At 43.7% G+C, this 128,251-nt stretch overlaps 3 protein-coding genes and 1 long non-coding RNA gene across 13 annotated transcripts in view; 2 read left to right on the plus strand and 2 right to left on the minus strand.

The window, feature by feature from the left end:
* Nucleotides 1–7,258, plus strand: part of cd34 (CD34 molecule) — a 15,920-nt gene extending 8,662 nt beyond the window's left edge. Inside the window, exons 2-8 of the mRNA XM_084014697.1 lie at nt 995–1,060; nt 1,218–1,474; nt 1,562–1,639; nt 3,738–3,849; nt 4,010–4,062; nt 4,416–4,559; nt 5,591–7,258. Coding sequence (XP_083870823.1) covers nt 995–1,060; nt 1,218–1,474; nt 1,562–1,639; nt 3,738–3,849; nt 4,010–4,062; nt 4,416–4,559; nt 5,591–5,782 — 902 coding nt within the window. The 3' untranslated portion in view covers nt 5,783–7,258. The remainder of the gene's footprint in view (nt 1–994; nt 1,061–1,217; nt 1,475–1,561; nt 1,640–3,737; nt 3,850–4,009; nt 4,063–4,415; nt 4,560–5,590) is intronic.
* A 17,996-nt stretch (nt 7,259–25,254) lies between these two features.
* LOC311016888 lies at nt 25,255–26,522 on the minus strand. The gene is made up of 2 exons (XR_014597545.1): nt 26,253–26,522; nt 25,255–25,535 (listed from the first exon to the last, which is right to left on the minus strand). It is a non-coding gene; the product is annotated as an uncharacterized lncRNA (long non-coding RNA).
* Nucleotides 26,523–29,332: 2,810 nt separating this feature from the next.
* LOC311017676 (rhodopsin) lies at nt 29,333–30,835 on the plus strand. Its single transcript, XM_084016174.1, has one exon. The coding sequence runs from the start codon at nt 29,423–29,425 to the stop codon at nt 30,479–30,481; it is 1,059 nt and encodes a 352-aa protein (XP_083872300.1). The 5' UTR covers nt 29,333–29,422; the 3' UTR covers nt 30,482–30,835.
* Nucleotides 30,836–32,823: 1,988 nt separating this feature from the next.
* Nucleotides 32,824–115,675, minus strand: LOC311017000 (membrane-associated guanylate kinase, WW and PDZ domain-containing protein 1-like). 10 transcript variants are annotated; one of them, XM_084015090.1, is made up of 25 exons: nt 115,016–115,670; nt 89,617–89,733; nt 66,686–66,805; nt 64,827–65,015; nt 63,762–64,029; nt 63,396–63,443; nt 63,022–63,104; nt 62,567–62,605; nt 61,431–61,488; nt 61,213–61,322; nt 59,376–59,507; nt 59,068–59,253; nt 58,111–58,722; nt 51,134–51,168; nt 48,789–49,044; nt 45,282–45,373; nt 43,503–43,698; nt 43,029–43,331; nt 40,014–40,217; nt 38,946–39,033; nt 38,782–38,842; nt 37,792–37,935; nt 37,560–37,698; nt 36,921–37,012; nt 35,920–36,161 (listed from the first exon to the last, which is right to left on the minus strand). In XM_084015090.1, the coding sequence occupies exons 1-25, from the start codon at nt 115,296–115,298 to the stop codon at nt 36,105–36,107; spliced, it is 3,912 nt and encodes a 1,303-aa protein (XP_083871216.1). In that variant the 5' UTR covers nt 115,299–115,670; the 3' UTR covers nt 35,920–36,104. The 10 variants fall into 10 exon arrangements, with proteins under 10 accessions (XP_083871209.1, XP_083871210.1, XP_083871207.1 ...); XM_084015083.1 differs by lacking the exon at nt 36,921–37,012 and having other exon boundaries at nt 32,824–36,161; nt 62,567–62,602; nt 115,016–115,675; XM_084015084.1 differs by lacking the exon at nt 36,921–37,012 and having other exon boundaries at nt 32,824–36,161; nt 61,231–61,322; nt 115,016–115,675.
* Between the last annotated feature and the right edge of the window lie 12,576 nt (nt 115,676–128,251).

Genomic DNA, 128,251 nt, shown 5'->3' on the forward strand with positions numbered 1-128,251 from the left:
TAGTTATGGTTTGATGTTTAACTGTTTACACATTACATTGGTTTCCTGTTTAGCAACGCTGGTTGGGGATGAATTGGATAACAGTTCTGTAGTTTGCCTCTAATTTGTACCAGAAAGTAGTTCTCCTTATTTAATTGGTGGTGTGATCCCTGATTGGCCCTAAATGATGCATGTTTGTACATTACATCAATGTATTTACCCCATAATATTCATCTGAAACTGGACTCTAGGTAGTTCAGCCGAGGGAAACCACTCATTAATTACCCAGAAAAACTTCACATGACCTTGGAAAAAATGCTTTCCTTCCTATGTCAGAAAGGTTTTAGCACCACCACCCAAACCCCAGATTATTGCGGAAACAGGATCTCTCCCAGAGGATGAACGCATAGTCGGGTGGTCTTGACCTTCTGACTGAGATGTTTATTTACATAGGCTGCAGACATTGAACATTGGTCGACCCTAAGTAGCTTAGAGAACCCTTGGAAACGCACGCCAAATTGGTCCGGCATCTTTGGGTCAGGCATGAGATTTTGGTTCACCGAGCCAAGCTGTTCAAACCAACCCTCTGTCCTGAACTCATTGACACAAACGAATAGCTTTTCAAGATACCATGCATCTTTATAGTTGAACAGTTGATGCAGAGAACCCGGAGTTACATGTTCAACCTCTAGTACAAGGGTATTCACACTTTGGGGGGCGGGGTGTGAAGACATGATGCAAAGACACTGCATGAAGTACAATCTATAGCTAATCATCATACTAATGGTACCACTCTGCCAAAATGTAAATCATTTTAGGCTAAAAAGAATAGAGAAGAATTTAAAGAAAGCAGGGCTCAATATTTCCAAAGCAACAGTCGTCTCAGGTTTGTCTTATCGGGCACCCAAAGTGTCATCCGTGTGCTACAAGATTTAATATATGTCGCAAAAGCATCACATCCTCCTGAGATGGAAGTGTTTAAGTTGCTGTTTCTCTTGCTCTCCCTTCCTTGCAGATGAGGTGACGTGTCAGGATGATGCGGTGACGGATGCCCCGACTGCAGCACCAGACGGCACTGCCGGTAGGAGCCATGATAAACCTGCAGTTACCCGAGTTATTCCAGGGTTCAGCTTTTCTTGAATTATGTCCATTTCTAAGAGCATGTTTCCATAGTGATATGACAAACCTTGACTCCGTATGATCCACTGTGTGTAAAGCATCGTCCTTGTGTCCTTTAGTGACGGATGCTGCGGCCTCCACTGCTGCTCCAGGTGCCACCGTTGCCCCAGATGCAGTTGCTTCTCCCACCCCCAGTGCGGGTGGAGAATCTGCTGCTACTGCTGCTGCTGGAGATTTTGTATTAGCAATTACCACCTTAAACATTGCTCTTGGTGACAGCGAGGACAGAGACACCTCAGGCACCACAGCTGCTGCTGCCAACGTTATCGTCGAAGACGCGACCCCCGATGTCCCCCACATCGTTAAAACAGTGGTGGTGAGTACCGGCTTGTGCCGTGTTCACAAGTGTGTCGTCGTCTCCTCGCCTCATGTGTCTCTCTGACCCGGCTCACTGTCTCCACAGCCTGAAGTGATGTGTGTTGGAAAGGAGGACATTCAAGAAAGCAATGCTGTCAGGGCCGAACTGCGGACAGATAATTGTGTGAGTATACAGTACGTTTATCTCGTATCTCTCACAATGTGTAAAAAGATATCAATCCACCCCACCGCCGCCTTGATGTCGTCCAGCTTGTAACAGCAGACCTCCTCTTCTCCGCCAACGACAGACCGAATCCACCACTGAGATTTTGGCGTGCGACATTTAGGGCCACGGTGAAACGAGAGCAGAAAGCTGAGCCCGTTTACCTTCTCGTGACACGTCCCCTTTTACCAAAAGCCCCCCCTTTTACAATAGGTCCAGAGGAAGTGGTTCACTCCACATTGAGGAAGAAGATTAATGGGTTTTAAAGAGTTACAGTTGGAAATATGGCACTGATAAAGCCAGATCTTTCATAGACATTCCTCAGGCATTGTAAATCTTGAGACTGTGTTTCTGGCAGGAGACGAATTCAGAGAGGCTAACGTTTCCTCTCTGGCGCTTACGAAAAAAGAGGAATGGCAAGGGTGTGGCTTCATTTTCTGGGTTTGTTTCTATAACAGAAAGCCTACACATAGAGGTGCTTTTAGGGTTTTTTACATGTTGTTGTCTCACACTTCCAAAATTTGCCTTACTATGCTAGTGTAGCCAAGGCTATACCAGATCCACCCCTTCCTTTCACAATAAAAGCCCTATATATACAATGCAGAACTGTTTACCAGAGACTCAAATTCGAGAGCAATTTACCAAAAGAAAGCACAATAAAATGAAGAATGTTGGAAATTTGTAAGGCAATATTAATGTTTCGGATGCGAAACATTGGCAGGCCAGAATTTAGCATTTTAATTTGTTGGTAACATTAATTGTGTGCACAGTTGTTAGATAATGCCTCAAAGCACATTGAACACATGATGTCCATATCGTTGTACAGTATGCCAGTCCAGGTGCACAGAGCCGAGGCAGCAGGTCAGATCCCAGTCCGCATACTTGAATCAGTGTCTATATGCTTCGTTGCTGTATCATCCACAGAGCGCCATCTGCAGAAGTCATCTGTCCCACTCAACCTGAAACGAAACATGGACTACTGTGCCAGAAGCCTTAGCCAGCTGATGATTAGTTCAAAATGTGCGTAGGGGAAAAAAGAAAAACAAGGCAACTCTCATCAGACGGGAGTGAGTGTATGTCATGATAAAAGAACAGCCTGTATCAATGGAACAAAGTGAATAAATCAGTAATGCTTTGACGTAGTGGAAAATAAGAAAGCTCTTCTTCAAACTTCGGTAAATCCCCATGCCGTCAATTGCTATAGAGGCGGTGTTATGGCAAAAATAAAAACCATACGTTGTTCTCCTTCGAAGCAACATTTTCTTTTTTTCAGATTCAAATGAAATCTTTGTTTCTATTCATGAACTGGCGGAGGCCTAGTAAGGTCAAGCGAAGCAGGGTCTGAGGTCATGTAGGACTCCTGAGAGCAACATGTGATGGTCACAAGTGACCCCGGCAGATGGAGGAGAGAGTAGGTTCTGTTCTATGATTTTTGCCGTTCAGCCCTCCAGAGTTTCTTCCTCCTCCCTGCCTCAAAGATCTGGGTGTTACACGTCCAGCTGCGGACCCACTCCCCTCTAACTGAGGATTCAGGGTTTGCTCACCGTGGTCTCCTGGGAGCACTGAGAGCTGTCTGGATCACATTTTAGAAAAACCAGGAGTGTTCCCAAGTCGTTGAGCCCGGAGTTGTGCAACGAGGTGATATCATAGTTCAGGGTGATGGTGGGAAAAAGAAGGTGTGGTCGGCAAGTTTTCCATCCAACTGCGTTTCGTCTCCATTACTCACACAACGGCCGATGTGCGCTGACGGTCCGCGGGGAGAATTCAGGAACACACATCCCATTGTTGGCCCCGGTGATCACCCATATCTAAACTGTCACAAAGTGAAAGCTGTTCAGACTTTTGCTCAGAGTTCAGCTCATGCCAGTCAGGGAACTCATGTTTTCCAAAATATGCATGGAGGCAAGTTAACTATTTAATCGTGCACTTTCATGGAATACGCTGCACAAAATAAGTTACGGCCGAGTTTAGAGTCTGCACTGATCCGTAGTTGTTGTTTTTTTTTCATACAGCTATTCTGAATTAGCATTTCCTTGACATGGAAATCCTTTTCTTACAGGAAACAACTAAAGCTATTATTCAGGCCAACCCTGCAAGCTGGTGCCACAAGGAGAACTGTAATCTGAAAATCTCCCAAGTTGGTAACACGGTGCTGGTGACCAGTGAGGATGGTGGGTATCGACGGCATCCATCAATATAACTTGTACATGCACAGTTTGATTCATTCATGACACTTATGGTTATCGTTCATTCTCGTGCTGTCGTGTTGCAGAAAATACTACATAGACCTGATTAGAGCTGATGTATTTCTTCTATCCATTGCTCCTGCAGCTAACTTGGCTACTTTGGATGACGCACTCAAGAGTAAACACTTGCAAGAAAAGGTAAGCCATGCTACCAGCATGTGTGTATATGATGGTGTGGAGGTGTAACTGTACTCTTATCCCATGTCGCAAATCCATTCTAGAGTACATACTTACACTTTAAACAGTACCTACTAAATGCTATTTATCATGGTATACTTTTTAGCAATTCGTATACAAAACAATGAAAATGATAAATTACACCACTGGAAAAAAGTGAAATGTCTTTCCTGTGATTTCATACTTTTTGTTTTTTAAGATCTTTTCTAGAGCTACGATTCATTGCTAATCCACAATGTATGTGTTTTTTTGTTGCCGTGAGAAGCTCCAATCCCGTTTCCATCAACTGTCCAATGATTTTGTCTGGTTTGCAGCTGGGCGTGACAAAGACTGAGACCCCGTCTTCAGGATCCTCTGTGTTTGTGGGAATCCTGCTCACCGGTCTGCTTGCCGCCCTGGCGATCACTGTGGGTTACCTCAAATGCCCACGCCGATCTGACACCAAGGGAGTGAGGCTGGTAAGCACATTTTCTGTTGAGAATGCATCTACAAGATCCTGTATTGTACTTCATGTTGTTTTGGTATTTTCTGGTTTACATGGCTCTACAGGAGAGTTTGCCTTTCTACTGAAAACCCTGCATAATGATTGTTAAATCATGTTTGCAATTAATCAAATATGTCCATCTGAACCTGATCACTGATCTGAGTGAACCCGTATGTATGTTTTATCATACATGTCATTTTCACCATGTGTTTTGCAGCTTTCTTCAATCACACTCTTCATTACAGATTCAGTAACACTATGCTCATATTCTCTTCGGCAAAGTTCGGTTTTTACTACATCTGAAATCAAAACAGCACCGTTTCCTTCCTTCGGATCATCAATTGCTGCCAATGTTTTAATTAGGGAATGTTGCTGGCCGGTGATCACAGAGCATGCAGAGAGCGAGAGTGCGTTTGTGTAATGCGGAGACCCACGCCCTGCTCTCTGCTGGCCTCGTTCATCTGCAGAGCCCCTCGTTTCATCTAGTGGCCAGACAGCTGTTTCTCTGTAGCGCTCGCAGCGTCACATGATGGAGGCCACGTTGGAGGACGTGTTTGTGTCTGTTTACAAGTAATGGTGTGTGTGTGTGTGTGTGTGTGTGTGTGTGTGTGTGTGTGTGTGTGTGTGTGTGTGTGTGTGTGTGTGTGTGTGTGTGTGTGTGTGTGTGTGTGTGTGTGTGTGTGTGTGTGTGTGTGTGTGTGTGTGTGTGTATATAACAGAACTGTGTCTGATCATGAAATTAAATGCTTTATTTTGAACGCCCTCAGAATATTTGATCCGAGGGTCATATAACACATCAGCACAGGAAAGCTGTTCTTTTCCTTTTAATATACTCTATACAATGCATGGGGGGGGGGATTCCATCATGGCTGCTGTTAGTGACTTTAATGCACATGTCAAATTTATTTACTACTACTTCACAGATCACAATCAATACGTATCGTCACACCCAAGGCATTTTCTATCCTTTCAACGATGAAATGTTAATTTGTGCCGTATCTGCAGGCAGAGGAGGCCTACCCAGCGGATCAGGAGAACCAGGGGAACACTCTTGTGTCCGTGGCCCCCCTCAACCCCCCTCCGGAAACCCCGGAGAAACCCAGTGAAAATGGAGAGTCCCCGGAGGCAGACAAGACCCAGCCTCCCCCGCCCACCAACGGCCACTCCACCACCAAGACAGCAGACACCGAACTGTGAAATGGTCTACAAATAACTGCCTCCCAGGAACTGCCCACACACACACACACACACACACACACCCATCCACACGTACACAAACACACACAAACACACACGCCTGTGCAAACTCGCCCCCCTTCCTGAATCCACTCCTGCCCAACCACAGAGAGTCCTCTGCAAAGTGGACATCAGGGACTAGAACAATTTCCTCCATCAACGCTCCTCTGGTCATGGTCCCTTCTCCTCCCTCTCTTTGGCTTCGTGCCTCAATAAACCTCCGGAAAGCTAGTCTGATGACGATGATAGCGGCGATGAATGGCGATGACGAAGGCTCGGCCCCTGGGTTTTTGATGGCGCTCGGGCTGAAGACACGAGACGGGAGATGGGCAGTTCTGGATGGGAAGAGGGTGTATTTTAGCATCAGTCGGCACTGGTTCCCATGACGCCTGCAGCCTCTGGACTCGCAGCTACGTGCTGCTCCCAGCGTGCTCGCTGATGTCATCAGGCTTAAAGCTCCAACACACCCTTGTTCCTTAGTTCATTGATAGGAAAATAAATCACACTGCCTTGAAATCTGTTTACAAAGTCGCAGAGAAAACCTTTGTCTGATTGAGTCGTTGATGGTGTGCGAACGCCGGTGCTGCTTTCAAATCGCGTGTATACTTGCACCTGTACGTTGCATGGACTGTATGTTTATCCAGACGTGCGTCCAAGCTTCCCCTGCTTCCTGGACCAGGTTTCCCCAGTTGACTTATTTGTCCAGTGATTGGAAGTGAGCGATGAGTCTGACTGTTGCCTGTGTGACATTAGCCATGAAAAGTGTTTTGTGGAATGAGATTCCCGCGGCGAGGAGGAAGTAATGGAGTTTCAATCACACCGGGTAGCCGCCAGGAGGGATCCACTCCCTCACTGTGGTGAAATCATTCATAAAACCAACAGGTCTCTTTACATTCTGACACTTAACTGTCTGACCAGAAGACTCCTAAAAGCCTCGGACGCAGAGCCTCTTACTGTCGACTCATCCATTTGTCAGTGTTATTCTCTTTCCAATATACGGCTTATGCTCTTCTTACTATCAGTATTAGATAGCAGCATTGAGCAGCGTGTATAGTATGACTCTTTTTTTTGTCTTGTTTTGATTATTTTGTGTACCAATGCTTGTTCTGTGCCAAAGAATTTCTTTTCATATCTTATGTTATGCTAAAATCTGTTCTTCTGTGGCACCTTTTATAACACCAGATTCAGGTCGTATAACGCAAAGTAATATGTTCAAGTGCCGTTTGAAAGAAGTGGCCCCATTCTGTTTGTTTTGTTTTGTAAATGCAGTTTTTACTCACATGCCTGAGATCAAATCCTGAACCAGGACAAAGGAAGGTCTTGATTTGTCCTTTTAATCCATTTTGTATCTTTTCATTGCTAACATTGCGATGTGACCGTCTCATTTTTACTAGCACCCTGTAGTTTTAATTGGATTAAACATGAAAATAATTGTAAGGTTTGTCGAGTTTTCAGCCTCATTTATAAAAAGTGAGAAGAGAGTGTTTTTTTTTTTTTCAAACCACAGAAACATGTGCACATATACTGACACACACATGCACCCACACACATGCACCTGTGCTCTAACTCAGTGTTTCTCTTTTTTTCTGGGGACCCACTTTTTTAAAAATGACAAAACATCAAGGCCTGTTTCACAACAGAACTTTTCTATAAATTGTACATTGTAAATGTGTGTTCTGACCATTTCTACTACGATCTTGGTATCATCTTAAAGAGGTAAAACAGTCATTTCAAAGAGATACAACATTAATAAATGCATTTAGGTGAAGTGAACATGCTTTTACTCTCATTAAAATGAGCATTAAGTATGCAAGCCGTTCATATTAGATTCAATATGAGTAATAATTATCAGTAATTATCAGAACACTCCCTCTAGTGGCTCAAATGTGTACTGCAGATATAAACGTCAAATCAAAGGCTGGAAGAACTTCTGCATACATTTTGAGACCCTTATAAAACCCTCCTGCGGGTCCCGGGCCCAGTTTTGGGGGAAAGACGGCTCTAGCACACGCTGAATTCAAGTCTTGTACAACCCATAAGGTCACACAGCTGGTTTGCATAAGCAGTAGTAATGACATCACTTCACACTGTTTTGTCTTTCACAGCCTGGGTGGGGCAGCGAAGACATCCACCAGCTGTCTTTCTAAGCCGCACAGGACGTTGTTCATGAGCGCCGTGTCGTTCCAGAGTCTACACGCCATCCATCATCGTCCTCTTCTACGGATTTTGAGTTTCTTTTCTGTCACTATCCACTTGTATGTGACAGTGTGACTTGTTTATTTCCCCATCTGCTCACGCCCTTCTCTCATCACAAGACCAAGCCCCATGTGAGTTCCTACCCTGTCCTGTAAGGAACATATTTCCTCAAGGCCACTGGGCAGGGCAAAAACCATAACAAAAACAACAAATACATTGGGTTAAATGGGTTCATCTACAGTCCGAAACTGCTGCACGGTGCAAATTGAAGAGGTGAGAACGTGAACACTGCTGTGTGTATAAAACACTCAGACATCTGTGTTATTTGTTATTTATTTGATCTTGATCTCTGTGAGGAGCGAGCCAAGATCATCAGTGTTTAAGTCAGAGAGAACAGACTCCACCCATGTGAGAATATGAGTTCACTCCTCTGTTGTCTCCTCCACATTCCCTTGTTTCTCATACTCTCCCGTCTGTCAAACTGAAAGCATTGGTTCACTCAAATTACACACACACAAAAACTCACTTCCCCCAACATACATACATCTTTTATTTTCACAACAAGGCCCTTGGATTATGGAGAGAACATTTTACTTCTTTCTATAATAACTCCATTTAATTCCATTGGATTGGGTTTTGTGGCAGAACCTGGATAAATAAAACCAATGTACCAGAAGTAAACAGATGAAAAATGTTGTGCATGTATTTGGGAGAAATTACCCTTCATATTTTCCACCCATCGGCCCCTGTACCCCCACAGTATATCACTCAAATCATCTCCTCCTTAGCTTTTCGTCAATGTCCCACAAGTCCCCCGGCTCCAGCCTGCTCCCCTCCCATCCTCTATCCCATCCAGCTCTCAGTGCCTCCACCCCTCTATTCCTCCATCCAGCCAAGAGTAGTGTATGTGCAGAGGAATCTGGGATTACGCGCAAAACTCAGCTGGTTGTGTTTATTGTGGCGTGGCTCCCCCCTCGGCGTATTTACGGCTGCCAAATACGTCATGTTTTCGTCCTCCGTGCCAAAGCACGCCCCTCCTCAAACTCATCGACGATAAGATAATATTGGGTGGAATGGAAGGGTGGGAGGTGAGAGACGGAGCTCTGGGACCCGGGGGTCAGGGGGGCGTGGTCTGCAGGGTCAGCCTGTGATGAAAATGAAAAGCTGTTTAACTTTCAGGTTCATGAAGAGGTTAAAAGAAATGGCAGTATGTTAGCAAAAGAGAACACCAGGTCTCGGCCGCTGCATGAGAAAGGATTTGATTTTAAAACGCCTCCTAGATGTCTGTTGGACCATGTTGACCTGGGGCGATATATACCAACTTCCTTCCTCTCTGGAACATTCACGTGTGGTGCTGATACTGACTGGAAAACTGTGAATAAGACAACATGACCTCTCTTGGGCTTAGCAGGCAATAACAAGATCATCTCTGATAACATGCTAACCAGAATTACATTATATTCAGTGACTACTGTGGGGAGATTGTAGTTATTCCCAGAGCCATTAAGCACAAGATAGATCCAGTAAATATCAATCCACATGCTGGAAAGCCTGGAATATTTCTCTTTTGTTTTTCATCATAACCTGGAAAAAAAGAAAGTAAGGTTTAGCAGTAGATAATTTAAATCAGTCAAGCAGGAACTCAATTTTTTTAAGCATCGAAAAAATAAATAAGTTTATATGTGCAATGGCTCATTTTTTCCACTTGGGGGCAGCAGAAACCCTATTTAATGCTGCATTACTGCTGCCTTCACAAACATTAAAATATGGACAACAAACATTCTAACCTCTTTGTAATTCTTTTTGTAATGTTTGTCAATGCAGCAGCTGATGGGGACAACCAAACACACACACACACACACACACACACACACACGCACACACACACACACACACACACACACACACACACACACACACACACACACACACACACACTACAACAGGAAATAAACCACTATGCATTCATTAACTGTGAACTGGTCTGTTCCTCGGGAAAATCCCCAAATCCTTGGGATGAAAAAAAAAAAAAAAAAATCTGTCCAACTTGGCCTGACAAAATGCGTTTTTAGCCGATTTGCATCTGTGTTTGCCAATCCAAGATGGCAGCTGGTCGGTTACCTGGACAGGTCGGCTAACCGAATGTGTCGTGACGTGGACGGGATGTGTGTTCACCAGGTGGCTATAACACCGGTAAGTGCTTCCAAACATTGCTGGGTAATTAGCGATGGTTTGTGCTAAAAACAGCTGCAGCTAAAAAACCAACTGAGGAGAAGAGTGAGAGACTAGTGCAGCAGAACAGTTGGAACCAAAACAGTGAGCTGAAAGACACCTTAAAACCCCATGTAGAGCCGAGGGGAGAGCACAGGTTGGTGAAAACGCTTCACTAGTGTGACACAGGTAACATTACAGATCACACAGGTAATAAGCAGCAGGGTAATGAGGCCGCATGAGTGCTCATTACCAGCCTGATATGGGCCCCAAGATGACTCTACTCAGAGCAAATGAGATGAGCGCTTGTATAATAATTCAGAATCAGAATCAGCTTTATTGCCAAGTAGGTGTGACACATACAAGGAATTTGACTTTATGTTGCTCTCAATGTAAATACACAGAAACAGGCAAAGGATAACAAACTGAATAAAAGGTAAACATAACATTACTGTATAGATATAAGTATATGTACAGCGAAAGTGCAGGAATAAATATGAAATATATCATTGAACAGGGTCTCCAGATAGCGAGAACTAGCTGCATGCTTAGATCTGGACCAGGAAAAGATGTTCCTCCTCAAATTAGATAACATGCTGTTCCTGTGGAGGAGAGTAAACAAAGCTGATGTCGGAAATAATTGCAATGGACAATTTAATCTCATTCAGTGTTATTTGAGTCAGTAAATAAATACACTCTGCCTGATTTCACGTGCTGTATCAAATGAGTGACTAAATCAACCCACCAGTGGAAGAGATCGTTTTCAGACATGCACTCTACTCGACCTTGATGAAATGATCTATGTTGATGTCACCTTGGCAACGGCGAAGGGTTTTCCCCCCTCATCTAACACTCTCGCAGGAACACAACACCCACACCCAGAGTGCATGACAAGAGAAACATATACTTTAACATACTTTTTTTTCTCCTTTCAAGCATGCATCATGGGAAATGTACTATGCCGTTTCAAAGCTGGGATCCACATTAAGGGAGGAGCCCTCTGTTAGACAAATACGGGGCCCCGCTGACGAATGTGCGCACATGAGGGATTGACCGGGCTTGCCTCCTTGTAACTGCTCCATCAGGCAGCCGTGTCAGAGCTCTGTGAGCTTTTAATTGATGCTTTCACCCCTGATTTAACAAATAAGTCACTACAAAATGCATTTATTGTTAACAAACTGCAGGTTCCCGCCATGAACACATGGTATGACGCTATACGTTTTAAAGGAGATGCATAAGCTAACGAATGAGTGAAATTTAAAAAAGCTCAAAGTTAATATTGTGTTTCCATAGACACCTAAATGGCAAACAACAATGGAAACTTAAATTGATATCCCGTCTGTTTCCTGCACGTTGCTCTGTGCCGTCGTTGTCTAATGGCAACATCTGCTGAGGGAAACAATCTGGAAGTCATTGTCTCTTTCTTTTCTCTTTTTTCCAATGATGCATCTGTCCACAGACGGCACATCACACCCTGTAGTGAACTGTACACCACACCTCTGATGGTGAACTAATGATAAGTTACTAAAGTTGTCTTAAATAGTGCAGACAGATTGAGCAATAACAAACTATGAACCAAATGTATCTGATAAAAAGGTATGACGCAAGGCTCTAGATACTTAAATTATTTAAATGTTCTTTGAAACGTGCGCATACACAACATTTTGCAAGACATTTCCGTCCGCCCACCATGAAATAATCCAGACTTTAGAGCAGAGTGACGCATTCGGATGAAAGTGATGTGAGAGTGGGATTGTTGGGTTAGGATGCCCCCTGCTGTGGCCTTACGGGCAAAAACAGTCGAGTCAAAGTGAAATGAAACCACTGAAAACAAACCTTTTCTATATTTTACAACTGAGATTTATATGAATTTATATGACCCTGCAAAAGTTTTAACCCAACAAATCTGAACACTATTAGAATCTGTTATAATCTGTTATATATTTGCAGCTCATCAGTAATCTTTACAAACTTTACACTTCTGCAGGCAGAGGACACCAGGATCCAAACGGGGCCGTGGGAAAGGAGCTGAGTGGTCCATCCTCCATGTGCAATTGAGAATGGCAAGTCATCAAATTGAAGGTAAGATGAGATCATACAACAATAAGATAAAGTAAACTTCATTGATCTGCGGAAAACAGAATTGTCACATCAACAAAAGGAAGTTCAAGAACAGATTCCAAAGTAGCTTTAAACATCCAGAATAGAATCCTCATTACGAGCATCTACTGTGTTCAACGACTCATAGACCATACCTTAATTATAACTGCAAAGTGTATCAAAACAAATAATCATTGTTAAATCACAGGTCTCCAGCTACCTGTATCATCAGCCTGTCTCTCCTGAGTTGGCCACGCCCCCAAGACTATATAGGTCAGGCCTGTAACCTCCCTAATGTTTTTACCTTGGCACGTTTTGCCTGAAAGAATCGTTTTGTTTTTCATACTAGATTCCTGAGTTTATTCCTATGTTGCCTGAATTATGGTAACCCATGATTATGGATGCATTAATGAAGTTAGTTAAAAGAGTAACCTATGTTATAAGTATTTTCCTTATTATCGTTTGTTTGATATTATTCAAATCAGTAAAAATATTTTATTTTTGTATATATTTGCATAGAAAAAAAAATCATCCATCGATTATCATCCAACAGTTGGACATTTAAACTGCGGCATTCTGGATCCTGGGTTTAAATGTGCAACACATCAGATGTTCTATGAGCCAACGGCATCACAAACAGTGGAGTCTATTCAGTCATAATTCAGTTATGAAAACCCGATTAATAATGAAATACATTTGAATCAAAATTGCAGTGCGGTAATGAAATCGGGTGGTGAGTAAATAAAAGTATAAAAGACTCTCTAACATACTTCCAGTTACTTAATCAAGGTATACTTCCCCAAAGCTAAATATAGGGTGCATTATAGCTCGAGAGGACACGCTTCCATTGACAGATGTTCTTACACATGAGATTGTTTGTTGGTAGTCCTGTAGGTGGGGTTTACTGCTGTTAGCTGCTGGGGTACAAACACAGATCAAGTAGGATTCTTTCAAAGGCTTCAATGAGCTTCTCAATGGGGTCCTTCCACAGGATGTTCTGCTTCTTTGGCTATTTGATTGAGATTTCTGTAGGCTATTTCTGTTCTTGTCTTTGCTTTTATTACTGCTGAGCAGGCAAGTTTCAGCTGGAAAAAGTGATGTCACCCGCGAACAAATTTGGTCAAACTTCACTCCTGATGAAACAGATTAGCTAAGATTTTGAGTGTAAAAATATATATTTTTCCCCCCTAAATGTTATCTTCGATTATTGCTTATTTAATAATAGATTTAAAATGTTAAAGAGACATACTTTGAAGAGTATGATGTCTAAAGCATGTCTTGCTATATTCAGAAATAGTACAGCTTATGATCAGGAAATGGTTAAAAAAAATAAATAAAAAAAACTTCAGTCTCAAGATGTTAATTATTTACTACTGTATTTATATGAGATTGTTTTTTACGTTAAGTCCCATTGAGTTAAAAAAAAACACAACACATTAAAATACAACATAGTATACAGAATGATACATAACATCAGCAGAGAAACAGCTGTTAAGCACAGTGGCATCTCAAGAAAAACAACCGCATGCCTCCATCGCCACATTCTTTATGATGCCCATAAATACATGGGGAGGATGAGAACCCTTTAGGCCCAAAACAGTCAATGTTGGTCTTCCCGTCGACTGAAAGGTGAAAACAACCGAGCAGGATAGCGAGCTTATTGTAGGCAAGAACGACCGTGTGCTGACCTGCCGCTGTGTCTCATACGATCCACATTCAGTCATGTAAACGCTTGTAAAGGCTGGAAATAAAGAACATGAATTGAAGCCTAAAGCGGAAGTACCGAGAGGTGTATCCTCTTGTTGCGCCTGTACTCTCTGGCTGAAAGAGAACGCACCGTTCTCTCTCTCTCCTTCTCCTCGCGTCCGTTTGTAAACCTGCGTCAAAAGCATGTGATCTCGTTGACGCCTTTCGCGGCTGCGTCCAATCAGGAAACGGGGGTGTGTGGGAGTGGGCGTGGCCTGTTTGTGTTGCTGTGAAAATGTCGATGGACGGGGTTTTTCATTAATGCAACGGACCGCTCTGGCGTTTGATTACAACCGGGAGGTCGGCGGCGGGCAACGGCAGCGATGACGGAGCGGTAAAGGCACCGCAGGTGTCGCGAAGACGGCGCCGTCGGTAAGTCGTCTCCCGAGAGAGACTGTTTATTCCATCCAGGTACGTGCTCCGGTGAATACCAGCGTTTATACGGGATGACGTTAAGGTGCATGCTGGGCGGTAGGCTGGGTTAATTGCGTGTTTGATTATAATGTGTTTTAAAACTGTTGAAATGTTGTTTCTATTTAATTTTAAAACAATAACACGAAAAGGACAGTGGTGATTTTTTTGCACCACCACGTTTTGATTATTGCGATGTAGGCCAGTGCGCAGTTTCCAGCGTTGTTTCCAACGTTACCCGGAAATAAGCGAGGTATTTGCTCTCAGCTGTTTCCTTATAAAACACGTCGCGGTTGGATTTCCACCAAGGGGGAGCAGGGTGGGATGGAGAGGTGGGCTGGATGCTTGCTGCATGAGGATGTTGCGCACTTCTATTTACCTCAGGAGTGAGTGCTCTTTGCATCCATGCGGTACTGCGTAGTGATTCAAGAGTCCATGTCTGTCTATTATTTTAATCATTATAATTAGTATTATGCTAGATTCGACGTCAGGACAATTGATTAAACCTGTCAAAGTAAAAGAAGTAGAATATGAAGTTTTGATTAAAGTAACAAAATAGGGGATATTACTTTAAACTAGTATTCCATTTTTTTGGAAGGAGAAAATAATTTTGCATAAGTAAAACTATTGTTGCCACTTTTTTCAGGAAACAAATATAGTCTGACTTGTGACGCTGTTGCACCTGTCAATGGTGTGTCATGTTGTGTGTATTTAGTAGCATTTATGTACTTCATTCAACAGCGTTTTGTTTCATATAGACCTAAAGCTGAACTGATCTGATTGTTTTCCCCACTTTTCAGCAGCAGATATAGATTTCCTTCTGTGAGTTAAATAAAAAAAAAACATGTCATTGCTTCTTTCTGCAGATTTGTTGTGTCTGTAAAGCTAAAGTGCGTGCGCCTGCTGTACCAGTACCTTGACTCAGCTCCATCCATCCAGAGGTTTCTATGTCATACGCACTTTTTATTCCTGGTGTAAACAAACCCTCCAAAAGCAATCCTCTGACTTAACACAGGGGGGCGTATTTGTGCAGCCTTAGATCTTTTACAGGGGCATGAAGTTATCAGAAATCCTGTTATTGATAGGAGTCATTGTAAAATCTCATGCAAATCTACAGTGTGAGGCTGAAACAACAGTTTGCACACTTACATGAGAGCAAGTGAATGTATGTGTTTATTCATTAACAGGAGGACTAGCACATCTATCCGTTGTGCTTTGGGGAAGAAAAAAATGGCCTTGCTTCTCCTGACGTCAAAACCCCAGAACGACTGCAGTCGACTGACAGATTGATTGCTGCTGACTGCTTCGGAGGCACAGTAAGAGAACATTTTCTATTTCTAACAGAATAAATATATCGAAGAATAGAACAAAACAGCCACGCTAAGCTTAGAAATTAGATTTGTACTTCTTCCTTCCCAGAGAGAAAGTAGGTATTACTTTCAATTTACTGTGAAATGTAAGAGCCGGCACACCTCGCAGTAAACGCAGCCGGCCACATCAGAGACGGATGGAACGGCAGTGAACAGTTTGTATCGTGGTTGTTAAAAAGTCATGGCTGAATAACAGTTGACCAGTTATGTATTTGCGGTAATTAAGTGCAAAGTGGGCCGAGTGGTCACGCTATACCTGTACAAAGGTCACTTCTCTCTGACTTTGTGATGCTGAAACTGCTGAGCTCAGGGGAAACATATCTGAATGTGTAGCATGTTTGACATGTCGAGAAATAACGCCTGGGATTTCCCCAGGACTGGCTTTTTTCTCATCTTACAGCGCACGATGCTGCAACCTGCAGACATCCCCCCCCCAGAGAGCCTGTTTTCATTCCTCTGACTGGTAATAGCAGGTAATAACAGAAAAAGACTACACTGGTTACTTTTAATAAAACCCTGTAGGATAAGTACATTTGCCTAAATGTATGTGAGGGAGCGTTTGGAGCCATGTCCATTGTTCCCAATGCAGCTAAAAGCCATATCAATGGAGCTGAGTCGGCTTCTTTCCAAGGCAGAGATTAAGGTTTAGGAAGTGGAACAGGCATGGCTGATAGATGACATGGCTAAAATTAACACATAACCCACTGGATGAGGAGCATAAATAGCAGACAGGAAGGAGCGACACTCCAACGTAGCTTTTAAAGCTGTAGCGTGTCTCTGTCAGCATAAACGCAGAGTAAAAACCTCCTGTTCTCATCCGAGGCAAAGCAATAACACCCAAGTTATCAACAATACTTGGATATCTGTAATGCATGTTTGATATTGTAGAGCTGCTGCAGGCATACACATTCAATATGAGGCACAGTAAACGTGTCAAATATGTGATAAAGCCATGCAAAGTAATGCATTACAAAATGTAAGTCTTTTATCAATCAATCATACTTTATTTGTGCGGCACCTTTCATGCAGCTTAGTGCTGTTCAGAGTCCGTCACGGGCGACTGGCAAGCCGACAACAAGACAGAACAAGTGTCCAAACAGAAAAACAATTCTGCAATTTGAGACCAATGCAGGCAAGATAATGAATTAGTTTAAAAAACACACAAACACAATAGAAGCTATAACAAAAAAAAGTCATAAAACAATGTGAAATAAATAAATCAAATAACAATACAGTGAAAACCCTCCTTTAACCATTGTAAGGCCTGACTGAATACTGTCGTTCGCCTCTCAAAGCTTGTCCAATCTTCTTAGCACCAAATGGAGCATCAAACCAAGCGCTCCGCTCCCATTCATATTCCTTAATCTTATTGTAGCAATGGATGCACATGCAGACATCTTCATCCTCGGAGAGAAGATGGACCTCAATCCTCGGATCAATACCTTCAGCATCTACTAGTCTCCTCGGAGCAAACATGCCTTGATCCCTCAGATCTCTTACATTTCCCTTCTAGCTCCGGGGGTGAAAGCCGATTCTTAAGCCGATGCTCTCCTTTCTCCGTCCTGTAAGGTGAAGCCGTGGGCTCCATATCCTCTGACTCCAGTGGGGAATTAGAAAAAAATTACGAGCTAACACGCGCGTTGAAGAATGTTTACAAACTTGTGAAAAGCCAGATGAAAATCTAGACCTGTAAGTGGAGGATAATGGAAAAGACAAGGCATTAAAACAGAGGGATGGTTTGTTTAGGTGGTGCGTGAGTTCGCAATGTAGCATAGCCAAGCCAATAGTTAGAATACTAGCACATCGTCTCCAGTGGAGGTATTGCTCCAAGTTTATAAAAAGAAAACATTTATGAGCATACGAGGTGACAAAAACTCACCTTTACCTTTTCTTAACTGAGAGAAATCCATTATTTCACCTTTAAAGGGGACTTTATGCTTCAGAACTGTGGAAAGACCAAATAGGCCGCCTTTGTTGAGAACAGACAAGCTCATAAAAGAGACGGAACCAAACTTTTTCTTATTTTGCAGTACTGTAGTGGTACTCACAAAAATAGGCCAACTTGCAAATTTAGCGAACATGTCTTCATTTGAACGTACGTAGTAGAATCCTAATATAATAACGTCCCGTTGTCTTTATTTTTTGTTTTCCCGCTCTAAAAACACAAATCTGTTCCTTTTATCTTCCCCACAGTTCCATCGGCCTTCCATTACATTTGAAGAATCATCTGATCAAGGTATGTGAACAATCAGATAAAACTGCTCAAGTTCTTAAAATAAACCCTGCTAATGTTTGACTGAACCAAAACAGACTATTTATAAGACGGGGAGACGGCCCTTTTAAAGGAACAGCTACATCCCTGGTTTGCTCTCAATTCAATAGACTTGCATAATATTATCCAAGTTTACAGAAGTGTCTCATGATTGATTCATGAATCGTGATGAAAGATTCATGATGGGGTTGAACCGGATAGCTGTATTATTTTGAATAGGAAGGATGAAGCCGGTCTCCTTCCGGGGCCGAAGGAAGCCACGAGCACCGAAACAGGAAGTCCTTGTTTGGTGGTCCTTTTCAGGGTCAAGTGTGAGCGTGTGGTCGTGGCAGTCAATCCCCTCGCGCTGCACGCTCGCTTTAAAAAGCTCCTCTCTGGAGGTGAAAAAAGCAGCGCGTGTTCGACGTCAGAAATCGCTATAGCAACCGGCATCATGGTATTACAAAAGCATGGCGTTGCAACATAAACGGGCCACCCTGTAAATATTCCCTTTGGGTGCGTATTCAGAGATTAGTGGTGTCTCTCATTATTTGGAATAAAGACGAGGCCAAAAGACACATCTGAGGGCTTATGCAACTGCTCCACCGGCTTGGTGATGTGCCTTTAAAACCAGTGGGTTGTCAGGTGATCGAGGAGGCTCAGTCAGCTCAGCCTCACAGGCAGAGGAGCCAGTGCGTCTCTCGCCGAGAGCAGAGAGGAGGAGGAGGGGGAGGGCGGCGGAGAGTGAGAGAGACCCAATTATAAGGGGACATGGGGGGAAATGGGAACACGGCCACGTCACAGAATGGGGGACAGGGAGCGACGGTGGTAGGGTCCCTTTCACTGCAGTCTGCTCATGCTCACTAGCCTTGTGTGGCAGCTGGCTAGTGTGTGTGTGTGTGTGTGTGTCTGGGTGTGTGTGTGTGCCTCAGCTTGATCACGAAGTTGCATTGTGTAGTCACAACAGTGGCATTAAAAAGCACGGAGAATTAAGTGCTGCGTCACTCCCGGGGAAGAGGAGCAGCGTGATCATGCGCGCGCGAGCACGGCACCGCGCGATGCATGCGCACGTACGCATGCATCGGTGTGGGTTCTGCCTCTGTGTTATGTGTTAGCCTTCGAAGTAGCAGTCTGAGGGCAGTTGTGCTGTTGCAACAAGATGAAAATAAAAGAGTGCGTGTGTTTGAGAGGCAGTCGACGAGGGAGGGAGGGAGGGAGAGATACAGGGAGGGAGGGAGGGAGAGATACAGGGAGGGAGGGAGAGAGAGCAAGTCAGAGAGCGAGAGAGAGAGAGAGAGATTTTGGATTAGTTGCTACGTCACTTTTTCATGTCAAGAGAAACAGAAGCCGAGATAACAGAAGCCCAGAGTCATCGAGTTTTTTTCACCTGAAGTCGTCACAATGGTTTCGGACAACCTCGGCTTTCTCCTCCTCTTCCTCTTCCTCCTTGGTAGTTTTTGATCTGCTCTGCCTGTCTGTGTGCGTGTGTGTGTGTGTGTGTGTGTGTGCGTGTGCGTGTGCGTGTGCGTGCGTGCTGTGAGCTGGTGTCGGGAGTTTCAACATGGATGCTGAAGATGTGACAGTTCCTCTAGGTCTTGTTGTGATAGCATGGTAAGGTGTGTGTGTGTGTGTGGTTTTGGGTCGGCGACAGAGGGGTTAACAAAAGAATATTCTGGAAGGCTCTTAATATCAAAGCGAAGCTCGGTCAGGAATGTTTTTGCCCAGAATCATGGAGGTAACACTGCTTCGTTTTCGTGTCACCTTAAGGCGTGCGGGTGATAACACTGATGGAAATAGGTGAATACGATCCTGCATGCTTCCGTCTGACCTATTATGAACTAGTATTATTTAATACCCCGTTATATGGGAGTGTGCGCAGAGGCAGCCAGGTGGACGTACAGCAGCCGGGACAGGATAAGTTAATTGTTGAAGTCAGTCACGTATGTTGCTACGTGTGTGTTCGTGTGTGTGTGTTCAACTGTTGACTGCTGGCCTACTTGTTGTGGTTAACTCTTGATGGAGTTGGAGGAAAGAGTGAGCGTGGAGAGGCCGGCATGTAAGGCAGAGCCTGGTTGGGATCCAGCTGTACCCTGCTATCAGACAACAATCAGCTTCGGCGTCTGTGGCTGGCGGCTCTCGTGTCATGTGATTTGTTTTCACCCTCCAGGGCCACTGGGATTTGGCGAGAACCCTCTCCCAAGACACATTTTGTTTCTGCGTAGTTAGGAGAGACAGAGATGGTGACGCAGTCGGTTTTGGGCTGGACCTCTGTTCAATCAGTACACAGACTGTATCTATGCCTCGGTCGGGGAGAGAGGGAGCGACAGAAGGGCCTAAATGTCATGGCTCGGGATCAGAGAGAGAGAGAGAGAGAGAACGAGAGGAAAGGAGGAGAGAGAAGCTGAGATTGAGAAAGAGAGAGAACTTGTTTACCTTGCTCTCTTGGTGGCTCTGCTTTGGCTCCTCTCCAGTCCACATACACTGGACTTCCTAAAGCTGCTGCATCACAGGCCGTCGTGCCAAAGCTTTATTCTTATTGGGCGGGGAGGAGTTCCACGAGCGGCACAGCAGCACTCTATTGGCTCGTTGCGAGCTGTTCAACATCTGATTGGCTCAAAAGAGCACTATTCTCTCAGGCTTTGCAGTTGCAGAACCACTTTGACATGTTATTCCAAGTATATTAGCAGTAAAACAAAAGTTAACCAGGGTTTTTATGTAACAATTGTAACGTTTGTTTCCTGCGTGGGTTTAGAAAGCTGCTAAGTGATGAATCACATCGCTGCCTGTGTTTGAAGCTTCGTCTGAGGGGAGACAGTCTGAAGCCCACAGTCTAGCTGATGCCGACATTTCTATACATACTTTCTATCCATACCGGAATTTCATAATAATTCCCAATCTTTTTTTTTCTTCCGAGAATTGAAATGTTGTCTTATGTTTGGAAAGAAATTTAATTTCCTTGAAAGAACTCCTTAATGACCAGAGAGATCCATCTAAACCAGAGTCAATGTGTTACTTTGATGACAGAATTTCATTCCCCATATTCTTGCCTGTAGACCTATTTCATATGTTTCTATGTAACCTGCTGTGCACTGACCGTCCAGGCTGTACCAGCAGTTAATCAGAATGAATTAATTGGACGCATTCCAATAGACACTGTCTCAATTCATACCAAATCCCACCATCCCCGTCTTACACATTTATATCTGCTCCTTTCTAAATGATGGGAAACTATTGGGCTCATAAAACACAGTGTTTCCCAGGGCTTCCTCTCCACTCCGAACCGTCTGTGAAAGAGGAGCTGGTCAACATCTCCTGCATGCCCGACAATCTCTGATCCCTGTGACGAGGAAGCATTTACACGCCGAGAGGTCTTCTCGTTTTCCTGGCTTGAAAGTCCATCACCCAAAACATTCCACGTTTCCAAGATGATGCAAGAGCGTGTGGCTGCCTGTGGTCTGCATTGCAGCTCCAGCCCCTACAGTCAGCGTCTTTCTCTCTCTTTCTCCCCGCTTCCCTCCCTCCCTCTCTCTCTCCTAAATGTGCTGATGGCATAACATACTGTATACTATCACTGCCTATTTATTTCACTGATTCCTTCCTTATGAATGAGTTAACAGTGCAGATAGTCTACAGTCTACTACACATCAACACACGGTCTGAAGTACACTATTCCGGCTTCTTTGAAATATGCATCTTTTTGTTTCAACCTGGTAGTATTTTGTAGATGTCTTTAAAAGCTCAACTGTAGCCTAACGAAATTACACATGGTGCGTGTTTCACTGCGGTTTACTCACTCGGTGATTTACTGCCGGCATTATGTTCCTCGTTCTCTGTAAATGAGGAGATATTCACCCCATATGGGCTTACCCAGGATGCCTCACAGTTCCACTGCCGATGCTCTCGCCGGGCTGCTCTCTGAAGGCCTCCTGTCCCTTTAAATCTTTTATAAGCATTACACAACAGGTCCAGTGGCACACAAGCAACAAACAACCCCGAAAAAGAAAACTGACAGGGTTGGGTTGAGCCAGCCGGGCGAAGGAACCAGACACCTACAGCCAGAGCCGTCGCTGTGGCTACAGTGCAAACACACACACACACACACACGTGTGTGTAGCCATACACACCCTGACAAAAAATGACTTGGCCTGGTCCATCTGAAGACTGATAAGGACTTGTTCGGGCCGTGGGGGGTTTTGTCCTTCCTCTTATTGTGAAAATCAAAGCAGTGTGTTTTGAGGCTGGGGCTCGGCTCCTCCTGATTATTGCTTTGGTCGTTTTGGAGACGAGTGGTATTTGTGGGAGTTGTCATTGTAAACATGAAGAAGTGAAGACAGACTGTGTGTGTGTGTGTGTTCTGGTGGGGCGTTTGAAGCCAGACAATGAACTGTGAGTGGTCCTTTCACCTGCATGCAAAGAGTAAAAACAGCAGGAGAGGCAAAAGCAACCAAAAAAAGGGATGTTAGAAACGCTTGGGTAGTTCTGTACTTTGTTGAAACACTTGGCAACAAGTCGGTGAACTGGCCACTACCTGTCGCTGCCCCACCCCTCTGCGTTTTGTGGCTGTGTGTGTCTGCGTCATGGCTCTCACTGCCAGCGATTGACTGCCACTTCCTTGCTCCTTTTTTCCCTGGTAGTGGCCGGAGAACAACGCACCGTCACGCTCATTATTCGAAACCGAGCCGAAGGGAGAAGAGGACCCGTCCATATCTGCATGCGTAGAGCTGCAGGTGAGAGACATGCAGTGGGAGTGTTGTGTGTGTCTGTTCTTGTTTGGCCCTTCACACATCTGCAAAGTTTGGATCAAGTATCAGATCAGTCGTGTGGCTGTTCCAGACGAATAGATTGAGAGGGAGGGAGGGTGTTCTCTTGCTTTCTCAGTGGTTTTCCATTTCATCTCTCTCTCTCTCTTCATCTGCTTCCCTCCTCTCTGCTTTCTGTCCCGAACCAGGGCGGTGAAACCAAACTTCTTTCTTGGCATGAGCATGTACCTAATCCATCCCAGAATGCATTTCATTTGAGGTCTCTGACAGTCTCCCCCGGAACCTCGTCTTGGTCCAAAAACAAGGTAGACGGACAAGATTCGAAGCTTACTATGCCGATTACTTATTCATCATATAATAACGGAGACCAATGAGGTATCGTAAAAAAACTTGCAAATAGTAAGGCCTCCACATGAACCGACATCGAACAGCTGTTATCTCTTCAGTGTCCTCTCACATTTTATTTTGAAGGGATGGTTTGGGTGTTCAGTCAGTGTAAACTCACCTATCACGGCGATAGGGCAGCAATGTTCTACAAGATAAAAAACAACACATCCACTCCCCATTATGACGGAGAATGACGTGTTTCTTGTGTCAAACTACCATCTAATTGTTTTATTATTGTTATTTTCTGCCATTTTCCATTACATGCTAGACTCTCGGGTGTTTTTAACGCCACAGAAGGATGTGTTTTTTGTCAGAGGTGCCCCCCTTGGAAGCTGGTTTCAGATGGTGGCTTAGAGTATTGTCATCTATCTAGCACCATTTGAAATCAGTGTTCTTGGGGTGGGAAGTGAAATTCACGGGCCAGCAAGGTAGCGCTTCCAGAAGCACTGCTCAGTGTTTACGAACCACCAGTCTGCAAGGGTATTCTCCCAGTTCATGCTCTTTGTCCTTTCTCCAAGGTTGACCGATTACTTTTGGTGTTCAGAGTCTGCTTCTGTTTCTAGCACCATTTGAAATCGGTTACAGTGAAGGACAGATCTCATCTCACAAACTCAAGATGAGATGTTTGACGCCACAGAAGGATGTGTTTTTTTGTCAGAGGTGCCCCCCTTGGAAGCTGGTTTCAGATGGTGGCTTAGAGTATTGTCATCTATCTAGCACCATTTGAAATCAGTGTTCTTGGGGTGGGAAGTGAAATTCACCGAGCAGCAACAAGAGAAGTGTCCGGAGATAAAGGTAACACTTCCTGCAGGACTACAAACCACCAGTCTACAGGACTCCAGCTCTTCTGCTAAGTTTGACCGATCTCTTGTGGTGTGCAGAGTCTGCTTTTCTTTCGAGCACCATTTGAAATCTGTTACAGCGAAAGACAGATCTCATCTCACCCTGTGGAGTTGTGTTTTTTTAATTGCAAATTAAACAAATGCACTCTCGATCTTTCATTTATATCTAGAACTGTAAAAATACTCTTTACGTTGGGAGTAAAAGTCCTGCACTTTACTGAAGTAAACGTACATGCGTAGTCTCAGGTGAAGGTGTTGTTTAGTATGTAAAACGTATGCAAAGTAATGAAATGGACATGGAAATGTAGTCATGTTAGAAAGTACAATTTCCACTGAAAGTTAGTGATGAAAGTAAAAGTGAGCATGACATGAGAATAGGTGAGTTCAAGTACTTTACTGTAAATGTGACATTCTACCACTGGATGTTAGTATGCAGACTTGAACAAGGAATCATTTCTAGTTAAATCCACAAGGTGGCACTGTTGTATAGAAGATTAGAAGAATTATTTTGGGATTATTCTGTACCCATAGTTAGTATTTAAATCATGTCTGAAATTGACTTTTTATGGCATGCTATTCTATGACTATTTTCAAAATACTATGATCTTTTTTACGTACTATACTGACTTTATTTATACACAGATATATACTTTTCTATTACTTTTTTCCACATGCTATACTATGATTTTTTACATATAACTATACTGACTTTTCTTTTTATATACAGATATATAGCCTTTTCAATGACTTTTTTCCACATGCTATACTATGATTTTTGTGACTTGTCGACAAGCTATACAATGCGATATGTAAATAAAGTTAATTTTGTGTATTGCAGGAAATAACCAAGACATCTTTCTGCGTCTTATTGATGCTAAATGTTGCACTTGAAGCAGCATACTTGCTGAAGGTGATGGCTTAAACGCACTTATTTGAAGAAAAGCTAGCTAACTAGCTAATGTGTTGCTACTACTTTTCTTCTAAAATCCTCAAAACTGTAAGAAGACACTCTCGAAAGTAAGGTTCATTTATAATGTGTGAGAACTGTGAAGTCCTCCAAGTGATGAATTTGTCTGGATAATTATGTCAGAGAATTACATATTTGAATAGCACTTCAAGATATTGTTTATTTCTACCAATAAAACATTTTCACAAACTATAAGACAATCAATTGTTTTTTATATTTATTAAATCAACATTGAATCACAACAGGAGGGTTAGAGCATGAATTGAGAAAAACAATTGAGGCATTTGTACATTGAAAAGTTAAATAAATAAATAAATGTCTGAACTACAATTCCCAAAGAACAAGAATCACTGTATCCAGCAAATAGTAGAAGGGGAATGCAACATCATAGTGTGACTTCATAGTAGAAGACATTTGACAACATGGCAGAAGGGAAGAAACTTGGGAGATTTGGAGTCACAAACCTGCATTAGCTGGGGAGAATTGAAGAGAAGGGTTACATACGAATCTGCATCACATTTTACTACAAGGGTTCTAGACATTATTATGTCACAATATACTTTAGTAAAGCATATCAGAAAAAAAGTGATTCAAAAGTCATAGGATATTGAAATAAATCATGTCATAGTAGCATGTTAAAAAAATGTATTAAAAAGTAAAAACAGCATGTCGAAAAGAGTAATAGTATAGCACGTTTGAAATAAATCACTATGTCATAGTAGCATGTCAAAAAAAGTAATTAAAAAGCCATAGTATAGGATGTTGGGGGAAAAAGTTATAGTATAATTTGTTGACACAAGTCATAATAAGTCATAAAATCATAGCAGTTTGTTGAAAAAATAATGAAAAGTCTAGCATGTCGGAAAATACTACTAAACCAGTCTCGCGGTACTCTGGCCACCCATCCAACCTGGATACACTACAAATACTCTGTCGCTCTTTAAACTACTGCTATTGTTACCGTGATCTTCCTACACATCCATGATTACTACTACTACTACTACTACTACTACTACTACTACTACTACTACTAAATTAAATAGCAGATTAACTGCCGTGTGATAATTCTCACTGAGGTGCAAATACACTTACCGCAAATTTAAAAAAAACACCGATATGTCTTAATCGACATCAAACTATTCTACTTTTTTTTTTTCTTAAAAAAACCTAGCGGCGGTAAAGAAACGTACTTGTTGTAACGTTAGCTTTCCGACGAGGTTTCCGGTATGACGCCATTCCTTTCAGGACCTTGTAATCCTGTATGGAACAACAGCGTCTTTTATAAAAACCTATATGTTTTCCGGGGTTAGTTTTCTATTGATCCGCGCAGAAAGGAGTATTTGGCGTTGTTGTCGTTAGCCGTTAGCTAGAGCCTGCTGAGAGCGTATGTATCCCGTGATGCATTGGGTTGTATGTGTCACGTGTGCTGCCGACGGGAGCATGCGTGCCTGATCTCAGAGGCCACGACCAGCGGATTGACGCGACATTCAGCCATCCAGTGTCACGTAGATGTGTCCTGTTTGGGCAGCAACCGTAAAAAGCTTAATTTTTTATTGTTCATTTATTTTACCCATTTTTTTTTGCCGTTAAAAGCCTCCCAGCTGTAGTTGTAAAATGCATCATTTTAAATTTTCACATTAATATTGTTTAGACGTTTATGTCATATTTTAGGGCACAATTAGTACATTGGAAGTTAATCCACACAAAAGATACAAAACTGCTTGAGATCATATGCTATTCTGTGCTCACATGCTTAGTTTTCTCCAGCAGAGGGCACTGTTTACTCAGAAAACAACACGTCCAGCCCTGCAGTCCTGAGCAGGATAATCAAACTGGATGGGTCAAAGCATTTAATCCTGAAAAGCAGCTGAGTTTGGGCCTGAGTGTGTGCACTCAAGTGGGAAGAGCAAGTTCACAGCAGGCTTTGTATCAGTGGCCTTTGGACTATTGGCTGGAAAAAAGAAAAAGGCTAATGGAAGATGTCTTTGGGCTGAAGGACAATACGATTTGCCTTTTAAATGATTTCCTTCTGTTTTCTACGCTAAAACTCAAGTAAATTGTAAAAATGAAATGCCTATAATATATATGAGTTTAACAGACTTATTTCACACACAAAATTGCAGAATATTATTCACATGTATCGTATTATATATAAAATAATATTAATATTTCACACTGCTGTAACACTCTGCCAGATCTCTGTTGTGCTATTTTGTTTAACTAGTGTCCAGTGTGCAGATTAGTAGCTGCACTCTTAAAACATGTTTTAGAGCTGAAACAGCAACACCTGTATAAAAATCTGTATTTCATGCATTGAAAATGGCTCAAAACGCCATCTACTGTTTTAAATCAGAACAACATAGAGTCTAATCTATGTATCTATGTCATGAAATGGATCTAAAAATAGATTGTTAACGCCCACTGAGCAACTCCTCCTCACACACTCATCACTCAACCTCCTCAATCCCTTGCCTACGTTTTTTTTTTTTTAGCATTTTTTTCTTTTTTTTTTAGCATTTTTCAAAGTGATGCGGTAGTTGGAGTTACGCTCAGACCTGGGGGTGAAGTTGTGCTTTCACGCTGTGAATAAATAAAGCTAATCCACGAAGCTTTAAAGCACATTTTCTAATTGACAATGACTGATGTCAATATTAATAGAAATCACTGACACCATAACCGGCTCTTGAAGAAGCCCAGTTGCTTACGCATAAATACCGTAACTAATTCTGTTCGTAAACAACATTTTGATTAAAAAACAAACGAGAGAAAGAAATATGGTATCACATCTGAAGACAGCAACATCCTCTGAGCGAGAATGACCCTCCGCGACATTAAATCCATTACAGGCCTGTGAGAGTAACATAAGCCCCAAATCTCTTTAATACAACACCCATTAGGAAAGTGCTGAGCTCTATACCAGCAGCTAAGACTGTGCAGCACACAGTAACACCAGGGCCTCTGCTCTACATCCACAAAACTGACCCGTCACCACACATTATTACAAGGTCTGCTACGCTAGACATTTTTAATATCTGTAAAGTATACACAATAAATGGTTTACAGGATAAAGGCTACAAGGCCTGTATTGCAGGACTGGTTCATTTATATTAATTTAGGTTTATTCTGTCTTCGGCCTACAGTGCAAAAAGGAAAAAAAATCGATTCATTGTTTTCATCACCTTTTCAAGCAAAAATGCCCAAACATTTGATGGCGGTTCGAAGATATGCTGCTTTTCTTTTTAATTTACGACAGTAAATTGAATATATTTAGGTTCATATTTACTTCGCTCATGTTTTATGACTGTTGTTCGGACAAAAGAGGCAAATTGAAGACATCACTGTGTGTTTGGATAAATAATATATTACAATAAATAGCTTTTTTGACATGAATTTTCAATGTTGGGACACATTTTTTGTTATTGGAACAGAAATGACACCTGAAGTTATAGATATGATTTACTGTTATACGGAACATTCAGTGCTAGATGATGTATTTGGAGTTACAAGTTGTGATAAATTTCTCCCGGCAGAAGGAGCGACACCTCAGTGGTTCATCAGTCCATTGCACAGCTAAAACAGATCAAATCCTTAACAACCCTTCTAAATAACGTTCCCATACAGTTAAACTGAACTCTCAGTTACATTTCCAGGGAAACGGACCGAATGGTCGCAGGTTGAAGCACATGGTTAAAGTACAAAACAAAAAAAACAAATTAAAAAAAAAAAAAACTACTTAGGATTAGTAAAAAAAAAACAAAAACATGATTTTACTCAAATCAAAATATGAACACAACAAATTAGTTGGTTATGTTTAGGCAAAAAAAAGTAGTTCACACATGACATGACACTCTGGCTCCTGCTTTTTGACCCGTCTGCCACCAGGAAACCTCCTCCAGACCTTCACAGACTCATTTGAAACGAATTTGTGAAACGTCACAAGCAAACACATTTTTAGTAGACCATCTCCATCTATATATGAGCAAACCAGCGTTGAGTTTGGAGCACCAAAGACCTGTCACCATCACTCGTATCTATAGTTCACAGGAAAAAGATGGATTATTTACATGAGGCGCAAGCTTTAAAATAATCAGTTATTGGTTATAGGTCCATGACAGACGTGAGCAGGTGTAACCTTAATATCTTGATGAGTGTTCAGTTATGTTTGCAGTGGTGGCTGGATTAGATATTAACTGTGGCCTAAATCACTTTGTGCTGACGGATTTGGAAAGTGATAATCCAAGGTGTGCCTTTAAAAGCTGGACCGTGGCCACCTGGGTCCATTTGTAGCAGGGTCCCTCGTCATCCTCAAAAGCCAGAAGAAACGCAACTGAAGGGCTGATCGCAACCGCAAGCTGCAACCATGAACGGCACGGAGGGACCCTATTTCTATGTCCCTATGGTAAACACCACCGGCATTGTCCGGAGTCCTTATGATTACCCTCAGTACTACCTTGTCAACCCGGCGGCTTACGCTGCCCTGGGCGCCTACATGTTCCTGCTCATCCTCCTCGGCTTCCCCGTCAACTTCCTCACTCTGTACGTCACCCTCGAACACAAGAAGCTGCGAACCCCTCTAAACTACATCCTGCTGAACCTCGCCGTGGCCAACCTCTTCATGGTGTTCGGAGGATTCACCACAACGATGTACACCTCAATGCACGGCTACTTCGTCCTCGGACGCCTCGGCTGCAACCTGGAAGGTTTCTTCGCCACCCTCGGCGGTGAGATAGCGCTCTGGTCTCTGGTCGTCCTGGCTGTGGAAAGATGGGTGGTTGTCTGCAAGCCAATCAGCAACTTCCGCTTCGGGGAGGATCACGCCATCATGGGTTTGGGCATGACGTGGACCATGGCCCTGGCTTGTTCCGTCCCCCCCCTGGTTGGCTGGTCCCGTTACATCCCCGAGGGCATGCAGTGCTCATGCGGAGTCGACTACTACACTCGTGCAGAGGGTTTCAACAACGAGTCCTTCGTGATCTACATGTTCACCTGCCACTTCATGACCCCACTGACTATCATCTTCTTCTGCTACGGCCGTCTGCTGTGCGCCGTCAAGGAGGCTGCTGCCGCCCAGCAGGAGTCTGAGACCACCCAGAGGGCCGAGAGGGAAGTCAGCCGCATGGTCGTGATCATGGTCATCGCCTTCCTGATATGTTGGGTGCCCTACGCTAGCGTGGCTTGGTATATCTTCATAAATCAGGGATCTGAGTTCGGACCGGTCTTCATGACCATCCCGGCCTTCTTTGCCAAGAGCTCCGCCGTCTACAACCCCATGATCTACATCTGCATGAACAAGCAGTTCCGTACCTGCATGCTCACCACCATGTGCTGCGGGAAGAACCCCTTCGAGGAGGAGGAGGGAGCATCCTCCACCAAGACCGAGGCCTCCTCCGTCTCCACCAGCTCTGTGTCTCCTGCATAAAAGGGCCGTCAACACAGGCTCCACGATCCACTATCCAAGAAGAAGACTTCGGCTCCCCCTGGGAAACTACTGAAGGCTGATGTCTGCAGAGATAACTTCCTTTTTTTTTGTATTTTTACAAATGTGTTGATTCAACCTAAAGACAGTTGCAGGAAATGTCAGCCTATTCCAGAGTTGTTCCTGTATGTACAGAATATCCAACTTCAAAATCTATGAGATTTTTTTTTTTTTCTGAGAAGAAAGGGAAAAGAAAAGTTCATCCTTTACAGTTGGATCCTATATGATACTGGCTTATTTTTGAATGTAGAGGCATGTAATCAAGGCAACGTAAAATAAAACGCACTTTGCAAATGACTCAACCTGTTTTAAGTTTTACTTCCAATTTGGGTTCATATGACTATAGTATATTTAATCAAACGAATAAATGTGAATGATCTATTCATTATGCATTTATGTCTCGAGTGAATCTCTACTTATTATGGCAGTGGCTGCAGAAGTTGAAGGTACAGACACTTAGAACGAGACATAAAACGGGATAGAATGTGGTTAGATGCATTGTTAGATGCATTGCTAAGATAATCTCATTTCAATGACAGGTCACCTTGGACTTATAACTTGTCCTACCTGAGGGATTATGACATTAATAAGTAGGGATGAATGACACAACACCAACTTTATCTGATGACGAATATTAATCATATTAACTAAAGGTTAACACAGACAAAGACTTACCGGATAACATTTTGGTCAACACCTTGATGCAAAAGGTTATGGAATGGAAAACAATTACTATTTGTGTAACTTACATCCATCATATCACACACTAAGCATATAAACAAATATAATAAATAAAGCCATAGTCAAAGGGATAATCAGTTACACTTCAGTTAAAGGAATATGCTGCATTGAATGAATGGTTTATAACACACTGTAATGTAGCTGTAAGTAGATAAGTAAGTGTTCCTCCTGTGGACACCCATAAGTGAAGTATAGTAAAACACAGTAATATAATACTTTACATAAATTATCACGTTTTAACACGTATTACATGTGTGTACATGCTTATAAATGCAGAGGGGCTTAAAGTAAAGCGTGACCAGTAACGATTGCTGGATAACATACATCGCAGCTGTGTATAAATGATTAATGTTCTTATGCAGATAATGAAGAGGAGTGTTGCCGAAGGACAAGTTCTGGAGGAATTCATTGGTACAGCTGTATAGAAAATAAGATTAGGGCTGGTTTTCTGTTATAATATATAATAATATATTCAGTAATATTCAAGTGCTGCAGTTCAAACAGAGGGTGGATGTTCTATCAATGAGCAGAGAGTCACTTGAAATCTGCAAACTTCATCGTTTTACCAGAATATATTCAACTTTCTTTTTTTTTTTTACCGTTTTGCAAGACGTCACGATGCGTCGCACAAGTTTGATGAAGGGCAGAAACTCGGTCGTGTCCTCAGCTCACGGTGTTGCTGTGGAGAAGCAAACAACCCAAGACCTCTCCCATAATGACCTTCATGCGTAGCTATAGCAACCGTCGTACCAGTGGATGTTCCATGGAATACAAATACACGCACTGAGCAATCTCAAGTAAAGCTTAAGGGGGGGGGGGATCAATCGCTCGCTGCTTTAACTCAGCACTTAAAAAGAAAAACTCTCAATATTTTAATGAAGGTATTTGAAGAATATTGGATGGATGGCAGCCTTTTGATTTAGTTCACAGAGATAAAATAACATAGTCTCAAATACCCATTTTCAGATATTTCACTAAAGGTTCTCAGAATTAGACCAAAAGCAGATGATGTTTGGATGAAGTTGCTAGAATAAAGATGACGTCCGACGTTATAGTTATTACTTAATGCTACATGTTATAGAACGCACATTCAGTGTCAGGTGAAGGTTTTGGACTTACTAGTCACAATACCAACTTATTGCAATTTTAAACATTTTGCGATATATTGGGATTTTAATACTTATTATTATAGTTTATATAATAAAATCTAAACTTGGCATCCATGTACAAAAACATGTGACAGAACGCTGTTCAGTCCTATTTATTGCAGTACCGGCCGTAACTTTCCGACAATTAAAGACAACATGCTTTCCTTAGAGTGTATGGAGCGAATCAGCATTGTTTGTATTGTGTCTCTTCATTCTGTTTACTGCAATATTATATATAGTAAGTAGATGAGGAAACGCTGACAGACAATATTCTTACACTACTCTGTTTCCATCGTACCGCAGGGATTTGATCCAAAAAGTTCAGGCTCAAAAAGCCTCTCCAGAGAAATTACCAGGCGAAAAAACAGCTGTGCAGAAATATGAAATCCTTTTTTTTTGAATTTGTATGGAAAACTTTATTTGATAATAAAAATAGCATTCACAGACTTCTTTTGATAGCTACATATACATTGTAATCCATCTCAAGGAAAGAAGCTGGATAAGTCCACATCTACTTGTACTTAGACTAATGTTATGTATAGCTTCATGGGTCAAATAAAGCTATGAACAATGTAGTATTTATATATGCATAGTTTTATAAAAAAGATTGGCCCATATACATGTACTGCTTTTATCAACACAGAGACAGCATTATGTCCGGAGCACATTGCAAGAAATAATGCTTGAAGAACACAGACTGCATACAAGTGCTTTATAATACAAAGGCAGGCTAACCATCGAGAGAGATTCAAACCATCAAACAGTTTCTGATTGACCAAATACAGTCTTTCATTTTAAAATGTCTTTACATACCTGATCCAGAGTAAATCAACATATTTCCCAGAAATCATCAGGTCCATTTCAGAGATATAAACACAATATCACATTCCTCACTGCTGAGGTTTTTCATAAATTTCTCTTTTGTACAAGAAAAAAGGCAACATTTTATTCCTTGACAGGTTCCTAATAGTTACATTGGAGGGAAAAAAAAAATCTTTACAGGTGGTGGCCAACAGGTTAACTTCTTAAATGTGTTTCTTATTTTTTTTTTTCCTTTTTTGTTTTGTTAATACAGTACCATGGCGACAACAGTGATCAAACAATGCATTTGTTGTGGTTCATCCAATATATTTTAGTTCTTTTAATGAAACATAAAAACAGAGAATACACACTAAACACATTATAAAGCAGCAGTCAGACTCCAGTGGCGTGACAGCATGGCTCAGCATGGCAGATTGGTCATCTCCTGTACCAGGACTCTCCATATATATATATATATATATATATATATATATATATATATATATATATATATTACCAACACAAGAAACCACATCAGCTCTTTGTGTCGGGACCCAGGAGGTGGTCGGTGCGCAAAATGTACTTCTCATCGACATGAGGACGGGGCTAACAACCGCTGTGGGATTACAGTGCATGTTCCTTATATCCATTATTCTCACTCAGACCTATCAGATAAAGTGGTTAAACTACACTTAGATTTACACATGCATCTTGCACAGGGATAATTTACACATTTGTTTTATTATATTTATTAATTTTTCTTTTCTATTTGAAAAAAAAATCATATTTATGGCAGCTTCAAGCTGGTATTGTGGCATAATGCAGATTTTTTTTTTTTTCCAGGAACAAATCTAGATAACTTTCGTTCCTCTGCAGAGAATCTTCCAGAGCATTTTTTTTTTTTGCCCTGTGGTGAAGTGAGTCAGGTTCCTTCCCTGCTACTTCAGTACGCACTGAGGAACAAAGTTATTTTTTTATAATCCTGTTCCAAAGGAGAAACTAATAACACCGTTGCCAGTTTTCTCATCGCTCCTCTGATCTGGTTTCTTAATTTAGGCGGTGTGCGAGTGTGTTTTGGCAAAGGAAGGGCGAGCTGCCACACGGTTCAAGGATGCATCACAAGGGCACAGCATGCTTTTCCCAGATACAGTGTGCACTTTTTCCTCAGTCTTCAACAAAATGAAGACTTGCTCGAGATATGTGCCAAATTAAAAAAATAAATAGTGAGCAAATGCAACAAATAGTCATATATTATTTATATAATTGTCACTCTACTTTTCCCCCCATCGGATCTTAAATTTAGATTTCTCTTTTTTTTTGTTTTGCCTGAAGCCTAACGAGACTTTCACGGCTCGTGTGAGCCGTCAGTGTCTTTGTGCTATAGTTTGTTCAGTAAAAGCAATTCGGAATTGGAACGGACGTCGAAAAAAAACAACAACAAAAAAAAACGAAAAACAAGCTCAGTAGTCAGAAGATACCACAACCGGAAGCATGTTTCATACCTCTGAGGAAACAAATATTTAGATTCAGCAATGCCTACAGAAAAAGCAATACCACTGATTTCATATGCAGGCACATACAATACCTTTACTATAGTACAACAACCGCTGTTATGTTCAAAGTAACTATAACAATGACAAAAAACAACCAGTATGAACTGATAGAAGGATTGTACTCCTGCTGTTTTATGAATCTCTGGATGGGATCACAAGAAGTTAAGTCAATCAAAAATCAATCAATAAACCGGTTGACCAAATAAAGCACAAGTTAGTGTCCTCAGAAGTCCAATTCCAGTGTATGGTACATAGTTTAGCGCAGATAGAGGAGAGAGCGGCGAGGGGGGTCTCTGCTCTAGATGCTGAGGTCTTTGGGGCTTTCTTTGTACAGCCGTCTCTTGGGCTCAGGGAGCTGGTTCGGGCTACGGCCGGCTGCGTTATTGTTGTGGCCTGCATTGTTGTGCGCGGCGTTGTTCTTCATCATGCCGTAGTAATCCTTCAGCCTGGGCGCCGCTGCATAGTTCAGCTCCTCCCGGCTGTAGTTGCTGTCGGGGGAGGAGTCCCGCTCCGCTCGGTATCGTCGCTCCGGCGTCCCATTGGTTGGGTATCTCTCCGAGGAAGAGTCTCTCAGGAGGTTGCCGTTCTTCGTGGCTCTGTCGTACGCGCGGCCCCTGGAAAGAGACAGGGAATCCCCGTTGTTGTTGTTGGTGGTGGTGGTGCGCTCGGGGGTCGTGACCTCCCCGACTCGCCCGGCCGCGTGCGAGTCCTTGAGGAGCCTCCGCTCGTAGAACTTGCGCTCAGGCGTGATGGCGAGGAACCCGCCGTCATCGTGCTCCCTCTCGGGCGTGCGGTCCCGGGGCGCCCGCTCTGCCCTGCGGTCCATCGACTTGGCCCGCCGGCGGTCAGGGGACGGGGCGCGCTTCCGAGTTGGCGAGCGGTCGAGCGAGCCGCGGCGCTGCGGACGAAACCTCCCGTCCAAAGTGGAACTGCTGCTCGAGAGCTCCCGGCCCCGGAGTTTCTCGGCAGCTGCAGCCTTCTTCCCCGAGCTGTCTTTCCTCAGAGTCTTCAGGAGTTTAGAGATGCCGCTCTCCGACTCAGACTTCTTGACTTTGCGGCCTCGGCCCTTCTTGTTGCCACTGCTACTGCTGTTACCGTTGTCAGGAGACTGCTGTCTGAGGGTACTTTGACTGTGATTGTTATTCCAGGTGTGATGATGGTGGGGGTTAAATTGCCGGCCTTGGTAGTCCGTCTGATCTGACCCGGCCCTGTCCCTGTCTCGGCCACGCGCAGCAGCCTCCTCCTGGCGTGATGGTTTGTGAAGGTCTGGTGGATAACTGGACTCCAATGAGGTGTGATATCGGCTGTTAGGTGGCAGCGTTCTCACTTCCGGAGTGTTTTGTGCCCCGGGTGTGGAAGGGTGCCCGTCACTGCTGCCGTCTGCAGGGGAGGAGAAAGGAAGAGAAGCCTGCTGACTGGGAATATGAGAGCCAGGAGGCCGAGGAATACTTGCACATCAATAACGTGTGACATTTATTGTGTTCAACAGGCATGTCTTTCCTTGTCGGTTCGTGTGAGCTCTTGCATCGACATGACAGAAAGTCAATGCAGACATTTATAGAAATCATGCATACATGTGCTCTTTCATATACTGCCTATATAAATAAATATATATATATATATATATATATATATATATATATCTTAGTTGATCTAAAAACATCAAATGCATTGAAGCGATAATTCGCTTCAACGTGGGACTGCGGGTTGAGACACAAGGTGATGTCAGCAACAACAGCAGGTGCAACACATCGGCAAGTGAAGGGCGGGGAATATCAAAGGCACAGCAGGCACCGAGGAATTCATTCAGGACAAAACGGTGAACGAGTGTGCATCATTGGGGAAGAGCGCACTCAAAGCAAAGTGTTGGGCTGCAGGTCTGCCAAATTAGAGACAGGTTGCTATGGTAGCAGCATGTGAGGCGGCATTAAATTAGTCCCAGTTAAAAAAAAAAAAAAAAAAAAATCGAATAAATCTGCTGTGAAGTTAAATTAAGTTTAATTCAGGCATGACATGACAAGAAAGCATGCACACGACGCGCGCACAAACACACAGATTTAGGATTCGGGTAGGGATGAGCCGAAAAGGGTAGAAGATGATAGGGGGGAGTGGAATCGGGACAGACTTTTGGCTACAAACCGTGGTCTGATTTTGGCCCATTAGGTAGAAACAGGGCTCTCCCATCTTGTCATTCCTCATTGTACCAACAGCGAGATGAGGAGTCATCATCGCTGGAGAGAGGAGGAAGAGCCCGGCGACAAGAGACAATCAGAGAGAGAAAGAAGGAGGAACAGAGGGGAGAAAACAAATAAAACAGACAAGAGGCTGTTTTACAGTGCATCGTAATAGAGAGACGAAGGGCTTTTTTGTTGTGAGAGACAAGAAAATATTACAACTTCATACAGTATCGCAAAATCCATCGGAGAGGGGAACAAGCGCCAGGAAATTAAACCGCAGAAGAATAACGCTGAGGAATACAACAGTAGGACTCAAACTGTGAGAGGAATGATCCGTCAGCCGAGCGTACAGCTATTTCTACATACGGATCCTATAGAGGACAAAATCCCTGAACAAGGGTTTGTGGCTTTATTGATCAGTAATAGTTGACAGCTCAATGTGATGCTGAAAATCTATTTTTAAAAGGAGAATATATGCCCCCCTCCTCCCGCGGTGCACTAAGCAGATAAGAGGATTTATTCTCATCTACACCTGGAACAATAATAAGGTATCACCGCTAGCATGAGCCTCGTGTTATTTACAGGAGCAGGGTTTACCTACCATATTCAGGTACGGATCCGTCCCCCCGCTTGAGGACGAGCCGCGCCCTCCGACCACCGTTCTTGATCAGTTCAATGGCACGTGAATGCTTCATGTTCTTTGTGCTCTCACCGTTAATCTCCAGGATCTCGTCTCCCACCTGGAAGAGAGAAGTCGCTCGGTCAACACAACGTCTCACGGAAGAGCAACATCGTTCCGTCGCGAAAAATTCAGCCTCTCCTGGGTTTCGTACCCTCATCTTGCCGTTTCTGACGGCAGATCCTTCCTCGGCTAGTCTCAACACATACAGGTCCATGCTGTACTCCCGTCCGCCTCTCAGACTGAAGCCGAAACCTTTACTGTCCCGCTCGAGGTCCACGGAGTAGAACTCGGCGTCCTGTGAGACACGAAAGGACGGGCAAAGAGAAAGTCACAAGGAGGCCGCAGAGGAGTTTGTAATCCGCGGTGCACAAGGGAGTCCAAAGGTGAGTCCAAACTTCAGGACTAATCAAGACGTGACCCACAAAAAAACTCACAAAATGTCAATGGCAGTAAAATACCCTGGAATGCATGAATAATTAATGCCACATGAGCCTGTGAGAGGAGTACAGATCACTAAGCAAGGGCATCCCAAGGGCTCGACAAAAAACACACAGTCATCAGAAGTTCCCTCAAACAGAAGTATCGTCTCCTCCAAAATCTGATTTCTCTAAATCTCCTCCAGGAGAATCAGTGAGTGAGTGAGTGTGCACCTCTGAGTCTGTCCCCAGCTACTCTCGTATTCTGCTGCAATAATATTTTGTGTGGCCACTTCTGAAGTGAAGCCAATGCTGAAGTGAAGAAAATGCTGAAGTGAAGCCAATGCTGAAGTGAAGAAAATGCTGAAGTGAAGCCAACGCTGAAGTGCCTTAAAATGGCATTATCTCGTCTGGCCATCAGGGGGCGACTCCTCTGATTGCAAAAAAGTCTGATTGCTTGGAAGTCTATGAGAAAATGTTCCTATTCTCACATTAGTTATTTCATAAACATTGTAAACATGAGTTTATGACCTTAACCTCTAGTTTTGAGTCTTCTTCAATACAACATGATGTTCATTTAGTAAATGATGGTCCATTTAGAGTCAAATAGACCATAAAGGAAGGTATGCTACTCCTCCGCCGAGTCCTTTTTTCTGGCGGAAACTGCAATTGATGTAAAAATCACAGATGGTCATTAAGCGCAGACTGGAAACCTCCATCCTTACCTGCGTTGTCTGAGAGTGTATGGGTGGAGGAGGAGGAGCTCCTTTCGACTTTGAGTTATTCCTTTAAAGAAAGAGAAACTCACATGAATACGTGCTGTTGTCATTTTAAATAATATGTTCCTTTAAAGACATTGGCATTTTAAAAGAACGTATACATCACTCACCGGGACTCTGTGGTCTGTTGAGGTGTGTGTGTGGTGGTGATGGTAGCTATCTTCTCAGCATTAGTCAGCAGAGAAGCATTGGAAGATTCTGCAAACAAACAGACAAATAAGAATTCAAATGAAGCTCAAATGAAGTGACTCCTTTTTGTTAAATGTATTTGCCCACAGCTGTGTTTTCAAAAGACACTGGAGAACAAAATGTTACTGTCCAGAAGAGTCCACTGAACCGCCCACGGACTCCTCTATCAGACCTGATGCTAACTGCCTGTGATGTTGTCATTTGCCATTTGCTCATGGACAAACACTGGCCCTGACTGAATGGAAGGAAAAAAAAATAGGCCATGACTCGCATCATTTGGTTTCAGCTTTCTTTTCCAGGAGGGAAAAAAACAAGGACTGTTCCTGCTTTTCTCCGACTCCGTCTTCTCGCCAGCAAAGAAAACTGCAGCAGACATTAGTCTCCACCGACGCTGGCGGGTGTGGCGCTCCGTCCGTGTTTAGCAAGAACACCACTCATTCGTCTACGGCTCCTTATCATGCACTCCTCATTGCTCCGAGAGATGCGACTTTGCTGCAGCCACGCGCGTCTTTTCCTGATATCCAAGAAGGGAATAAGATGGACTTACAGGGCCGCGTTGAGGGGAATGTGTTCCCACTGCTCACTCTTAACTGAGCTTTCTGTCTTTATCACATTACAACAATAAAAGTCTTCAAATGTTAAATGACTGCGAAGGGATTTTATGTTTATGATTATTATGGGGAGAATAACATTAGCAATTATTACTTTGGCGGGGATAATCGCCAAATTTTCATATCGTCTCCATGCCTTTTCAGTCGTTCAGCCTGTAATAATTCCTTTCCTCAACTAAGCCGAAGCACTTGTTTAAAATGTGAGCAGCAATGAAAGTCGACCAAAAGCAGAAAGAGAGGGACTTGTAGAAGTTCACCTTCCTCCTACCCGGTGACTCACTTCCTGCAACACCAGGGTTCACGCCCTCTGATCAAAAAGTGCTCTCGCCTGTTTCAGAGCAGCACCATGCAGCGTTGAGGAGGCGTGAGGAGCCTTACCATCACCTGGGATGATCCTGAGCGAGACCGTGTTCCCGGCTTCCTTGATCAGGTTGACGATGTCCGAGTGGGACTTGTTGGTGATGGAGCAGCAGTTCACCGCCAATATCCGGTCCCCGACTTTCAGCTTCCCGCAGCGGTCCGCCGGGCTGCCCTCGATGATGCGTCCTATTTTGTGGGGCATGGCCACACATGCATTTCCAGCTTTTTGTGTTAACATATATATTTGTTTGCATGTGTATCGTGTGGGTCAGAAAGAGAATGTGTGGTAATGATTTAATTGATTGAGTTGATTGGGTGATATTGATTTGTATTTTTGTAAAAAAAAAAAAAAAAAGACAGAAAGAAAACAGGGGGAAAGAGATGAAAAGAAAGGTTAATTATCCAAATCACTGTTCCGATTCAACCTCAGAAAACACACATGCAGAATAGAGAGGCTAAGTCCCGCCCCCTTCTGGTTTCCACATAGCTAAGGACCCTCACACCCCCTTCACTGCACCTTTCAGCTCCTCCCTAATACAGCTTTGCACACCTGCTCTTATTTATGGAATTTAGTGTGTTTGAAATTTAAATCTTAATAAAAAACACAAAGACACATTTTTTTTAATCCGGTTTGTAGCATGATGACCGTACATACATTTCTGTACTTAGCTCCCATGGTGGACTAAGCCTCTCTATACAAGATGCCTCAGAAAAGGGAGGAGGGGGAGGTCAAAAGGTCAAACTGTCTAACGTCACTTCATGGGCTTAGTGGGAAAATGCAAGAATCTGTCATCCCCCCACGTCTGTCGTATAAATCAATACGCTGTGAATCATATGCCACTGGTCAGCGTCCACGGTGACTAACGCTTGACAGCCCATCAATACAGCGTCATGGCTACACCGCCCTGCCAGGCATCGATGAGCACACAATCGCTGTTAAAGACGTCCATGTAATCGTTGGTAGCTGATCTGGAGCGGCTCAGAAAGCGATAAGGATCCCCAACGAGGAGGTGAGGTGTGCAGCCTGCAGCTCATACGTGGTCCCGGACCACGTGGCCGACGCAAGGAATCAAAAAAAAAATCTCCATCTGAGTGACGGCGCTCGATACCACACATCTTGTTTACACAGAGGCTTTGAACGCACCCTGGGGGATCTCCAGTTCTCCTCGCCCTCCCTCCATCTTGCTCCCCTTTATCTCTGCTCCTCCCTGTGCTCCCCCGCGTCCCTCCGCTGGCAACATCCATATTTATCACATCACCTCACTTCACGGCTACCTTTCCCCCGTCTTGATTGAAATGTGCTTGTTTCCTGTCACTCTATCTAGATAATGAGATGCGGGACAGTGGGGAGGGGGGGGAGGGGCAAGTAGCCAGGATTTAATGCTCAATCTGATGAGCACAACCTCATCGCGGTCGTAGTGGGAGGGGATGGGAGAGGGGGGGATGGGCCCTGCTGGACGGGAGAAACTGGAGGATTTAATATGCGTTGTTCTTCTCGGCCTGACAAACATCCAGCAAGAATCCTCAGAGCCATGTTTTTGTGTTTTTTTTTTGTAATACACGATCCTCAGATTTCAACTCGTGTCCCACAGGGTTGGAATCCATTAGGATCCCAGATCAGCACATGAAAGCATTGAGTGCGTTCATCTCATAGCAGCAGAGCAACCAAGCAACAAACCCTCCGAAGGACCAGAAGACGTTTTTGTCAAGGTTGTTGCCTATAAATAAACACATTAATTCTTGGATTTTTGCAGAGTAACACCATTAGCCCGCGGGATCAATTCAGTGTGGCTAACGTCTCATTCATTCTCGTGTTTTCGCCCGCGACGCGCCGCCGTGCATCATCATAAACCACACGAGGGGGACCTTGCCGTGACATTGGCGTCGGGTATTCATCACTCGTAGGTTAACGCCAAATTTGTTTGGGAGGGGGGGGGACGTCTACAATTCCTCATCAACGCCTGAGCAACTTTAATACATGCAATTCGGCTGTTTTTGCCGTGATACGTAAGCGGTATGGACAGCTATGGAGTGTGTTGAGTAGACTTCAATTACATGCTGAGTGAATTGGTGAGGGCAGCTGCGAGCCATGAATCTGTGATGATGGCGTTTGCGATAAAGCTGCAGCCGGAGCGATTCCTGAGGGAGCGCGTTCCGGCTTGTGTGGAGACTTCTTCATCCCTAAGCTCATCATCGGAGGTTTGCGACCTCCTTCTGTGGCATTAAGCTGTCAAACGACGCTCGCCCGCCATTCATAAAAGGGGAGGAAACTCAATGGGTTTTTATATAAAAAAAAGTGTATTGTAATTCTGCCAGGAGATGTCATCAGTCATTTTACTAAGTGGTTCATTTACAGACTTGATGGACATCGTTGCTGGAGGTTTGAATAAGAGATTTCATGCTCCAACTCTCAGGGTTTACATATTTACTCTTCCTCCTATAATTAATGGTATGAATTATATTTTGCATCTGACTGTAGCCTGAACACGTTAACACTTTACTTAAACTATAACTACTGCCAGCGTCAGCAGTTTTGGGAAGCTTAATGTTCCCGTAATAAGATGTCTGGATTTTAGAAAAAGATGAAACAAAGTCATCATTTCCAATCGGTTTTCTGGTTCTACTGGTTCAGGTCATGTTCATTTAATTCACTATACAATTAGGGAAGTTTTGATCCAACGCTTAATCTTTCCATGCCATGTCATCCTACGACTGCAAAATAAAGTATAAAGTTGCATTCTGTGTGGTGTTAAAGTCTCTGATCTAACTTGGTGAATCCTCCATTAAAACCGTGGTATAGTTTAAAATGCTTTCCCCAAAGTATTATGGCCAGTAGTTTGTCGTAAACATTGGATGAATATTGCTTTGAGACCAAAATATTGCTCTGGTTTAAAAGGTTTCTGTCAAATTAATCACAGAGAAAAATAATGATTTTCAAAAAAAAGAAAACTCTTTTCACCAAACATGCACCAATTTAGATCACAAATGCCCAAATGATCCAAGTCTAAATGGCCCCCATCAGTCTCAGCTTACCGAAGGTGGTGCCGGCGTCAGGCCTGGACACGGACGACACGATGACGAAACCGAAGCCCTCGTTCTCTCCGCGCATGATCTCCACGTCGTACGGCTGCAGGGAGGCCGGCACCACCGCGCTCCCGCTGCCACCTCCGCCGCCGCTGCCTATGCCGCTGGTTGACCCGCTGCCGGAGCTGACGGTGTTGAGAGAGTTCTGGCTGCCCTGTGGGGTCCGCTTGCCCTCCGTCAGGCTGGGGGCCTGGGTGCTGCTGTGGTGGGAGGAGGCCGGCGACGGGGGGACGTCGCCTTCCCCTTTTGACACTGGGAGCGAGAGAACGGATAATTAGACAAACCATAAGCTTCCTGACATGAGTTTTAAGTTAATAAGGTTAAACAAAGTCTACACGGAGGAGGAACCATTATGTTTCCATGCATATATCCACATGTATGAATATACACGTGCACCACCAGTGTGTGGAAAGCTCCCTTCACCTCCGTATCCGGGGGACTTGCGTCGGACGGTGAGGTTGACGTGGCCCTGTTTGGCGGCCTGCTGCATCAGCTGCACGACCAGCTGGTGAGACTTGCCCACCACCGCCGTGCCGTCCACGCAGATGAGCTCATCTCCGGATCGCAGGCGTCCATCCTCGTCTGCTGCCCCGTACTTCACTATGTGCCCTATGTAGATCTGGAAGAGAAAACACACACACACACACACACACACACACACACACACACACACACACACACACACACACACACACACACACACACACACACACACACACAAACAGCACAATGTAAAGGGTTATTGACGCCTCAGGCAAAAACTTTTTTTTTCATCCACGGATCAATTTTGAGCTATTTTACTTCCATCACACGTCTTCTCTCAGAATATTGGAAAGAAAACATCCAAAATAAGCGTTCAAGTGTTTATTTTACTACTTTTTCTATTTGCGTCTATTGATTCATCCCAAATTTACCTAAATGTTATTATTAGATAATGCCTCATTTGCATGTTAGAACATAACATTTTAGAAAACTTGAGATACAAATTGTCTCAATGTAAGTAATAAACTGGTTTCAAGTTTCATGGTGATATCTATTTGTTTTTCCCTATTTACCTCTAATGTCTTTCAAATGTATAGAATTGTACAATCCATATCTTTAAAAGCCAATTTTCTCAAAATTCTGAGCCAGTAGCACTTACATACATATAAGTTCATACATCATTCATAGCCTGATTTATTCAACATTTGATCTGTAAAAACATGTTGAAAACTGACATTAAAATGACAGTATTTATTATTTATGCAGTGTTAAAAAGAGATGTCATAAGATTTAAAAACAAAACAAAAAGAACACCGTTGACTCTAATATGTCAACAAAATGAAACAGGAATTTTGAACCAGGCTTAATCCAGAGTTCTGGAAATGTATGCAAAATAAGTCATATTTAATAAGACGATGCCTCATCTGTATATTTAAACTAAACATTCCAGAAAACTAATTTGCCCGTATGTAAGTAATCAGCTGGGGATCTGTGAGTTACATTCATTCATTGTATCAGTGAATACAGCAGCTTTTATGATTTTGATAAAAGCAGCTAATTACGAGCCATTAAACAGCAGTAAATTAAACCATCAGCCAAGAATGACTCATTGTTATCTCCTTGTCATTTGAAATTTGAAACTCAGACTCTACTCTCACATTACTTGAAGGTATTCGAGGCTAACGTTCGGGACTTGGAGGCCGACTCGGAGGCCGACGCGGCCTGCCGGGGCCACGGAGAAGCTTGTGTAGCTCGAGGCATCGCGTGGGCGTCGACACGCAGCTCCGACAGGAGCGAGCGCTCAGCCGCCGCGCAACACCTTTTGGCAGAAACAACAAGTGCTGACTCCTGAGGGGTAAACCTGAAGCCTGCTGCCATTTTATTTCCCTCTTTTATCTCCCTCCCTCCTTTCAAAGGCAAATATATGGCGCACAACCAGAGGGATTGTGGGTAAGGCCTTTGCTTCTCTTAACAAGCTGTCTATGTGATCCTCCAGAGAGCATCAGCTCCAGTTAGACAGCTACTCGGTTTAAAGGCAGACTAAACACACAGAGACAGAGAAAACCTCTTATAGAATATGAAGAAAAAGAGATGTATTAATTAATGATCAGCCGTAAAATCAATGGGCTGTATGAGTGTGTACGTAACCCTTTAATCCTGTAAAATATCAGCTGTCGTGATAAACTATTGATGGGAAGGTGGAGGCGGAGGGATACTTACAGGTTCCCCAGGCTCATTCCCTCCCAGTATACGAAAACCGAAGCCTGTATCCTTCCGCCAGAGGAAAATGTCCTGCTCCTGGCAATCTGGCACTGAAACACACAAGAGAGGACGATTACCAAACCTGACAAAGACCTGCAGGCTCTGAATCAACAAGTTCCGTCGCAGCTTTTTGTCTCATTAGCCGCTGATCAATAAGGTGTTTGTTTGTTTGACCTCGTCAAACTCGGAGAACTTGGAAATCGAACCGCGTTCTCACACACGTTGAGTTGTAGATTCTCATTTGCATCTCGCCATGGCCAGAGCGGACTGTGGAGGAGGACACGGGCGATTTGGTGTCAGTCTGTTCAACCCACAGGGCCAGTCGGCACAGAAGGCACGGCCGGTTCTTCCGCCGGCTGTCTCCACGGCTGCCACGCAAGGCCAGTAGTGAACATATCAGCTCCAGTGTTGATATGACCGGTGATCACAGAGCCGCAGAATTCCCAAAAGCTCACCTTTCAGTCAGTTTTTTTCTTTTGTGCTCAATAGACGCATAAACTCACCTACTCACACGTTCACGAGGATGAAAACACAGACAGAGGGCGTTTCTCAAAGTCAAGGAAGGATCCCTCAACGGCTGAATTTCAAAAGGACGCTACGTCCTCCAAACACGTTGAAGGAATGTTCCCATGTCGATGATTCTATGAATTACACTGCAGCTACCATTGAAAAGTTAACAGTTCTCATATCTTATATCGCCCTCGGTGGAAACATTGCATGAGGTCAAGGAAACTTTTAGCCCTCACCAACTACGTACTGTTGCTGGGACACACTCTACGCTCTACTCATCTACATTGTACTTTGACCTTTGCAGAGGATTGTGGGTCAGAAAAGACTGGATGCAGTGCGCTCTGCTATTTTTGGTGCGCTGCTTTTGGCGTACTACGTATTGGCATCTTTTTCTGGCATACTAAATAGATAGTAGAGTAGTATGAGCCTTCAGTCGAAAAGTCCCTGAGCTCGATGGAGAACATCATGAGGGCGTGTGAGGGAGAGATACCTCAGCTCTGCTCTCACACTAATCAACTCATGTACCAAAACTCATGTGCAATATCAATTTAACTCTTCAAAATCAATATTTTCTGTCTGTCTGCTAATTTTATTTAGTTGTTAGCTGTTAGCTGCTATAAAGCTGCACATTTCCCCTCCCATGGGACTAATAAAGGATCTTCTCTTCTTCCTTACCAATGAATGGTTGGGATTGAAATGATAAAAAGGAATACAGGCTAACGGTCACAGAAGTGCATTTGATAAATATTGTGTTGATTGTTTGAGTTATGGAGAAGGGGTCGGACCACATAAGTGTACACTTCTTCCGACTCCCTTTTCTGCAAATGTAAGTTGAATATTTATGTTTTTTATGAGAGTTTGTTTTAGCCTTCAGGGCTTTCTGCAAGATAGGTTTTATTTTAACCCACGCCATGACCTTTTCCTAAACCTCGCCAAGTAGACCTAACCTCAGGAGATTTCTAGCACTGAAGGCAAACTTTAAAAAATATGCTAACAATATGCTAACAAACCTCAGGAGTCGGCTAAAATCTGTTTCTGATCAAATTGAGGCAAGGAATTGCCAATCCAGTTGTTTAATCTTCACTCATATAAAGATCTGGACAGTCTAATTTAAGAGAGAGAGAGAGAGAGAGAGAGAGAGTATGTTCACCTCTAACTAAGTGAATTAAGGCTTTATTCCCACCAAACCGGAGTTAGTGTTTGCAGGAAGTGGAACGGCTAACCCAGATGGTTGATTCCTTTCATTTTGTCTCTTGAATGAAGTGTGATTGACAAACTGCAACGTAAAATTACTATATTTTTTCCAAAGGAATCTGGAGGCCTCGAGGAGAACATACCTGGTTGTTTTATACGTTTATAATTATAATCATTCTTAATCGGCCTACAGACATTCTATGTATATTGTTTTGAGGAATGCATATAATGTACTGGAAGCAGGAAGCATCCTTGACTTTGACAAACACCTAGAGAATCAGAGCCTCTTTGTCTCTCTTCCATTCATCCATTGCGTCCCCCCCCCCCCTCCTCCTCCCTTGCCAACTCAAAAAAGGGGCTGCACATCCTTCAGGGGTTATCAAACAGATATAGCAATCAGCCGCAGCTTAAAGCAGCCCTCTCCGGGCCCAGTTAATATTTAATCAGCAGCAGTCCTAGATTCTACAGGCCGCCATGATTGTTAACCAACACTGCAATACGCGGGAAGCCCCACCAAACGCTCACAGAAGAGCGACAAGCTAACAGACCTGCCGTACACGACGCTCTGCAATCACAAAGCCATGTTTTTCCCCTTTACATCGAGGAACTGTATTTCACAGAACATACCTTCTAAGCATCACCACCGGTACGAGCAGAGGAGGTCTGATTCTAGAACAGTCGAGTGAAGCCCTTTTTTTTTTGGATGATCCTTCCCCCTTTTTTCCCACAGACTCTTCTATCAGACACAGAAAATACGTGGCTTGACACCCTTACAGTGTTTCCATATGAATAAAGCATGAACAGGCCACGACTGCAAATGATACAGAGAGGCTGCTGACTTTGCGGCGTTCCAGTTTTGGGATTCTGAATGCGTAAAAGGTGCTGAGAGGTTTAAAAGGTGAAACCTTCCTCGTCCCTTCCCCCGGCTGATTATTGGGGTTTTATTGTAGTTCTTGTCAGTTGAGAGGAAGGCGGGAATGTAGTGCACAAACACACACACACACACACAAACACACACACACACACACTCAACTCATCAGCAACCACTTGCGTGTTTTCAAGGACGCTTTCCTCTCGGAGGCACCTTTTGTCACAGGATCGGTTGTGACTCACTGAGCCCACGATTGTTTAGCAAACACACAAAAAGGCCTTTAACAGACACAAACGCACAAAGACAGAGCGTTGCCCTGCGGTGGCTGAAACTCTACACGCAGCTGTGATCCTTTCACTCGTCGTTCAACGTCTCCACAATTGAAGAAATTGCTAAACGCACTCAGAGCAAATACAAATAGAGATTTCATCAAACGGGTCTTAACTATTCAACCAGTGGCAATTATAGTTCTAAAAATCCACCCAGCTGTTGAATCCTAGCTCCATGTCAAGCAGAAGAAATAACACAATAAGACAGAATAGAAATGTAAAAGTAAATATGGGAAAAATATTTAAAGCAATACATCAACAAGTTGGTGTATTTGCCCTTTAGAGGTGCTGATTGGTGGATATTGTTACTTGTTACTAAGCTAGCAGTTTCCCTCTGTTTTCAGTCTTTATGCTAAGCTAAGCTAACCGGCTTCTGAGAGTGGTGTCCGAGCAAGTCATTCCACATCCTTAAATCTAAGCTATCAAACGTCTCCTGCCACATGACCTCAGACCAGAGTCACACACCGACATAAATATGCGTTCCACGTTTAAACAACGACGTCAGCAAATCCAGCAAATCCTAAAAAAAAAAAAAATAAGTTAGACGTGGATTCTACTCACATCGGCTCTCGTACATGCTCCTGGACTGCGCCCAAATCTTGAAGGGGTCTGGCTTCTTCTGCAGGGTGAGGGTGCCATCAGCAGGGTCCTGAGGGGGCAGGCCTGGCAGAGGCTGGGTGGGGGCCGCAGGAGTGGGAGCCACAGCCTCACTGGGCATGGCAGAGGGTGGGTGGCTGGGAGAATCGGTGTGGGTGCTGCGATGGCTGCACACACTGTGCTGGGAGCTGCTCTGGCTGTCCTTCCGCTCTAACTGGTGCTGGATGGACGGAAAAACAGAGTGAGAGATGTGTGTGTGTGTGTGTGTGTGTGTGTGTGAGGGACGGGGGTGGAAGCAGGAGATGGAGGTAGAGGGCAGAGAGAGGAGAAAAGAAAAAGTGAGTGATATGTGAGTCAGTGATAAGGGCGAGATATTCGGGGGGCGAGATGAGTGAGAAAAGTGTTGATGGAGGACAAAGGGAGAGAAAACGCGTCCAAGGTCGTCGTTTTTAGACTTTGTCAGTAGAATATTTCTCGCTAGAAAACTGCCGCCGGAGTGAGGAGAGCTGACTTGGTTTCCATGGTTGCAAGACAAAGACGGATTGATATGTGAGGGAATTTCAATGACCAAAGATATTGGTTTTTATGAATACCTTGATTCTTTGGATATTGCAGAAGTTCCTGAGCATGAGAGCCTGCGCACTGAATCGAGGTTTGCCTCAATTCTAACAGGAATGTGTAAAATCTGGCTTGAAAGCAAAACATCAAATCTCAAACAGCAGGGAAGAATCCTGATGGGTAGCAGATAAGTACTGCAAGTTTTTTCTGTTTTTTTGCTACACAGTTGAAATGGCTTTGAATTCATCGGCTTGTTTTAACAGCGAGATAAAGGACGCTTCCAAAATCAAATGGTGTTTATTTTAAGCCATAAGAAAAAGGAGCATCAGTCTGGCTCCAGCAGAGTTGTAAAATCCTGTACTGCAAACCGTTTCCAGGATTTCTAAAACTGGACTTCCTGATTTGTTTTTCACGGTGTCACAAAGGCTCCACTAAAACATTGCTTTCCTACTTAATACATAGATATAAATGTCCTGAACTGTCATTTATTAACACCATGAGGCAGCATCTCCGATGTTCTGTAATCTTTTGTGTTCTCATCCTGCCACCATGCATGATATTATTTGCAGATGCACAACACAAGATGAGCCTCGTGGAGAAAATGCTCCACATCTGATCCCTGGAGACTCCTGAGACGGCACGATCCCTGTTTGCTATGAGTGTTCGTTTGGACTCTGAACCGGAGGCAAAAGCGGTTGTTCCGGGGCTGACGGGAAGTCGCCTGCAGCGTGACATTTCCACCGACACGACACAGAAAGAGGGAAAGTGGCTTTATCCTCGCCGGAGAGCTAATCCGAAGTGACAGTCTATTGCCCCCCGCCCCCCCCTTACAGCACCCACCCATCCTCCGTGACATGTGACCTGAATAGGTAGCAGCCACAGCCCCCGACTGATAGCGTTTAAATCCTCACGCTAACATCCAGCCAGCTGAGGGGCTTTTCATGCCGATGCAGAGACACAGGACGAGGTTTTTGAACCTGACGCTGACCTTGGATGAGCCCGTCCAGAGGAAACGTCCGGCTCTCCAGGGGTGGATTAGGGTGACGGTAATTTAAAAAAGCTGCGCTGGCGTCTCTTCTGAGTGTGTATTGAATTTTTCTTTTTTTCCTAAATCGGGTTGAGATGAGTTGTAAAAAACGAGGAGGCGTTTGCTCTTTAAACTCCTGTGTTACCCCCTAAGGGAGCTGCATGCAGAATTGAGAACTTTCTACGAGTCACATTGCAATCTGTTGCAATCGCTCTCCTCCAGCCTCCCCGATCTCCATCTGCTTTGCTTCCAGCTCACTCCGTCGTCACTGCCCCCTTTCTCCTCCTGTATCCGTAGGCTATTGTAGTGATTCAGTGTTGTGGGACAAACCATCTCCCCTCTGGTCGTCCCCCTCCCTCATCCACATCCCTGTTTTTCCTCCCCCTGTATCTTTGCTTCATGCATCTCTCTCCCATCATCCCTCAGCTGTGTTTTTTTTTTTTTGCCCTCCCTAACAGCTGGTCAGTGTTACACCGTTCTGCCAAGGCTATGCTTAATCAGTCACCGGATGTCAGGGTGGTGGGGTGGGGAGGGGGGATATGTAGATGTAGAGAGAAAGAGAAAAACGATAACACAAAGGCGAGAGGACGAAAACAATTTGAGAAAGGAGCCAAAGTGACAGACGGAGAAAGAAGGAAAGAGGGATGACGGCATCTCTTGGATGTCAAATCTCGGAGCCGTTTAGTTCTTTAAATAGACATGCAAACACAGAAGAAGTACTCACCACCAGTTTTGGACTCCTCTTGGCTGGCACCACTCCTGCAAAACATCGGCAAAGAGACAGAGAGAGCATTAATGACCTGCGGTGCTCTTCCCTCAACCCCCCTCCCCCCCCCGCCAAGATCAACCTCCCCCCAGGAACAAACGGTTGGACCCTTGTTCCTGCTGCAGAGGAGAGCGCAACTGGTCCGGCTTGCTCTCCTCCTCCTCCTCCTCCTCCTCCTCCTCCTCTTCGGCGTCCTCCTCTCTGTTGCGTTCCCACACGGAGCAACACACTGCGCTGGTCTAAGTGATCTCCCCCCCCACCCCGCGCTGTACGCCGCTCCACTCTGCGCTCTCACCCGTGCTATTAGGAGAGGAGCAACTGATCCATCTGCATTAGACAGGCTGACTTATGCTGCAGCATCCCCTGGACTGATGGTCAAACTGATCCCCCCCCCCCCCCCCCCCCCCCCCCCTCAGCCCTTCCCCCTCCAGTCTACTCCCCAGCTGTCTCCACAAGCTCTCCGGCAGAATCTCAACTATAACCCAGCGAGAAGGAGCTCAGCAGCTTGAGCGTCATATCAAAGGAAAGCTTGAGCTTCTGCCTTACTATGCACATCTTCTGAGTAACTACAGAGCTGCTTCCTCTCCTCTGCTCTCCTCTGCTCTGCTCCAGGCTTACATTGAGGAGCCGATCTTCTCTCTCTCTGCCTCCCTCCCTCCTCCTCCTCCTTTCCGTGCACCATGACTTCCCTCTCTTTCTATCCGTCTCCATCTCTCTCTCCCTCGCCCGCTTTCATACCAGTTAACATACTGTAGAGAGTCACCCAGAAGATCAATCTCATTTGTGCTAATGAAATATTAATGCTTGGAGCCGCTTGTCAGTTGGAGAGGATCCACAGCGGAGGGAACCACCCACATTTCCCCCTTTGACTGCTTTATTTTCACCAGGCCAACAGTTGAGTCAACATGTGGGTTCCCCCACCTGAAGCTGGCCTCTTCAGACTCCACCTGATCGTTCACACCCATAAACACACACACACGGAGAGCATGCGACCGCTTTCCAAGAAAACTCCTTTCCCTCCCCGACGCTCCTTTTTTCCCCCTGCCACTTACTACAGCAAAGTATGTAGAGACAAAAATAGACAAGTGTAATGCATGTAAGACGCTCGGCACAAAGAGTTGCTGTTGCCAAGGCGATCAACCGGTTCTGCATGCAGTGGCGGCGGTCTACTTTGTTGAAGATGAGGTGTGAGCGACGGCACAGTGCATCTACATGAACGCCGGACCTTTGATCCATTCCCACCAATGAGAACACGCTCGCTCCTGCAGGGAACGCGCTCAGAGGGGGAAAAAAACCCAGCTGGAGGTATTGACGGCATTAACACACACGACAACATGCAAGCATCCATCTTGGGCTCTTTCTGCTGCATTGGCAAAAAAATCATTAAATGTTAAAACTCTCTGTTGCTGCAAAGCCCCTTTCTCTACACGATCCATAATTCATCCTTTTTTCCCTCTCTCTCCCCCTCAGATCATGGGGATGCCAGTTACTGGTGGAAGTGGATCATCCCAGCTGCTGACGCGCTGATGTTTGTGTGTGTTTGACCCAGGGAGGGCACACATCAAGTAATACGTTAATAAGTGTTTCCCATGACGACGGCAGCTCATGTATGAAATACACAGCCAGCAGGTCAATAAAACCTTTCACTTTGAAAACAATCTTCAAACCGGCATCCAGGTCAACACCATTAGCACCGCGCTCAAAGAAATTGAGCATTATTACGGCCATATGGTTAACAAACGTGGCGATGGAGCTGAAGGAGGATAAAGAGTCGAGGACCTGACGCAGCTCGACTGATCCGGCGTGGCTGTGTCAGCTGGAACAGCCGATTTACATGAACGCATCTTCATGCATGATGCATGTTCTTTCTTTTTCATTAATCTGCTTAACTTTCTCGGGTCATTGTGATACTCGATGCATACGTGTAACTCGGCCTTTTGATCGAATGTGGCTGGATGTAACATTTATGAGCAGCTGAAGAAATATGGGAGTTGCGTGTTCCAGCGTAGAAAGCATCCATAAATGCATGCGTGCTGCACATGTGTATAATGGGCGCGGGGAGGTGTGGAAGCAGCTGAGCATTTATTTATGTGCAGAGCGCAAAGCGGTGTGAAGGCACGCACGCAGCATTTACATCCTGCAACCCTGATATTCTTTCACTCTGCCGAACGACAGCAAAGCTCTGCTCAATACCCCACAACAGACCGCTGATGAGGAAAACCTGCTGCTAGACTAAGACCGAGTCCATTATCATTCAAATGAGAGGGGAAGTAAACAAACCGGTGACCTAAGCCGCCTCTCGGCATCAGCGTGGAGGAGGCTGCCGGCGTCTCCTCTTTTACAGTAGACGGTGAAGTTCGGCTGTAGGAACCAGCAGAGTAACAAAGAAATATGCAAATGAGGGTATTATTGAACTGCACTGGAAGGCGGGCGGCGCCGATATAGAGAGAGGTTCATATTATCAATCGGAGATATGAGCACCCGCCCGAGTGAGCTCTCGTCTCTTGATGAGCCTTTAAGTAACGCCCTCGCCGTTGGCCCCATCAAAACTGCCTGTGGAGCTTGAAACCGAGGTTCATTTAATGTCATTGTACAACGTAAAGCGGTTTGTGATAAGTCTAAGTGGAGGAGGAGTTTAGGAGTCTCACAGTCTGACGACAGGAGCTCCTCTGAAGTCTTCTGATACTTGTGTATCTCTTACCAGAAGGCAGCCTGTTTTTTTGTTGTCTTTTAATATAATTTGGGCTCTTTGCAGGCACCTCCTGTCACCAATATCATTGCTGCTCAGTAGATGCGGTTTTTAATCACCCGCTGTAGAGCCCTTCCTGTCCTTGCTTGTGCACAGCCCATACAAGTTTGAAGGATTTCCATTCAGGATGCTTTCTATTATCTAAGCACAGATTTTTTTTTTCTAAGTTTTCTTAATAAATACAGCCTTTTTTTGTTCTTCCACCAGGACAGAGATGTGAAAAAAGGTGATGCAAACGGCAGTAACGACAAGAGCGCATGTTCAGTTAAACGCAGAAAAAAATATTGGTCATTCTTTCATCCTGGAGCACTGAAAGAAAAAAAAAAAAAAAAAGAAAAAAGCTGGAGCTTTTCAAACTGAATCTGCAGCACAGTTGAACGGCCCTGTGTTTCAATATGACGCTGAATCGGTAGCCTTGGTGCAGAGCCCACACAGAACCGGTGAATGCTCCTTCCTCCTGGTTTTCTATATACATTGTCAGTGTACAATGTGAGTAACGTTGGCTTTTGTCGAGCAGAACCTGTAAACGTTTGTCGGCGCTCCGATTATCCGGTCGTCCCCTCCCGCCGCTCTAAATGACACCGTCTCCCTCGTCCTCCGTCATTATCATATTTTCATTCCTCTACATTTCATATCGCCTCGCTCTGCCTTTTCATTCTCTCTCTCTCTCTCTCCTTTCTCTCGGGGGACAGGAGCGATGTGCACGATTGTCATGGCAACAACGGTGGGAGGACAAGATGGAGGAGCAATAGCTGGCCTGGCCTCCTTTACGGGAGGAGATCCTGTGTGTGAAAACACCAGATGTTATCTTTATAATTTCATCTGGAAATACGAATACTAGAGAAGCTGAAGGTAAACAGATACTTCCCAATCTTAGATCTTGGAGAATGTGTGCAGTGTTATTAAATATAGATATTTAAGTATAGATTATATCCAAGTGTATTAAAGTCCTTCTTTTTTAATAACCATCACCACACACTCCTTTCACAGCTACTTTACCACAACAAGCCTGTTCTACCTCTTGTGTTTTTCCACTTCACAACTGATTCCAGCGTTCTCCCCTCCTCCAGGTGTTTAAATTTAAATTTAAACCGCTTGTTGGGCAATCCAAACACCAACATTCTGCCATCGAGGTAATGGCAAAAACACCACAACAAGCCTTCTGCAAATTCTCTGTGACAAAACACGTTTGAATTACTTCTGAAGTCTGAGATTAGCCGTAACGTAGTTCGTTTCAGAGCAGCTCTGCCTCCTGGGATGAACTCGCTCGCTCTCTTTTGCATGACATAATTACACAAATGAGATCAAACTCGATCAACTGCAAATTGATCATACACAACGTTGCATCGCCGATTCCTGTCGGAAACCAAAAAACGTCACCCTGAGATGGTTATGTCGGTTTGACCTTGTGCTTCGTGCCCTCCCTTTAAAACCTCTCCGCTGACTCTGAGTCAGACAGTGGAGATTGATGAGTCACAGATGAAGAGATTAAGGCTTCGTCTCCTCCAGCTGAAGTCCACCTCGTTCCTCCGCCTCATACATTCTCTGAACCAATCCTCCGACGGGCGCTCCCCTCGCTGAACTTACAGTGCTGCTCAGCAAATCTCACACTCTCGCCGCTAATCCTCCTCCTCCACTTTCTCAAAACATGATCCCTGGCCCTCCTATTTCTCATCCCCTACTCTCCTCTTATCTGCCTCACCCCACTCCTCCTCTCGGCTCCCGTAATTGTTGTTTGTGAATGATTATGTGCTAGCTGCCAGCGATCACTTGAAAGGTTACCGCATTATTCTCAGACAGAAATCACGGAGTACAGCTGCGATCAGGGTGGGAATTTCACAGCGGCCCCCACACTTCGGCCTTGATGCCCCGCGGAAAAACAAAAAAGTAATTTGTGGCCCTCGCCCTGCCCAAGTTCCATGTAAATAGCGCCAGGGCAGTGTAGTGGGCTGGTCTGGAATTACAGCCGCCCGAGCAGCGAAAGCACACAGCGGCATTGTTATTCTAAAAGGACCGGCTCTAGTATGGTTCACACCACGAGTCTGAGGCCCAAGCCTGACCCAGAATCCATCTGTGTCATTCATGTTTCATTATGAATTAGGATGTTATGGTATCAGCCTGAAAGGTAAAGCTGATCTCATTTTACTCAATGGTCTTTGGGCCCTCTCATGTGGCCTTGGTGCCCCTAAAAAAATTAAAGTGAAGGCTAAATGGCCTTGACCCTAAAATGACAAAATTCCAACCCCGGCTGCGACTTATGATCATTTCTATTGCTGATTAATCTGATTAATCTGATTAATCCAACGAAGTACGTTTCAGATTCATCACGGAGGCTGTTTGGTCAAGAAGATGCAGATCACAGTTTCCATAACCTGAGATCTTCAAATTGCTTGTTTGATGCAAACGACCGAGAGATATTCAATGATTTTATATATAAAAAAAAAAAAAAAGATTTGATTGCGTGTCACAATGTGCGAAGTGACTCTAATAAATCATGATTGTGATGTGTGTCAGGCTGTCAGATTCCGGGACGAATGAGTGGTGAATTTGAAGCACTACGACGTAAACAAGCTGTGTACGTTTTATAACATTAGCATATGAATGAGTCGAACAACCTGTTTTCCGAGGTCACCTTAAATTCTAATCAGTTCATCCTGGAGTCCAGATGGATGTTTGTGCTAGATGTAACACAACTCCCTCCAGGCATCCTGAGATATCGCTTTCACAGGAAAGTGAAGGACATATGGTCAGGGAGTGATCTTCAACTTTGAACACCAAAATCGAATCCGTTCATCTACGAGACCACATTCGTGCCTAATTTGAAGAGAAATCGGCTCGGGGCGTTTCCAGATTTATCACGAGAAGGACGGACGGGAGGTAACAGTGACTTTGGACCAGCAGAACTGGATCAGTCCGGGTGGACGTTTGGGCCGAATTTGAAAAAATTCCCTCCAGGCGTTCCGGAGGAATTGTGTTGACGAGAATGGACGACGTGAGAACATAATGCCTCTGGTCAAGGCTGCCGCCGCCGCCGCTGAGGCATAAAAGTAGTTCCAGTATGTGTAATATTGTTTTGGTACTCTGCTCAGCCCTGAAGCTTTAACACCAACCGCCTGGCTGCCTGTGTGTGTGTGTGTGTGCGTGTGTGTGTGTGTGTCCCGCCACTCATCACCTGGCCTCTCACCTGAGCTCATAATAATGACAGGCGTGTGTCATCGCAAACAGAGACGATTTACGCTGCTGTCAGTCGTCTCGCCCGCCCCGCTGGCCGCCTCCTCACCACTTATCCTCGCCGTTATTTCCTCCCAGTCTCACTCTCTTTGAGCCTCTACGGTCCGCTAGCAGGGATACCGTCTCTCTCTCTCTCCATCAAGACGCACTCACACAAGCCCATAATGATGCTGACATTTAAAACAATACAGCAGCGTTCCTGCAGCCGCGGTGCACAAGGTCGACTCATTAGAGAGAATAATTGATGCGGGGGTGAAATATCCCAACCTGGCAGGAATAACGATGTGGGTCAGCAGGCATGGGCGGCAATTTAACAACATTAAGGACCGGACACACATGAGGGACTCCCAATGTCACTCGCGTCTGTGTGGACACGATTTGTTTCAGTTTTTGACGTTTCAATGAAAACTTTCATCTCTGGGTCGTTCCAGGTGAAAAAAGTGTAGTGTGGAGGAAACAAATGGTGTAGGAGGCTGAGAATCCACTTTAAAGCAACATCCAGCATTATGAATCCACAATACCGTGTGACCAACCGCATAAGCCCACTGTGTTCTCAATTTTCTAATCAAAATCAATAAAAGAGTCCATCGTGATCTGTTTCCGTGAACACATCTCTGATCTCTTATTCATTCCAGGTTCGGTATTTTCTAAATTAACGTTTACACAAGGATGATAGAAAATGTGACAGAATCTCTGAGGTCTAATTGAGGTCCAAACCTCAAACTCCTTCCCACACTCATCTGCCCATTGACTACCATGCTAATGCCCATCGTCTCCTTGTTTCTTCTCATCCCGCCTGAACATATTATTAACCCGCCACCCACTCTCTTCCTATCTTTTCTCTCCCTCCTTCTCATAATCTCACCCTTTCCATGCCAACTATTCAGGCCATTCTTTCCCATTCAGTTCCTGCACTTATTCATCCAAATGCTTGACGCTGACATGTGACACATACCTCTTTGCACCAGCATGGTGACCTCGCTGCCTCTTGGACATTTGCTCAGCAGGTCCACCACCTGATTGTGGCTCATATTCTGGACATTTCTCTTGTTGACCTCCATGAGAATGTCCCCCTCCTTTAGGCCACGGCAGCGCGGATAGTCCACGATCTGCTTGACCCTCTGCCCCCCTCCCGTCAGGCTGTCCGCGATGGTGAAGCCGAAGCCCTTGTCGCCCTTCTCCATGTGGATGGTGATCAGCTCCGGCTGGGTGGCGATGGACGAGGCCAGGTTCACCACGTCGCTGGAGTAGCCGTGCGAGCTGTTGGACGCCGCGTCGGCCGAGGGGCTGTGCGACCGCAGCTCCCTCATGCCGTTCACGGGTCCGGCCTGGTTGGAAGGCGAGTCGAACGCCTCCTGTCCGTTGACGATGATGGGCTCCTTGTCCAAGATGGCCACCGATGTCACCAGGCTGGTGTTGGGGTCATCGGGGTCAAAGGGCAGCGGGTAGCCACGGCATAAGGCCAGGTCCACCATGGAACCGATGGGGATGGACTGGAAGATCTTCACCACCTGAGCGTGGGTGTAGCCCAGCACGATGGTGTCGTTCACGCTGACTATCACGTCACCTGCAGCGAGAAAAAACACACCGTCAGCGATCTGTGATAAAAATCTGTGATAAAATCTTATATCGTCCCATCACTACCTACTAGAGTTCTAGATGTAGAATCTTGTAATAAGAAGTCGAAGAACCCTATTGTGGGATCTGGAGTGTGGGATCTGAAGTTAATATTTAAAACAATTACTGGTATCGTTTATCCTAAAGTGTGTGTAATAGTATGCTCAAATACTTAAGTCAAAGTGTGTGAGTGCCTTAGAGGGGACATGGAGTCCTGAAAAAATGGCCTGATGCATTGGGTGAAGTGTGTTGAATGAAAACAGTGCCCCCTGTGGATCGTGGTGGTGTACTGCACCTGTCTCCATCTTGCCATCCACGGCCGCGGGCCCGTCCAGCACCAGGCTTTTGATCTGCAGGAACTCGTCTGGCTCGTCGCCCCCGACAACGGTGAAGCCAAAGCCGCGGCGACTCTTCTTCAGCTTGGTGTTGATGAAGGTTCCTTTCAGCTCGGCCGGGTTTCTGGTGAAGAAAGGCTTCCCTCCTGCAGAGAAACCGCTCTTACTGTTGTGTCCGCGACCAGAAGTTTGACACAACGGTCTGCATGCATGATGTCTGTCACTTATTATAGTGTACAGACTCTGTGTGTGAATCATGAGAATTTACGTTTGGCTCCTGCAGGGATGGGAGGTAGAAGTGGTGGGGGGGCCTCCCTGTAGGTCTCCAGGTGGTTGGCAGCGTAGTTCGGAGCGTAGTTCCCTAACGGCGCCGCTGCTGACGAGTGCTCCTCTATCCACTCTGTACGGACACACACACGCACACACACACACAGCATCAACACACGCTCAACACGAAGGTGTATTGACATGCACAGTAACACGTATGACAGCAACACAGACACACACAGCTTAGAGCACACCGAGTACATACTTGCCATCCGATCATTTTTACTCCTCAGCTGTAATTAGCTCCTCATTTACGTCAGCTTCTACTAGCATTTGGTGAATGTGAGATATGTTTGTGATAAAATGTTTTTAAAATATGATGTTTGGAAGACAGTTTGAACTGTATAACACCCCAGGCTACCCCCCCCCCCCCCCCCCCCCCCCCCCCCAGACAACTGGGCCTGTATGTCCAGAGGTTTTCAACACAGGGCAAACATCTGGATGTGAATGGATAGAGGAGAGTGTCAGTATTCCAGGAATATAGGTACAAAACATTGTGATGGGAGAATCTGAGCCACAGTACAGACAGAAAGAAAAACTGATTGATAATGCAACATGAAAACAAAGTTAATATTAAGGCGAGACATCAACTGGTCAATGTTGAGATTTCAGGCTATTTTGCTTCCATAACACGTCTTCTTTCAGACAGAAAGAAAGAAAACATCCAAGATACACATTTCTGTGTTTATTTTAAGACTTTCTCTATTTATGATTTTCTCTATTCATTCACCAAAAGTTACCATTAGATATTGCTTCATTTCCATATTCAAACATAGCATTGAAGTTTCATGGCGATGGTGATTCGTTCATTTTAAACTCCATTCAGCTGCGGTGTCTCCCCTTAACGGACATCATCATCGTCTATTTGGGGGATCATCATGATCTAAGTTTTGGAACTATGGTCTTGTATATGCTGGAGAAAACTGAAAATGCAAGTTCAGGAGTTATATGGGGAATTTCTTTTAATTTCTTTAGGATTTTGAAGCAGCTTTATGGAGCTTTATTCAGGGATGATATCCTTAAAGTCCCAGTGAAATAAAAGTCAGAGCATCTTTAGCTTCTGTACTGTGAGTATTCTCCTTTAGGGCTCGCTGAATCTAAAGGTTTGTTCACACCGAACACGAAGCAAATTTTTCCCTCAGCGCAATTGCAGAAAAAGTTAATGCAAAGATGCAAAATAGACATAAATGAGGCATAAGACTGTGTGTATCATGTCTGCACGTTCAGATTTGAAGGCGTTGTACAGTACAGTTTATTTTAGATGCAAATTGCAACAGCTGGGCGCTACAGCAGCTGTTTTAAAGAGCCGTTATCGCCTCCATGAGCTGCATGCCACAGTCGCTGCCGGTCCAACCTAAAATACCCAACTACCAGCATGCACCTGTCCCTTTCACCTCCCGACCCTCCCACCGGCTCCTGCCTCGCAGTTTGAAAACCTCTGGGCTAAAGTAACAAAAACAAAACCTCTTCCTCGCCTTCTCATGGTGAAGCAAATTAAATGATCAAATACAGAATGTATGAACAGCATTTATGACTTTAAAGTAAAACCTAAACACCAAAGACGACACCGGGGCTTGGGCCAGCTCTATTTGAATACGAATTTGGACCCACAAATTTGCATTTCGTGAATCCCCCTCACCCCCAGTAATCAAAGTTGATGGAGAGAAGAAAATCTGTCTGGCCGAAACCCGGGAGAGCACCGGACGAACTAGAAGGACGTGACACTCACAGACATGAAGAAAGAAAGAAATGGTGCCGTGCCAGGGCAGGAAACGAACCTCGAATATACCGCTCACCTTCTGGAGGCTGCGGCTGCTGCTGCTCCAGGATTTTCCGACGCCGCGCCTCCACCACTGGGTTCTCATACTGGGTCTTCCTGTTTATGTGACTGAGGCGGGGAGAGGAGAAAATACAACAGGAAATTTGAAATTTGAAAAGTTTGTTCGTGATCAAATGTGCTTTTATCGGTGTGAAGGTTCAGAGAGTTTTTACGTACTCTACATAGTAAACCCCGTACACTGGGTCTTCTATCCGTTCCCATCCCGGAGGCAGCTCTGAAATACAGAAGGCAACACGACGTTAAACACAGATTCATACTCATTAAGAGTAATATTCAAAAACACAGTTATTAAGCTACAATTACAGCAAAGTTTGTACTGAATATTCCTGTCTATCTCATCTAATGCCGCTGATGAGGGCATCAGACACGTGCTGATCTTATTTTGATGCATTTCTTCACAATCCTGAGATAGTTTTGTTTGTGTTCAGGTTGTAAACATGTTTTTGGGGCTTCGCTCTTTATGACATTGTTTTGAGTTCTCCCATAAATAGCCTGAACGGGATCAAATGCCAAGAAAAAATAAACAACTGCAGTTTTTATTTTATTTTGAAAACTGCTGGGGTTCTTTTTTTTTTCAAAGGACTCGTGAATTCAACCATTAAAATGTCTCATTAAAAAGTCCAATATTTCACAACCCAAATTGGCTCCCTGCTGGGCTATAGGGGTCCTCGGCGGGGCCACTTTAGTTTTATGAATAGCTAGTTAACGGACATGTGCACAATGCGTGGTCAATGCACGTTTGAAGCCTGACTGGAGCGCTAACATCTGTATCGGTCTGCTCGTAACACCTCCGGTAAATGTTCCCATGTTATTCTGTGAAAGCAGCCACACACACTGAGCACACCTCCGACCACGCAGCCCGGCGGCGGGCCGACGGACGCGGCCCGTGAAATTGACACGTCCATTAAGACGTTGGCCTTTCACTCTTCCTCCTCGCCGTATCTCATTTCAGACATTACCATCGCCCTGTTACCGTAAACGCTTTCAGGAGAGACCGGATTTCAAATGAATACTCACAGACTGGCTGTGGTCTGAGCCGTCAGGATTAACAAAGACTTACAGCCAGACATTTGTACATTTAAAAAACTATCTCAAAATAATCTGCTTTTACATGCAATCCTGTTTGCTTGTGAAGTTATGTGGAAAATACATAATAATGCCTACTCAGGCGTTGCAAATTAGAGACATGACATTTGAAACTTTAATAATAATTCAGCTCCTTCCTGCTCAAAATGCCAGACTCACTGCTGCTATACTCCTTGCTTTTAAACACACAAATGTAGAAATCTTACCGATTTCCGTCTCCAGGTCCTCCGTATGTATCCCTTCTTCTCCAAAACGAAAGCAGGATGGAACGCAGAAACCAAAATGAAGAATAGAAAAGGGGATGGATGGCAGAGCAGAGATGGGTCGGGATGGAGGAATCCAGAGCAAACCAAGAAAGATGAAGTGATGGTCCAGAGAAAAGCAAACGGGGAAACAGAAACTCCTTAGTTTCAGAACTGAACAGGAGAAAACAACATTTAAACGCAGCGTGTAACTTTAAACTTCACCACTTGATGGTGCAATTTTGCAATCTGTGATCAGAAGCCTGAACAACTGTAATTTCATTCATCAGACATGTTGTGTATTCTGGGAATTACTATTTACATTTATGGTAAATGTGCCAGAGCAATGTGTGAGAGCTCACGCTCCACCTACTGATTCCTGAAGCCTTTATAGTGTAAACGACGTGCTAGCAGCTTACCATCGTCATCGCACTCTTCCAGAGGCCTGGAGGCTTTGTCTCTGCACCGAGGGTCCAGCCATGACGTGGTCTTTGTGTTGTGGCTGGCAGGAAACAAACAAGAAAAACGGAATAATTCAACACGGGGGGGGCCGTCAACGCGACAAACGAAAAAAAAAAGGCACAGCAGGGTTGGACGACTGCATCAATAAGGACTAGAAAGTAAACCCGCGTCAGCAAGTTTACAGCGGACAGAAGGCGCCTGCTGCAAAGAGAAACGACAGTAACAGGGGCGACACAGAGCGGGATAGCAACAATACACAACCTGACTTTTTACCCCCTCTATGGTTACACAAGAAAGTACTGTAAATCAGTGATAGCAGAAATGAACATACAAGCTCTGAAAATGCACAGCCATGTCCTGGTGGTGTGCCTTTGCCGTGCTGCAGAGAGGACAGAGAGGTGGAGGCGGTCAGGTGATCAGGATGTGATCTCCTTTAGAGATCGGGACATGCAGGGATTAACAGGAAAGCAGTGGCACCCAGAGGGCTGGGCGGGTTGGCTTGGGGAGGCCTAAAAACCAAATCATGGGAGGGGGGGAAGACAAGCCACTGGACGAACAAAAGGGATAATTGTGCAGGTAAAATACAGAAAACACCAACTGCGTCATGAGCTACGGTGAGAAAAAAATGCGTATATCAGGCAGTGCAAAGAGTGCGAGAGAGTCAAACTGTTCAATGTTGCAGGTTGCTGATACATACTCTATGAAGTAAAGTTCTCCGCTCTCCGTGTAGGCCATCTCCCAGTTCTCAGGCAGCGGCCCCTGGGGTTCCTCCGGGGAGACCTGCGGTTCTGCGAGCGTCTGCTGCCCACTTTCTGCGGTGGAGGCGGCCGCATTGTTCAGACCACAGGATGGAGCATTGTCACGCGCGGGGTACGGCCGGAGGATGCCGCCGCGGCTCTCGTCCTGGTCGTTAGGGTTACCTGTGCACAACAGAGGAGAGGGGAAGAGACTACGCACTAAAGATCCTGGGTGACACGACGGGCACAACACGGAACGACAACAACAACAAAAAAAGAACAAAAACACAGTTTATGCCACGTGCATGCAAAGAAGGGAACAGATGAAACAAGCTGGCATTTAACCGCAACTCCCAGCATCCCCCGTCCCCTAGGTTAACTCCCGCCCATTTCTAGTGTACTGAAAGGGCCCCAGGAATATGCTAATCCCTTCAGCAACAGTCTTTCCCCAAACTCTCTCTGAACCCCCTCCTCACCCCATTTTACCTCTCCACCCATAAGCCTCTTTCTCCAAAAGCTAGTTATCCCAACCCCCACCATCTATTGCACTGAACGAATAAAGAAAAACGTAGCTGACGATTTGGCATATTCTCACGTATTTTTTTTCATATGTTTTAATGCAGATGTAATGGAAGTGGATTACATGCATTCTGCTACTTGTGCAGAGAAACATCACCCGTAAGTCACCTGATGGACACGACAGGAGTAATTAAATGAGCGAGAGCACGATAAGTGCAGATACAGGGAGGAGAGGATGGAAGGAAAGCCAGCCATCTACTTCCTCTGCCACTCTACGCCTCCCGACAGGCAGATGGCAGTGTTTGGAGGCTGACAGAAACAGGAATCAGCATCACAAAGACATGATGTAACCGGCAGACAACCAGCGGAGTAACACCCAGGAGAGGATCACAGACGTACACGTATTATCTCTCTCCCTCTGCATGGCTGCTGTGAAGCTGCTAAACCAGCGGCCACTCCACACATGACGCGGATGCACGGAGAAAGGCGGCGGCGGCGCCCCTCACCTGTAAAACTGTTGTTCATTTCCGTGGCCTGGTCGTCATCGTCGTCGTCAGCAGGCACTACTCGGGCGTTTTGCATGTCATTGTAGGACTTGGTGCGCTTTGGGGTGGACTGCTGGGAGCCTGCATCGCCGAGAATCACTGTCCCACTGATGGGCTGCCTTGGCGGCTTGGGGGTCCCATAATAGTTACCTAGGCAACAAGAAGGACATTAGCATGCTTGAGAGGGACACAGAAGGAGAAAAAGCGGAGCGACAGAGAGAGGAAGCCGGGGATAAAAACAGGCAGAGTGGAGGGGGGGAGGCAGCAAAGACGTAAAGCTGGATCACGATGTGACCACGAATCTGGCGGGGAAGCAGAACGCTTCTAGTTTGTGTTCCGGGCTGCAGAGATGCAAAAACAATGCAGCAGCTCACAGCACCCAGTTTTAGCAGCTGACTCCAGTGTTGCAAACAAAGAATGCACATTTTTTTCTGGTTTGTTACGAATCATGAACAGTACTCTCTATATATTCTTGGAAAATATGAGAGAAGGAGGCACTCCTTGGTGACCTTTATGGTGGGATACATATCATGTAAGGGTAACATTAAAGGTGCAGTGTGTAGGATTTAGGGGCTACTACAGTAGCCCAGAAAGGACAAACCAAACACTGGCTGGAGCAGAGGGTTCTTCAATCTGCAGCTCCACCACTAGATGGCACTAACAAATACATGCTGCTACTTTATAGAAATAGTTCAAGATTTTGGGGGAAATGCTTTCTTGCTTAGTTAGGCCTTTACACACGGGGGGGTGACGAATAAATACACAAATACACACGATGCACAAATATGCAAACACTGAATATTTTGCATAAAAACTATTCATTCCGGCAGTTATGCAAATTTGCAACCACTGCAGCACTTTTCCAATAAAACCGGGACCCTACTGAGTCAGAGCAGCGTCTGGAGGTTTGTCTGAGGGGAACGGTTCTTAGTGAGTTGCCTTTTAGGGAAATGAAAATAAACAGTGGTGTATATGTCTCAAGCTTTTATTGTGAAAGGTGAGACCCGAAGGAGTGGATCTAGTCTGTGCTGCCTTGGTGAAGGTTGTCGTGATATCAGACTCAGTCTGGGTGCCAAAGTATAACCTTTCAAGGTGCTGGCAGACAGATGTTGCTACCTGTGGACAGGTAGCTTTTGTTTGCAGTATTCTTATGATATACGTATCTTCTGGCTACACTTTCATATTTACGGTATACAGATATTAAAGTGGAATTGATCTCCTGGTTAATACTCAGCAAGAAATCAAATAAACACATTTTCCAGTTTGAATTAATCCGTGGACATTGCAGTCATTTCCCCAACTCTCTACTGGTAATTATCAAATACAGTTAAATTACAAGACGTTTAAGTAATATCAAAGATGTTTCTATACAATCACATATCATAAAAGCCTCTGTAGTTGGTTATGAATCAATAATCCAGTCTCCCTGTGGTTGTCTGGACGGTCACAGACTCCCGTGGACAGGCGTTTGACATTGTCTGCGTGAAAGGCAGGAACGTGCCAACACACACAGCGGAACCGGTGCCAAGCAGATTAATGTCTCACACACACACACAATTTAGACTCAGCCCTGCAGAACATGAAACGCACCGATGTTTACGCACGCTGGTGTGTGACGGTGCGAGACGGAACTGCACAACGCTGTCCTAATCAGAGCGAGAGGGGCAGATGTGGAGTGACCTGCCGTCCCCCCCCCCCCAAATCCTGTACAGTCTAATCAGTACACAGTCTTACAGCCCTCCTGCATGGAGAGGAAATAGAAAGGTTGCTACGCTCATCATATCTGTGGAGAATCAGGACACCTGCGCTGTCATCCTCACCGTCATACGTTCCTATTTCCAGTAGTGTGCCGCTATCCTCGAGTTCTAGGAAGTCCTCCACGGACAGGAAGTTGTAGTCCACCCCTGGGACCTCTCCGTCTCGAGGGGGGCGAGTCGTACCTAGAGACAGGAAGACAACAACGTTAAAAACCAAGCCTTGCAGTTGACTTGACGTGCATATGCAATATACTTCAATAAGCCCGCCATTAGTGTTGAAAAACGCATGCATTCAGGTTTTTGGAGATGATGACATGAGAAGCAGGAAATGAGCTCCGACATCAAGACGGAGCGATTGTAATTCAGCGTGGCCGCAAATATCATGTCAGGAAATTGAAACAAGGCTCTGCGTCTCATGGAAAACCGCCGCCTGGGAAGTCAGAAGATAAAAATAAAGGTCAGCTTGTCTCCATCCTGTTATCAATCCATCAATTTCTCCATGGTAAGTCTGGGATGGTAATAACACTAATTTGACAGATTTGTTCTCTGCAGTTCACATAACCGCCGTTTCAACAGCAGGCTGGAGAACTACGGTGGCCTTCAGGAAACGCAAAAACAGGGAAAAAAGCTTTGGTTTGTCCCTTCTGGGCTACTGTAGAGTGTACATAGGATGGGGCTTATTCTAGGTGGACAAAAATGTGATGACACAAAACATAGTTATTAAACTATATTCCATTTCTGCTGCTAGATCCTCCCTGAATCACACTGTGCCTTTAACCTGTTATTGATCGTTAAAGCTGCAGTGTCCCAGTTACGACTGCAATGCTGATCAGCTACACCAACTGCATTCTCAGGTATTTTTAGGTTTCACTGTAGTAAACGCTGTTCAGTGTGAGGCGAGAACCGATTCCTTTGTGGAGAATATCACATGAGAGGTTCTATTAGACCTTCAGTCAACATTTGGTTTAAAAAATTCAGTTCAAAAAAGGGCAAAGCGACCGTAATATTTTCCTGGCTGGCCTTCCTGGCCCGAGCCTGATCCCACCCGTTGGAGTTAATGATTAGTGGTCTGCGGTGTTTTCACTTTGTAGTGGGAACACTTTGTAGAAGGAAGCCGACACCGTACAATAGAGAGGGAGGCTATTGTGTCTCTGTCTTTAGAGAAAGGAGATGGGATGACAGGCCAGATGGTCGATGGTTGTAACCCGTCTGTGGTCATGACAGGAGTGTATGCATATGTGTGTATGTATGTATATATATATATATATAATTAAACAGATATTAGATAGACAGATTAATTTTTTTTGTTTACTTGGGAAAACATGGAAGCCGGCAACAAACGGATGTTTGTGTGACCTCTAAGTGTCACAAGCACATACAGAGGGCCTATGTACAATGACCACAGCGGCATCGGCGAAGAGAAACGGCGTATAAAGTACCCGTCTTTAAATCAACAGGTGGAGGATCCTGTCGGGGTCTTAGTTCTGGAAAATCTCATTCGAGACATTTCAATGGAAATGGCAGCTTAAACGTTGTTACAGCACCTTTCACAACACAAACACTGCATGAGGTAAAAAAAAAGCCACCCTGTTGCTATGACGTCAGGTGCGTTAATGTCAGCACATTCGGGCCCCCCCAGATGTGACCCTCTGGTGGCGCCGCAAGGAAATTCAGGGGATCGCGATTCATCCTCTGGGGAACATGAATGTTTGCACAAAATGATCTCAATCAGTCCAGTAGATGTTGAGATATTTCAGCCTGAACAAAAGGACCTACATTAGCATCCCTCGCTCCAAGAGCATGGCTAAAAACAGGCAACACAAATAAATCATAATCAGTTTTTGAAAGCAGATATCACAGTTTATCACTCTTCAACCACTTTAACATCATGGCCGTGTTCTATTCTAGACGAGCGAGAAACGTTTGACACAAGACTCTTTCTTGTTGCGAGAGTTTACCTGAACCTCGCCAAGAAGCGAGCTCACACTGTGCATCCCTCAGGCTCCATCCAGCCCACAAACACCTGATAATAAGCAAGTCTTTCCACAGCTCAGTCCCACACCTGCACTGCAACCGCAAAAGGCAGGCGCCGATTGTCTTTATCGCTCGCTCTCTTCCTGCCATTTTTTGAAAATGATTCTCCAGATGAAACGATAAAGAAGGAGGCAATTGAGTTGCCCAGATGTAGTGCTCAGAATGTGAGGAACAAAACAAAAAGCACAAATAAAAAATCATTATATAATCATCTAACTGATCGTTTACAGCAGCGGCACACAAGCAAAGTGCTGCTTTGTATTCACCCCGGTGGATCAGGAGGAGATGAAAGTGAAGCTGTCTGGGAGTTTGAGTCATAGGGACGAAGCTGAGTCCCGTGATGGGAGATGTTTCTGAGGATCAATGTGTCCTAACGACGCCGTCTGCTGAGCAAGGAGCTGTTGTTCAGGCTATTCCCCACAGTGAGCGCTCTGATAGGCTGACGCATTTATCACAGAGCATCGTCGGCCTCTTTCAACGCCATTCGCTGCGGCATTAAATAATAATTTGTCATTGTTTACATCGCGATGATTTAAGTTGTCCTGCATCAAATATGCAGGATTTATTTACTCCTGTTGAAACTCTCTTGAGTACACTGATGTGTTTTATGATGTCAACACCGTAGACGGTCTATAAGAAGTTGGTGCACTCTTCAACCATTGGTCAACATGCATCCAACTGGAGTAAAACCAGTAAAGCCAACGTTGAAGATTACCTGGGGAGACTCCAGTCCCACTGTTCATGAAATATCTCCTGTATTATTACACATTCTCACACTAATGCATCAAATACTGCAGCTTGGTCACCGGAATGTCATTGAATTTGATCATGTGACTCAAGTATTTATAGAGCAATTCATTGATTCATCAAGAAAGACACCTGAAGATCAATCAATAATGAAAATAGTTGTTAGTTACAGCCCTAAAATGGGAAAGCAGGACAGGAATGTCTGTTTTTTCACTAATTCTGCCAAGTAGCTTCCAGATCTTCATGCCTTTTACCACATGGATGAAAAATTCAGTCATCATTAAATGGACATAATTGATGTTCATAATGTTTAAAACAAAAAGCAAACATGTACTAGTTTCTTCTTTCCTTTGGTCTATTGCTTACGGTGGCCCTGAGGGTCAACACAACATTCCACAAAACACCACAATTTGTGTGGGGTTTACTTCTGAAATATTGTGTTTTAGACTGTCAGACTGACAAAACAAGACATTTGTGATGTCACCTCGGGCTCGTGGTTGGAAATCTTCACATTCTTAGTAAATCGGCAGCTTGATTGATAATCAAGTAAACGATTGCTGACAGCCCCCAAAAATCCAGTCTTGTTAGAGACACAACGGCCGCATACACCCACAGATACTAAATGGGTCACAACCGTGGTATGAATAATACAGCTTTAACAGTAGACAAGTGTGTATTGTGTCATGGTATATTGTTATATTTCGCCCAAGCGACACAGAAAATCTCCTGCCCAAAACATGCTGAAGACACAATGACAGCTTTGTAGAAAACTGTATTTTACCAGAATACTAAACTAATCTGAGGACATATTGTTAATTTGGGGAGATCATTCCGGTTGTACCCAGCAGCCTATCTCCAGTGTATGACCGTGACAGGCTCGTCTCCCTACCATTACTGTGGATAGTTTTGTCTGGACAGTGAAAGGATGAGTGGGCCATACGCAGCCGTGACCTCGGCTCTGATGAACTAACTTCCCCTCGCGGTCATCAATGGACTCCATTCTTTCGCTGTGAGAAAAACTGGCCATCGCACACATCACCGGAAAAAATGAAACACAAGCACATTTAGAAACATCTTCACTGTTTAAATACCACCAAACTAAGCAGAGAGCGATCTTTGTTCGGGGGAAAAGTTTGGCCGCTTATTCATTTCGGAGGGCAAACAAAACGGGGAAGGAAAACCGGCGAAGGCGCAATAACCTGTGTAATACTTCCAATTTCATACACAAACCATCGCTTAAAAAGAACCAAAGCGCTGAAGCAACATCTCTCACTTCTAAAAAAAAAAGAAAACACCTTCAGTTATTGCAGGACTATTGCATTGGATTGCATTATTTGTTTCCACTCTCTGTATTTCTTTGGTTTTCCCAGCACAGACGCATCCCGGGGAGAAAAAAAATACTACATTAAAAGCTTTATAAATCCAACATCATACATTTCTAAATATACTTACAATAATTAATCACAACTGAAAGAGCTTTTGACTGATGTTCCTTTGAACTGTGGAGAAATTAAGATCTCCGTGTTCGGCTGTCTGCGTTGTTTTGCTTCCAGTAAATCTAATGTGACAGGACCGGGGCCCGACTTCTGCAGGCATCAAACACGCTGTTGAGAAAAAAAACAGTCACTTTGCACACTGCATTTCAAGCTGAACGGTGTCAGTGGGTTTGATTATTCACTAAGAGGAGAAAGTCTCTCATCGGGTTTTCTGACGGGATTGAAATCAGCACTAAAAAACGTCTTCACTGAAAATGATGCTGCACATTTTTTAAGTGAGGAAATTTCATTAGGAAAGAAAATGCATATTCACCCTAGGTGTTTAACGACATGAGCGATTTTCCGCAGCTTTGAGAAATGGTGCGAGCTTGCCCCGAGCTTTGTGTGTTTTTATCCCCCCCAATATTTACAGTGGTGATATTAATTCTGCATGTTTCCAAACCATTTTAATGTATTTTTAATTGTAATGTGCGGTAAGAGACAGAAAAGTGGTTCATGGTCTGTATGTATCATGCAACGATAACACACACAGATGTAGTATTATATAAGCATAGGTGGGAAGTTACAAAGTACAAATACTTTGTTAATGTACTCAAGTAGAATTGTCAGGTATCTGTACAATTATTTTTGTGACAACTACATTTTAAAACAAATATCTGTACTTTCTACTCCTAACATTTAAAAAAAACATGCTCATAACTTTAGTTTTAATGCATTTGAGGGGAATAATCAATGATGTTTTTTCTTATTAATATGATAGATTCAGTTAGCCTTGCAAAAAAAAAAAAAAAAATGCCAGTAGAAATGTCCTTCATAGGGATACTTTTAAATTTCAGAGCCTTTATCACTTTTACTTCAGTAAAGAAGTTGAATCAGTAGTTTTACCAGAGTATTTTTGAACACAAGTATCTGTTCTTCTACTTGGGCATAGAACGTCTGTACTTTCACACCTCTGAATATAACAGTGACAGACTCGCAGCTTGTTACAGACAAGAGAGTCGACACAAGAGCTCCGTCCTCAGCAGCCCAGACACACTAATCCTCCCCAGGCTGAAGCGTTCTGTTCACTGCTTCAAACTCACCAAACGTTAAACAGCAGAGCTGCATTTGGTGAAACCAGATAAAATTAGTTTTACAGTTAGAGAGTTTGCAGAGAATATTCACTGAACTCAACTCCTCTGTTTAAGCAGTATTATTGGTTGATTAAAGGTTCAGGGTCTGTTACGTTTAAAGGAATAGTTTGAAATATGTTTATTTGCTTTCTCACAGACAGTTAGAAGAGACGATCGTGTAAATATGAAGCTAAGCCAGCAGCCTATACACCCTTTTACAGCGGGCATCATGATTACATCACGGTGTTAGCTGGAGGCTAAACAAAGGGAAGACTGGAGGCAAACGCCAACCACCTCAGAGCAGTGATGAAACGTATGCATCATCTGGCTGTGTTGTTGTCAAACGAATATCGCACACATTTGAGATGATAGGTGTGCCTCGAGGCCCTGGCGAGCTACGATATCGGCATAGCTTTTCAGAGATGGAGAGCTAATCGTTTAGCTTAGCCTTCTGCTAACCTCCTCAGGTCATGGCTGCTGCACCACAGCATGGTAAATTATTAGAGAGATGATGACAAATTGGTAAACAATTATGATGTGGGCTTATTTTCTGTAACCAGTGTAGAATGAATGCGAATTAGTAAGCTTTCTAGTGGACGGCTGGCTGTGTAGCTAACTTGTAAGCTCTGCCATGCTTTCATGCAACACCGGTTACCAGCCAGATATAAACTACGTTGTCACTTGTCTTGCAACAGTGTGGATGAAGCATTAAGCCAATACATTTAGCTCATTAGTGGCTGGCTACCTTGGTAAGTCCACCATGCTTTCATGCTATACCGGAGATAGAAAATGAGCCCAACCGAAGGCTGGAGGCCAGATGCAGCGGGCCCTCTGCCTCACTCCTTGCCACTATGGGAGGAGTGCTCCATGTAAGAGCAGGTGGGAAGCTAACTAGCTACCTAGCCAGCTCTGGAGAGCATTGACGTACAAGAGAACTGGACACAGCTGTTCATTCCCGTAAAAGCTTGACTTACGAGCATAAAATCAACCCCCAACAGTCAACTAAAATAATCAATTTACTGAGACAGTACCAGTTCAATATTAATGAGGCATCTACAGGACTTGATTTGGGAAAATACAAACAACAATAGAACCAAAGGAGACATTCTTCAATTGTATTCTAACTCCGATCTTAACACCAGAGGAGTAATTTCACCTGTGAGTTTGATTGAGACGCTTAAAGTGTCATTTAAACCTGATCACCATAAATAACTTTTTCAACGATATTTTGGTTTCAATCGAGTAGACAAGTCTTAACATGCACATGCTGCTCCCAAGATGCAGAGTTTCAAAATAAAAGGCCTCAGAGTACCAGATGAATGCGTGTGAATTCCACTTTTAAGCAACAGCTTCTAACATCTGTACCCACCAAACGCCCATCTTCAAAAACGTCAACAAGGAAGATTCTACAACCACACATGTTGACATTTAGCCAGCAGCCTATGTTAGCCACCTTACTTTAGCATGTCCGCATGCTAACATTGGCTAATGAGCACAAAACTCAGATGTTGTGTCCCAATTCAGCGGTCACACCCTTTGGAGGGCCAAAAGGATTTGGAAGCGAGCAGATTCCAAAATGAGACGATCTGGTCCACAGAGCTCCCGTCGCCTAGCAACAAGCTGCGGTTGACAAGAAAGAGCATAGACGTGGTAACTTATGTTATACGATTACAATGAATCCAGAGATCATCATTTATTCTTTCTATTTAAAATTATACTGGAGGCTATGCTTCACCACTGTTGCCACCGGCACATGACATATTTCAGTCACCGGCTTGCAATGAATCTTGGGATAGTTTGGGCTGTGAAGAATCCATCATCTGAATCCGATTCTGGGAAAATAAGGTCGCATTTCTGGACCTTCTGCGGCTGAATTGAGAAATATCCATATTATTATTATAATATAGCTGGGGCTAATAGGAATGTCATTAGCTTTGCAAGTGTGTAGTCATCAGAGTAGATATTAGGCTAATTTACATTCTTCCTAGGGGGGAATTTAATGGCAATCCATCAAATAGTTGTTGAGATATTTCAGTCTGGACCAAAGTGGTGGAGCGACAGACAGATCGACGTTGCCATCCCAGGCTGCTAGTTTGGCCAGGAAATATGAAATACTACATGGAGATAACAGCAGTACTGCACTTTGACAAGGAGGATTATGGATAAATAAACCTTCCTGTATATGTGATACAGTGTGTTTTGGAATGAAATCAGCATCAGTGATGACAAATACTCAACAATCCCTTGTTCCTTCACAACAAAGTCAGCCATGATCTTGTCTATAGATTCTGGCTTCCATAGTATTTATGTACACTATAATAAGTATGTGACACCATAGAAATGTGTCTACTTTCAGAGATTTGTACTGTTTATACCGATGTTACAATCCTTTTAATCTCTCTGCTTGTATCAGGCTGTTGTTGCAAGCAATGTTGCATCCATAATATTGCTTTCAAACGAAAGGAGGAAAAAAAATCCCTAGCATTATACCCGCAGCTGCCATTTGTTACCCTTTTACTTTTCTCACTGTTGTCTTGTGTCCTTCCCACCATCTCTCTGGATTCCTCTCTCTGGATTTCTGCTGTGTAAAAACTCTCTACCTCACCATTAATTCCTCCTCTTCTCTCAGCTCCATTTCTCACCACAAGGAAGTTTAACTTCTCTATTTCCGTCTTCCCGCAGTTGAAAATATTCATAGGTTTTTCGTGGGCGGACGCAGCCGTGATCCACCGCTACATCGGAACAAACCAAACACAGTATCTCTCTCTTAAGGGCGGGAATCACAGGAGGCCCTCCGATGTCATCACAACATTGAAGTCACAATATGATCTTATTGCGACAGTATCGTGGTAACGTGATTGTTTTTATCCTTTGTATTTGCGATATTGTATCCATACTTGGCGTTTGTGTACCAATATTATATCGCCACGTAAGAATATAACGCTACCGTGCCGCACCGATGACTAAACAACGGCGTCAAACAGCAGCTCCAGTCCGTCCTCACGGGGAGAAGAAGGGAGGAAGCTGCCGTTGACGGTTCATCTGCAAAATGGTGGAACGGCAGAAAGGGGGAATAAGTGGAAGAGGATGAGCGGCGATGCAGACGCACGAAACACAGCAGCAAAAACAATCACCTAATGGGCATGTGAAATCCCTCAAAGCTCGCACTTTCCCCCCTCGTTCTCACCTCTTGCCAACAAACGTCACGCCAAAAACACAACGCACACACACCACGGCACGCTGGCTGGGCGGCTTCTCCTCACATCTCCACTCGCATCTCGTCTGGGTTTCGTGTTATTGAGTGAGTAGCATCTCGCTCCGTTTCTCACAAGGATCAAGCTAAGTGTGGGCATGTGTGTGTGTGTGTGTGTGTGTGTGTGAGGTATTGATCCGAGCGCTGCTAAAAGGATGAAGGAGTCCAGGCGAGCGTGTCCTGGCTTCTGTCACGTCATCAACATTGTCTCTGATGAACACAACAAACTCTTTGTTGGCGATTAACTGGTTGATGGACCTTTTACATGTTGTCGGGTTGCAGCTTATGATGACTTCAATTCTATGTCAATAAGTCAATTAGTCTTTCAATTAATCAATAATCAAAGTCTTTAAGTCTATAAAATGTCTCTCACAGATCCTCAAAGCCCAAGATGACATTTCTGATGGCTGATTTTTTCGGATCAACAGTCTCAAACTCAAAGGCATTTAATTTATAATCACACAACAAGGAGAAAAGCAAACAAATCCTTTCATTTTAGAAGCTGAAACCTGACATTTTTGAGCATTTTTGTCGATATTCAACTTAAATGATTAATCAGTGAGGAAAGCTGCAGATTAATTTCCTGTCAAGCGACTAATTGTTGTAGCTTTAATCTGTTTTATGCCATTAACTGGATATCTTTGGGTTCATTCTGTTTTTTTTAAGCAATTTGAAGATGCTCATTAAGGTTGTGGTGAATTGCAATTTTTCACTATTTCTAACTGACAAAACAATCATGAGATCAATCAAAGAAGTAGTCCAGACATTATGATAGTGAAGAATACCAGAAAGTGGACACGCTATCATAAACCATCTACTGGAATCTAATGTAATAACCCCACTTGTTGTAATGGTGGTGCATTGGACTGCAAGATGTGTTTTATGGCAAAATCCTGAGAATAGGAGCAGTGGTGCATGTTTACTTTTCACCCCCCACTGAGTCTGCTCTGGATATAACTGCAGTTTGTAAATGATATTTACATTACATTTACAGTAAACACACACACACACACACACGGAAGCAGGTATGAGCATCCACACTGAGAGAAACACAGTAAAGGAGAGAAGACGAGTGTAAACATATACTATATAGTGTATCCAGAGTGGACTATAAATAGCAGGTTGTGGAAGCCAGGTTCTGTCCTCACTGGCAGTTCATAAAAAGCCACGGAGCAGGGGACATGTGTCCCTGAAGTGGCCCGTTTCAGTGCCTGCTATGACCCACATCCCGTCTCTTAATACTGGGCCACTCAGCTACTGAACACGCATCATAAACCGCAGGAGCATCCGAGCTGTCCTAAGTCATTAATTACAGACCCTGGAGAAAAGTTATCCCCTTACAGCAGATCCTCCACGTATTGAATACCGGTAGACTCTTTTAACAGCACATTTTCACACGAAATGGCTGTTAACCTGCAATGCATTCCAAAGTTTTCACTTTTGTCACGATAGAAAACGACTATTCATCTCTTGGAGAACACTAAATGCATGCTTTCTCAATCTTTGACCACAAAACAAGAAAAATGGAGGAAAATAAACTGTAAATATGTAATAAACCATAATTTACTGAATGAACATCATGCCGTATTGAAGAAGACTTGAAACTATATACTTGAGACCATGAACTCATGGTTATAATGTTTACAGAGATAATAAATCAAGTGAGAAGTGGGGTCATTTTCTCATATACTTCTATACATCTATACAATCAGACTTCTTTTTGCCACCAGAGGAGTCGCCCCCTGGTGGCCAGTAGAAAGAATGCAGGCGAGGCTGTCCAGACAGATCTGTCACAAAGACACACACAAAACCACTACTTTAAATCTGATGTTAATCAGAGATGGGATCATAAGTAACACAGCATGAAAAAAGCATTTTAAAAAAAACTTATCGACTAAAGATATCTAAGTCAACTAACTTAACTTCTGCATTGGTGTAAGTTTTCAGCCCAGGAAGTTGCTGTCTGAGAAGAACGTTAACATCCCAAAGAGAGACCAACTTCAGTATAGCAGGGCCATCGCTGGGCCATCTCTGAGCCAGGAGCAGCTAACTGTACTGATAAGACCAAGATGGCCTTGCTATCGGCTGACCTTCTTCAACTACACGATGGCAACAATGTCCCCACACTTGGATCATGACATACGGACAGTCCACATTCTCTGCCGATTACTCACTCTGCCTTTTCATGACACAACGTCGGTAGAGAAGAAGTCAGCTAAATAGACACCACCTTCAAGTTCCTTCATCTTCTTCAAATGGACTAAGTCTAAGTTTGCACTTTCCGAATGCTTCTGCTTTCTGTCTGTAAATGAGCGAGAATCCGTGGCAAACATTCAGAGGCCATTTTATCTGCAGATTCCAAGGCCATCTGGCTACTGAATCTTTTACATTACACATGGCTCAACTTTCATTTTTTTCAGACAAAAAAAAAAAAATCATATTTTCTCTCACATATTGCTCCACAGCATTTGGCTTTTTGCCATCACAAATACTGAGCTGAAGTAGATCCGCTGAAATGCCATTTCACCGAGTATTCGCACAAAGGTCAAACACAAATGGACTTTTCTTTATTTGAAAATGCCAAACGCCGTCTTTTACTAGACAATATAAAACTTTTTATTTTTTCAATCAAATGAATGCATGACACAAAGTTAAACTGCAGCCCTTTCTGGTGGTCTGACACAAGCCATGTGAGTTTCTACTGAGAGGGAGGCTGTTATCTGCGGAGGCCGACTAAATATTTAATTCATGCGGCCGAGTGAATGTTTGTATCATCTAAAAGTGGCTCAAGCCTGCCGGGGATATCCACGTGCAACATCGGGCCTCATGCAGGAAGCGATGTAGGAACAAATTTATTTATATTTTTGTACGTATCCACCACTTGTTCTCGTCTTGTTAGTAACCATTGATTCATCAATGTTTTCTTCGTTTTGCTCTTCTCTTTGGAAAGCAATAAGTGTTCGTCCAACACAGGGAAACCTGTTTTAAATATCCTCATATTTAAAACATAAAACAAATTGGGATTTTTATGTTTTAGAGTATTTGGATTATTACATTTCTTGGCTAAAGAAATACTATTGTTGCATTGATAAAATGGACCAAGAGTATTTCTTAAAAAAACAACAACCTTGGACGCTGCTGCTGAATGGCTTGCGTATTGCTGTTTGATGCTTTTTAAAACTGTCTTGTGGAACAGCACTGTGTCAATGCACGACACCAAGTATCTACTTTTTTGTTGTTCAGTCCGTCTGCTTGACCGACAAACCCATTTTGCTGCAGAAAACATGTGCATGGTAATTTGCTAACTCAGATGATGAATCATCATTATATATTTGCTTAATAGCTGCATGTTAGCGTGCTGATGCTAGCATTTACTTCAAATCACGGCGGTGCCTGAGAATAGACTCTTGTTATGGCTGTAGTTATATATTTAACAGATTTAATATTGAAGTACAGCGTATCTTTAATTAATCTGTTGTTGTTCTTTTTCCACATTTGGTTCTTCGTTAGTTGAGCATCTAATCGGCTGGTGAAGCAGCAACAACAGACTTCATCTGCACTGGCTAACCTTAACCTGGGATTTATTTTTAACCTGAAAACCTGACTGTTTCCTGCCGTTGTTTCACCCGACAGTCAGACTTTCTACTAAAAGGATAAAGTGACTTGACAGCGCTGTTTTGCAGCAGTTTTGTGTAAGTTGGAGCATGCTTCGGAAGGCGAAAACAAACTTTATTTTCAAAAGCATTAAAAATGAAATGATATATCTTAGATTTCCATCTTGTATTGTGCAAACACACAAACAAGAGCAGGACGTCAGACTACGGGTGATATCTCTCTCTCTATCTCTGTCTGTCTGTCTGACTCCTCAGATCTTTAATCCTCCGTTTGTGTCATCATCAGACACAAACGTTTTCACGATTACGTTATTTATGTTTTACCATTATTTTGTGTGCTAAATAACAAACGTCAAGTCGTATCGTATAGACACAACAACACAATCCCAAATTCACAAAGCCAGGTGGACAAAACGTCCCGTGGGGCTGACAGCACTGACATCTGACACCCTCAATCGCCTTCCTGCTGCTGACGACCGGGGGAAGCTTCCACTCATTGTCTAACGCAGACATACACACACTGGTTCAGCCAAACATCTGCTGTTTTTAACCCCTACTGGTTGTGAGAGTGAGCGTCACATGGCAGGGGGAGGGGGGGGGGGAGGCCTGGAGGTGAGACTAAAAAATGGTGTCTTAGTATTAAAATCAGTAGGCGGATTATCAGCAATGTTTGTCCTGTCGACAACACGAGCGGTGTTGGTGGTCGCACCAACGTAAACCTGTTTCCAGGGTAAACACGCGCTCGGCGTCGACAGGGAAGTGTGTGTTATGAAAACAGAGTCGGCGAGGTGACGTGGGAATGAAATTACGTGCACACATCTCGGAGCAGACGGGAGCAAGGGGAGGGGGTGGAGGCAGCCAACAGTCACACGGGGAGTAAGCAGGCAACTCTCTTGGGCCACTAAGCCAATTACCGGAGCAGCATTGATTGAGGCAGCACTTTAAGGCCTCGTCTACACAAGTAGTCCCTTAATACACTGGTCAGATGATGGGAGGCGTGTCGACCACAAACTACAGATACATGGCCATGTGCATCCGTTGTGGTGTCGGCAGAACTAATCTTTTTTTTTTTTTAAAGCAGTATTACGGCTGCAACAGCCAGAGGCATCAGTAAAAAAAATGAACAGAACAAATATAATCAATGTAAGTATGTATTGCACATAAATGAATGAATAATTTGTAAATTTTGACAAATATAGGTAATCGTTACTTAATTAAGAAATGTAGTGCAAAATAATTTGTTTTTCTGAGATATTTAAGTTTAGCTCGTACTCATCAGTTTAGATGATTTAGTTAATCACGATATCTCGATACATTTCATCATGCTATGATTCCATCGTAAGACGATAAATTATCCGATTGCTGCCGCAGACTGCTGAGTTGGTCAAACAGGTACCGGACCCGTTCAGTCGGTCCTGATCAGCTGACCCAGAGACCAAGGTGAGCGTTCCGTCCTGAGCGCCGTGGCTGTGTTCAATCAGCACTTCCATCCTCCCATTAAAGGGATTGCTGGCCCATAATGATTTATGAAGGGGAACGGAGAGAGAATCAATGTAGCGGAGGCCCTCAGATTAATGATTAAGCAAATAGCAGCCCCACTCCAGATCCTATCAGGGGCCGAGGTGCTGCTGCTCGGAGCACGCCATGATGTAGTGAGTTCAATTAACTAGCATGGGGTTGGGCGAAGCCTCATCAGCGAGCCGCTGAGCCCCTTCTCGTCGCACCGCGATCAAACGCAAAACTGTGCACAAACAGCCTTCAAACGTCACTTTGGAAAAGAACGAGCTCCAGGAAGATTTTCTGTCAAGTACATCCGCAGTGCTGCAAAATGAATGAAAGTCACATTTGTTTATGTCAATACTTGTTTGGTACCAGCAGAAAAGTCCCAAAAGTTGGTGCTCTGATTGACATTCCTTTAGCTTTTCTTTGATCAGTTATTAATTGCAATCTTTACACCTTTTTGTCTATCAAAGTCCTTTAACTGATATCAGGTCTGGTACGTACTTGAATGGCTGGATCAGGTGTCGTTTTAGTAAATTTGTACGGCTGATTTATTTAACACTGGTATCAGATCAGTACTCGGTATCAGCCAATTCCAAAAACCAAGGTATCACTATGAGGACCGAGAACGTCTGATCCCTACTTGGGTCTATGCAACATTGTTTATTTGTATTAGGCCACAACCAATTCTGTGGATTATTTTCTCAATTAACTGATTAATCACTTTATCAGAAAAGTGTGGGAAAAATTCAATTTCAATTTCCTGGAAGTCAAAAGTTATATCTTTTAAATGTCTTTTCTTTGTCGGACCAACAGTTCAGTTTCAGTTTTTCAGTCATGTAAAACCCCAAATGTCTGCAGATCATCATATTTGAAGGGCTTGAATACTGTTTTGGGGTGTTTGCTTAAAAAATACATTTAAAAATAGCTCATTTTTGAACGATTGATTCATCGTTTCTACTCTTCAGAAACAACAACAACAACAAAAATCAAGCTTTCCCAAAGTGAGCTTAGTAGGCCTACTTTTCCACTATCTCAGGTATGAAAGACATTTACAACAATACGCACGTCTGTGGAACGTTCTTTATGAAAGAGTCTGTTTTATTGAGGTTCCTCGCTGTGATTGCTTGAATAAAGGGATGATGCAGTTACCCATTAAAGAGGAGGAGAACAGAGGACAGGGGGGAGAGAGAGAGAGGCCAGACACACAATACTGCCGCTGCCCAACACAACAGGCCATTCTTTCAGCTCGCGCCACAACACTCCTCACAGCTGAGTCCCAGCCGCTATTCTCCTGCTGTTCCCCCAGCTCCCTCCCCATCTCTCCCCTTTCAATACGGGGGAGAAGAATGAGGGAGAAGGAGAAGGGGGGCTGAAAATGAATAGTGTGCACATACAATCTGAACCTGGAAGTCTTGTTAAAAAAAAAAGAGAGAAAATTGAACAAAACATGTCAGGGTTTGTTTTTTTGTTCGCCTGTAAAATAATTGGAGAAAACCACAATGACCAAAAAGGGGAGATTTAGTTTAGAAGAGTAAAGCTGAGAGGAGCGAGCAGCTGCAAAAGCTGGGGGTGAAAATGAGGGGAAGATGGAGAGATATGGCTGACAAACGTATCTGCACACACAAACCCACGGCACAACACACGTTAATTAATACACCACCAATCTGCATCAGCACAGTCTCTCTCAAAGATAAAACAAAAAAACATCCACCTGTCTGTGTATCTGTTTATTCTCCCCACCCACATCCCCCTCCAATCTAATCCCGGAAGACGGAGCATCGTTCCCAGGAGAAAAAGTAAATGTCACAGATTTACCTCTACACCGCCACTGCCGCCGCCGCCGCTTTCCTCCCAGCACGTTATTGCCTTAGAAATATTCAAAAAGATAAATCCGAGCAGGCTGAATTCTGCTCTCCCTCCTCCAACTAAACCACCCATGGATCATCCAGTTTGTCTGTGAGCGAGTGCTAGTTCCCAGCCCGCGAGCTCATTCAGGCAGGCGGCTAGTAGGCAGCTGCCGTTTTTCTTCAAAGCTCCACAAGCAGAGCAAATTAGAGGTCCAGCCCAGCTTAGAGGCTAAGCCATTGTGAGCTATTCACACTCCGGTTCCTGTCTGAGGCCAATGGCTGCAGCCCCCCTCATACTCCCGCCCACTCTCCCTCGCTCCCTCCCTCTTCCTCGTGCTCTCTGTCTTCCTCCCTTCCGCCTTCCCTTCTCCTGCTATCTTCACCATAAATATAGACGCTTGACATTACCTAACACATGGTGCCTCCTGATAAACAGCCAGCTCCCGGCAGGTCTCGTGACTGAGGAAAACCTCTCTGAGGGGTTAATGCCGGGTTAGGGAAGGGTGCAGAGGGCAGCAGGACAAGGATGAGGACGCGCTACGGGAGGAGGAGACTGTATCACGTAGTGTAAAAGATGCTCCTGTTGCTACCAGCTTGGTGAGATATAACTGTAAACATGAGGAGGAGGAGCTTTCATGTAAAAACAGTGAAACCACTGCATAATGACCTATAAATAACAACTAATTACAGAGCATTTGTTATTAGTGAACACTCCATTTAAAAACCAGACGATGAAGATCTCGCTGATCTCTACAACCAAACACTGTCTCCTCAAACCTGCCACCAATTCATTTATCTTCTCTGATCTCGGATGTCCTTGAAAGTTCTTCACAACAACCAAATTCATCCAGTGGGCCGGGTCCGACCTTTTGCCGATTCTAGCCATTTTTGGTTTCTGGCTGTCGCTGTCTTGGTTTTAGTTGCACACCTGAACACTGCATACAATATTAAATAAATATAAAAGACACTGTGAAAAGGTTAACGTTTTAAGATGAAAACTCTGTGGTAGTGACCTGTCAATCACAAGGTAGCCCCGCCCTAAAGCATCCCCTGCTTTATCATCTATTTGACTCTAAATGAACCAAAATTTACTAAATGAACACCATGATGTATTGAAGAAGACTTGAAACTAGAGATTGAGACCATAAACGAATGTTTACAATCTTAACTGAAGTATTCATTTTCTCATAGACTTCTATAGAGGTGTAGCCATACTTTGGCTTCACTTCAAAACCAGAGGTTGCCACCTAGTTTAGTTGCCGGTTGGGTTTGTTTACTATGCTTCCACCGGACTACAACAGAGAGACTTAACTTCATTAGAACCGTGGGAGATTAAGAGCCCAATGGCAGACCAAAGGAAAGCGTCCACCTGGCAGTGCAGGCCTGTACCTGCATGGACATGGACTGCTGCCCAGGCAACCTGACCACAAACCCCGGGAGCTGCCCTGAGGGTAGAGGACTGCAGATTTCTGCTCGGATTCACATGGTCCACATGGTCACCTGTCCTCATTGTACCACAGATAAAAGACAGTTCTGCAATGAATCAACCAAAAAAGTTGAATGTACATTTTGTAACTCTTCCATACAGATAGTTGTTTATGTATTGAGTATTCACATGTTGCTAAACAGTAGGAGGGTATTTGCAGTGTACAGTAAACTCAAACACTGCTTAATTTTGTTGTTTAAAGGTATTTTCCAACATTTTGGGGAAGTACACTCCAGAGTTAAAAAAGATGAAAAGTATTCGACTACATCTATGAAATATGTAGCTTCAGCCAGCAGATTAGCCTAGCCTAGCTTAGTTTACTAGCTTGATAACTGGAAGCAGGAGGGAAACAGCTAGCATCGCTCTGGTCTTGGTCTTGACTTGGTCTTGACATGGTCTTGACTTGGTCTCGGCTTGGTCCCAACCCCTCAAAGTCTTGGTTGTGACTTGGTCTCAGGTTGGGGCAGCCTTGACTACAACACTGTCCTCTAGGGATTACAGACAAAATGGCAGCTGTACGGTGGGCAAATAAAACGTTCATGTTACGTCTTTGAGGCCCTGTGGATATCAGAGCGCACTTCTCCACGGGAGTAAAAAAAAATGATCGGAAGAAAGTGTGAAGGGTCACACGAACACAAAGTTCAGTGGAAAAAAGTTGAAGCGTATCCGATTTCAGATTATTCTGGCATCATCACACTCACTGCTCGGAGGCAGCGAGGCTCACAAACACTTAGCTACACTATGTGGGCTGGACGGCCGCCACAACAGATCCACATCCAAACCATCACAAGACACTTGCGCACAGATTCGTCTTGTAAAAGGCGACAGGATCTTAACAAAGAATCTTTGTTCGGCCCGTGAATTAGCACAGTTCATATCGTTGACCCCGACGGGGGGTTATCATCATCTCACTCCACCACCGCGGAAATAGACGCGGCCCTCCGTAATTTGATATGTGGGAAGATAAGGAAGTACACACCTGTTTTAATCAATCCCAAATTGTGGATTTGTTCCATGTGGACAACAGGTCTCGCAGTTTGGCCGATGTATCACTCTGGTCGCAGCAAGGACAAGGACTGCAGTCCCCATTCGGTCGCACAGGGAAGACTACATGAGGCCTCATAGTGGCTCATTAATCAGGAACTGATTAACTCACTTTAAATTGACTCTGGGTTGATCCCGTCAACGCATCTTCACTTGAGTATTCGCAAGATCAAAGGACTATTGTCTTACATGAGCTTGGCCGGGGACCACGAACGGGGATTTTCGACTAACAATAACATTATTGTGAGCCGAGCTTTATATTCACTTTTACAGTGAAGAGCGGTCTCATGGCAGAGCAGAAACAGGACTCGGAGGCTGTGTTGTTGTAACGGTTTCTCTCTGGATAGCGTAGCGTACGATGCCTTCTGAACGAGGCCCGGGAGGAATCGATGACGAAAACAACGTCAGAGGCCACAGCCTCCGGTGCCACCTTCCACCCACTTGTCAATCACGCTAAAACAAGAAGCTGCAGTCCTTTTGGCCTGCATGCGATTTATTCTAACGAAACCAAGCGATGCCAATCTGTGACTGTACCTGTAAAATATGCCAAACATGGCAGCGAAAACAACAACACATGCATTAAACATGAGCCACACACACACACACAGAGTCTGCACCTGTCTTCATGCACCATTACTATGCAAAAACACATATTTACACAGCTTCCTTTACCGGTTTTGAAGCAATCGTTTTGGGTTAGGGCCGCGTTCCCCTGAGCGAACCGTGCTGTTAACGCAGCAGATATTTGGTCACATGAAGCATATATGAGCTGTGCATGTGTGTGTGTGTGTGTGTGTGAGAAGCAGGCAAACAGAAGCCGGGGCCTCACTCATCCGTTACAAGAATGAATGGCCGTCATTAGCATGAAGCTCCCCGGCAGCACCCTGCAATGCAGCGACACACACAATGGCGAGTGCCACGCTTCCCCCTGCCGTTCCTCCAGAGAAGCCCTTTTGTTCGAGCAGCATCTGGACCTGACCTCCGTGCATTTGAGGCTGATGACCCCCCCCCCCCACCCTCAGCTCCTCAGCTCCTATCCTAACCTCCTCTTAAAAGCCTGCTTCTGCCTCTACAGCAAACCCCCTCTTCCTCCTCCTCTTCCTCCTCCTCCTCCTTTCCTATACCCTGTCCGTTCTTCACAAACACAGACCCCCCCCCCACACACACACACACACACTCCCTCCCTCTTCTAGCTAAGGAGAGCAGCCATCTCTTGCTTCTTGAAAAGAAGGTCTGTGTACTAGTGGGCCTTACACAAAGCCTGCAGGGTGAATTAGAAAACCAAAGAGGAAAAAGCACCAGGGCTACTGGCCATCTGTCCCTCTGGGTTGGACGTGCCTGCTCCGAGTGTGCCTGCCCCCCCCCCCCCCCCCCCCCCCTTTCCCTCGCATAACTCCCACCCCTACCCCCACCTTCCCTGATTCCCTTAGCCTATATACACAGCATCAACCACATACACACACACACTCCCTGCCACGCATACATCACAGGCGTTTCGGATGGCGGCGAGAGTGTAAAAAAAAAAGACAGAGAAGAAGAAGAAGAATGAGGAGAGAATAAGGAGCTGCCACTTGCCTTGGATGCGGAGTGATGCCCGGAGCCAGCAAATCAAGCCGTAATCCTTTTCTTTGTGTGAGCGGCAAACAGAGAAATTTGTCTCCAACAATGATTTTCCCCGAGATCGGGCAGTGGAGTGGAAAACAAGGAAGCGAGGGAGTGAAGGACAGTGAGGAGGGGAGGGAGGGAGAGAGCGAGAGAGAGCAAGAGAGCGAGAGAGGGAGAGAGAGAGAGAGAGAGAGAGGAGATGGAGGGTGAGAGCAGCAGAGGCAGGGAGACGGTGGGAGCAGCTAGAGTGTGACAGAGGAAGGCAGCAGTCACGGCCGAGCCACAGGGACGCTGACACTCACTGGAGGATTTGAAGTGAAGAGAGGAGGGCGACAGAGAAGAGAGCAGAGAGAGGGAGAGAGGGAGAGATCAGGTGGAGGGTGGGGGGGAGGGGAGGAGGGGAGGGAGGATTTCTTCGCTCTGTGGCTCAAACGCTGGGATAACGCAGAGATAACCCTCATCCCCGAGCAGCAGCTGTAGACGTGAGAGGGAAATGAATCCCGCGAGAGAGCGACTTCTCTATCAATACTGACATTTGCCGCACATGATAACAATGGCCATCTGTAGTGGTGGGGGCTATGACGGAGCAAGGGGGGGGGGGGGGGGGGGGGGGGGGGGTGGAGGTGGAGGGGGGGGGGGTCTTATAAACACACATGGCTCAAAAGAGTGAAAAAAAAGAAAGAAAGAAAAGCCTCGATCAGTGGTGAAGGGAAAGGCACCTGTTCGAGTCAAGCAAGGGAGCGACACATGTGGCTCGGGAGAGGGGGGGGGGGGGAGGAAGAGGGGGAGGAGGAGGAGGAGACATGAGAGACACGAAGACAAAGGAAACAGAGGGCTGAGAAGTGTGGCTTTTATTTGACTGCTTTTGTCATTCTGCCTTGTCATGCCAAGAAAATATTTGCATGTGTGTGTGTGTGTGAGAGAGACAATAAACAGATAAACAGGAGGTGGCAGTGATAGTAGGTCACCAAGAAAGGGAGAGGGAGGGACAGGAAGGAAGAGAGGGAGGACGGGTAAACACTATAAACATTTCAGTGTTATTAGTGACCAGCATTGTGTCGTGGCCCGTTTTGCCTTTTTTTTTTTTAGCCTTTACTAAAAAGACAAACAAAGCGTGCACACACATTTTTCCACTATTATTTAAAGTGAATGTTAAGCAGGATGAGTCGGGGGATATTACATATTTTTATTGTCAACAAATTCCATGAAAACAAAGAATTGATTCATACTTATTGTCTGTGTAGCCAAAGCCCGATACGTCTTATTATTATTACCTCTGCGCTGTAGACTATTGTTTTATAAAAACACATCACCGGGCCACACTGTTTCACCGGGTGATATGTTCTTTTATCAACATGAACGTGGGCGCTGTAGTTTATTTTAAGTCAATCCTGCATACACCGCTCTGCTGCTGTAAATAATCACTAAAGCGCCGAGTTCATGTCTGAAAATAGACCATCAAGTCCCGTTTGAGTCACGTTTAGATTTATGTCACATTCTTGGCTTTTGGTCTTTTCATGGAGTTTGTTGACAGTAAGGAAATTAAAGAACAATTTATCACTAAACCTACACAGTGAGTCCATTCTGTGTCCGGTCAGTGAGGATTTGATTTTCAGATACAACCCAGAATAGCCATTGATGAGTAATCGGGGCCACTTCTTCCTGCATGGGTATGTTGAGATCACCGTGTGTCTGAGCAACAGATTGTCTTCTTTAATTGAACCTTCGCTAAGCCCCGCCCCCCGCTGCTATACGCCACCAAGCTGTCAGAGCTACCATGGAGTCCACACTGTCTGCCAACTGCAGCATGTGAATACATTCAGTACACCTTCAGTAGCTAGCGCAGCATCGATGTGCTAATGCTAGCCGATGCTAAGGTACTCTGCTAATGTTAGCTCCACAGGGTCACAGGGTGTTGACCTACTGGTTGATGATGAGGTGAGTGTATCAGGCATTTCACTTCTTTTAAAGAGGTAAAAACATCCAGTATTTTACTCATTTGGAGGATTTTAGACCCTTGGAGAGGTAAGCGTATCCAGTATGTAACGTTTAGGCTGTACACTTTAGAGGCAATACAGCAGGAAGTAAATGTATTGAGTATTTCAAAAGGGGGAAAAAGCAAGTATTAGTGAAATTAAGGGGTGAAAATGTAATCCCTTTAATCTGGTGACCTTCCAGACTGCCGTACAAAGTGCCTTACTACATATTGAGCATTTTTATTTTGTCTAAGTTAAATTTTCTTGCCATCGCTGCCCGTCCTCCATGCGCGGAGGCCTTCCCATCATCCTGCGATCCTATTCATCACATAATCAGGCAGGAATCTATTTTCAATATATCAGAACATCATAATCCCAGGCAGGGCACCGGGGGAGGCTCAGCGGAGAGGCGGATTTACCGGTCACATGGCTGAGCGTGAGAGACGGACATACGGCCAGAGATAGGACGGAGAGGCGGAGAGTGAAAATACGGGAGAAGAGAAAGAGACAGAAATACACTAATCTAGTGTGGAAGCCGCGTTTTATCAGGGGAGCGCCACAATGCGAAAGCCCCAGTCTGTAGAAAACAGGAGGAAGTGGAATCACCATCCCCTTCTGGATTAAATCATGTCTACGCTTGTGTCATAATCAAAACAATTCCTCTCTAATCACATCCCCAATAGATCCACTGTGCTGTTAATGAAACATGTTAAGCCTCAAGCTTTGTGGTCTTCACAACTTAACGTTGTGTTTTTTTTTTGTTGCCTTCAACACAAACGTGACATGACTACAGTAGGAAGAATAAACCATGCAGATCTGGACTGTGTCTCCCCAAACCGCAGATCTGACTGCTTGTGACGTAACCGAGTCCAGCTGTGGAGGCTGGCTGGGTGTTTGGCACAAACCACGCTTTTTTGTATCTTCCACAGTTATGCGAGTCAGCTGCAAAAAAAACAGAAAAACAACCAACGCTCTAGAAAGCGTATGTGCGTATGTACATTTCTTTCACCTTTCCAGAGCTGGTGAGGATGCCACATGGGAAATAAAGTGTAACCGGAATAATTTATGGATGAATGAAAGGGACGAATGAGATTAAGAGGAGATGAAACAAACGATGAAGACGCCAAAATAAAGTGGGTCATTTGGGTAAAGATGAAGAACCGATGCTAAAGGCCGGTTAAAGTCCTCAGCCAGATGTCCCGGTTTAAGCGTCCACCACCACATCATCATCATCATCATCATCATCATCATCACTACCAGTAGTGGTTTTGACTCACAAGGCACAGCATGGCGATACAGATTGGCTCGGATGGTCTTCTGCAGCTCGTGATCGGGGGAAGACTTCTGAAACCTCAGGCTGAGGTAGTGCTTCAGGTCCTTGTTGAGCTTGTGACCTGGAAACAGCAAGACGGACAAAAACAGCATTGAGTAAACAAACCTCCACATCAAGAAACCTGCTCGTCTCTTTCACTGTTTACGTGCTGTCATTTGACCAAAAGCAAGGTCGTGAAAGGCCGTGACATTTCCGTTGTTCAAAATGCTCCTGGATACCAAAAGAGCACAGGACAGGCCGTGTTCCACTTTCCTTTGCCGTTTTGGAGTAAATCTTTTTTTTTTTTTTTTAGTACTGGGTTATATAAATGAATTGGAACATATATATCTTTGAAGTCCATGTTAAGTCACAATGCTAACATTTATTTTATTTGTATTTTTTTATCTTTATTAAGTCAGACTGTCTCATTCTGATAAAAATCTATTTTCCTCAGAAAGAGCTGACAGCAAGAAATATGCACAAGATCCACAAAACAGAAAGAACAGAACTACGCATTAATCATGCATAAAATAATCCTAAACATATCACATAATAAAGGTTTGAAATCTCCAAAGTGAATGTAATTTCCATATAAAAAGGTGCATTGTATCTGAAACCTGCATTAGTGCCATGGAAGGTTATAGGCCTTTAGACATCGAAGGTTTACAAAAATAAAAACTATTCATACCAGCATCCACATAAGCACTCTTTAATATTAGAATCAAATAGATTTGTGCAGGCAGAGGACCAGCTACCAAGATCCTCCTGTATATGGGGCTTTTATTGTGAAAGATAAATGAATATAAATGAATAACATGAGCTCGCTATTTCTCGAAATGTGGAATTTGTGATAAAGCGTACTTTAGTTTAGTTGGTTAGCATGTTACCATTTGTTAATTGGCATTAAACTGGTCACACTTATTGCTGGAAATTATAACACAAACACTTGCTCAGGTTTAGCGTTTATTATCTGGGCACCAAATTTCCATCCATCACACCGCTTTTTAACAATAAACCAAAAACATCAGCCTACTGGTGGCGCTAGAGGTAAAATCAGAGGATTACCAAAGAAATTTGGATTGCTGTGTTAATGAAAAATGTCAACAACGACTTCATGGTAATCGATCAAACGTTTGTTTGGCTTGACCAAGTGACACTGCCAACCTCAACCTCGTCCTACTGGATTTCATGTGTTCCACCTTTTATCTGCATCGTTTGATGCAAAGACATAATCCACATCGACAGCTTGAGTAGAGCAGAGAAAGATGCACAGGCCGGTTCATTTAGAGAGAGACGCAGAGATTGAGGTGGGTTTGGGTAATTGGTTAAAAGGGTCTCCGATTGGTTGGAATTCCCCAGACCTACTCGGCGTCCATCCAATCAGAGGTGTTTATGCTGCTGGCCGAGTTTGAACAGAGCCCTGGTGCTCACAATGGGGCCAGATGGTCAGAGTTCTCTCTCACGCCAGGGTCTCATTTAGGACCATTTAATGATCTCCAAATATATCATCCATGTCTGGGAGTGCTGGCAAGCGGTTTCTGGGGGAGGTGCCATGGCCTCCTGTCGGCCTCCGATCACAGTGGAGGAGTCTCTCTTGGCTCGGTGCTTTGAGGTGGCCGGCTCAGTGTGCTGACTGGGCCGAATGAGTTAAATGATTATAATATATGACTGTAATATAATATATTGAAGTCACAGGGAAACGGCAGTTAAGGTGCCTTTAGCTTCTGTAATGTAATGTGATGTGGAACACGTGCAAAGGATGAAGTTAGATATTTTATCGGATTTGAATGGATCACTAAAAAGTGGGTGTGGCTTTGCAAATAAGCAGTGACGTAATGTTACAGAGGACTGTTTAACCTCCAGCCACACCTCCCTCAACAGCACTGTTAGATAGAGGGAGGACAAGGGAGAAATGAATAAATCAGCTGACCTCAAAACACAAACCTGCTAATATAATATGGTATCGCTCTGCTACAAACAGGAAAGCACACCGCTCTCGACAAATAATCCGCCAATCACAGCAAAGTATTAGGTGTGGGGCGAGAGTGGTATCAATCTTGGCATCTCTGCAAGAAAACAAAGGTGCATATTCTCCCAAAAACCTCAAACCATTCCTTTGAGGTTAGATCAATAAACTGCCTCCCCGGTTAGACTTGGGGCTCTGGTTGAGGTTCGGGAATCTGGAGTAGGAAATCACACTACACCAAGAAGGAAGTGCTCGCAGCCTGAGAGGAAGTGCTCAGGGACAAGGACAGACAGATACGGAGCAGAAGAAAGTGAAAATGGTCTTAGAGCAGAGGAGTATCTGTCATCTGCCCTGAGGTGTGGCCCTGTGGTGACATCATCATCTGTCAGCTTCACATCCTCCTCCTTCCCCCCACTGATACGACTATAAATACTCCTGACTGAAACATGTAACACTGATAATGTGAGGCCCCAAAGACGCGACATCTAATACTACAATGACAACGAGCAAATATTAAATATGAAGCCCAAGAGACCACAATGTAAAAAAAAATAAAGGTGTAAATCAGTCATAAACACAGCTCAGCTAATGTTAGCGTAGCTATGATTCTTATTGTGTTATGGGGTATTTTCTACCCAGGAGTACTGGTTGGTAGTCTACCTTGCTGTATTTTTCCGTTCCTCTACACACACACACACACACACACACACAGGTAATTGTTACCTAGCAACCAGCCAGTGCTGACGACCATCATTACGGTCCCTGCTAGGCAAGCAGCAGTCAGATTGTAAAAGGAAACAACTGCACACACACACACACACACACACACACACACACACACACACACACACACACACACACACACACACACACACACACACACACACACACACACCTCCACTTCCATGTCGGCACTGATTTGATTTATATAAACAGCTCCTCGTCCAAATTAAAATACGTTACACATACATTAGTGTTTTGCATTCATTGCCGTGTCAGTTTTGCTGGCTCAGATGCTCAGATGCCCCCCCCCCCCCAGATAAGGACTGCTGTCAGGAACAACCCCCCCACTCTCCCTGCCTCCTGTGGGTACGTAGAGCTAGCAGAGGGCGGGCCTCCCAGGTGTCATGCTCCATCAATGAGAAAGTCATCAAATATTCAATATTTATGAGGATTAAAGCCGCGTTGATCAGGGATTATGATCACACCACTGTGTGTGTGTGTGTGTGTCTGTGTGTGTGTTGGTGGGGGGGGGGGGGGGGGTCATGCACCGTTTACCGTTTCGCAAAACAAATAACCAGATGTTACAATGCCGTAGATGTCAAATTGGAAAATAAAACCTACCTAATAATACTGGTACGTAGCTGCTTGAAAAAACGAGTTGGTCTTGTATCTGTTATCGGTGTCACAGTGTAATTTTCAGCTCAGAACAATAGCCTCAGAATGCTTTTTTAAAATTATTTTCAATGTATTATTAAGTTCAGCTTCATGAAAGCATTAGATGATATTTAATTTATAATTTGTTTTTCTTGACCCAGAGCAGTTTCCCACCACCATGGTACTGAAAAAAAGACACAAACAAAGCCCCCAAAAAACAGCCAGATGTGGCGAGAAAACAGGAGATATTATTTGAGTGTTCCTCAGATTTGGAACAAAACAATCCCAAATGTGTATTGAATGGAGATCCTTGTCTTGTGTATAATAAGATACAGCATATTGATAACGGGTATGTGTTCAATACACTGTGTCCGCTAATCCAAAGCTGTCTGTACCAGAGTACCATTTTATTACCAATACAGATTTGATTGTAAAACAAAGACTGCAGACATCAACATCAGCATATTCACAATACGTCTCTTTTTCCTCCACAGAGACACACAATTAGCATGGAGAAACAATTAACCGCCAATCGACAGTAAAAACAAATTTCTTTGAACAAAAATTCCAGCAACTAAAATGTGCTGGTTTTGGTAGTTTTATATGATAGCGTGATTGTCTTTTGCTTTTGGACTGAAGGTCAGACAGAACAAACCAATCGAATTAGTCATCTGTGGGAAACTATAATAAAAAAGCCATTTTATAGAGGAAATGAGAAAATAAATGTTAGTTGCAGCACTGAAGAATGTCCGTCAGTGAAAACCATTCTGTCTCCAGTTGATAAGACGGATCATTTGAGAGCTTGAAGAGGATATTCTTGATTCTCCCTCACAATGAAATCACTCCATCAGGGTAAACCGGAGACGCGTTGAGAGACGTTTCCTGGGAGCCGAGACGTTTGTGGAGACGGCTGGTAAAAGGCAGCGCGTGGCAGAGATCGGTGCTTTTCAACCGCCACTGAGGCAGAGCCGAGATGTTCGAGGACACGAGGCCTCTGTGGTTTTACAGATAGACGGAGAGCGAGACAGAGAGATGGGTTTAACCCAAATAAGAGTGGATTATACATATCCTCCATGCATGCCTCCAGTCAGCATTACATAACCTTAAAGGTGCAGTGTGTGTGTAGGATCCGGCGGCATCCAGCGAAGACACAAGTACAATTGTTGTTTGGCCCGTCTTGAGTCTTTGACTTAGAGTCAAAGTCACGCATCGAGTGAGTTTTATCATGAATCTTCCAAAAGTAGCTAATTGCATTGGGCGATGGTAGCAAGACTGAGGGAGTGCCCTGTCAATCACAAGGTAGCCCGGTCCTAAAGCATCCCCTGCTTAATGCTCTACTTGACTCTAAATGGCACCATAATTTACTAAATGAACATCAGGCTGGATTGAAGAAGACTTGAAACTAGGGATTGAGACCATAAACAAATGTTTACAATGTTAATGAGATAATAAAGCAAGTGAGAAGTAGGGTTGTTTTCTCATAGACTTCCATGCATCTGGACTTCTTTTTGCAACCAGAGGAGTCGCCCCCTGATGGCCAGCAGAGAGAATGCAAGTTGAGGGCACAAATTACATGTGAACGAGCTGTAATCCAGATATTTTTAAAAAGGTTTGGATGATTGTTATCTCATGCTTCGTGGTGTAAAAAGAAAGTGACATTAGGAAAGGATTTCAACAAAAACTCAGCATAAGGCTTCCAAGCAGCTGCAGCCCATAGTACCACGTAACAGCTGTCATCACTACGAGCCACTGCTACAACCTGTCAATCACACCGGTGGAAACACACATGCCCCTTCAAAAGAGTCTACACATCCACACAGCAGCTGAGGGTTGGGCTGTTTTTCATCATCATCATTTGTACGTATCAAATCAACAGCCAGGGAGTGAAGAGTCATTTGAGAAAACATCCGTCTGTGTGTGTGTGTGTGAGAGAGAGTGTGTGTGTGTGTTCAGCTGCCGATTGGCATTCATCTTCCGTCCTCCAGCTCAACACTGCCCTCTGTGTCTCCGAGCCTCACCACCGAAAGTCTGCTTCACACTGACACCGTTACCACAGCAACCCAGAGCCAACCAGTGAATGAGATGAGCCATGTGGCGGTTATTATGGGCTGCTGCCCCCCAGTGGTGGATTGAGGTAGGGGGGAAAAAGGAAAAAAAGAAGAAAGAAAAAGTGACTTCAAAAGATGTGATTCTCAATACCAGTTGGATTTAAAGATTGCCTTTAATCTGAAAATATTTACTCTAGTATTGTCTTTAAGAATATTTTTGAGGTATTTGAGTAGCGTATGTTTTTTAATTTTATGTAACATACTTTTACTTCACAACATTTCTACAGCTGGAGTTCATTTTCAGAGGATTTTTTTTACACACACAAGAAAACGGCTGGTGAAGTTGTAAATGTAATGCATCGTTAAAGATTTAACTGTGCGACTGAAGTAAAGTTTTTGCTTTGGAAAAAAGAGCAGGATGTGTTTGTGATTGCTCCCTGTGAAAAGAGAATTGGTTGACTCCTAAACAATAACATCCAACTCCCAGTTGTGGGATGAACTCTCATCACTGAACTGAATGAAGAAGTGAGCAAACAAACTTGCTGACAGTCAACATCAGATGGAGAGCCGATACAAACAATGGTTTTACTATATTGGGTTAAAATATCAATGCAATGGTTTTCTGACTGGAAACAGACCACGCGTGGATACGTCGGTTCATACTGGCCACAACAGAAATAAAACCCCGTAAATTATAGCTGCTCTCTGGGAATGCTGCACAGTTCAAGATTGGTAGAAAACACATGTTACAAGATGCCAATGGAAACATTCCCAAGCAAACTCAAATTTATCGCCTTCCAATGGAATCGTAGCATGCTAAAATCACATATCCAGATATCCCGATTAGGGATGATAGAAGATTGTATCTCCGCGTCTGGTCAGTGGTCTTGTGTTTCAGGCTCGTCTCGGTGTGTCTCTCTCTCCCCCTGGAAGCTGCCGTTGGCACAGATTAAGTGTTAAATGACAGACGGGTTGCCCTTACTATGTGTAGAGAGCAGACAATCCTGCAGGAACTGGAAGACACACACACACACACCTATTGAAACACCACCTGTAGCAATGATGTGCAAGACGAGGCGCCCTCCAGAGCCCGACCCCCGCCCCCCCCCCCCCCCCGCCCCCCCTCCCGTCCTAGGTGCAGTCTAGGTGCAAGTACTGTGCTTTCTTTCTGACTGGTTTTACAGTAAAGGCGGGACTATTTTCAAAGAGTATGTAGTGTGAACTGGTAACTGGTGCCAGGTGGCAAGAAATCCCCCAAACTGCTCCCCGAGAACTGTAGTTGCCCACTGTTAATAATACAAGAGGCTACATTTACCATGTGTGACAATAAAAGTTGATTTTATGGGGCTAACTCAGTTACTTTCAGACAGAGCCAGGGTAAACCAGTCTCTGGTTCCACTCACATGCTGAGCTAAGCTCATTGAACAGTGGTCATTTGACTCATACAAAAGGAAAGTGACGATCATTGTTAGGTGTTATTGTGACAACACACGTCAGTAAAGTAAAGTGTTGTCGCAGCTCACCGAGAAGAGAGCGGAGGGAGCTCTTGAGACGGATGGCTGTCTAGTTAGCTAGGTAGCTAGTAAGCTAGGTAGATAGTTAGCTAGGTAGCTTGCCCAGTGTAGCACTAAAGCATGGTAGAGTTACCAAGTTAGCAAGCTAAACTAACCAGCTTTCCACTAGATAGCTAGCTAGCTTTTTAATTCCACGTCGGTAACAGAAAACAACACAAACAAAGTGATCATGCAATAGCAATGTTCTTTCCTCCGCCATGACAAGAGTGTGTTTAAAGCATTAGGCTACTCAATTTTACTCATTCACTTCGACTGTTACTCCACCGTTTGTTGTAGCTGTTACTGCAAAATCTCACAACCGCGCCGCTACGTTCATTTGAACGGGAATGTCCATTCTACTCTCATTCTGTTTCTACGGTTCATTAGATGTGGCATCGATTTTCTTTTTCTAACTTTGCAAGAAGTTGAATCAACGTATTTATTTTTTAACACTATCACGTAGCAGATGATGCATACGGGTTTGCTCGATATTGCAACGACCATTGTTGTGGAGACAGAGATCTCAGAAGCAGCGGTCAGCTGGGGATTTCTCAAGCCCGTCTGTTATCACATTTTGATTAAGACGGCTCCACTCTGTCTGCGTTCTTCTATCTGGTCTGCTGCTGTGTGGCAGAAGAGGAGCGACAAACACGATTACAGACACAAAAATCACACAGTCATTGTCCATTAGTGTTTTATTTCTGTGAAGTCAGCATCTAAATCTTTTAAACTGCCCTCTTTGTCATCGTTCCAAGCAATCTTGGGCCGATAAACCGTCACTCAAGCTGCGCACAAAAGAGAAGGCATTTCCTCCAGAGGACAAATAATATTGTATTTCCTCTGGCCGATTCCAAATAATAGCCCGCGGAATAGAAACTGGAAATGCTGGTTCTTAAACAGTAAATTCCATTGTTTCGCCGGCTTCCTGTGGGTCTCAGGACATCCCGTCAGTCAACACTGGACTCTCCAGTTACAGATGAGAGCATTTAACTCCACGTTGTCCAGCAATACGAGGAGGGGGGGAGAAAGGTGCACGTCGGGAGGGACGAAACTAATCAAATCCTCTCACAGCGGGTTTCACTCTGCCCTCTTGGCGTGATAATGCTGCTATCTCCAGCTATTAACGCAGCCATTATCCCGTCCCAGAGCTCATGACAGCTGATACAGAAGACGTGATGATAATGACATTAAACATTGGACACGCTTGGGTTTTTTCACTTTCACGTCAATTAAACACTCACACACACGCCGCCTCTCTTCCTCTCTCACAGATATAGAAGTGGCGGGTTTAGCTTCCTTCGACCACTTAAAGCCGCGGCCTCCGCCTTATTGGGGCCTTCCACGAGCCCTGCAATCAGCGTGGCGAGGAGTGGAGAGGAAAAAACAACAATCACAGAGAGGTCCGCCGTAAAGCTCTGGACCGGCTGCCTGCCTTCTCCTTCTATAATTACCTCCTCAAGCAGCCACACCCAGAGCTGCTTTCATGGGATTCCCAGTCCAAAAGCCGCGTTCAGTGAGAAACCAGATCATCACATTCAGCAAAGTGTTTCACATCTGTATTTTATAACCTTATTTGACTGAACAACACTGATCAATGTGAATGAGAACACATAACGGCAGTGCATCATTTTACTTTTTTTATTATTTGGGTCTTGGTTCCTTATAGGGATTCACTAATCCGACTGAGAGCGATAGCTGGGCTTCTGGGATCAGTCGACATGGAGTCCCAATAGTGTTGAAGTGACTGGGATCAGTTTTTTATCTGTAAGGCAACATCTTAACTTAGTAAAACAAAATGTAACAATATATAGATAGAAGTAATTCATGAAATAACGAATGATAACAAATTATGTTATTATAAACAGTCGATTATAAAGCAAAACGCAGGTTTACAGTCAACCCTCTAGTTTTTATTATTGGACATTAAGAAACATATGGATGGTTTTATGCGAGGAGGCAGGCGGGCCGGTTGTGATCCAGTGCTGTGCTGCTGAGTCAGAGTGAGCAGTGCATGATGGGAGAACCGGTATGAAGGAAGGAAGGAGTACACAACACACACACACACACACAGGCGAGCAGAGGCGGCATGTTCCGCTCCAGTGCGCTGCATCTGTTCACTGCTAAATATAACCAGAGGAGCCGAGGCCCGGCGCTCCCTCCGCTCTGTGTTAATAGCCGAGTTGGCCAAAGGATGGAGGAGGAGAGAATAGGAGGCAGGGAGGAGAAAGAAAGGAAAGGTTGGTGAAAGCTCCAGCGAGAGGGTTGAGAGGACGGTCAGTCTTGAATGCCGTGGCCTCCGTCCCAGATATACACACAACCGTTTATGAATTCCGCGCGCGATAATAATTTAACACAGACTAAACATGGAAACTATTTCTGACTGGAATACCGAACTGAACAGACTCCAGATGGCAGGATCTCTATTCGTGTCCCTTGGGTTCACTTTGTGCCATGTCCCCCCCACCCCCCTCCCCCGACCAAAAAAACATTAATTAAAAAAACACACAAAGCAGCTATTTTAATTGTATCGTTCTTTTTTTCCTCTCCTGTGGGCAACACGTGTAAAAGAAAAAAAACACGGAGTCCCCCCCGTCGCTGATGGAAAGCATTAAGCTTCAGTTGGTATGTGAGCATGCCATCAGTTCTAACCGGCTGCCTCTGTTAAATGTCATTGCATGCCTCGCCGTCACACACAAAGGGCCCCTGTGCGATTAAAGTCCCCTCTTTCACAGGAGCCAATGACCACGGGCAACGAGACGGAGATACATCCTCATCCTCCCTCCCCACAGGGATGTGACGAGGGAGCGCTCCAGCTAATGTGACGGAACTCACAATAAATCACGAGACAAGAAATTGCCACATTAGGCCTGAATTATAGTGACGAATGCGTCCGGATGAAGGCGTGGAAAAGGAGAAGCCTTCCCATCATGACCACTAATTTGTACCTTGAGGGTTGTAATTGAAGGGGCTTCGTGTGCAGTCGATGTGGCGCAAGCAAACTGGCGGGTTGACTGAGAGACGGGACCATGCTGACCTATATATCTGACCTCCCTGCTGTGGTAAACCTAATATTATTGGACCCTCCGCTAAGCCCCGCCCACCTGCAGCTACACCGTCAAGCTGTCAGAGCCACCACGGAGCCCACACCGTTACTAACCGCACTCCCTCCAGGAATGTTGGATCATTTTTTAAGTAGACAGAAGTGTCCGCAATATGGGTTTTTTTTTTATGCGGATATAACATCTCACAAAGTGAGGCAGCATCGCTAAGAATTAAAGGTTTTTTTTAACAAGTAACCTTTCAAACCGTCACCCTGTGATTCTCTTAAAGCGAGGCCCGCGTCTGCATCAAAAGTGTCTGAGAGCCGAGATAACAGCCAGCAGGCCGATAGCTGGGGATCAACAGCTGAGATAAGATTAAACCGGGGCCTCGGATCTCAGCAGTCGGCCACGTTGCTGCGATGCAGCGAGCCTTCATAGGTTCAGACCTGCTTCTTTAAACCTGATCATCCTCAGCAGCGTCACACACACACACACACATTATGAGTCCCGTTGCTTGTAAATCAAGTTTTAAGTAAAAGGGAAACAGTTGAACATCCAACCAATCAAACAGCAAGAACTGATGTTATGTTGTGAGTTTCTCCAGCACACTGTTTTTCCAACAAGATAAATTAATCAGGTCCCTTTTGCTTTATTTAAAAAAAAATAAGTGCTGTACAGAAATGTGCAGATAACTAACTTCAACCTATAAAAGAAGATAATGTATCCGTATGCTGATAAAAAATTTGCAAACACACCTTTAAAAAGACATTTCAAGTGACACAAGTTTGAATTCAAAGGAGAATGTGTGTCTGTGATCAAACACGCCGTCACGCAGCTTCAAATCGTAAACCGACAAACTTTAAATATCTGAACTTCAGACTGTCTCCTTCACAGCTGGATAACACCAATGATTGTGAAAGATGCAATAGTTTACCCTCAATATTATAAAAACCATTTAAAGTAGAGCTGAAGTGATCAGAAAAAAACAACACAAAAACAAAAAAGCAATATTTATTTTCTCTATTTTCTGACATTTTTTAGACCAATAGATATAGAGGATAAATGGTATCGATGATAAAAGTAAACTTGCAGCCTTGATTTGAAAGTTGAAAGAGGTGACAAGAGGACGTCACACAACAGCAGTATGCATCATTAATATATTTTTATTGAGTATTTTGATCAAAGCTTTATCTCCCTCCCTGCATCTTTAAACACTTCTGCGCTCAGAAATCATCTTACATAACGGGATCCTGTGGCACAAAGCTGCATCTTTTAAACATGAAAGAAAAAAAAAAGGTTTACATTTTAAATAAACACAATGAAGGTAACATTTATCGGGATCCAAGATTATTACATATTCACACGTAAGGTCCCTAAAATGAGATAATAAGGCACTGAGTCAAGTCCTCGTCCTCTTAGATCTTCCCTGCTGACCCCCAGAACTGGCAGCCATTCATCAGGACGGAGAATCGTAAAGGGATCTGAAGCTAATCGACTTGCTGCCATTCAACTTTTTTCAAACGGAGCCAATTCCTCATTGAGTGTTTCTTCCTTTGCAGCTCCTTCTTCAGTCAAGGCTGTTGTTGTATAAATGGTATAAAAAAAACCCTGATGAGCAGTTCCTTCCTTCCCGCGGCCTTCACACCAACAACAGAATTAATGCACCAGAGCTGGAGTGGCGACGACAATAGGACTGGGCGATGTCCAACTCGAACCCAGACACATTCAAGCCGGTGATGAGTTCAAGGCCCACGAGAAGGAAGGATGTGTATTAATTGAGGCCAAACAAAGTAAAGACCTTGTGTCTTTTTCACAGCGTTTCCTGGTTCGAAGCATGCAAGACAGTAAAACCAGAAAGTAAAATCCAGATTTTCTTCTCTCAAAATCCTTTTTTTTATTACGATTATTTTGTGAAATTATTTCAAATATGCTGTTTTTTAATTGAACATTTTGCAAATAATTTCCCCATTGGGATTTGAGTGCAAACCTTGCTCTTATTAAACAAAAAATCCCTCTAGGGATTAATATAAAGAACAATTCATTTTTGCCATCTGGCTTTGCTCCATGTTATCTTCTTGTAGACTCTTGTAAACAAAACAAAAAAAAAACAATCCCTTTGGGATTAAGAGAAAAACCTCACTTTCACATGTATCTTAAGGGGTGTCCATTAAACAAAAATGAATGAATAAAGTGCAGAACTTTAACTTAACAAAAAATAAAGATTTTACGAGTTTCACGTTTTCATCGTCCTAACTACATAATCGCGATTACGATTTAAAATCGATGAATCGAACAGGCCTACCAGAAAGGTGTGGGGGGTGGGGAGTGGGGGGGCGGACTGTCTGCTGATGCTAAAAATAAAAATAATAATAATAATAATAATAATAAAACAGCAAAGTGAGAACATCAAACAGGGACAGTTCTCTGGATCTTCCTTTCAAACTGACAACTTGTCTGAACGCTCAAGGTTGCCTCTGGTGTTAAATATGGGAGCCAACTGGCGTTACACCCGTGAGGTATGGCGTCGCAAATCAAAGACAAACTGTTAACAAACACGGTTTCCTTGAACACACCAGCTTTTCAGAGTCCGGTCCCTGGCTGCAAATTCATCAAATTCATCATTGGTCTCACCCTAAACAAATGTCGGCCCTGTCCTTCATCCAAACCTGCCTGACCTTCTCAGTGGACCCGACAGCATAGCCAGATGCCGCCAACTACCGGCACACAGCTGCAGCAGAAGGTCACCCCTCCCTCGGACAGACAGACAGAAGCACACGAACAGTCTCCAACCGTAGCGGAGCACATCTGCACCGAGTTCCCACGTGTATCCCCACAAACGCATATCTGCCTTTTGTCATCTCTAAAATACGCCTCTGCTCTTCCCGTTCCAGGACAGACCATCTGAAGACGGTTTCCTGATTAAACGGCCTCGGCCAATCACATACGACCTCACGCTGGAGCTCTATATTGAGAACAGACGCTAAACATAAAAGATGAAAACGCCGCTTTCCTGCTGAGAGTTGAGTCACTTTCACGTGATGAGACGGAGAGCCAGTCGTTGGAGTCGAGCGCTCAAAGCAAATCAGGCCGACAACCAACGGCTCAGGAAAATCGTTTCCGTCATTACGCCGCCGTGTCAAACAGAGTCTAAATTTACTCGGGAGATGAGTGATTCAGAGCCGCGGCAGGGAGAAAAACAGCGAGTGATTTGATAGGCGGAGGCATGTGTCAGATTGTGGTAGATTTGTGTGTGAAAACAGGCCAAAGGACTGAAGGAGAACATTATTATTGTTATTTTTTTAGGAAAAAGGCTCGTGTGACATGTTTGTCTAGTCATGAAACGTCGGGAGAGCAGGACTCTGCAGACAGAGAGGAAGAATGATATCTGTCTTTATAACTATTGCTGAAATGATCAATGCAGCTATTCTGGTTATCAATGAATATTTTAAGTAAAAAGAAACATAAAAAAAATGTGTTTTTTCAATTGAATATCTTTGAGTTTTGGATGGTCACTCAGACAAGAGAAGGAACTTCATCTTGGGTTGTTTTTTCTCACATTTTAGAGACGGATTGATCGATAATGAAAACACCTTTCAACATTATTCTGACATTCACTCGAGCACCATCGGTGTAGCTTTACGGGGAAATGACCCGACTTCTCACTTGATTTATTACCTCTGTAAACACTGTAAACATGAGTTTATGGTCTCAGGCGCTAGTAAAGTCTGGGAGTTCTCACGTCTAAGGACTTTGAAGTGGAGCTGACGCAGCATTTCAAGAGTATTTATGTTCCGTTTCTTGATAGCAGGTTGGACGTAATGCTGGGAGGGATTTCATTTGATCGTTGGAAAGATTTGCATGTGACCTTTTCTAGCTCTGTGTCACTCAATGTTGTAGACTGATTGGTGGATGGATGTTACGATATCATTGGTTGAAAACAGTTGGTGTATGTTGATGTAAGCACAGGAAGAAAAAGTTGAAGCATTTAATACATTTTTTTCCCATCATACATTGTTAAACAGTTGACCGGGATTTAATTTCAGCTGCACGTTTAACATTTTCACAGCGTGTTTTCACTTCATGAAAGTCAATTCTAACATTTTTGATTGGTTAAAAATGTCTCACTCAGCGTTCGGTTGTACTTAGCTCCGCCCTCTTGTGTCACTTGTAGTTGTAAAAAAAAATAAAAAAATGGCAGCAGCCAAAAGAAATTTCACAACGTCCGTCCACAAACCAACAGTTACGACTTCCACTTCCTATAATCTCAAACAAAAATGTACAAAAGACTATATTAATTCGTATTTTTTTCGTTATACATCAACATGTCTCTGTACAACACGCCCGTATAAGGCAGCAGAACATCATTTCAGTTTGAGGAATGACTAAAGCTGTCACAGCGGCGGCGATCAGCCTGTTTGTGTCCGTCAACAGAGAAGTGTCTTATGGGTATCGTGCAGATGAGCTCCAGATGTACACGCAGCTGTTTGCACGCAAAACGCATCAATCAGCACGACGGCGTGAAAATGCCAAACAAGTGAACTCTGAAGGGCCGTTTTTTGCGTTCCTTTAAATTGAAGCGTTGTTAACGGCAACAACAGTGGAACTGCAATGTGTGTGAGAAGCTGCAGGGTCGATCACATGACAGCAGAGAGGCTTCACTCGCCACAACTCATCACCTGCACTGCTGTGATCTCTCTGCCACCGTGACTAACTGAAGCCACAGCACCGGAACGGACAGTGATGAGAACATCAGATGGACGGAAGCTGCTTTGATTCTGATTGGACGTCCTTCCACCTGCCACAAGGCGCTGATATACGAACGTAGGGGACGGCGTGGACGCTGGGAAGCACGTCGGAAGGTGTCTGAACCCTCGCCGCCTGTTTTAAGTTGTCATTCCTCTGCCGTGTAATTTGACTTTTTCACCTTTTAAAAACAAAACAGGGTGGAAACTCTGGGATCAAGATCACGGGGGTTCCTCTGAAGCTGTGAGATCAAAGCCCGCCTCCGCTGAATGACGGCTCCGGTGCATGAGGTGGCGTTTAGGTGCGGCGCGGAGAAGTGGAACCTCCCAGTGGAGTTTACGTCTCCGTTAACTGCAACAGAACTGACAGAAACTGTGAAATCATGTATTTATACTCACCAATGCTAGTCATGTCAGTTGATGTAGCGGAAGCTTCAAAAATGATCAAAACGTTGTGTCAGAATAAAGTTACCCACAAGGCACTGGGTGGGTTTCTTCCATGCTATTTCAGAATAAAACCATCTCTGAATGCTATACTCATGAAATGATTATTTTTCTTTTCACAATAATATTGATTTTATTCTCACGCACATTTACTGTAGATAAGTATGATTTAACATTTCTTTCAAATTATATCAAACAATGATTTTATATTATTTAACTACTTTAGAGTAAAAACAAGTCCCAACCCTCCTCAAGTCTTCTGGACTGAACAGAGTACAGGATTCTACCACTAGAGGGCTCTGTACATGACATTACATGAATTACAGTTTCACACATTTCTGCAATACAGCAACCGCTCCTAGTCGTCTTGTATTAATAGATAAAAGTCTGTGTTCAACAGTGACCCAACCTGCAGCCATTAACTGAAGGTTTTGACCTTTGCTGTGGTAAACACCTACAGTATCGAGTGCCAGGAAACTTCCTCTGCTGCACAGGAAGTCATGCTTTTTTTAAAGGTTCAGAGGAAACGACGCTGGTTTGTTTGGGATGAACATAATAAAACACATAAAGTTCACCAGACTAAATACACAAAGCCACAGTCTCTGCCACATATTCATGACTAAATCTCATTAAAGCATCTATTTGATTTATCTGAATAAATATAAAAATTAAAATGCAGCACAAACACAAAAGGACAAAGAAAACCAGCTAACCCTCTCAACTGAGAAGCTGAAACAGAAAATGCATGGGGCGTTTTTACTGGAGTTTTATCAAATTAGTTGTGTCGATTGACAACCAGCTTCATTGTCCAGCCGTTTCAGGTCTCCACTTTAGAACAGAAAATGTGACGGACCCGAGGTCGGACTAAACAAAACATCCAAGACATCAAATTGCAAACTGGAACGGACATTATTTCACGACTGTTTGTAATTTCACAGACTCAATCATTAATCGATAATATTGTTTGATGCTGCCCCGTACAAATAAACTTCATCTAATGATTTGCAGACACTGAATGATGTAATTCTCGGCATGTTTTCTACAACAAACAAAAGTCAGTTTTTTAGATATTACAGGAAAAACCCCCGCCTTTGTCCTCGCAGTTTTTATTGTTTCAAAGAAGTGTGACCCATTAGGAGCCGGAGCCAGTTAATCTCTCCGACCTGTAACTCATTAAATATCAACAAGCAGTCCAACCTTTCCAACCCTACGAGTCGCTGCAGCGTTAAGTAACAACAAGGACGGAGCTAAAGCTGGAGATACTAACCATCTAATTCTATCTTTAAAACCGACACATCTCGATACGTCTCACTGCAGTCCGAAGCTCTGGGATTAAAACGGGCAGCTTGAACATAAGTGTCTCGGTGCACCGAGAGCTGGGTCGGGTCAGCCCTCTCAAGAGCTTACGGGCAACCTGGATGTGGACGGAGAGATCACCATGAGAAATCCTCCGAGGATCATCCGCAAACCTTTCACCTCGGCTAAACCACGCTCAGAGAGAATGATGTCAGGTTTAGGGCAGCGGGCATTAATCGGTATATTAATCGGCAACTGTTTTGATAACCGATTAATCCGTTTGAGGTTTTTTTTTAAAGAAAACAAAAAGAAACAACTAATCGATTAAGAATGTAATCGTTGAATCGTACCAACAGTGAAAATAAACTGCAGCCCACGCCTTCGCTCGTTCTGCTAAGCATAGCAGCATTTCACTTCACACAGACTTTCATTTTAGGGGTTAGACTCTACAGTCCTGCTTCAGCTCGTCAAAATCCAGCATGATGACAGAGGGCCTTTGGTAAAATTAGAACGTCTCTCACACTAGGCTATTTGCATCTTACGGGAGGGGTAATTACTGGGCCCGAGCGACCACAACAAAACGAAAGAAACGGAGAAAAAGCAGAACGGGGACTCGTGTGTAGAAAACAGAGCCTGTAATGGTGCGTAATCCCTTCCAGATGTGTGAATCTAGGAGGAGCGCAGCTTAAATGTCAATTTATCTCCACGATATGAGACTCTCTTGCAGTGAACGTGTGTGTGCGTGTGTGTGTGCGTGTGTGTGTGTGTGTGTGTGTGTTTGACTTAGTGGGGGGTTGTAGGTCATTGCACATGCATGTTCAGCAGAGAGAGTAAGACAGAAGATTAAAGCTGCATCACAGTGTGTTTTCCTTCTGGTCCACCTGATTCAAACCGTTTACTCAACTCGTTCATACGACGTGTCTGAAGGCAAACTTATAGTTTTATAGTGAAGCAACATCGTTTAAATGTGTTTATATAACTGCACGGCTCTCCTGGGAAAAAAAAAAGATATATAGATAGAGAGAGATGTCCAATATGGGCGACGATGCCATGATAAATGTGGGGGAGGGGGGTTTCCGAAGCAGTCCCACCACACGGTGAGCACTTCTGATGGAGTATAGTGCCGCCTTGAGTCACGCTCAGACTCCCTTGGCCTGGTTTCAGCTCGGCCCAGTTACAGCTCTTCCAGCTGAATGTCACATTTTCAGTATATTGCCACGCCGGCTATCGCTCCCAGGCAACAGACGGTTCAGAGAAGAGCATCACCACTAGAAAGGGGAGGATATGAACATTTCTTGGCAACATTATCCCGGCCAAAATAATGTTGGTTCACAATATTATCCCGATAATCACCAAAATATGCCTTAAACACTTAATATGGCATTAAAACAGACTGGTATCAATTCAGCTTACATTGAAGTTTATTCATCACATCTTTATCATCTTTAGGGAATATCCATCCATCCATCCATCCATCCATTCATCCATCCATCCATTCATCCATCCATCAATCGTCTACCGCTTATCCTGTATTCAGGGTCGCGGGGGGGGGGGGGGGCTGGAGCCGATCCCAGCTGTCATTGGTTGTTTAAGTTAGCGGCTAGTTCGCTTCACTTTATGGTTTTAGTCGTCACGGCAACACCTCACCTCTGTGAGTCCACGATATGCTGTAAGTCCAAACAGTCACAGTGGCTACGATAAACTAAAAAAATGGCCGCCAATGAACAGAAGAAGCCCTCCTGCCTTATATCCAAACCTTTTGATTTTTTGATTGCCTCCTGATGGGGTGTATTTTAAATGACACAAAATATCAAACAGTGATAGTATAATTTATATAAATATAAAATGTATAATGCTCTACCCGTTTAATGTATAGCATTTCAAATAAACACCACTCATTCTCGTCAAACATTGGCGTCATATACCAGATATGATGATAAACATGGCGCTCTATTTATTTATGACTGCTTGTTCTCTCCCAGCCTCGTGGATACCGTTTTATTCCTGTCTCAGTTTCACCTGAGAGCAGCTTTGTCATGCGAGTGTTTAATAAACTGAAATATTCAGTGAAGTGCAGATTAGGTTGGAACATCAATAAAAAGCCAAGAGTTTGTACTTACATCAACATCAATCGATCACAGCGTTTCATGCACAACAAAGGGAATCGAGACGAGAGCGTCTGAGCAGGTCTCACAAAAACTAACTCTCACCGTCCGCCAGTCACTCATTCGTTATGCAAATCAAACGTTTGCACCGGTTTCTTCTCTCTCAGGGGTCGTGGTTTTAATATCTTTCAGCATGCAGCGCCTAAAACCTCACTTCCTCACACATTAAACAGACACAACGGGATTCATCAGAGGGAAACCTGTCAATCAATAGCAAAACAAAAGGAGATACCATATGGAATGTTATCTATGAGTGAATATAGTATATAACACACTATGCATTACTTCCATATTGCACATAAACACACTTTACTGTGGTCACGTGAAAACCTCATAAACAGGGTAGATCAAAGAACTAAAACAGTTGTTTTGCCTTCAAATTTCACATTTTGAGAATACAAGCTTTTGACCAAATAGCGAGTCGTCGCTCATATTCTTCTTTAAGTCCAAGCTGCTGCAGAAGTACTAAACTGTACGATCTTGGTCTGAAAAGGTGGTTACCTGTGCATCCTAGTCTGTCATATTTAAAAAGTGCGTCCCGAGAGAAAAAAACCCCTGCAGCTTCATGGTGAACATGATTGTTGGAAAGGAAACACGATGCGTGTGAACTACACGAGAAGAACAAACGCGCTGCACTTTAGCTCGTCCACGCCGAGGACTGATCATGTGACTGGCATGCAGACGAGGACTCTCTCTCCATGCACCAACTGCACATAGGTGGTTTTACTTTCCTTTATCAGGTGATATAATCACACACTGGGGTCAGACCACACACACACACACACACACACACACACACACACACACACACACACACACACACACACACACACACACACACACACACACACACACACACACACACACACACACACACACACACACACACACACACACAATGTTTTCATGACCTTTAGGGACACACAAGCAGCTACAAAACCTTAGGTTTAGGTGAAAATACAGGCAAAACGTTATTATTAGGTCAACGATATTTGAGGTCAGTTTTTGTCGTGGATACTGTGTGATACAGGCACGTTTGGTTTGATGCCCAGATAAGAGAATAAAACATGGCTACAACGAGATGACAAGCTGATGCTGACGGTTGTTTCTCGTTACCCGTCTGATCTGCGTTTCCATTTCCAACCTCATTGTCACGGCACCTGAGGCAGAGTCTCTGAATTACAGCCGTTCGTTCAAGCTTAAATGACACAAGCTGCATGTGTATGGCGTCGCCGCTCCTTCGCTGCCATTGTTAGCAACGTATGAGAGTCTATCCATCATGACCAAAGGGAAAATAATTCCAGTGTTTGAACCTGAAGGGGAGACATCCCAGATGAATAAGGGAGGGAAATACATATCACCATGAAACTTCCCCAGGTGATTACACTAAGATAGTTACTTTTTTGTTTTACAAGTCGGCTGGAAGTGTATGTTTAAAATGAGCAAATGAGACGTTATATTATTAAATATGTGCTAATTTGTATACATTTCCAGAACAGAAATCTAAACACTGGATGAAGCCAGGTTCAAAATTCTTGTTTCATTTTGTTGACATATTAAAACAAACGTTTTTCACAGAGGGAATTTTGGATCTCTCTCTCTCTCTCTCTCTCTCTCTCTCTCTGTATCACTAAATCAGATAATATTGTTAACAGCCATAAAAAAAAAAGCTATTTTTAGGAACAAAACGAATCCCTGTGTATGATGTATGAATAAACTCCTCTGTAAAACCTTCAGAATATATAATGAAAGTGGGAAGTTTGGTGGATGTAAGTGCTGCTGAAGTGGAGAGTTCTGTCTCAGAGTCTGAGAGAAACTAATTCAGAGAAAAATTAATGATATGGATTGTAACGTTCCACGAAGACACTACAGGTGATCAAAACTAGACATCATCAGGAAACATCCCCAGTCCATTTCTTACATCAAAACAATTATTTGGGGCCTTAAAAGTTTTCTGAAATGTTATGTTTAAATGTGTAACGTCACCTACATGTGCATTTTAGATGTTTTCTTTCCACTAGTCTGAAAGAAGACGTGTTATGGAAGCAAAATAGTCCAAAATCTCAAAACTGATCAGCGCCTTGAAGACATCCGCACCAGAGTTTCTCACAACTTCAAACTGCGTCTTCATCACTGCTTGTGCCCAATAACAACAACATAAAGGAACGTATAAACTGCTGCTGCTTCAAACACAGAGCTTGTAAAAGGGAGTATGGATGTGGAAGGAAAAGTGAAAAGCAGAGCGTACAGAGAGGAGGAGAGACAGCCGCAGCATTTATGTCACAAGCCGTTGACAAGCCTCTCAGGGATATACTTATGCACTCGGCTGCACTAAATCAAGACTGACAAAGTCCTCATACTTAAGAAAATATAAGGGACTTGCATTCTGGGACAAGCACACGACGGAAGAGATCTGTGTCTACAAGGCCGCCGCCTCGGCTGGATCCTCTCACTCACCAACATCTTCCTCAGTTTATTCTCCCACAGAATCACTTGCACCCGTGTTATAATGATGTTAAAAAATGAGAGTGTGTGCCAGTTGACCTTAATTAGCAAATGTAACCAATCATCTCCAAAAAATCGATCCACCTAAAAGGGCACGACACTGCAGGGCCGTGTGCACAGAGACATTAAAAAGAATAGCTGAGAGAATTAAGAAGTGAACGCGAAAAAAATAAAGTAGAAATGATAGAGGGACTGATTAGAGGGTCTTAACATTATTTTATTTCATTATGCAGATAGCGCTTGAGCCGTTTTCAACCATGAAATGCCGATTTGTATACATTTGGTAATAAATTAATGAGGTGGAATAAGCAGGAAACCTCCAGATCTGGAAGATGAAGTCAACATTGAGGTGCCTGAATCTTGCATTCTCCCTGCTGGCCATCAGGGGGCGACTCCTCTGGTTGCAGGAAGAAGTCAGATTGCATGGAAGTCTAAAAGAAGATTACCCTAATTCTCACTTGATGGATTAGTAAACATGAGTTTATGGTCTAAATATGTAGTTTCAAGTCTTCTCCAATACAGCTTGATGTTCAATTTGTCAATTATGGTCCATTTAGAGTCAAATCGAGCCGAGATGGTGACAGTCACTGGAAAACGCCCAATATTATCACAGTACAATCCTATAATTTAAAGCTTAAGAGAACATGTTTGAGTGTGCAGCTATACTCTTTAAACAGATGGTCTCTCTCATCGCCGGACCACCTTGTCGCTAAAGCGTGAGCAGGGTGGCGGGAGAAAGTGAGCAGTGACCTTGATGTGAAGGGAATTTGATACCTAAGAGTCTAGATGTTTCATCGCTGTATACGTGTGAACTATTGGCCCCTCCTCCCAGGAATGCCTGGCATCCAGCAGGCTGCCCTCATCCCCTCTGGCTGGGTTCAAGTGAAGACGAGATCTAAAAAAGGCCACCAGGGGCTATTTGTCGCCAGAGATCAGACAGACACCCGGCGAGACCCACCCACGATCAGAGCACCACAAAACCCCAGACCGTCGGTGCCAGAGGGGTTTCAGGTTCACAAAAAAAAAAAAAGTAGTTATACCTGTTCTTGCATACTTTCAGTCTCAAATGCATCACCTGTAATAACTCCACTTTCAAGCAATAATAATCATTCTAATAGTGTTACATAACTGCACACACAACCTTTACACCTTCGTAGACACACCACTGTTATCAGATGCTCACTGAAATCCAGCTGAGAGGCAGAACCTTTCACCTGTGAGCTGGATTCAGCTCATGGAAACAGATAAGAGCTACGCTGGTGGGTTAATGTGTCTGGGAGTTGATGATGCCAAACCCCAACTCTATTCACCATCCACCACGGGCCTCTGTAAACGAAGCACGTTCAACGTTGTCACTTAGTAAGTGACCACAGCCTGATGGAGAGGGGAATTGTATACTTTGTTAGGTTTGAACAAGCTGGAGGGGTTCAAAGGGAGCGCAAAAGGTCGTGCTCGGGTCGCGATTGGCTCGGGCAGGTGTGTGGGCGGGACCTCGATAAGATGGCAACTGGGAGGGTGCTTCGGCTTTACTTTTCTACAGCGCCCATGTCTAGAGTAACCATAGTAACTGTACACAACTAAGACGTGGACAGTTGTTGCCACAAAACACTTAGATGACAGAAAAATGAAAAGTCACGTAAAAAGATGACAGCAAATCAGAGTAAGCTTTTGAGAACACATACACATTTTAGAATATTTAAAAAAAGCAAATGACTAAAATGACATTTCATCAAAAGAGTCAAACTTAAATCATGAAATGGTTCTAGTGTCATTATACATTCGTTGTGTAAATAATGAACCTCTTTCATTCCTTCCCCATTGGAGGTGCTATTTACTGAGCTTAATGAACCTTCCCACCACAGGAATGCCCAGACTTCATTCAGGTGGTTTTCCTTCTGCATTCCTCGGTGGGAGCAACACACCTGCGGGGGCCGGGGTGCAACACGGGCGACACGGGTTCCACCGCCGGCATCGAGGTGATGTGGCCTCCTGTAATGTGACCCACAGCTCCTCGGAGGGGAGAGGGGAGAGAGAGATCCGATCCAGCTCTGCTCCGTCCCGCATGGGAGCCCAACAGACCGGGAGGCACAATGGAGAGTCTTGTGAGCGACCCGGACAGAAGAGCCCCCCCTCCTCCTTTAATTACAGACGTGGAGAACCTGCTGACTTATGTGAGAGGGTAATGACAAAAGCCACAAAGACGGCTCAGGGCGTGCTTTATGGCTACAGTCGGGGTGCTGCGGCCGTACTTTTACCTTTACAAGTACAAAGTGTTTCCATCGGAGTATAATTAGAAAACTCTTTATGGATATTAAAAATCTCCCACGGTGCAGGCCCCGGTCTGATCGTATGTCAAACAAACAGCTGTTCCTGCAAACGCGAAGCAGCGTCAGTGCTGAGCTCCTGTCCCAGGGCTCCAGACTTCAGCTCCAGAGGTCAAGTGTTCGCCACGCAGCCACTAATGGACACGCGGCGCTGCTGGGAAAAAGGCAGCGATGCCACACTGAATCCATGTTACGTAACAACGTTAATGATTTCCACAGAGACGGAGCACCGCGAGCTTCGTCGGATACATCGCGAGCGTGTGAACGAACACGTGTGGAAGGTGAGATGCACAAAAATAGATTTATAGGAGTTCAGTATTCACTCAGGCGTCACAGAACATCCAGATTTGTCCAACAGGAAGAACAACAACAACAAAAAAGCCCATGCACACAGACTGGAGAAGGGGGAAAAAAAAGAAGAGAAAGTTTGAATCAGCGGCTCCTCTGGCTGCCTCTCAGACAGATGCAGATGCAGCAGACCGTGGGCAATGGGTCAAGCTCATCTCAACACGCAGGGAGGACTCCCAGAAATAACCCCAGCTGCCCGTGAGTGGCGTCCTGCTCTCACAAACAAAGCCTCGCGCTCAGTTTACATAAACAGTCACTCTGCAGGAAGAAGAAGTGGAGCCGGGATGATTAATCGACTGTTGGGTTGCAGTCGTTTCTCAAGCAAAGAAACAGTTCTAAAGTGGCGAGGTTTGCTGCCTGTCAGGTGTCACAGCAAACTGAATTGGTTTCCCCCATCTATTCTACATTTTCTCCCTATTAGTACCATTGATGATGAAAATCATCCTAAATTGCAACCCCGGAGTGCAGAGAAGCTGCCATGCGACCATCTGCAGATGAGACAACAAGCCATAGATGCCCAATATGACCTGGGTCGTGATCAAAACGGGTTAAGGTGCATTCACACCAAAAGCACACGCGATTGCATATGAAGTCAATGCAAAGACACAAATAGATGCGCAGCGAATGAAACAAATCAGGCAATTTCTTAATTCACCCAAAGTTGAAATATTTCAACTCGAGCGAGTGTGACGCTGTGATGCAAAAGGCGATCAGTGTTGAGATTCTCCGCCTGTCGTCACTGAATCAGAAATGGAGACAAACATATCTTAGCGGTGAGAGTAAAGAGGCCGAATTCAACTGTGTAGAAACCAGAGACTGTCTGTGGTCCAAACAAAGCCACTGTCGTATTTATGACTTCATGTTATTTGTTGATGGAGCAGCTACAGTGTACAGCATACCTCCGATGGAACCAAACTCCATTCAGAAAACAAGCATTTTAAAAGTTGCTTGCCTATCGTCTTGTGGACAAACCTAACAAACCATGACTTTGGACTTTTTACAAATTGTCGTCATTATTTTGGTTCTTCTGCATCATTTTTATCTGTTTACTGCAGTTAAATTTTAACAAAATTGTTTGATTTGGGCTTTAGTAAACCAGCTGATGTGTATCTTGCAATTCACAGTGAATACAGCTCCCTGAAATTCACCGAGCACCTCTGGGTGACGTTATGAACTCAGACTGGATGCCAAAACAGGACTTCACAACATGTACAGTGCAGCAATAGTGATGATTTCAGCCATGATTGCTTTGTTGGTGTTTGGAGCCTATGGAGTAGACTCCAAGCGGCCCAATTTGTGACCCAGGTCTGACCCAGAGTCCCTGCAGGTCTGAGCCAGAGTGACTTTCTGTTGAGGCTTGAATGAGGAGGGTTGGACAGTTAGAGCAGCTTCAGGTCAAAGTTCCTGGAAACACCAGGGTGCTGTGGACGAGAAGATGAGCAGCAAGCAGCACTCCTCTGCCCAACCTCACCATAATGCTTTACCACATAAAAGAACACTTCCACCGGGACACACAGAACACAAACACAGGTGACTTTTATGATAGTCCCCTTACCTTGACGCACGGTTTTCAACCTGACGGGACCTTTGCAGCAAGTAATCACAGTTAGGATGTCATAGAGGGGTAATCCAGACACGGGCAGCCCCTCCACCTCCAGCAGCAGCTCCCCGGCGCACAGTTTCCCGTCCTGGCAGACCACAGCATCCTCCCGAACTTGCCCGACGTACGGAAACTCTCCGTTCTCCGCTCCGCCGCGCAGATCCACGTCCAGATCCACGAGCAGGCAGTCGTTCACTTTGGTGATCCAGTGGTTCTTCTTCTGAATGACTTTTGACATGGTGACTCGGGTCCGCAACCGAAGCCGTTAGTCCCGCGGAGCGGCGTGAGAGCCAGCCGACGCATAGCACAGAGACGGTCCCAACAGAGAGAAAAGTTCGGGTGTCACTCCACGCTGGACCATGTTCCCCGTCCTCCTGAGCCGAGGCATATGCTACCGCTGCTGCTGCCGCCGCTGCGTGCAAATATCCCGCTGCTGAGTCAAAATCCAGTTCGCTTCTGTTGTTGTTGTTTCCGCATCTCGCACGCGCTCCGGGATCTAATCCGCTCTCTTTACATCCACAACACTCTTCTTCTAGTCACTCTGTCGAGGATTCAGACCCTTTATTTTCTCTTTGTAAACTTTCCACGCGCTCGGTTTCCTCGCGAGCAGGTTGGGCTGTTCACGAACCGGCGGCGCCTTTACGCAGGTAACGCGACAAGTTCATCCTCGTTGCTTCCTGTGCCGCCGTGGATGGAGAAATAGTGCGAGGGGGGGGGGGGGGGGGGGGGGGCGCATGCGTCCAGCTGCTCGGGAAAATCCTAGCAGACCCCACACCTACCGGGTCCAGCTCCTCCTCGCACGCGTTCCCAACCGGATTACAGAGATGTCCGCGTCTAATCCCCCCAGGAGCTCCGGCGTTGAGTATTCATGAATAATGGAGCCTCAGATAGCAGCTCGTCCCTGAACGCATCACGGCAAGAGGTTGTTGGTTCAAACTCAAAAGCAGAGGAAGCAAAAACTTCATTCAATCTCATTTGTTTTCTTGTTTTTTTTTGTTTTGTTTTTTACTGGAAAGTGATGACTTCAGAGCAAATGTTTCAGGACTAAGAGACTTTCAACAGAAATTATTTTGTTATGTATTTAATGTAGTTTGAATATTCCTCACAAACAAATAATACCTTTTTGAATGCACTTTATTCAAAATGTACTAAGATCAGGGTGTAGTATTATAAATATATTATTATATTATACATTATTATTATTATTATTATTATTATTATTATTATTGTTATGCTATTATATATTAATATTAGTCAGTGTTTATTTATTTGGCTGTTTACATCCAGCCAAATTGAATGTAATTTAGCAAACGTTAGCCAAGGCTTTCTGACAGGAGCTAGTAGTAGTAGTAGTAATACAAAGAGTAGTAGTAGTAGTATTGCAAACAGTAGTAGTAGTGGTAGTAGTATAAAGACAGAAAAAGTATTTGAAGTCGAACTCAGATTCTGCGTAGTAGAGCTGGAAAAGCAGTATTAAGGTCCCTGAAGGCCTGAGCCAATCGTGAACCGAGTATGGCTACACCATGCTAGCATGAGCACCTAGCTTCTATGTTAGCACCACAGCAGCTAGAAAGAAACATTAGCCATAAAAAAAGGAAATTAGTCATTATTATTTTTTGCTCTTCTGCTGAATAAAACATCTAAATATCATAATCTTGTTTTTGCCACTGGGCCGATTTTCTACAGTAATCCAAAACATCCCATTGGCTTCTGGTCGAGGAGCAGTGTAATGCTAACTTACAACAATACCCCTTCTGAACTCTGTGGTTTCGTCTGTTTGACAAACTTGCACAGAATGTCCTGTGATTTAAAGTTTGATTCAGGCCTTTAAGATTTTAAATGCGTTGTCCTGAATTTGCCAACAGGATTGTTTGTCCCTGAACATTTTGTAGGTCCAAGTTTTCCAGCAGCCCTTAAAAAAAGAAGTCACACCAGTTTAATTTTAGACAGTGAAAGGAGTCCTTGTCAATGGCGTCTGCCGTTTGGAGAAGACTGATTAGGGATCAGGTGAGAAACACATGCCACTGCAGGGAAAAACAGGCTCTCTGTGTGTCCTGCAGGTCCAGATAAGGTACAGTGGCTGTGAGGGCAGTGGCCTGGATACCAGTGCATGAGAGGCAGCTTTCCATCCCATTACATCTCAGTGCCGAGCGCTCCGAGTGTTCATGTCGAGTCAGCTGTGTCACGTTTACCTCTTCTGCCGGTCATACACAATGGCATTTGTCTCTGGCAGCTACAATATGGCCATTCGCTATTTTTAAACTTGATTCATGGTAACCACAACATACATGGCACATAAAAAGAGGAGTGATATTGTTTATTCTGGTTTTAACTGGATAGTGAGGGTGCCACGCCTTCCTTCTCTGTTCTGGTGCTTGATTTGACCTTCAGTAGATCGTCTTGACCATCTTCATGCCTAAATGGATTGAGTTGCTGCCACGTGATTGGCTGAATATAATTAGGTGTGATTGGTAATATGATACTTTCCAATTGTCGAGTGCTTGATGGCTCTTGTGCCTTTGTGTACACGTCTGTATTTCTACAGACTTTGCCAGAGGAAATTAGCAACAAATCGTAGTGTTGCGATGATACCAGGGGAAGGTGTAAAAAAAAACAAAAAATAAACAATGAGGATGGCATATTCCATTTACACAGAAGAATTGAACTAGTACATAAAACGCAAGAAATTGGGTTAATTAATTTTGTTATTTGAAGCTGTTTTGTCCAAAACGACCAGATAAATGTTTTGACAATTTCCACTGTCTGGAATCAGACAGTAACAACGTAAAAATAAAGACCCACCACGTTTTTGTGTCATCAAGGTAACATGATATGTCCCATTCTCTTAATGCGTATGGGTGTCACGGTATTCAAACCCAACCTTGTAAAATGAGTTTTCCCTCAGTGATAAAATAGCCGTGGTTCTATTCAACAGGCTTGTTAAACATAATGAACAACGATGATCGACGAACACTCAATGTTCCACTCCCTGCTCGTTCTGGTGACTCCAAAGCAAGATTGTTGTACAAGCTGTTTCTTTTACCAGAATAGAAAGTACACATTAACACCGTTTGCTTTTTGTTAAAACCACTGAGACAATCCTGACTTTGAGTGGCACATGAAGAAACAACTGGAGAAATAATGAATGTAAATCCTCCAGAATTATATCAAATTAAACTGTTTAGTTTTATGAGTGACAGTAAACAGCCGTTTAAACCTCAGGAATGCCACGCGTCCATTATGAATGCACACTAATTAAACATTAACCAGCAAGTCAAACATTGTGTTGATCCGTCTCGGCATTCAGAGAATAAACGATACGTCATCATCAAAGAGACTTAAGGTGTTTCACTGATAAGAGTTGAACCAATACAGATACTTTATATCAGATATCGGTCCGATACTGACTCAAATAGCTGGATCGAGTATAATGAGCAGATTTGATATTGGATAACACGCCTGATGTGGCCTTCCACATAAAAGAATGAATCACATCAATTTGCAGAGTATGCTCCTACTGCCAAATTTATTCATGATATGAATCACAAAAGTTTAAACACACTGTTTAAGTTTTGATTTAACATGTTTACATGGTTAAATATCTCAACTTGAATAAACAGCCTTGTTTACCAATTATACTACTTTTAAATGATGATTCTTTGCCCAAATTATCATGGAGAGTTCATCACAGCGCCAAAACAACAAGCAAAAGCTTGCAGTTTGCTGGAAGCTGTCGGCTGCGGTCGTGGTTGAATATTATTTTAATTCAGAGAAAAGGCGACCAGAGAACGATGGCGATGCAGCGACGGCACAAAATGTTCAAATTGGACCTCAAGTAGCTGAAAAACATTAGAAAAAAACTTCGCCTTTACAGCCCCCCTACTTTTCTGCTTCTGCTGATTGCATTCACACTTCAAAACTCATAAAAGTGGTGTTCATTTGTGATTATCTTGTTGAACAAAACGTGAATATCATTAACTGCTTGTTTTGCTTCCTTATTGTCTGCATTAATTTAGAACCCAACTGAAAAATCCCATTTGTTTTTGTTTTTTGTGAAGGGAACAGTGCCATGCTAACTTCTGGGAGGTTTAAAGTTAATGTTGCAGTGAGGTCCAGTCAGCCTGCCAAGTTTGTGCACTGGGCAGGCTGATGCCTTCAGTTACCTTCTAGTGCATGTGTGAGAGATTAGTGTGACACAGTTGAACAGCTGGTCAGTGGTGTTTGGAAAGATTTATCTCTCTTTCACATGAAAAAAAAGAACACCCACATGCCCCGACTTTGCACTAAACACGCCACGCTGCATATTTGCATCGAAGAAACCGCGTTTTCATTTAATGGGACTTATTTGTTCACAGCATTCCGGGAAGGCTCAGAAACAACTTCAGCTTGTGGGAAACAAAACGTATTGACACAAAGCTGAAGTCAGTGGGGAGAGTGTTTTTGCTTTGTGAAATCACGGGAAAACAGACTCATGTACACCTGCGAAGGATCAGATGGCTGCAGGGTTCGTTAAATAATGCAGCAGTTACCAGCTGAATCCTCATAATCCAGATGTCTCACAGGATACAAGGTCCAAATCTTCTCTGTTTTTGACAAGCCTGTAATAGATGCAGTGAGCAGCAGTTTTAATGAGCACGTTTGTTTCAAAACAACATTTTCTCATGTGAAAAGACAAAAAAGGCATGACAAAGTGTTCCTTAAGAAGTCTAAAATGGTGTTCTGGAATGTCCTGTCAAAATGTCCGCCGTAAGAGAAGAACAAGGGAGAGCGTGAGGGGGGGGGGTGAAGAGCAGAAGGAAGATACGGAAACACTGAGGGACTCAAACACGGCCTCACGACGACAACAGAATTACGGGGAATAAAATATCAGAGCGGAGAGCTGAGTTTGTGACGGTGCTTTTTGACCGCTCGTTAGAAACTAGGGCATTGGTGAGGTCATAGCTCGTAGTAGAGATGGGGAAGACGCACGATGACAAAACGAGTAGAGTTGTCATGCAGTGGATGCTGTACTACGGACCATCCAACCCCCTCCCTTACATAAGACACATCCGCTTGGCTGCGGGCGTAGAAAACAAGGCCTGTCCCCATGCATTGAGCCTTCCCCTTCACTGATTCTTCACCATGCAGTACACAACAGGAGCAGACAGTGAGCAATATTGAATTATTCAGGCACAGAGAACACTGCAGTAGTGGAGGGAGCAATCTTGACTTCATTCTGGAAAGCAAACGAGAATTCAAAAAAGGCAACGCTGGTTATTCATGTGTGTTTCCCGGTGTGCTGTTTGTTTATTAAAAGGTGTGCATGTCTGCAAACTAGTGATACATTTGAAAACACTGTATTTTTTAAGACATCTTAAGCATTTTGTCCACAAAAAGTCACTGCTAAGAATCCACCCGTCATTTTGTGATGTCATGATAAAACGTTCTTCTTTTTTTGTTTTTGTTTCAATGTGTTTTACTTTTTTACAGTGTGTTTTTAACTGTTTGAATGTTTTACTTTTTACAGTATGTTATCAAATATTTCAATGTTTTACAGTGTTTTTAACTGTTTCAATGTTTTTTTAAACTTTTTTTAGTATAAATTGTTTCAATGTTTTACAGTGTTTTTAACTGTGTTTAACTGCGTTTCAATCTTTTACTTTTTTTACAGTGTGTTAGAATGTTTAAATGTTTTACAGTGTTTCTAACTGTGTTTCAATCTTTTACTTTTTTTTACAGTGTGTTAGAATGTTTAAATGTTTTACAGTGCTTTTAACTGTGTTTCAATGTTTTACTTTTTTACAGTGTTATAAAATGTTTTACAGTGTTTTTAACTGTTTAACTGTGTTTCAATGTTTTACAGTGTGACAATGTAAGTGTAACCATCAGTTTGCAGTACTTTACTTAAAGCTGCACATTGTTGTAGCCTCCTAGTTACTTTGCAAACAATTTTACACGCAAAACAATCATCAACAATCCATGACATTATTATTTACACAATAAAATCATAATTAATAATCCAATGATTGAAAAATTGGAATTCAATTTAACGGTGCACTTTGCGATAGAGTGAGAGCATCGTGGTTGTGATCCTGCTACTTCACCATCACATGGTGCAAACACATTCTCTGCTGCCACGGCAACACACAAGCTTTTACCCTGACATACTTTGTTAGCAGCCACGAGAGATCCACATCATACAGACCTCACGCCCCGTTTAAAAATGTTTCACTGAACAAGATAATGTGGTGTTCTTCCACCTCTGCTCGTTGTTACAGCAGACGAACGTCAGCCAAGTGGACATAAAAGTTTGATCACAAGCTGCGAGTCGGAACGGGAGGACGGCCTTCGTTGTGCATTTTCCTCACACATCACATGTTTGTGTTCTACAGCTTGCAAGGTGAAAACTGAAGATGAGAACTCAAGTGTCTAACTTTTTGTTAACGCAAATTAAATCCCCTTTTGTTCGATTCACATTTGAGGCTCCTTGTACACCCACATTCAACCCATTCTGCAGGCTATGAATGTATGTTAATGAGCATTATGCCCGCCAAATTAAAACGGGCTCCTACATCTCCTATTTTAATCTTTCTGTGAAATCTCACGGGGTGTGAATGACATATAAGGGACATGTCTGCCTTTGAGCTAAAGTGGATCCACCTGATGAGGACTGACAGATCATCAACTGAAGGTAGAGCTGTATTGTATGTGGGACTGGAGTGTATAAGAGATTTTATATTTAGAAAAAGGAGGAGAAGTGAAAAGAATTCAATCAGTCGGAGTAGCTGATCTGTGCCGACTTGTTCTTATTTAGGGCTGCTTGCTTTCAACAAGACAAGGCTGGAGCTGCATCTGAGATCGATTGTTTGAGATCTTTCACAAAACGCATCAAAAAAGCATTTCATTTATTCTGAGATATTACCACAACGCTCTCCCATGAAACATCACAGACGTAAACACCGCATATCCTCCTGAGACACTCAATACCATAATTAAACCTGATTTCTTTCACCATAATTAGAGACACTTTGAACAATTAAAAGAGGGAACATGAACATGACAAAAACAAATCCCTTTGGAGTGGATTATTATCTGAACTCCATCGTCTGAAGTGCCTTTTCATCAGAAAGCTGTTTTCTTTTCTTTTCTTTCAATTAAAAAGAGATCTGATAGTTTTAGCCTCACAGTAATATGATATGTGCTAAATGTGCATTATGGCCTAATTATTATCTCTGCCAGGAGATGATGAGAAAGGGGTTGTGTGTGAGTGAGTGAGCACATGCATATGTGCATCTCTCTGTCTGTCCACGGCTCAATTTACACTGTTGCACCAAACTGCATCATGTTTTGGGCTCTTTTATAGCTGCATGCTCAAGGACCTCTCATCAGTGGCAGAACTAGAACATTTGGTGCACTGGTGGGCCTCCCAACATTGCCCCCAAAACATAAATAAAAGAAAATATAAATAATATTAACAACAATAATAGATCAGAAAGAACAAGCTAATGAGAAATAAGCTATTAAAGAACAATAATAATAAATCTGGTTTACTTTTTATTAAACGAGACTTCAATTCTGCAAAGAAGGGTGACAATGTGGTGTTTTTTTACCACTAGGTGGAGCCATAACACTTTTTAAGGTGTTCAAACAAGTTTTAGTTCTTAAAATTCACGACTGTAGCCAAAAAGTGTTCTCATTACAAAATAAAATATAGAGAAGAAATAAAAAAGAAGCACTTTGTCTCTAGAACAATAACACACATTTTTTATGAACGTAATTCTGGCGCCCCCTACAGGACGGCCACATTATAAAATGCCTGATTGATGCAGCTATTGATTGAGTGCTGACTGCTGACTCGTCATCAATTACTCTTAACCAGCCTGTGCAGACATCTGCACAAAATGAGAACCTTTCAAAAAACACTTGCCGTCTAGACAGGATTGCAATCAAATATTACAGCAGTGGTCATCACAGACCTGGCAGAGACTCACACTGCTGAGTGGAGCTTTTGAGTTTCTTCAGTTAATGAAATAAACTGTGTCTATATGCATATGTCGCTGTCCTTTTATTTTATATTTCCTAATACAAACCAATGGATACAGACTGAACTTTTGGATAAAAATAAGGCAATTTAGTTCACAGGAGGAGATGCTTTTTTATGTATTTTTATAAAGAGTCTGGGAGTGACACTGTGGCTGACCAGGAAAATAAATATCAAAACACCCACTAAATTCAAAGTAAACAGTAAGCCGAGGAGAGAGTAACATAATACTAAAAGCAAAGTCACCATCTTTGAGCTAAAAATAGAGTCAACAACAGTGTTTTATAAGATGAATAGTATTCAAAGATGTGAGGACTGGACTGATATGAATAATTTCCTTTTCAACAGATTTTGATGTTTGAGCTGAAGTGAGTCTTAGTAACTGTGTTGTGCTTTATTTGCCAGCTTAGTAGATATTTTCATGAGTGCATATCACAACTGAAATATTGTCCTCTAAAGTATCTCTGATGAGCAATGTGTGTAATTGACAAGCCTTAAAACACTAATTAGTCATTTGGGGAAATTAGGGTCTTTCCTTGCCAGGAGTTAGATGAGTAGATTGTTGCCCGTTTCATATCTGTCCGTTAAATATGAAGCAGAGATGTCAAAACAAAAAGACATCCTTCATATAGAAATTCAGATACTAAAAAGTGAAGAAGTGTAAGAGTAACTGAAATGTATAAAGTAAAAAGTATCCGTATGAAGGACATTTCTTTTCTTTTTTTTTTACAAGGCTTACTGAATCTAAAAAAAGATTATTTCTGTCAAATGCAATAAAACTAAAGTGTCGGGTCTCTTTTTATAATGTGAGGAGTAGAAAGTACAGATATTTGTTTTAAAATGTAGGGAATAAAAGTAAAAAAAAATAAAAATAAAAGTATTGTAAAAGTACAGTACAGATACCTGAAATTTTTCTTAAGTACAATAAAGTATTTTTTAATTTGTTGCTTCCTACCTCTGGTTAAATATGAAGCCACAACCATGAGATGTTAGCTTAGCTTAGCATAACGACTGGAAACAGTATTATCGAACATGTTTTTTTTTCTGAATTGACTTCATCCAGCAGCTTCGTTGTCTGGTGACCTTTAGCGCAGCAGCTGACTAATGTTTCAGGAAATAAGGAGATTCTGGCAGCAGAGTTCATTCTGCGTTGCTGGGAAATGCAGTGCATTCTTTGCCAAAATCAAGACAAACAATTATGGTTTTCAAGACAAAAGAGATGACAACAATGAGACATTTCCATGAGTCAGCCCGTTATTGTGGACACTACAGAGAGGATGTTTGGTGGCTGTGAGGATATGGATGCTTGTTGCCCAGGAAGCTAAGCAATTAGAGGAGGATGCCTTTTTTTAATAAGGATGTCCTGTGCACACAATCCTGTCATGTGATCAAGACGACCACTTTGAGAGAGCTGACTCGAGATATCGCCCTCGTTCTTGTCATGTGGATTATTATTACATTAATGATTAGTGCATTCAATCAACAGGGGGAACAAATAATATTTTTATGATTTCTGGTATGGTGGCTAAAGAATAGCTGAGCTATGAAGTCATTAACCTCTGAAAGCTGCATTTCTTGAATTTTTTAACTCTTCGGAAGAAAGTAAAAAGGTATTAAGGTTCTATATTTGAACTAAAACCACCCCAAAGTAAAGGCAATGTTAAAATAATCTATTACCAGTAAAAGTCATGCATTCAAAACCATAATTAAGTTAATAACCTTAAAGTAATATCATCAACAAAATGTATCGAAAGTTAAATTAGTGTTATTATTGTTGCATAATTTGTTTAATTCAAGTTTCTAAAATGATTCATACATTAAAAAAAAAAGATTAGTTATTATAGCAACTTTAATGTAGCATATAACAATAACAACAAATCAACTGCACCTAACTGAATTATTATTTAGTTATTGACGCACTCTTTAAGTAACTTGTAACATAATTGGGCAAAATGTCCCAATTTCTGTTTGGCAGTAAACACATAATTTAACAGGATGATGTCATTTGAGCAAAGCAACAAGCTTTTCGGTGCTGGAATATCATCGGAGTGGCCTTGTTTTTAGCCAGACTTTGATGTCTAGAACTGTCGGCTTCACAAAGCTTTGCACTGTGGCTAAACTCTCTCATCTATTGATGTTTTGGCTCCACTTCTGGGCTTTTAAAAAAAAACTTTATCTTGTGATGCTGTGCACAGAAGTTTAAAGAGACACACAGACAGTTCTGGCCACACACTCACAAATGATGAGAAGTTGAAAGTTTTACTTTCACAATTTAAACATGTATCCCTGTTGTATTTCCTTTGATAAAAGAAGGGTCAGAGTAGTGACACGGCCGCTATTTGGCTATTTACACACCTGGCCAAGTTGAACATGCTACTTAATTTAGCAATAGTTAGCTTGACAAAGGGCTTTTCTAGTAAGATTTAGTAGTAGAAGTGTTGTCTTACTAAACGATGAACATACAGATTTAGAGGGATGACACACCAAAAACTCTCTCTGAAGCTACGACGTTCAGCCAGCCATTAGTTTGTTTGATAATTCCACCATACTTTCATGCTACACTAGTTACAGAAAATAAGCCCAGCAGGGGGCCATCTCTTCATCTCGCTAGTATAAGCAACACTTTCTCTCCATCTCAGAAAAACTTCTCTGATATCGAAACTCGCTCGAGGTCCAAATCAGTTTGACGTCTGAACTGCGTGCGATATCGATTCTGGCACAAAACGAGATGCATCATTTTCCAACATATTTTCGATGTGGAACTTTTGCCCGCTGCAAAACTAAACTACTGAGGCGATTCTTGTTGGCCACCACTCTTTCCTTTGTTTTGCGTCCAGCTCTGTGATTTAATCACGACATCAGCTGTAAAAAGGTCTGTTTGGAGAGGGACGATTGATGCACCAGAAAACCATATCCGTGACGATGAAACAACACGGCTCGTCAACAACACAAGAACCAACCAGAGGTCCACGTAAACATTACTGTGTGCCTGTTATTAAATATTCATGGTTCCAGGTGATGGATTGGCACACTTCATAGTGTCTCCGGTGTTCACCAGATGTTCTGCCTGTTTCCTAATGGAGCTTCCTGGGAATCAAAGTGCATCTCGCACAGGACACAAAGCAGATATTTTCACATGTTATCTCTCTCCTAGATAAGCCGCACACATGCACTCACCTTGTCACTTGATACAACAAATAGAGATCTGTATGTGATCTTAAATCAGTGTGTTTTCATTGTATTTTTGTTCATTTATTCTGGATTTACAGACTCGTTTCTCTAGATTCAACTACTTGTACACCACATGTTGAAATGTAGCTTTTATTCCTGTGCAGCAAACATAATCATATTTTCCCCCCTTATTATTATGTATTTATTTACATTTCTTTTATCTTTATTTGGGAAACCATAGATTTCCTTTTTACACGTGAATTGTTTAATATTGTCATTTTTTGACCTTCCACGCCTTTTTCTTGAGTTCACATTACGTGCACTTGACACTACTTATCTGGTTGAAGCCTTTTTCCACAGAGGACATGGTGACTGGTCATGGCAGGGAAAAACACTGTGTAAATAATAACACCAACGATTGCTCAATCCCATTCAGCCGTAGCCGTTTCAGAGTGCTGGTGCGTGCTGGCTCTCTGTCATGGCTGTTCTAGATGGAACGGAGCCATCGTTAATGTTATCAGCAACACCTGTGCTTCTTACTGTGATATATTTATGTATATATTTCTGAATACTGTCTACCTCGACACTTTTATCCCGGATTTCGATATCTTACAGCCTGCACACTGTGGAAAAGTTCTGCTTTTTTTTTTTTTTACTGTGGAGTAAAAGATTAACATTGAGACAGCTGTCTGTGATTCTCACCACCAAGCTCATTCATTCCTACTGAAGACATAGATTCATTAAAAAAAATTATATATATATTTTTAGTTTAGGTTTTAGCAAGAGTAGCTCAGATGGGAGTAAATATAACATTTGCTGCTGTTTTTCAACCGTGGAATACAATACACATTTTGTGCATAATCGCATACACTAGGCACACACACACACACACACACACACACACACACACACACACACACACACACACACACACACACACACACACACACACACACACACAAACAAACACACACAGTTGTATGTGATTGGTTGCAGACAGACTCGGGTGAAACCTGGTTTACGCTCAGCTCTGTGCTCTGTGTTTTAAATACAATGCTGCCATCTGCTGGTCAGGAGCGACAAAGCAAGTTCAAGCCAGAAAAAAGAAAAAGGAACGAAGAGAAAAAACCACCAGCACTTTCACCTGGGAGATTGAGTTCTGTCAGAACCTTGTATTTACACTCAGTTAATGTATTATTACCAGCTGCAGTTTGGTTTAGTTAAGGCAACATAATTACACCTGGCTGCTCGTCTCCCTCATTTGCACACCGTGCTGTTGGCTTCTGACACTTAGATGTAAATGACATCTGCCATATTGGAAACACAGATGAATCAGCCTTCAGCTCTGTTACTCACGGTGCATTCGAGGATGGAGGTCACATGTCTGCACACAATATATTTTTATAACATCCGTTGCTCTCGATTTTTGACATAGTTTACTTCCTGTTGTGAAAACTCTCCCACATATTTTGATACACATTGTCTCCAGATGGAATCACAGACTCGTCATCCGAAGTTTGGAGTTCATTGACTCCACATTGAAGGACATGACTAGAGGATAAAGTCAGTGACCAAATTATTGTTTTCTCATTTTTGTGCACTTTGTACAACTCCGCTGCGATGTTTAACTTTGGTGGCTCACGCCATCTGTTTAGGATTTAAGCCGAGCGGCTTTGTGAGTCAGGCTTGCTCAGTTGAGTGATAACTTCCCTCAAGTGTCATTTCCTGCAAACAACTGCAGCTCTGCTTCATAGCTTCCTTATCAGATAGATAGCTTACAGCCCTGGAGGGATCCCCTGCCTCTGATGTGTGTCCATCAGCAGAGACTCCTTTGAGGTGTCGTCTGTCGCGCCTTTATCAACAGCTTCCTCCGCCATGACCACAATTTACTTTAGCTTGCTCACGTGACGAGAGAATTGGCACCACCGGAGGCTCATGCACGGCTCGTTGCAGAGTTTTGACTTGACGTGTGGGCCTCGAAGGAAATATGAATGACGCTT

The sequence above is a fragment of the Eutrigla gurnardus genome, assembly GCF_963514095.1.
Source record: "Eutrigla gurnardus genome assembly, chromosome: 8".
In the NCBI taxonomy this organism is placed as follows: Eukaryota; Metazoa; Chordata; class Actinopteri; order Perciformes; family Triglidae; genus Eutrigla; species Eutrigla gurnardus.

Excerpts from the sequence above, each read along its gene's own strand:
- LOC311017676 (XM_084016174.1), top strand. The coding sequence starts at position 29,423 with ATGAACGGCACGGAGGGACCCTATTTCTATGTCCCTATGGTAAACACC.
- LOC311017000 (XM_084015081.1), bottom strand. The coding sequence starts at position 115,298 with ATGTCAAAAGTCATTCAGAAGAAGAACCACTGGATCACCAAAGTGAAC. Across the intron at positions 51,169-58,110 it reads CACCATGCTGGTGCAAAGAG|GAGTGGTGCCAGCCAAGAGG; the intron begins GTATGTGTCACA and ends GATGTTTTGCAG. Across the intron at positions 39,034-40,013 it reads CAGGATCATCCCAGGTGATG|AATCTTCCAATGCTTCTCTG; the intron begins GTAAGGCTCCTC and ends GTTTGTTTGCAG.